The 114,388-nt window shown below is 39.4% G+C and overlaps 1 protein-coding gene across 2 annotated transcripts; it reads left to right on the forward strand.

The window, feature by feature from the left end:
- The first annotated feature begins 23,080 nt into the window (after window positions 1–23,080).
- GADL1 (GAD like acidic amino acid decarboxylase 1) lies at window positions 23,081–105,880 on the forward strand. 2 transcript variants are annotated; one of them, XM_088061339.1, is made up of 16 exons: window positions 23,095–23,150; window positions 23,431–23,459; window positions 34,228–34,397; window positions 35,172–35,298; window positions 36,979–37,069; window positions 37,677–37,783; window positions 39,241–39,356; window positions 46,345–46,424; window positions 46,540–46,594; window positions 49,990–50,106; window positions 56,111–56,175; window positions 56,413–56,494; window positions 63,390–63,589; window positions 67,702–67,753; window positions 70,771–70,860; window positions 103,196–105,880. In XM_088061339.1, exons 3-16 carry the CDS (start codon window positions 34,305–34,307, stop codon window positions 103,367–103,369), a joined length of 1,449 nt encoding a protein of 482 aa, XP_087917465.1. In that variant the 5' UTR covers window positions 23,095–23,150; window positions 23,431–23,459; window positions 34,228–34,304; the 3' UTR covers window positions 103,370–105,880. The 2 variants fall into 2 exon arrangements, with proteins under 2 accessions (XP_014103908.1, XP_087917465.1); XM_014248433.2 differs by lacking the exon at window positions 23,431–23,459 and having other exon boundaries at window positions 23,081–23,150.
- The last annotated feature ends 8,508 nt before the right edge of the window (window positions 105,881–114,388 follow it).

Consider the following 114,388-nt stretch of genomic DNA (forward strand, 5'->3'; position numbering starts at 1 on the left):
CCCTCCTCTCTTTTTCCCCACTTTGTCTCCAAGTCCATTTGTAATATATTTGTGGAGTTGCCCTTCAGCTTCATTAGAGCATTGATTTTTTTTTTTTTTTTTGGTTAATTTATCTAATTCCCAGTCAAATGAAGACATGGTACTTGTAAATCATTTAGTTCCTCATTAATCTCTTCCAGTGCTGGTTCCACTTTTCAGCTGTCTTCCAATTTACTATCTCGAGCGAAAAATATCCACTTTTCCCATCACTTGTCACAAGTAATGTCACGGTTGCTGTGGATCCCTTGGCCTGAATAATCAACATGATTTTTTTTATTAGAAATCAAAATATTTGCTGCTGCTGCTGTAGAAAGCCGAATGTTTAATCCCATGCAATGAAGTTCACTAAATGAAATGCAGTAAACAGGAGATCTAAAACTTGCCCTGTTACTTTGTGCCAAGTCTTATTCATTAGTTTTTCTTTAACAATAGCTGCAGGATTTTAAGGTGTACCTGAGGACAGCAGAAACCACAAGAACTGCATCCTTATGCCTTGATACCTCACTGGCAGAAATCTCATTGAGACAAGAGGAATAAGGACTTCAGCATGCACTTGATAGTAGCAAGTATCAGCTTAGTCAGAACCCACAGATAAAGAATTCTCTGCTCCTGTCCTGGAGTATAAAACACTGGTATCACATCAGGCTTCCAAGCTGCTTATAGGTAGATTGGAAGGACAGGCAGGGTGCACAACACAGCAAACTGGCAAGAAAATAATTTTCTTCTGAAATGGAGCGATGCTTTTAAGGGCAGTAGGTGATACTCCCCCTTCCTGGTCAGCACCAAACGCTCCCTAGCAGAGTAAGAAGGAGAATTACACTGAATTCCCTACTGAAGGGAAGGGCTGTCGTTGCCCATAACTGTTACATCAGTTTTATTGTTGTGGCAGAATAGGCCTCACCTTTAATGCTCCCTGGCCAAATCTATCCTTCAGCTGTATAAGACTTGACTCATGTCCCCTAACACTGCTCTGTACTCTTTGACAGCTTTGCAAAGTGGCTTTCCCTGCATTTCAGATATTTGCTGTGTATTTTGGTGTGAGCATATATATATATATATTGTGACCTTTAAGACATTTATCTCAGCCCCTGTTGCTATCTTATTTTGAAAAGAGGCAGATTTTACCAGTAGGCTCTTGATGTCACTCATCCTGACTTTTTCCATAGTCTTTGTGCAACTGTCACTGAAAACAACTTCAATGCCATGGTTATTTTAGTTGCCATTCTGTGACTCATTTTCCTGTGGCTGTAATGGGATTTAAGGAGCATTTAATGTTCTCTGCCATGTGTGGGGTAACTGATTGGACAATAGAGTGATAAGCATCTTCAACTTACTATAGATAGAGATGTTAGACTGATGGGAAGAATTAAAATATATAGGCATTTTGTATTTGATACATCAAATAAAAAGCACAGACTTTCCAAGAACAGAAGTCCTGCATAGGGAAAATCAGGCCACAGTGTTTCTTCATGTGGCAAAAATATCAGAAGAGGTGGAAGAAATGAGTGTAGCTTTGTTTGTAAAGTATGTACTGGTTAAATTGCTGCCCCTTGCTGATCTGTCTAATCCTTTTAATGAGGCTAGGTAAGCAAAAAGGAGGCAGTAATGATGCTGATGACTCAGAGGTTTCTCTGTGTGGAAGAAAACAAGCAGAAGATGATTGTCTAAACAGAATAGCACAGTGACTCTCCAGGTGTCCTTTGCACCAGTGAAATGGTTGCTGGATGGCAAAGTAACCAAGCTCAGAGGCTCCCAGTGTCCCTGGGTACAAGTGATAGAATACAAATTCCTACATTGTGAGAGTGTGAGATTTGCTGTGTTTCAGCCACCTTTCAGATTGCAGCATGCATTTTTTCTTAAGCCTAGATTTGTGTTGGTCCTTTATGTTTGAAGAATCAGACAGCAGAAAAACAGCTCAGAGGCAATAACCAACACACAGAGACACTGGGGCACTTTGTTCTGCTCTGATGAGTGGAATTTAACTCATCTTTCTCACTGAAACTGCCCTTATCTGAGGACAAGGGATGGTACTTCCTTTACATTCCCTCATTCGTTGTTGGTGTTTTTAAGTTTGGTTGGTTGGTTTGGTTTTTTTTTCTTTTGTTTTGTTTTTGGGTTTTTTGTTTTGTTTTGTTTTGTTTTTTTGTTTTTTTTTTTTTTAATAATGAAAGATTTTAGGGGTATGCTTTGTATTCAAAATTCCCCCATGTAAAGTTCTGGGACATCATCCCTTTGCCAGTGTTGACTGTTTATTGTAATTTTTCATTGCACAATTTGTAATTGCTCCTGTTGACCTGGGACTGCAAACTCCATGGAGAGACCACTAGGTGACAGAGTTGTTACTTTCCTTCACTCAATGAGCTTTTAATTTTTCATGCAAATTGAAGCTAACTCAGCCAGAGAGATTGCAAGGACTTCTGCCCCATAAAACAGGCAAGCACTTGGTACAACAAACAAGGTAAGACAAGTTTTTGAGGGACCAGTTGAATACCGTCAGGCAGAAGATGGCTGTACATGTACCTTTTCACTTGCTGAATTTACCACTAGATTGTGGTACAAAAGGGGGAGCAGTGGTCTGTCTGCTAGCTGTGCTTCCAAAGGCAGGAATAACACTTCTCATTTAGATATGCTGATAGTCCACCAGCTGGATCACCCCTCAGATGGAACAACAACTGGCTGTTGGCAGGGCTTGGCACTCCACTGCCAAGTGATGTTAAATATGTGTGTGCATGGCCAGAAGTATTCCAGAGACTCAGGGAGCGCTCACATTTACACTTGAGTCCCTTGAGGGAGTTCAGGGTTTATATGTGAAGAGGAGATGGAGGCAGCCAACAGTTTTACGTATCCAGGCTTCAGGGTAGGGAGGTAAATACAGAGAGAAGTGAAATGTATATGCCCTAGCCCTTCTGTGCATCTGGTACTTAGTATCTATTTCACTTGAACAACATGGCCTTCTGCCATTGCAGCCTTGTGCCAAGAAAACCACGGTAATATATGTTTGGTGCCAGCTTTACAAGTTACACAAAGAAAACTAGTTAGAGGAAAGTTTAGAAGATCTGAATGATTTCTGCAGGGGATTATTTTTTTCACCTGCAAGGCTTAATTACTAGGATTCCAGATTGTAACTGTGCAGTGCTTGAAAACATGTTGGATTGGATTGGGACAGGTGGTTTTTTTTTAATGAGATGCAAGTTTTGATGATATAGTGAAGTCGTTGAAGGATCCAGCAGCACTTCCTCATTCAGCTCCAGCTCAGGGACAGTGCTTTGGCTATTGGAACCCATTTTGTTGCAGGCCAGAAAGTTCCACATTTGGCTTCTTTTTCTTCACACAGTTCTTAAATTAGTTTTACTTTTGAATTTGTCACTCTAGAAATCTACATGGCTTTTACCGTAATCTTGAATAGTTGTAGCAGGGTCAGTACAATGTATGCTCAAGTGTACAAGGTAGGTGAGGTTGTCAGAGGCAGCACTGAGCATCCCTGTGCTTTGCTTGGGAAGCTGTTACCCTGCTATGCACAAGAAAACAGAACAGACCACAGTGTATTTCACAGTGCAGAAGGCTAACTGAGCACTGCTTCGTGTTTTTCACTTTCTATCCTTACACTATAAAGTAAAAATGTTGGTATACATATTTCTAGCAACTGTGAATTTTTACACATTGATATATATCATAATTCTCTTTTGCTTGTCAAGAAGTGCTACTTTTGAGTATGGGGCTTCAAAGGAGGCCATTTAGAAACATGATTTTCCAATCTAGATTGGCACTTATGTGCCCCCCTAAAGCAAGTCACTGAGATTGCAATTTTGAAATCCTGCTTAAAAAAATGCAGCTCTCTTGACTTGTCTCTGCACTTACTGCTGGAAAACAGTTAAATCAAGGGAATATTTATAGCACCAGTGGGAGAATAAAGTTGGTCCCTTAACTGTGACAGAGCCCATTTCAGTCCTGTCAGCTGTCTCTGTTCTTAGCTGAACATCCGAAAGTGAGTTCCATTCAATGGTTGCTTCATGCTGCTCTCTGCTGTGAGCTGAAGCTTCAGTCAAGGTTAGCGTGAGTCTCTTATTAGACCCTTCTGTCTGTCCTGGCTGCAGCTTCCTGCTTTTGATCCCTGGTCTCTTGAATCTAACATCCACTTATCCTCTTGATTGTGTAATGCTTCATGGAAGTTTTCCAGTCCATCTGTGTGAAGGAGATTTTAAGTCTATGCTAATTTAATGGTAAATTATTGACAAGATGAATGCGGAAAGATCTGTTTGTATGCTTTTGATACTGGAGAAATCTGATCAGATATTTTCCATCCAGGAAACCTCTTGTCCTGGTTTCCCCTCTTTGTATGCTTCATTGAGACTATCTCCTGCTTGGCAAGTGGTCTGAGAAACTGAGAACTAGCTCCCACAATATCCATAGCTGCACATACGTGAGGGATATGGTCAAGTTTAGGCAGCTGAGGCAGACTCATTATATTGGTGTTCGCACTTTCAGCTCTTCAGTGACAACCATAAATTCCTTCCCTGCAGTTTAGGATAGGGAGGCTCAGTGAATGTGTTGTGAGACATGCTCAAAAGAACCCAAAGATCAGTTTTTAAGCCACTTGGATACAATTAGTTAAAACCACGAGTGAATTTCCTTAGCTAAACCTAGCAGCAATCCTTCTTCGACCTTTCAGTTATTGTGGGTTGTTAGGATTATTTTTAGGATGTTATTAGGATGATTGTCACTACGATTAAGGGCCCCAAGCTTTTTTCCTTCTAAAAGGATAACATGTTCTTTTTATTTTAGATTAAGGAAATCACAGACCTGTCAAATCTTGCAATTGCTCAAAGGCATCCTGCCTGCTCCTGCCATGGCACTGCATCTCATTTTTCTCACCTGACTGTCCTTTGCCTTAGCCATCCGCTGGAAACGCCCTGCCCTTTCTCCTGCTTTGTGGGGGCTGATGATGGAGGATGTGCATGACCTGCAGTGTGTGACCTGAAGTGTGCCTGTTGTGGCACCTGATGCCTGGGCTGGGAGAGAGGCAAGGCCACAGTACTTCCTGGAGCACAGATACACCCTCTCATGAGATCCAGTGTTCAGGAGCCTTTTGCCAGGGTCTTTCCCTAATCTCCTTTGTACAGATCCCTGCTAATTATCTCTGTTGTGGAGAATATAGTTTATATTTCCATCCTGCAAATTGATCTTGTAACGACTTCTCTGACATATGAAAGTTCAAAAATATTTTTTTTTCAGGTCCAGAGACAGTAGCACTGAGGCCCTGAGTTCCTCCAGTTAGCTGCCAGAAATAAAATCCAAGTTCTTTGATTCAGGACTACATCTCTTTCCTATTATACCTGAGCACTGATACCCTAAACACTGAATTCTGGAAATTTGATTCTGAGCTTCACGGTCTTGGCCTCTCCATCTGTGTGCACGTACCCAATGTCCTTATATGCTCTGAACTGGTATCACTGTTTAGGGATTGCTGTCTAATATTTCTGGGACTTGGAATTTGCTCTTTTAGATTCTTGGCAGACAGACCTGAAGCTGTCCCTCTGCTTTGTTATTTTGGTCTTTAGCCTTTGTAGGGGTATGTTCTTTCCTGAGACTTGGTTTAGCTCAGCAACCTGTGAGAACTCTGATATTCTCATCTTTTGTCCTTTAGTTTTGCAGGTACTCTGACTTGTGATCTGCAAAGGTCACTGATATTGCAGGAAATGAGATCTTTGAGAAATTTTGGTCTTCATGTTCTTTTTTCCATTTCCCAAGTACTCAGCATCTTCCTTCTTCTCTTGGCCTCAATTTAGTATGTCACGCAACTTCACACTTTGCCCACTTCACAGCATTTTATCTACTTGATGATGTTGAAACAATTCAAAATGTCTTGCAAGTCCTTGATTCAGTTGTAACATTATGAAAATATCCATATGGAGAACATTTCCTGAAGAGAAATCAAAACAAGATAGGGAGATACTGTTTTTGAAACCGCTATATATTCACATCCGTTGCACTTGGGCATACTGCTGGAGCTGAAATTGTCCTTACCGGGTAAACATTGTGGAAAGAATTCACGTGAGATCATTATTGATTCCAAAATACAACAGCTATTTTTATTTCTCTTCCTCCTGAAAAACAACTAGTAATTTGGTGACTAAACTTTGATGATCTGAACTCTTCCAGTGAAAGTTTTACAGATTTTATGAGCAGTGTCAAATGACTTCTATTATTGGAAAAATGTTCTAGTTTTATCACACCTAAATAAATACATACCTATTCTATTTCAGAGAACTTTTTTTTAAAAATAGCCCCTCTTGGCCACATGTTAAAATGATGAAAATTTCTTCAGTCTCACTGAGGAGACTCAGTGAGGTCAGAGTGTGATCAGAGCCCTTTGTCTGGTAGATTAGCACACCTGTAAGTGTACTGCAAAGTCTAAGATGCATCTGAGGTCATCTTCCCTCTCTTTCATTGGATTCAACACCAACAAATGTAGAGGGCTTTCCAGGTGGCAATTAGTTCAGCAATTTGGCCTTAAGATGGGCCTGTGCTGCACAGAAATATTGTGTAGGGGTGGTGTCTCTAAAGCTAGACAAAGCTGCAGTCAGGTAGTGTACCTCAGCTCATTTTCACATGGCTAAATTCTCTTTATGTCTTTGAATGTGATGACTGAGCCCAAATGGCGTAGTAAGGACATGGCAATACTATTCCACCCCAAAATGGAGCCCAGGTAGGATGTGGGAGAGTGGGAGTCTTGAATGGGTGAGAGCCAGGCTGGGAGAGCAAGCTAACACCTAAATGTCATCAATGATCACAGTCCAGAGCTCAGGGCGGTACACAGCCCCTCTTATTTCATAGGATCACAGAATAGTCAAATGGCTTGGGTTGGAAAGGGCCTTAAAGATCATCTTGTTCCAACCCTTGCCATGGGCAGGGACACTGCCCACTATACCAGTTTGCTCAATGCTCCATCCAACCTGGCCTTGAGCTTTTCCAGGGATGGGGCATCCACAGCTTCTCTGGGAAATGTGTCCAGTGCCAGGCCAGCTTCAAAAGTAAAGAATTTCTTCTGTATATATTAGAGTATTTAATTATTATGATTGAACTTTTTGAGTGTTTTATGTTCCACTGCAACACATTGTAATGATGGTCACTGTGATGGTAGTGACATAATGAGGCCAATTAGCAGCAAGGCTGACCAACAAGGAAAAGAACCTTTTTAATGCCTAACAATTCTAAGCAATAGTAAGGAAACTGTGAAAGTGTGAATACTTTGTCCACTTACAAAGTCTGTTATCTTTGAAATAGTTACATATTCTGTGACTATGCTGTGTAACTGGAGTGAGATTGGAAAACCTTTGTTCCTTCAAGGGATAAAAAACCATGACCACATGGTCCTTTTGCCTTGGAAGTGTTGCCCCACTTTGAATTCCAAGTAACTTCTTTTTGGACCAAAGTAGTTTATTCCCATGGAAACTCTGCATTTGCACATCACTGCTCTGAGCCAAGTCCTTTCTGTCTTTTGTCTCGAGGTACTCTGTCCTGTACAATTCTGATAATGTAGTCATAATCCTGTGCTTCAGTACATGCTTTCCCTTTTATCCCTAAAATGCATGGATTTCATCTCAGTTATAAGGTGACCTAACAAATACATCTCCTGTCATCTCATTTATTTGTTTAATGGTCAGTGCAGCCCAGCAACAAATGTCAGACCTTTCACTCTTTGACTTTCAGTTGCAGAGGGAAGAAGCAGAAGTTTGACATGTGGCATGTCAGGGATGCAGAGAGAAGCACAGGTCTGATTAGAATTCTGTAGGTGATTTTCATCCAGTTCATTTTTTTAAAACTTGACAGGACAGTACTGTTTTCATAGGTCTCTGATCTGCAAGTCATAAGCGTCAAAATTATCAGTGTTCTCTTCCTCTGTGTTCTGACTGTTAATTTATTTTTCTGCTTTTAGAAGAATAATGGTCATCCACTTGTTGGGCTAAAATATAAAGTCATCTGGGAATCCCAAGTAATTTTATTTTTTTTTAAACTCCAGTTAAAAGGCTTTTAGACTAAAGAATGAAGTTGATAACGTATTTGAAATCCATAGAGGTTTTTTTTGTTCTACTTTTAAATTTTTTAAAAAAAATATTTTATCATTTGGAGGTTAAGTTTTATTAATCCAGAAAGAAGTATGAGAAAAGAGCTTATTATGACATCATGTAGTGTGTGATTATCTCTGGCCCCTGCAACTTGATCTTGGCAGAGGGATTGACCTGAGTACTGTACAGAGGCACTTGAGGTTATGGGGGATGTTTGTGTATTAGGTAATGAAACTCAACACTTGGACCTCTGTGGTATGACTGGTCTGCACTCACACACGCAGATGATGCAGAGATGCTCACCTGGTGTTCTCCACCATGCCACTATGCCAAAGAGCTCCTGGCTGACTGGTGGCAAAAGGGGCCACTGGAGTGAGGCTTGGACTAAAAAGATTGGTAGTCAGTAGTCTGCACTATGTCACACTAAAGACTTTTGTAACAATTATTCCCAGCTGAGTTGCTCACAGGAATGACTGGTGTTGTCAGACGCTTGGGAATGGTCCTGCATAGAGGTTTGGCAAGACTGGTTTAGTAATAAGTAGCAATAATTCCTTCTGACAATGGGGAAGCTCCTGACAGGCTTGTTTAGAGACTGATGGATTGGTGTATTCAGCCTGTCCCCAGGAGAAAAGAGGACAGGAGGTGTCCCGCTGGGAAACCACACAGCACAGTCCTAGTGGTGAATCTGAGCTGGATGCAGCCTTTTGTCACAGATTCCTCTACTCAGACCATGGCCAAGCAAGGGAATGTGACAAGGGATAACAGTTTATCACCCATGTGTGAAGCTGACAGGACTATGTGTTTGCAGTGAAGGCCAAGTTGGCTGCTAAGTAAACAGCTGCATAGGTTTGAGATCTTATAGTCTCCTTGCTGATTGCGACTCTGCCAGCAGTTACCACTGCAGTGGGAAACCTGGCAAAAAGAAAAGTGTACCCATGCCTCTGCCATTTCCATCCACGGTCTATCATCTTAGTGGAAACACATGTCCTTTGGTATTGCAAACTTTCAGGTCCGTTGGGACATCATGGGGTATTGTTTTAAACTTTTTGGGCGGGGTTGAAACTAACACAGTTCATGCTGAAATTAATTTTAAATTAATTGAAAATCATGTAAAATAATGCTCTTCCATTGTCAAATTAAATCCTCAGATTCATATCTAAATACTCAGAAATGTCAGCAGTTGTAGAGATTTTTTTTTTCTTTATCATGGAATTATGAATTCGTTGCAGACTGAAAAAATGGATTTTGGTACTCTGCCATCATAGATTCGTGCTACTTGAGTCTTTATTGCAGAAGATCAAATTCTTCTATGCAAATGGCAAAAATGAAATCCAAGAAGACTGCCTTCATTAAGGTATAAATGAAACCATTTGCCATACTTACAAAGACATTCCCAACCTGCTTTTGCCATAAAATGTGTCTTTTACAGCTTATCTTGGCACACACATCTTCTGCTCCTAATTATGAATGCCTTGGGGTGACACCAAATAAGCAATAATTCCAGCTGCTCCTGACAAAAGAAGACACTGCTGCACTGCATTATTTCTCTGATGAATGTATCTTCCCAATAAGCTGAAGCAAGCTTTGCATCAGCAACATCTGCAACAACAGGGAGTTAGAAAGTGGGTCAGGTATATTGATGTTTTGGAGAAGGAGAATGGATGAAGGAGGTTGTGTATGAGCATGCATGTGCTTTTGCCTTCATATTTTCCTACAAATACCTTGCTAATTGATTCAGGTCCTCTGGTGGCAGCCGCAGGGGAAGCTTTCGGTATAAAGTGCTTCACTTGGAGCTTTAGTAACCAAGGCTGAAAAAACTGAATCTAATAGAGTTAGTAGTAATTCATTTTCTTGACTCATATGGGGACAGCATTTCTCCTTGTAATTCCTAAATGGGTTGAGAGCAGGATCTAGGTAGCACATTGGTTATGCTGTTTGCCCTCAGCACTGCTCATTACTACTGTCTCTGGAACTGTGTATGTGACAATGACAGCTTGAGGTGAAAAAATGTATAAAATAAATTGGCAAATTTCAGGAGGGAAGGGATTAAAATCTGCAGCCAAAGGGTTACAGTCACCCAAAGAAAAAGGTAGATGGAGACCACGTGTTGTTTTGAGCCTGGTTAACATACCAGGCAGCCAGGCAGGACATATTGTGGAAATATCTGCAGTGCATTCCCTGGGGTAAGAAAGGACATGGTGGAAGCAGCAGCAGCTGCAATCAGACTGAGAAATCTCTTCTTTTGCTGTTTATTTTGAAAGCAATGTTGATGGTTCTGGAGACTGTCTAGCTTTCTTTTTGCTGGCTGGGCAGGGCAGGTTTGGTGCATGCTCCCTTTGAGCTGCACATTAAGTTGCTAATGCATAATCTGTAAAGACCACCGCAAAGGAAGAAGAATCTTGAAGGAATCACCTCAGCCATCAAATATAGTGCTTTGCAGCAGCAGGCAGACCTGTGGTAAATGTTTAATACAGTTAAGTCAGCAGAACTCTCTGTATATCCTGGGAGCCACAGGACTTCCCCCAAACTCGTAATAACAAAAGGCCATAATGCAAAAGGCAGAAACACAAAAGCACACCACATGATAGGAAAAAAGCAGAAGAGACTGAGGCAACACCAGTGTGTTCAGACTCTGAAGTACCAGGAGAATTTGTCCCTTAAGGGAGTCTAGAAGGTTCTACAAAATAAACAATCCATCATATTATTGATAGAGACCAAAACCTTTGAAGCCTTTCCATCCAATCTAGTTTAGAAGGATTTTTTGGCTTCGTTCCTGGGGACCAGCTTAATCCTTGGTGCCTGAGCAAGATGCATCTTGATTTGGACAATTGTTCATGCTCCATGTCCATTCTGGTTTTTGCTGACCTCTATCTTCTGAGACAGCTAATTGGATTCTGTGTTAGTATTGACGACGTTGGATATAGTGACAGTGAGACACACAAGAAACTGGACACAGACTTTCAGGTGCATCTTATGTTGACCATTAACTCACTGTTAAAGAGATTGTGTCAAATCCTGTAGAAACAATACCTTGAAAATAAGGCAATCTTTTTTATTTTTTTTATTTTTTATTTTTTTAATGTTTGCTTGTTTTTCTGTTAGACGTTTCTGCAGGGCAAGGGAAAAGGAGCTCATTAGAGACTAGCACAGGACTCTTTTAGGCTTGTTTTCCTATGTTGTCACTCTATGCATTTGTCTTATTTTTCTCTGTTGCTGTCTATAGTAGCATAGATCAGATGGGAAAATCTGTCCTTTCCTATACATTTTTTATAAATTAAACTCCTTCAGGTGGGACTGCTGTCAAACTAGGTTAACTTTCAGAGTCTCTATCGTACAAAGGTCTGTTAAAATTCCCCTTTGGGGTTTCAAGGCCACTAAGGGCCATATGCTTCTAGCCTTTAAACAAAAGAGAAGAAAGCAGAAGTGTTGGCATTGTAAACAAGAAATCAAGTGAAAGCTTCAGCACATTCTTTACACCAAGAGGTTTTATATTGCAGTCTGGAGCAGGACTCAGAGAAGAGGAGACTGTGAAAGAGACATTAGTAGTTATGCTGTCCTTAGACAGAAAATGGCACTGCAGCCCACAAATAACAAGGCAGTTCCCAAACAGACAAACTCAGCTCTTGAGTTGCAAACCTTTGAAAAGTCTCATGCATAGTTCCCAACAGGTGGGAAATATTTGGTTTATAATGACTCAATATACCAAAAGTTCCCTATCCTTTTAGTGCTGACAAGAATCTGGAAACTTCCTGAATGGAGTTTTGTTATTTATCATTTTGCTGCAACATATTTATTGAATCGATTTTTTTCTTGGACTGGTAAGGGAGAAATACTAATTAACTATCTCCGTTTTTGATAGCTTGTCTAATTATGAAACTAATTAGTGGCTAATTTTTGTTGTTGTGAGAATGAGAATACTGGAAGAAGCCTTAGAGTAACAAAATTATAAGTATGGGCTTTTCCTAATGATTCTGGACTGGGTCAGTCATTTAGGTATTTCTTCCGACAAACTTATATACATTTTGAAAAGGAAAAGAGAGTACTCCTTGGGATATTTCTCTTATTAAACCAGTTCTTAAAATTAGCTTCTGAGAAAAGGAGACCAATAAAGCATGCAAGATACTCAGGGATTGTCAAGCGAAAAGTCCCATTTGCTGTCAACAGAGGATTTTCTTGAAAAGTCTAATGGCACAGTTACTACATCCATTCTAGTACTAAGAATACCAAGGAATATGTTTGATATCTGTAAAGAAACCAAGGCATCCAGAATGGAACAAAAGCCCATATTGTCACTCTGCCCCTGTAAATGAACTGAGTTACAAGAGGCTAGGATTAAAGAGTATATTCATGCATTTGACATTTTTTGTCAAAAATAGTAGCAGTATTGTCTTGTGATGGACAAACACCGTAATAGAAAGCAAATGGCCTTAAGAGTCATCTTGTAAAAGTGTGAGTAATCTTAGATACCTCATTTTGCTTCAGTAATTCAATTTATATTAGGGAGCTATACTGTTTATTGAGAAGTTCTGAACAATAGAGATTAACCTTTGAAGTGAAATCAAATATCTACATGATTAAGAAGAATTATCTGTGTCAATATATGTAGCTCTATTTTAAAAGGCAATGTGCTGGTTTAATCTAGTGATTTAACACTTTTAAATACCAGTGGTAAGAGAATCTGTTTCAGTGGTTTTGCTGGTTTTTCTGTGTCTGAGTTGCTACACTGATACTAGAAGTGTATCTAGACAAACCTTTCAAAATATTCTGCTTATGTGCAGGATGCAACACAGAGGATGTAAAATTACATATTTTGGTTTTAAGCTGCACTTGGAATTAAATGTTTGGGGATGATTATGATTCAGAAGGGAATGCAACTGGGTTTAATGTACTATAGTTGGTTGTGGAGTATATAATTTAATGGTGTCTTTCTCTCTAAATGTGTTATATACTTCTCTGTACTGCTTTATGTACGTAGGTACTGAAAAAATACATTAAAATGATGCATTTTCCCTTTAATTCTTAATAGTATGTGTGTTCATACATCTTGGTTTATATATTTGTCAGATATTCCCTATAGTTCAGTTTATGTGTAAAATATTACCAGGGTCTTTTCTAAAACAAGGTGGAAGTTCATTTTACTTTATTTCCATTTCACTGCTGACAAGCCTTGTGTTTTGTGACTCATTTGGCTCCATTCCTTCTGATGTGCTTGTAGAGTAAGTCTTTGTATTCTTTATTTTGTCAAGTACAGAAGACTGTGCAGTGTTGTCATCTCTACTATTTTTAGTACAACTGGTTGAGTGAGCAGTCCCAGTTGGCACTTCTTTACCTGTGCAATCCAGAGAGACTCCAAGAGAAAAGATGTCTTGGCAAAGAATGCAACTAAAGTTTGAATGGATGATGTCCCAGGAGAAAATCAGTTCTAAATGATTAAATTGGAAAAATATTATTTGGAATAATGATTTCTCTTTCTTGCCTGAGCAGCCCAACACCAGCACATTGCATGAAGGAGTCTACATAACTGAAAGATCCAGGATTTTGAAACAGTACCCTCAAGTTGCAATTGTTGGTGTTCAGCTATGTTTTTTATCTGTTTTTCTCCCAAAATTTTCTCAAAACCACTGTGTGAATTGCTGTTCTCAGGAGACCGATTCACACAATCCTAATGTCTAATAGTCCTCCAAAAGCACTTGATGGTGAAAGGAATAGCAGTGCACAGGCTCCAGTTCAGCCCTTCAGCTGTGTCTTTGCCAAATTGAAAATGTACTTGAAAACAGTGGAAACAACCTTTTTCCAAATTTTTTCTATTTTCATATATTTACACACTTCCATTTCTGCCTAGAAACTCCAGTTTCTTTTTTATTTATATAATGGTCATATTACAAAAGGTCTTTAGAAGTATCCATGTCAGAAGGATAGAATCCAGGAATAAAGTTGGGCTATACTCATTAAGTACCACATCTTGTATCAGCGCCTTCCTCAGATAAACCTGTGCTAGGTTTGCCTTGGCTCCATCAGCAGAAACATCTGCCACTTTTCATGGTGTTTTCTTTGGAGGAAGTGGTCTCCTGAGTCCTTGAGAAGCAGAAAGAGGGATTATAGTGTTTCAGCCACAGGAATTTGGCTTTTCTAGTTAAGGTCTGGGACTTGCACTTCTTTTATGCCCTGTCATAATTTAAATTCACTGGCTCATTCCTGAGCTCAAAGTATGAAATGTGCTTCATGTGCAGGGAAGCAGGAGATGGGAGTTCAGATCCTGGACCTCTCAGGATTATAGTAGTTAACTTTCAGCAACACATTGATGTTGCTTTGACCTTCCTGTCCCCTATACTGGCTGCATGCAAGGCTCTTTTCTTTAATCTAACAAAGGGGACTTTTAAAGTTATGTAAGAGCTTAGAATACTAAGAGGAGTGAGCTGCTTAGCATAATTCTTGGCCTGAGAGGTGCTTTTATTTCTTGTTTATCTCCTCTGATCTCAGAAAAGATGCTTTGTCACCAACTAACCTTTTTCTTTGTTAGAAAAAGGCTGTTGGAGAAATAATAACAAAAAAAAAAATATAAATAAAAAAAAATAGATGAATTGCAGTGTCCAGCTTCCAGTCATCTCTTTCCTGGTCTTAAGCTTGACTTTGCAAGGCCAGCTTGTCGCATATGCTGGCTATTTGCACCAGGGATACAGTTCAGTGTTGTAAAAGCTGTGTGAGATCCAGATGCAGCAGGACAGACTTGAATTGCAGTTGAACGTTGTGTCCACTGGAAAAAAGTGGTGACTTTCCTTTCTGCATGGGGATTTAGATATCAGAACCACTTTTAATTATCACAATTACAGTGATTGGTGTGGCTGTGCATTTTAACAAAGTGTATACTCAGACCAAAAGGAGCCACTGAAATACTTAACTTCTGCCTGTGCTAGTGTGAGAAAGCAGACATTGGCCAAGAGCGCCTTCTGGTTTCACACAGCTAATACTATGCTGAAGCTATGCGTTTCCCTAGTGCTGCTCCATTTCTCCTAGAAGACTGAAAAGCAGTAAGCCACTTAACTGAAACCAGCTCTCTAATCTACACGCTGAATTTACATTATCTAAAACATGCTACCATTAAAAAATCCCTTTGTTCTGGGTGTGGGATGGTGACAGCTGTTTGCTTCTTGTCTGTTCCTAGTCTTTGTATCCCAGCCATGACATCAACTGTTATAATCCCTGCATGCAGCAATTTCATTTTACCTCAGATTTCTTTATCCATAACAGGTGTTCACACAAAGAGAAGAAATTGTGCTCATTGCAGTGAAATTGTTGAAGGTCAAATCAGGTTTGAAGATGGCTCAAAGAAGCATATTTTGTCCTCAAACGCAGTTTCGTGCTGCTTGGTGTACATTGTTTGTACACAGAATTCTACATTTTCCACGGAAGTGAGCGTTGGGAGTAATTTCATTTGCAGAGCCCACAGGCTAGTTTTTTGCTAAATAACATTGCTCAGTGTGGTTCTGAAATCGCCTGCTGCTTTGCATCCTTTTTAAATGTTATGTGGTCCGTGACTCTTGTTGTGCAACAGGAAAGAATTTGTGTAAAATCTGTCTTGAATTCATATAAACTTCATTCTTTCCTGAAGTTTACAGAGATGGGAAGTTGAAGCATTAACCCTCCTAAGCGTGGTTACATGCCTTGGAAGACAGTGGAGATGTCTTTCACTTACAGTCTGGTGTCTTCATCTGCTTCCAAGTGGTTCCACACAATGAGCTGCACCGGGTGGAGTGCTAGACAAAGGACATAAATCTTGATTCTAGAAACAATACTCATGCCTTTTATTTCATGGCTTGCTAATGTGAAAATTACGGCCTTTGCTGCAAAGCTATTTCAGAATGGCATGTATTTAGCATGCTCAAAATTTCCCAGTTTTATTTTATTTTGGAAAACCACAAAGGATTACTTTTTTTTAGGTGTGGAATAAACATATAAGTTACTTTATATGAAAAACTAGATATATTGGGTTTTCTTAAGATTCTTGACACTTCAAAATGTCAAAATGGGGAATTTACCCGTTCTCTGCTTCATCACATCTACTCTTGTGCCCCTCAGAATTTATTGTTTCAGGAGTATCTAGTGAAACCTGACTCAGCAGTATCTATAAAAAGAAATTAGGAAAAGAAACATTTTGGGAGAATCTAATTATGGTGTAGGTGACTGAGGAGAGAAGCCCTGTCTGTTTACTAATTTCATCTTCATCTTTTATAATATTCCTACATGGCTTTTGTCTCCTAACCTCCAAGATAAGCTAAGGACTGATGTTAGATCTGTTCAGCCAGCCCACATCACCATTTGCTACCTTCCTGTGCAAGGCAGCACTCCAGCTGCAGCAGCGTGTGGCTCCAAGTGGGCCACGAGCCAAATACCCAGCCTTGAGCAAGACTCCGCAGCTTGCCTTGAGCATTGTGTTAATTTTGGTACTTCTTTAGAAATATCCAACCTTGCTAATTTAGAGATAACCTGTACATGCCCACACTAGCTGCAGTGACCACAGTAGAGTAATATCTACTGTTTGTCTATTTTTTTTCTATCCCTCTCTGTGATTCCCTTGCCTTAGAATAGGTGAAGATTCTTGAATTAAATATAGAAAGACGAAAGCTATGTGCATGTCTTTATATTTTTGTTTATTAAAATAAATCAAAGACACATAATGAGGGTGAAAACACCTTGCTTTTTTGCCATTTTCCCCCTAAGCTTTTCTGTCTAGAACACAATGAAATAGCCAAATATAGATTATATATGTATGAAAAGATTTTGGTAATATTGTAAACTATAGCAATGAAGCTTGTCTAGACTTCTTCTAGACATTCAATAATATCTTGAGATGTCATTAGGGTCTTGGATTTTAAATATCCTCATTTTCATTGCAATTTTTGAACATGATTCCATTATTGTGCCTGTTCCCTCTTTGTCTGATTCAAATGGCAAACAGAAGCCTTGCTCTAGTTGGCTGCTTGTCCTATTTTTAATTTACAGGAGCGATTGAATCCTTCTGAATTACAGAAGGGGCAAACAACTCCATAAACTTGAGTAATGAGACTTCTTAAGTGTTATTTCACCATGAGGATATTTCCTAGAACACACATATTTTCCAGAAAAAATTTTGATTAAAACATAATGGGTGAAACAGTATGCTGATTCTCTTGAGAATCTTGAGAGGTTCCTCCTCCTATGAGATTTTAAATTCTTTCACCTCCCACCAAAATCAGCATTAGAGAAGGGATATGACATGACCTGGTTTGCCAGCATTGGTTAAAGGACAATATACAAGACATAGCAGTTATTCAAAAATAGCATTACAATTTTGAGATCGGGCACATCAGGCAGTCTACTGTATAATAATGCATGGTATATGGGTGCTTTTATTAAACATGGGAATAATAACAGTTAGATCTGTAATTCTCATTATTGACTTGAACAAACAACAGTCATTGGAAAGGTTATAAACAGACCTATTTGGATTACCCTACTTTTTTTTTTCCCCCAAGAAAATACAGATGCAATTTAACAAATTTAAATACACAGCATGGGTGTCTAAGCTGGGTCTAAGAAGCCACAAAAGACTTGCCAGTAAGTGGAATAAGTGTCCATTTGAGTAACAGCTGGGGATAAAACTAGCAGCATGAGGTTGCCACAGGCCAGAGCTGGATGTCCAGCCCAGGCCTGCAGTGGAAAGCTGAGAAACCCTTCCAGTGCCTCTGACTCTTTTAGGCTGCTGTTTCCTGCTCATCTTGCCCCTGGCACCACCAGCAGGGACAGTACTGAGTCCTGGCATTTGTCATGTCCTTGCCCTGCCTCCTAATGATCCAGGAGATTTTGCTGTTTGTGAACTGCTCTCCATCTTTTCATCCGCCAAGTCACACATATATATATATATTTATATATATTTATATATATATATATGTATATATATATGTGACCTCTGGGCAGGTGTAGATGTGCTGTCCAAAAAAATATGTGGCATATGTGTGTCTCAAGGGGAATGACATTTGTTCACCACTGATTTACACAGTATCATCCCCAGAAAGTGTCCTGTACTGCAGCTTAAATACAGTATTCACAAATTCCTGCTGGCTTTGTTGTCTTTGCTGATGCCTTGAGGGACCACACCTTGGCAGCTGATGTTTTGTTGCTTTGATGTTCTGAACAATGTGTTTAGCCAGCCATCTAATGCCATATTGTTCCTTTGAAGACATCAGATGCTGCAACTTGAGAACCTAACTACTTCTTCACTTCACTTTTGGAATGATCAGTCTTCACCTTTGGTTGGCCTCCACCAGCACAGCAACATTATTCCTCTAGGCTTCACAAAGGTAATGAATGCCCTTCAACTCCTTAATGCTTTTTCTTCCCTGTCTCAGTTACCTGCACCAGACTACTAATCTTTGAGTTCCATAGGTGATGTTGACACCAATGGAGGTGACCATGACACTTCAATTATTAAAGGCCCAGGATCTGGATCTGATTTTCACAAGCTCAGGGATCCTGTAGCAATTTTTTTTCTTCATTTGTAGCTGTCAATTATTTTTTATTCTAAAAATGGAGCCCATAGCTTCTTCCAGGGAAAAGACAGAGGAAGAACTGAAACCCTAATTTATGCACCTTCTAGGTTACATTTGTAGAGTATACACTAATTTTAGAAGCTTCAATCTTTAAGACCATCTAAGGGCCCTGGTATTTTTCTAAATAATTTGTAAAAGTCAGGACCGATCACATGGTATTACAGTTTGCATACCAGTATTAGATATTACAAAATCTTTGAGCCTCTTTTGGATAAAATTAAGTTTTTTGTTTGGAAAGCACCCTTGCTCTGAATTTCAGAGCAGTGGATTTGAAAAAAAAGTTACATCTTATCTCCAAAATAAACTTTCCCTCTTCAACACAATTCTTTCTTCCTTCAGTAAAGAATTAATTGTTATTCTAATCTTCTGTGTTAGCTATTTGTTTACAGCATTGGGGTTCTGCATAGTTTAGAGTAGGTTCCTGGCTTGTTGAAAAGGTTTTGTGCTCAGAGAATAAGCTTCAGGCAGGGGGACAGGTAACAAGATCAGAAAGGCCACTGAGACCTTTCAGCTTTGTAATATCAGCAAGTATATGTTGTAACTTTGCTGTATCGGCTTGGTAAGCAGCAGAGAGAAGATACAAGTTCACATCCTGGCAAATACAACAATTTAAGAAGAATGTTAATTCATTAATATTTTAATCCAGTTCTCAATAGTTTACATGCAACACAATTTAGTTGTGTGGTCCTGACTGCTTTCAGAGACGTAGGCATTACTCGTGTCAAACCTTTTAGTTCTCACTGCATACCACAGCTCATTATGGGGGATCACAGCTTCAGGTGAGGTAACTTGATTCATTTATGCACAAACTGGGCAATAAATTAATAAATATTTAAAACTGATGTATATTTACCACTGTAATATTGCATATTGAATTAGTTGTTTGGTTTGCCTGCCAGCATTTCAAAGTTTGTTTTTAATTATCACGTTACCTAAGTCTGATGGCCAGTGTTTTTAATGGATTCATACTGCTGCCCTTTCCTTCAGCTTCTCCTTAAGCTCTTCTGAGCTCCTTTTTGACACAAATGAATTGAAATCTTGTCAGCTAGTGCACTGCCAAATGAAAATAGGTGACTGATGTTGATTGTCTTTTGGTATTTCATATGCTGCTTGCCAAGAAAGTCTTATGTACTGTGATCATTTAGAATCCTACACACTCAGGGTAGTCATTTTTTTCAGACTGATTGCAGTCAGTTGACAAAGAATATCATCTTGAGCAGATGCTCACCAGTAGCCAGCCCTTCTTATAATTACTTAACATAAGAAGAAAAAATTAAATAAGACACAGAGGACCATTTAGTCATATGGTCTGATCTCTGTATCCTGTGTCATTAAATTTCACACATGTACAAGCAGTGAGAACAGTAGCAATAGCTTGCATTTGGCTAAAACCTGTCTTCCAGAAAGGCATCTTGTCCTGGTTGAGGGATATAAAACCATTAAAAATTTATTGGTTCCTTTATTAGCTGCTCCGGTGATGTGTTGTCACCTTAAAAAGAAAAAAATTGTGCTACATTTGAATTTGTCTGACTTCAGTTTCTACCACAGCTCCTTGTTATGCCATTCTTCACTAGATTAAAGAGCCCTTCAGAATACAGTATTTTTTTTCTGCATCAAGGTACTTATATGCTGTAATCAAGTCAATCTTTTTGATACGATAAACAGATTGTGCTCTTTACATCTCACTTAGCAGCATTTTTCTTCAACTCTCAAATCACATTTTCAGCTCTTAATCTGCCCCCTCTACTATTTTTCAACCTTTTTTTTTTTTTTTTTTCAAAACATGGGCAGGAACACAGTATGCAAGATTGGTGTCATCAGTGATATATCCAGAGAGAAAACTATGTTCCCTATTTTCTACTCCCTTGATGCAGGTTAATCCTTCCTTTTAGCAACACTACAGTCAGTGTTTAAGAGAGTTGGTGACTACAGCCCCTAAATCGCTTCCAGCGAGTGCCATCACCCACTCAGTACACGACACCTACAATCCTTCAAGCTTATTACAGGGGTTTAGCTATAGTAGATGTAGTTTGTTTTACAAGGTCCAGTTCGCCACTCAATTCAGACTACTTCACTTGGTTGCTTAGTACCTTTCCCATTTTTCTCCTCTTGGGGTCATTTTCAGAGAAACATGCCCATACAATGAAGGTTCCTTTACATTTTGTTGCTTTTTGTCATCACTCATTTAGGCAAGGCCTAGCCAAGTCAACAGCTGCTTTAATGATATCATGGGGTACCACATTTTCTTTCAGACTTAAAATCTGAACCATCAGTTCCAAACAAATGTGACTTAACAAGCAATCTAATTGAAGAATGAATTTAGAGAAGTTTGATTAGACCTGGTCTTCCTAAAACAGATTGGAATTATTTCTGTTAATTACTTTGAAATATTTTTAAATTAAATGTTTCTCCCTTTATTATTTAGGGTGCCAGTGTTGGCCTGTATTTTCTTCTCATTGCACTTGCTCATTTTTCGACTACTGGTATAAGATTAACACCCCTTCAGAATTTCACAAATCATGATTGTTATCTTTCTTTATTACTAGCAGGTTGGAGCAGTTCTTCATAATCCCCTTGAGATACTTGAGATCTAATTGTTTCTTTTGTCACACAGAAGTACTTATAGAACATGTTTACATTTTACACATCAGCACAAAACCACTTAGGAACTACATTTATTACATGGGCCAGCTTCATCACTGGGTTTTCTTTTTGTTTCTAACATGCTTTAAAAGTCCTGTTTGTCTTTAGCTATCACAACCGTGGGTATTTTTTCTTGCCTATTAAATTATTGATTTCTGATATTGTAACTTGCAATTTATAGCAACTGTAATTTGTATAATTTCTCTTTGTCTTCCATTCGCTTTCTGACTGCCACCTTTGGGGTTTTACGATAAAGTTACTGCTCTCTCTGATTGTGTAGTGGTTCAGATTAGTGTCCATTAAATAGAGGCTTTGCGAGAGCCCCTCTTTTGATGTTCACACTATGTATGTTTTTCCTTGTCAGCTGTCCCTATTGTTTTTCTCAGGTTGGGGAAATTAGCTCTTTGAAGCAGCAGAAATGCATAGTTTTGATTGGGGCTGTCTCTCATTTGCCCATGATGAATACATCCAGACCACAATTGCTTGTTCCCAAGCAACCACAAACTCTTAATTTAGTGATACCAATCCTTTTTATCTATCAAAATGAGGTTCAAATACTTATCTTTTGCAATGTAGGATATCTATTGGGCTACAAAATTACCTTTTCCAATTGTACAAGTTATTAATGGCTTGGTAGAATCTGCTGTTAAGCTACAAAAGGGCTAACTTGCTTCCCTGCAAATAAGAAAAATTAAGATACCATTGTGAATAGATATTTAATTCACACTCAAATATTTCACCACTTCCAAACATCTCTGTCAAATTTTAGTCAGAATTTAATTTTAAAGGAAGTCATAAAATTTTGGGGGCATTGGTAGTTAAGTTTTGGATACTTCCAGAACTCTCTGTGACAGCAGCACACAAAAACAAAGTTTGTTTAGCTTTTCCTTTTAAAAGGTAGTAATTAGGAGGAAATTTATTTTAAGAGGCTGTAATTAGGAGGAAATCGGGGGATGAGGATTAAGAAAACCTATGTTGTGCTGAACAGGGCAGGTGTCCTGGAATGAACCGGAACAGGGATGTCAGCCACAAGTCATCCAGAGCCCTTGAAACTTGTTCTGTTCAGTCTGGAGATGTAGAATGAGAGTCATTGCAGTCTGCAGCTTACTCGTGGGGGGAAGCAGAGGGGCAGGCACTGATCTCGTCTCTGTGGTGACAGTGACAGGAGCCGAGGGAATGGCCTGAGGTTGTGTCAGGAGTGGTTTAGATTGGATATTAGAAAAAGGTTCTTCACCCAGAGGGTGGTCAGGCACTGGAACAGGCTCCCCAGGGAAGTGGTCACAGCACCTGACGGTTCAAGAAGCGTTTGGACAGTGCTCCTGGACACATGGCGTGATCCTTGGGGATCTCCTGTGCAGGGGTAAGGGTTGGACTTGATCCTTGTGGATGCTTCCAGCTCAGAATTTTCTGTGATTCTGTGAAAGGTGCCCCGGCGGCAGCTGCGAGGCACCGGGTCAGGCTTTTCATACACGAAACAAGGGAGTTATCACAAGCAGCGACATCCACAACCCCTGCATTTGGCAACGAAGGCAGCCCCGGGCTCTGGCTGCCAGCCGTGCCGCCCTACCCCGCGGGAGGGACGGCTGCCCGGCGGTGTCGGGGGTATTGATAGCGGCCCGGGCTATGCCGAGGGTATTTATAGAGGCCCGGGCGATGCCGAGGGTATTTATAGAGGCCCGGGCGATGCCGAGGGTATTTATAGCTGCCCGGCGGTGCCGAGGGTATTGATAGCGGCGCGGAGGCTGCGGCAGCGGCCAGGGCGCAGCGGGAGCGGCCCCCGCTCCTCTCCGGTGCCAGCGCGACGCCGAGATGGAGGGTAAAGGCTGGGGACACAGCCGCCTTGTCCCTCCTCTGTCCCCGCTGCGGCCGGGCTGCGGGCGGGGGGGCTCGGACAAGGCTGGCAGGAGGGAAGCGGCTCGCTCTCTGCCCCGCTCGGGGCTTTCAGCACTTTCCTTGCCTTGCGGGAGCTCCCGCAGCCTCCCCATCTCGGGTATCCCCGGGCTTGGCGAGGAGAGGGGCCTCGGGGAGAGGGGAAAGAGGCAGGGGCGGTTCGCAGGTGTGGGATCTCCCCGTAACCTCCTTCTGTTACAGCGCAGCAGTAGCACAGCCAGGATGGCTTAATAAGGTACAGACTTTGCAACAGTTGTCATAAAAACAGAGCAGTGTTTTTTGTTGAAATAAGTGGTCTTTAAAGAGGGGCGCCTTTCATATAAATGTTTAATTCTTTTCGTCAGGCACCAGAGCAGTGGTGATATATAGCAATATAGCGATTTACGTTGGAACAAAAGGTCTCAGTAAGGGAGAAATTAATCCTGCTTTTTAAATGTGTTATCAACTTCTTCGTCCTCATGGAGAGGAAGGACTTGCATCATTGATGAAAAGTGAAAGTTGACCATATGTTTATGAAAGTTGGGACTGTGGATGAACTATGAGCTGCCAGAGGAGCTTAGAAAGTGCAGAAATAAAATTTGCAAGGTTAAGAAATGAGGAAGTCCTTAGCGTTGTGAATGGAAGCTGATTGCTGAGTCAGAAAATAGTAAAAGTGTTTGCAGATGGCTCTCCCCCTCTCCCACAGGATCAATATCCTTGATAACAATGTCTTCATTTATCTCAAATTGTGACTCTTTTATGAAAACCATCAAAAAAGAGCACTAATAAGTTTCTTTTATATTTTACCCTAAACATGGATGAAACAGTGAAAAATCTTTTATTACCAGCTTGAGAAGTCTCTTCTTACATTTGTGGGTCATCCAAATTATTAGCACTAATTTGGTTAAAAAAAAATCTCTGAACAGAACCATATATTTGAAAGGAAACTGCAGAAACTTAATATTTGAAGAGCAGTGGATCCCTTTTTCTTTATTTGATGTAAATTGAATGAACATTGTAAAGTAACATGGTGGTTCTGGTGTGTAGTAAATACGTTCTGGTGCCTGTAGTAGTTTCAGGCTGCACTGTAAGGACAGCTGTACTATGTGAGTAGCAGGGGCAGTACTGTAGGAGTGACAGCAGCTCCCAAAGTCATTTGCTTCAGATGCAGCTTATTTTTATATCCTCTGCCAAAACAGCAACACAGGTACGCTTACAGCAGTCACTAAGACTGAGATCCTGGTGGTTTAGCTGGGTAGTAGTGTTCTTGTTTAAATATCACCTGTTGTATGCTACCAAAAATCTTAATTTCCTTCCTAATTTCCTTCCAAAACTGTTGGCTTGTGCTGGTAAGCCAGAATGTGTCTAATGGTAATGTGATCTCTACCCTTGTTGCTGCAGTTTTCCAGTCTCTCTACCTTATTCATGAGTAGCATCTGTTATTTCTTTGCACTTTCCCTCTCATGAGGGATTCTTTACTCGCACAGACCTCTCTTTCCTTTGTCTTTGGTGATTTGCTGTGTTATCTGCCAGGTTCTATCTGGCCAATGAGCTTCTCTGAAGTGAGATGCTGAATGATGTTAGGCTACATTGTAGCCTTCTCTATAAGGTCAAGTTATTGTAGAAATTTAGCTCTGTGGCTCTTGAGGTTTTACAACTTTTCTGCCTGCTGAAATATTTATTTTTTTTCATAAGCAAATGTGAGTCCATTGTTAAAACTAGACCTTCTGGGCTGATCAGTGCAGCTTCTCACTGATATTATGGGCTCTTATCTTTTAAAGTCCTATTGGAAAGCATCTGGGAGAGAGACTGAAGGCAGCTGCCTGTTGCAGCACTAGCATTGTGTTTGCTTTGCACAGCTGGAGCAGCTGTCAAAGTGGAGTGGAGACTTGAATGTGCAGAGTTAACACTTGCAGTAGCTGCTGTGGTGAGCTCAGTGGGAGCTCTGAGGGGTGACACTCTGGGTCCTTTTCCTTGTTTTTTGTTTTTGGGTCTTTATTTTTTTTTCCTTTTATAAACCCCCTCAATGTATCTGAAAGTGACCACTTGAATTTCATCTTGCTGGTTGCTAGTTGAGCCTAATTTCTCTCAGACATCACCATTGTCCATAAGAGAAGCCTTAATGACTATGCAGGCATGAGTAAGACTTTTTTTTTTCCTATGCTTCCATTCACACAAAAGACAGCAAAATCCCATTAATGAAAGGGGGCCAAGTTGTAAATTCCTACTCCTAGCTGCAGAAAGGGATCTTCACTTCATATATACCTCAGACATTTGGCATCAGGGTAGTTTTCCAAGGTTGATTTGGCATGGAGAAGGCTCAGAAAATTCCATATTTGGAGAAAAAAAAAATAGGTGAGCAGTTTTCTCGTGGGGCATAATACTGAGTGTGTTAAGCAGAGTTTCAAGGAGGTTCCTAGCTCATCAACAGAATCAGAGCTGGCAATCACAAGAGGAAGGGAGCAGCCAGCATTTGTGCAATTTGCTGCTTTTTAACTTCTGAATTGCTGGTGACTCAGTGTGTATTTGGTATGAATGGGGAGTTACGTGGTTTTATGCCACCCTCAGACTGGGGAGATGAGCTGGCAAACATTTTGTGTAAGGTCTTGCCATCTCAAACAGCTGAAATGTGAAGCGTGGTTAAAACACCCTGGAAGTTAGGGAGACTTTAAGGCCCTGGTAATGTGACACTCAGGTTAGTATTTTGGTCTGAGCACGGGGATAGGATCTCTCCCATGTCTTAAAATCTGATCTGATAAAAGAGGTACTCAGATCTTTTCTAATATCACTTCATCAGAGGAAGGGAGACATCACTTTGCAAGAAACGAAGCTTGCATCAAATAAAGCCATTCTGTGTGAGTGCATTCATAGTGCTTTAAAATTAATAAGAATTTTCTTGGCAGTTAATGAACATTTAGTGAAGAAGCTTAATTTGACATTTGAGAAGTTCAGTAAATAATTTTTCTTTCTTGATTAAGGCATCTTCTAAACTATCACTTATACTACCAAGAATTGTCACTTTTTAATGCATTACAAGATCTTGTTGCATACTGATTCAGCTATTATTGCCTATTAAATTGTTTAGATCTCATGTGCCTTAATTTCCCTGCTCTTGACTATTTTAAGCTGCCTGCTTCTTTAAAGATCATTTATATTTACATAAGCATTTATTACGTATTTAAAACAGAAAAAATGGGCATGCTGAAGTACATGTCTTTGTATTTCTTACTTCCCCTCACTCTGTGGTCCAATTTGAGATAGCTTTTTATGCTCATCCCAGATGTTTGCAGAAACTATCTCTTCAAGCTTTGCAAAAATCAGAAGTTAAAATTTCTTATGGCCTTTCTTGCTTTGTCTCATGTCACAAACTGCAGAGGTAATAGGAGGCACTTTTTGGTAAAGCATTGATATGTCCAGGATGCTCATCAGGACATGGCTAAATGTGGGCCTTGTTCCACCTTTTGTTTTTCCATCTGTGCACACAAGTAATCTTATTTTAGCATTACATGTGCAATGAGGGAATAATAAATTGAAAAGGCAAATTGTTATTGCTTTGTAGGGTGTCAATTGTGTTTTTTTCTGTTGATAATTATTGTCAGGCCTCATCTATGGGTAGTAAAAGGTGTCTTTGATCTGATCTAAATGTATCTGTTATCATTTCTTGTGTATATGTGACCTTTATATTTTTATTGGAAAACTTGTCAGGTGTCAGCAAATAGAATTATCTTTCAAAGTAAAAGCCACTGGACCAGAAGCTTCTCAGTACTATGAATATCATGAGAAAGGTGGTTTTTAGTTCACAGGTCTACACGGTCTTTTGTCAGCAAAGTAGCAATGACTCTACAAAGTAGTTGGTTAAATCCAGATAATTTGGAAAAGCTTGTGTCTCTAAAGCTTAGCTATCTCTGCCCTTTGTCACATCTCATCTTATGTATGCTGAAAAGCCTTATAAATATGATCTTATCCATTGGCAAATGTCAGGGTTTCAGCAAGAAAGATTGTCTTTAAGTGGCTTGGCATCTCTCTGCTGGTTACACGGCAAGACAGCTTGCAGGGTCTCATTGAGCTGCTTAAACCAATTTTTTTGCAAGCAGCCCTTCTCCATTGTTCAGGGATTATTGAGCCCTCTTTGGGGCCAGTATATCACATAAAAAACTCTGGCACCAAGCCTGAAGGGGAAAGAGCAAGTGACAAATGCTGTATGTACCTGGCATTTGGTTGCAGGGCTAATGCTGAGGTCAAATGACTGATTTAAGGTTTGGCATGGTCCAAAAAAATAAGTATCCATTTTTTGCCTTCTATAGAGGAAAATGGAAGACCTGGGTGCAGTCAGGCTACGGGCAGTGTAGTGGCTCTGTTTGAGTGTATTTCAGCTTGCCTTTTCTGAGCCCTAGGGTGCACAGTAGGATCAGATCTGTGCTTCTACCAGGCACCATCCAGACTGATGCTCTAGAAAAGAACTGCTAGTGTCTTCTGCTGGCACCTGCCAGTGCCATACAGCAGCCTGGCCTCTTGCAGCTCAGGAGAGGTTTCCCAAAATTGGTAAACCCATAGCAGGCACCACTTGAAATGGTCTGTCCAGAGCCCCGCTGGGTCCCTCATCTGTGTGACCGATCACTGCTGATGTTACCGGCAGCGTTGTAAGAGCCTGGGCAATGCAACTTGCTCCATTTAGAAAGTGCATTGAGCTGCTTTAAACTACTTTAACATTGAACTGATAGGCTAATAAATTATGAATATCTATTTAGGAACTAGTTCAGAGAACCTAGTGGGCTGGAAAGTTACATCCTGGTTAGCTGTGTACTAGCTTCCCCATGTTGGTAAATAAGGGCGTATCTCAAAGTTGTTGTGGACATGAGTTATTGAATGGCAATTGGAAATCCTTTGTAGGAAGCAGAAAATATGGAAGTGTTTATGGTATGAAAAAGTGAGATGAGAAGACTTGTTTTGACTGTAACTTGAATGTGCAGGTAAAACTTCCTAAACTGAAATTTAGATTTATCATCTATTTCTACATTTTAACTTGCATTGAATCCCATAAAACTCAGTTTTAGTAAATTACTGCCTGCTTAGTTGATTTTTGAAAGACTGGAGTTAAAATTGGTTTTATATTATGATTAAAAATATAGCTCTTGCATGAAATTGCAGCCTGTCAGGAACACTTTTAAAACAAGATGCAGAACTTCCATTTGGAAAAAAATCTATTTGTGTTTTTCGTCAAATCTTTTTTTTTTTTTTTTTTTTTCCACTGAGAACCAGAAAAATGTCAGGGATTCTCTATGTTCTGTGTGGGTCACACCTATATTCATCATTTCTGTTAGGACTTGGCCTCCTAAAATTAAATTTGCTATCCCATGCACAGTGCTTTTGATTGACTTGAATGTTGCAGATTCAGTTACTTTCTTACTGAAAAAAGAATGTTCATTAGATATTCATCATCAACACACAACTTTTAATTAAAATAAAAAGAGTTTGGTTTCTCAGATCCTTCCTACACTGCTAGCAGGTGTTAAGAGTTAGAATATATGAGAAAGGATCTCACTGGGGTCAGGGAGTTGCAATTTCCATTTCATAGTTGGCATTTGCCATTTCTCAGTTTTGCATCAAGGTGAATTCTGATTCTCCACAGCCTTTCTTCCTAATTAGAAATGTTACAGCACGAATCACTCCTGCACGTACTATTTAGGGCATTGCAGAGTTGTTATGAAAAATTAACATCAGTTTCTGAGGACTGGCTGCATAAAAATTTCTGAATCTTATTTTTTAACTTTTACCTGCCTTTTTTTTTTTTTTTTTTTTAAGCAAATCCTGCCTAGGACCGTACAACATGACATGTTGTGAGCATTCAGCTAGGAAGAGTGCCCCCTCAGAACTCAGAAAATCCCTCTGAAAGCAGGACCTCTGTCCTAGCATGGTCCTCTCATTCTCTCTCAGATACTCATTTCTGGGTCTCCTCTCCTCATTTCATTCTACCAACCTTTCCTTTAGGAAAGGGAAATTCAGGTGTGGGAAGGAGAATAGGACCCATTTGTTGTGCTGCTACTGTTTAGTGCTAGCAGTGTGTTCAATGAGTCTATTCAGGGATTTTGGAGCCCAGACACAAGCACTTTTGTTTTCCTTGGGTCCTTCTCTATAAAGGTCACATTTGCCCTTTCACAGTCAGAGGATTCCTGTGTGGGGGTGGCTGTTGCAGACCTTCTGAGGGGGTGCACCCAGCTTGTTCTCTGTCCACATGCCTGGTCCATAAATCTGCAAAACAAGAATATATAATATAGGGGGAATTGCATAAGCCCTACCATACCCATGCCTACTTCTGTTTTTTCATGTGGATAGCTTTTCTAGGACAACGAGTAATTTTATATACTGGATTTTAAGAAAACTGCATTTCCTTTACTTGGAGACAGGCCTGTGAAATCAGTTTATGAAGAAACAATGTATTTTTGCCTTAAGACTGGAGTGGCTTTACTTTATTCGTATGTACAGAAAGCAGTGATTAAAGAAACAGAAGTGGCTTTAAAGATTATTTATACCAAGGGACTCAAATAGCTGTATAGTGTGGGACAAGTATGTGTTTTAATGCTTTGATACACGATATGGCACCACAGTAATTTATTAAACATGGTGGAATGGAGTCTTGACGCTTATTTTCTTTTACTGGACACACTAAAAGAAGACACATGACCAGATCATACAGAATGAGAAATTTAATTTCTTTTTTCTGATTGACGCTGGCGATTACTTCTGCATTTGTTACAAAGCATAAATAGGCCTTTGGTCAAAGCCAGGTTTTTGCATTCCCTTGAATAGTCAGTGGTGCTAATACAGGATTTGGCTCTGGCATTTGAGCACAACCTACTCTTTCACAAGAACCCCTTTCTGTTTCCTCATTTGCCTTGCAAGCAGTAAATCTTTCTGGTCATGCTACTTTCCCAAATATTGTTAGAAGCACAATGCTTCAGTTTCTTTTTGTAGTGCAAGGATTTAGCAGTCAAATATGGAAACACAGATGAAGCTTTTAAAATATATGGTAGTACTTACGTAAAGATATAGAAACATCTGAAAAAATGTTTCTTTTTTTTTCTGTACATTATTCCAGCTCCAATTAATTTATGTTTGCTGCTGGGGAAATAATATTGATCATAAAAATGAAATGCTGGTTGGAAATACTTAGGCTTCTGTAATAGAATATTTCTTTCAGGATGAAATATGAGAATTATGTACTTGATTTTGCTGCTGCTGAAGCCAGTGGCTGAATGCCCAATTGCCTTCAACTGGAGCAGAATTGAGTCTTCTCTTTTGCAGAAGGGTATCTTAAAGAGTCAGTAATTCTTAATCTCTGTGTTAAAGCACTTCCATTTGTTAAGTTTTTAGTTCTCTTTCAAGCCTGGAGCCATTTGCCTGAAACTGTATTTGATGTATTTTCTGGAAGTCTGTTTTCCGAGTCTGCTTCAGAGTGTGTTTCTGTATTCTCAAATAGGAAAGAACATATTTATTACAGTCACATCTCTAGATAGTTTCCCTATCATATTTGAAAACAAAAGATGTGTATGTGACAAGATGCCATTTCTATGGAGTGGGCTTTCCCACTTCAAAGAAGGTGATGTTCCTTTAGTGCAATCAGGTGTGTTTGAGACATATAAAAGGCCCAACATTTTTGTAAAATGATGTGAGCATTTGATGAATGATTTTATTTTTTTTTTTATAAGAGACAACATGCATTGTCAGCATAGTGTGTGTTTCTTAGCTTGGATGCTGAGCTCTGAGAATGTGTTAAAGGCATCTGCTTAAATGTGACATAGAAAGTGAACCTGGAGTCTTTCTGGATGTTCACTTCTAAAGCATAATAAATTGTTCATTGGCCTCTTATAAAAAATGTGATAAAAAGAAAAAAATGTTCTAGAATTTCAGAGGTTTATAATCTACTTAATTTTCCTCTTCAGTGTTTTACTGCAAGTGGAAACACATTAATTTTTTGATAGAGAAGAGTTTGGTCATCTCATAAGAACTGCAGAAGTCAGACAATTACAAGTAGAAGATTAAGTATCATCAGTTGCAGAAAGACCAAGAGGTATGAGAAGAGTGGGTGTATCCAGTAGTGGCTTCCAAAACCTGAAGACTACCTCAGAAAAATATTTGTGCTTGGGGCTTGATTTAGCACCTGATTGTGAAATAATTGTTTCTGCTAATTTCAATGGTTTTATGGTATATTCCAGGGAAGAATTTGCAACAAATTCAGATTGAAATTATAAGTGAAAACCAAAAAATTATTGAGGACGTGGTAAATAATTGCAAGGAGTATTATTACATGAAATAAAATATGGGCAAAGTTACAAACTCTTTGCTGGAGCTTTAATGCTGTTGCAATGAATGCTGTCTTCATCCCTTCCTTCTAATCTCTCTGCTTTGCCTTTCTTTCATAGACTGTGCTCAAGCTCCAAAACAGATGTGGGGACTAGGGGTAGACCATCACCCATTTCCCAGATCATATCTTCCTCCTCAGGATCCACAAAGCATCCTAGGCAGACAGTAAAACTGTGTATAGAGGTGAACAGGCCTTCTTCAAACAGGAAGCTCTTAGAGCTATGACTCAGTTCCCTGAAGACCTGGTAGAAAAAGTAGTGTAAAGTTCTGCTTTTGCAGAATTCCTGTAAAAAGATCATTGTAAGGTCATGGAAGTACTAGATCTTATCTCTAAGCAAAAGTAACAGGAATAGGGCTAAGGGAGTTAGCAATAGAAACCTTTTTCACAACTCTGCTTCTAGCAGACACCTGGGAGTTTGAAGAAGAACAAAAAACCCCAAACCAATCCACCAAACTACAACAAAAATACCCCAAGCAAACGAACAAACAACAAAAGGAGTTTAAGAGTGAGTTCTCTTGCTCTGCCATCTACTCTGCTTGTAACCAAAGGAAGTATCAATATCTGTGCTCTGCAATAGATACTAATCTCCCACATAGTTTTTTTCTTTAGATACTGTCTTCTTTTTTGTAGAAACAAAACACCTTTGGTGTACATAAAGATCATAGACTCTCCAGGTGATGTTCAGTTGAAATTCTTTTTTGTGTTTGTGTTAAACTCTGAATAGTACTTAAGGCAGCTATTTATGCATAAAATAACTGAGTCTCAACACAAAGTTAGTCTCTGTTCTCTCTGCCCAAAGCCCTGATACCTTCCATTTCCCAATAATACCCAGGGTTTTAAATCTTGTAAAGTTGACCTACTAGCTTGTGTTTCCAGAGATAAACATCTAAGACTTTTTCAAAGCTGCAGTTTCTTTACAGTGCCTCTCCTGTGGTGTGCTGGAAAGTATGATGAGAATTGACATTTTTAATGTCTGTGATTTTCCCTCTTTGCCTGTTGAAGATTTAATACTGTTTGCCTGCTTGTTCTCCATCTGTCCAGTAAGAACATTTATGACTTTCCTATAACAATGGGCTGAAGGCTACTCTGTTCAGAAAAAATTATTATGCTGCCCATTTGGATTAAAAATAGAAGTAATTTCACAAATGCAAGGCAGGGGGTCATTTTTGTTGGCAAAGTATTATGAGAAGTGTGAGGTCCCATATCATGTTAGAATTTTATCTTGTTTGACTTATCTCTCCCGATAAGTCAAAGTGAACTGAATAGCTTCTCTGAGTCACCAGAAAATAAAAGCTCATGGGATTAGTAGGGTTTCTTTCAATCTAAGGACCTTGAAGTGATGCACATTTCTAAGCAGTGTTGTTGTTCTTCTATGTCCTCCTGTGCATGAGGAGCTGTAATTATGATAAGCATGATGGATGTGTCAGACTGAAGTGCCTGGCAGTCCTCTGTAAATTCAGCTCCTTATACCTGTGAAAGAGCCACCTGTCTTTTCTACTTTGTAAGTGGAGCAAAAAGTAAAGCAATAAGATAAAGCTGTTTTAGGCATAGAACTTTCTCCATACACCCCAGCCTTGCACCATCCTCACTCTAAATGAAGACAACCCATGGTGGCAGTGTGCTGCCTGGCTTTATAGATCTTAGTTATTCTAAAGCAGGATCAGTGAACAGATACTGCCTGTAACCCAGATAATTTGGCTACCGCAGTTACCGCTTCTCCTTTCAGCACGGTTCTGTTTCAAATATCTATTCCCTTGATATCTCCAAATGTCTCAATTTCATCTTCATCCTCATGCTGATGAAAACCAGAGTCCTGATCTTGCAGTATGAAATCAATACATGAAAGAGATACGTACTTGCTGGTGTTGGCCAGTGTCTTACAAGTGTCTTGGATGAGCTTTCAGGGGTAGTGTAAAGGAGGAAGTAAAAACGTGTTCATGGAACACATCAGGAGAGTATGTCTCGTGGGTAAATGTGAGAGAGGGGAAAGAGATCATCACTGGATCTCTTTCCAAGGAATAAACAAGATCATCTGCCCAGCAGATTATTGTAATTAGTGGCTGAGGACACGTAACAGAATAAGGGCAGAAAGAAGTACAGGAATGTTACATCAAAAGGTTTTATTTTCATGGAGTGTGGGTCAGTGAAGCACTGCAAAGGATGTGGAAGACTCTGAGCAAGAGGATTGGCTGGTGGGAAGGAGCAGCATAAAGATGCAGGAAACAAAGCTGAGAGTTATTTCATGAAAAAGTGGGAGCAGAGAGATGGCTTGTGGAGGGAAACATTTTCAGCTAAGAAAAAGCCCATTATATTTCTCTGTATTTCTATTTATACAGCTGTAACATGTTCTAAGCCAGAACTCTATTTTCCTCTGTGTTTGGAAGGTCCCTTGCATGCTTTTGTATGTTAGAGAAAGCAGTAGATACAATACAAGTAGGCTATTATTGCCTACAGAATAACAGTCTATGTTTGAAGTAATGTGTTGTGGTTTTTTTGGTTTTTTTCTGTAAAGGTTCTTCCACCAAAATCTAGGGTTTTTGTGCAGATAAAAAGTCTATGTGAGTTTTTTCTTAGGGTGACTAAATCTCCAGAAGTGAAAGAATATTTTTTTAGTTTATTATTTATTTATCCTTGTTTTAATGATGAGTCCTTTCTCTTACAGTTGGTGTTTGCAAGCAGGAGATTCTCCAGAAGAAGAATGCTGTTTTGGTGGATGGGGTCATTCTAAATGGTCCAATAATGGACTCAAAAGCAGGAGAGAAGTTCGTGGAAGAGGCCTGTCAGATTATAATGGAAGAAGTTGTCCAGAAAGCGGACGATGTAACAGAAAAGGTAAAGCCATAGAGAGTTGTTGAGACTTCATTGTGAAGATGATGAACAATAAATCAATTTTTTATAAGCTGTATTTTATTGCACTCTAAGTAGCCTGAAAATTGTTTCTAGTCTGTACTTGGCTTCAAAATAAAATACAGCCTTACAAATTAATAAAGAATGCATTATAAAACCTTCCAATAGCATAATTAGCATACATAACTGCCAGAAAATTATGGTGTTTTTTTATCTCAGAATACGAAGGTCATTTTCTTTGAGATCTCAAATGGCTGTAGTGTTTTTCACGTTTGGAGTGGGTTGAGTTATTTGTTTGCTCCCAAGGGGTACTGGGAAGGAAGAAAGTGGGTGTGGTAGCACATTGAAAGGGCAATATTAGAAGGTTGCTGTGGGTTCTGCAGAAAGCTGTATGGGAAGAAGTCCTGCAAATAAACCATGCTTGCCTTTGGGCATGCACTGCTTGCTCCCACCCCTTGGCAGAAGAGCATCTAAAAGTGCTGTGATTACAAATCCTTAGCTAAGAACTCAGCAGGCCTCTTTCTTCTGCCTTTCAGCATTTCCCACTCTAATGTTTATGGTTGAGTGTTGCCTGAGACATGATAGAACCAACATCCCATGAGGCCAGTTCACTGGATATATTTTCCTGTGGCACACTGCCTTGCCATGGGAAGTTTTGCGAAAGCAGTGCTGAATGGGGTGATTACTTTGTACCTCTATAACCTCTTGCTCCTGGCTAAGCCGTTCACTGGTGGTGTCTGCCCTGCTCCCCATCACTAGGTCTGTGAATGGCAAGCCCCTGAAAAGCTTAAGCAGATTCTTGACCTGGAAATGAGGGACACTGGAGAATGTCATCAGAAGATCCTGCAGCTCTGCCGTGATGTTATAAAATACAGCGTCAAAACCAGTAAGAATGGGGTTTTAAGCACAGCTGCTCTGCATGCTTGGAGGAGATAATGTTTACAAAGCTCTGTCACCTTTCAGGGAACTGTGAATGTGAATGTTTGCTTCCCTCCTGCCTATACAAGTGTGCAAACAGTTGTTTGACTGAATTCTGGTCACCACTGGTTTGACTGAAATATGTAAAACTGGAAAACTAATCAAAAAACAATTAAGGTGATGCCATTTGCATTAATAGTAGATTCTGTCACTTTGAAGTCCTGGGAAAGTCACCTAGACAAATGGTATAGCAGTCTAGCAAAATAAGCAGGAGACGGTCCTTTTTTTGTGATTTCCTGCTGTCTGAGTGATGAGATTTGGAGTCACCATCATTGCCTGCATATGTTCTTAGTGATGATTACCCTCCATTTATTATTGTTCTATTTGAGCAATACTCTTGTAGGGTGTTAATTTGCTGATAGGCAGTAATTCCTGTTCCAGACACCATGAGAAGAGAGCCTGCAGTGTTTCAGAGACAGTATGCCACAGCTCTGCAGGATTAGTTCTCTACAGCTAACCTTTCTGCAGCATGTGCAGGGTAATTCAATGTTGGTAAAAAGAGATGAACAACATCTGTTCAGGAAACAGCACTGTGAATCAGTAGCTCAGGATTTCAGATGTTGTAGGGCTTAGGCTGTATTTTGGTAAGTAAGAAAGAACATTTGATATAGTTAGTTGTGCATTTCTGGGCTGTGTTCCCTGCTATAGTCACTGTTGCTGCGGAGTAAAACTGTAAAATAATTTTGAGAAGGAACTTATACCTTTGAAAACCATAAAGAGTAGTGATACTGATCTGCAGAGGTAGAGTAATAACAATATGCAGATATAATTACTGAGTTACTGGAAGATGTTCTGTTTATCTTACTTTTGCAAATTGACTTTAGATTATAATTTGTTACATTATGTCACCTTAGAAAGGATGTTGTAAATAAAAATATGCTGTGCAAATAGTCTTGGAATATAGACATTTATTGAAGCCCTACATATAATATAAATGGAGGCATACTGTTTATCTGGTTTTGCATGTAAAAATGCTGTGCTATGGATTAAAATTTAGATGCTGACCCCACTGTTGAGCTGAGTTGTTTTTATAGGTGGAAATAATGTAGGATTTTGTCAAAATTATTTATATCTCAGTGTTTCAAGGCAGGTAAACAAATTCTCTTAACTTTTCATTCATTTTAAGTATGCAGCAAATTTTTCCAAGCTGTTAGAGTGCCTTTCTCTCTGTGTTGAGACTTTGGTGGGAGAAGAAGCACAGCTGCTTGGAATCAGCTGGTTCCTGCATTCTGCTGCTTAGCAAAATTTGGCTGAGCATCAACTGCGGCCTCTTAAAACCCCTTTTTAAAGCCACTATGTATACTCAATTGTCAATCTCTTTTATTTTTTTATTTATAAGACTTGTGAACGACTCACATTTATTCTATGTACCACTTGCATTTCTCAAGACATGTTTTGAGGTTTGAAAGTGCTTATTAAATTTACTTTCAAAGGAATGTCTATCTTTAGGGAAGGACAGCAAATCCAGAGAATACTGAGAAAATGGAGTCAATTGTGGTTTGCAACAATCAGCATTCAGCTGAGAGGGAGTGTGTTGTATTATCTTTTCTGGTATATCCTGTCACTTGCTTTTCATCTCTATTTTCAGATCATCCAAGATTTTTCAATCAGCTGTATGCTGGAATAGATTATTACTCGTTAGTGGCTCGTTTCATTACAGAAGCACTCAACCCCAGTGTGTAAGTGTGGTCCTTTGTCCTCTTGATGATGAATTAACATGTTTCGTGGAAGAACAGCTTTTTTTGTTTCCTTGCTTCTGATTTCTGTTTTCAGTGCTACAGAAGGGGCAGGAATTGTGCAAGACATTGGAAAAGAAAACAGGCTGATTCTGATAGGCTGAAGATGGGGTTTAAGAGAGATTTTTTCCCCCCAAAGCTATTAAACCTAGACTTTTGCCTTACTTAGTGCATAAAAATGAATTAATCAGACTGAACTTAGTTGTCCATTCCTTTGAGGCATTCTGCAGAGAGTTGAATGCAAATGGTTACCTGTCCACTGTTTACTTGCAAATGTAAAGCTGACATTTAAGCATGTGACCTACATTAAGAGCAAACTCTGGTGTATTACTTGGAGAGTGGAAGTGTCAACGAGATGCTGCCAGAAACGAAGCAATTTCTCTACTGGATCAGATTCATAAGGTTTTTAGTTCAGAGTCCTACTGCTGGTGGTGATCAGCTGCTGATAGATTAGACAAAGGTGCAAGAAGCCTTTATCGAGTTTTAGCAATGCTCTGTGCCATGAATTCTGTAGTTTTAATACCAATTATCATTTATTATTTCGCTTTAGATACACATATGAAGTATCCCCCGTGTTTCTGTTGGTGGAAGAAGCAGTCATCAAGAAAATGATTGAGTTCATAGGCTGGGAAGAAGGGGATGGTATATTTAATCCAGGTAGGAACAGTTCAGACCTCAAGCTGTGTCATTGTAAACTGTCTAATACCATTAATTCTATGAACATTGGAGTCACATAGAATATTTGAAAATGCATGCAAAAGTGTACTGATACACAAAACTATTTAATCTAGGCTAATCTTATGTGTTTCTAGTAATAATTCGGCAATTCTGACCAGTGAATGAATGAAAACACTTCTAAATTAAATATAATTATATGTAATTATTTGAAATTAATTATTTGTAGCTGATGTCCTTCCTAACCTTACTAACAATACCAACAGCCTCAATGGAAAGAGTCAACTTAGCTGACAGACAGGGAGCTGATTTATATGCTAGATGCCAACCCATGGTGTCTGAGGGCATAGACCTGTGAATCCTGCCTATGAACTGTGGGAGCATGAGCTTACATGATCTAAACTCCTTTGAATCTTTATAATTTTATTAAATGTTATGATAAGGCAGGCCAAACAGGTATTTCTTAAGCTGCTTGATAAACCATGTTTTTCAAATGTTCTGTAAGGCAGTACTTCATCCCACTGCACTGAAATAATGAAGCATAATGGTGGTATTTCACAGATTATTCAGATAACAAATAATTGGGCTAGATGTGAAGCTTTTATATCTATTTTGGGGGTGAGAAGAGGAGTTAAATGAGTACATGAGTTTAAACTCCCCCTCCCAAACTGAAACAGTCAGTAATTCTAGCCTACACATGAGTAGTAGAAAAATAAATAAGCTAAAAATCCATATTTTTTAAAATATATTACTGGTATGTATTTTTTTCGTATCAAATTTGATGTGTATTTTTGGTAGAACCCTTACTTTTACAGACAGATCTCTGGCTTAAAACAGTATTCTACTGAGAGAAGATAAATTAATTGTCCTTGTTTTGGTTCTGGTTTTATGTAAAGGTTTTTCTTACTGCTTTGGTTTTGTCCTTCTAGGTGAATAAAACCTGTCCTGAGTGACTAAAGCTTGTCTAGATCTCACCTTGCAGATCTTTCCATTCCCAGTCACTGTGTTTGTTTTTTGGATTTTTTTTTTTTTTTTTTCCAAAGACCTTTTTCTCCCATGGTCCTCTGAGGTCTGGTTTCCCAAGGGATCTCCAAGGCTCTGAGCTTGGTGGAGGCAGCTGTGCTGGCTCTGCTTCAGTGTAGAGGGAAAGGTGCTGTGGCAGGGTGTTCTCTGTCAGGAAGGGCGGTATTATTATTTGGCAGCTCTTATTCCTCAGGAAATATCCCCAAAGAGCATCCAAACAGGCTTTGTTTCCATGCCTGCTGCAGAAGCCAAGGTTCATTTTATGTACGTAGCCTTCAGGGGAGGAAATAAACTGTGATGGATGCATCACTAGGATGCCTGTGGGGTTCATTTTTCCCTTAATAGGTCAAGCACTCAGATGCAGGAAAGGTACTCATACTGTGGCTAATACAATATTTGTATGTCTCTTTTTGCAGGTGGCTCTGTTTCTAATATGTATGCTATGAACTTAGCAAGGTACAAATTTTGCCCTGAGATAAAGGAGAAAGGGCTTTCAGGTCTGCCAAGACTAGTTCTGTTTGCTTCGGAAGAGGTAAAACAAAAACAAAAGTTTTTTGAATTTTATTCCGGTAGCTGCAAAATTATATAATTTACATATCTGATGGGGCACTGGTACAATAATTCTGACATCAGCATATGATGTGGAATATTGGAGCTAAGTGGAGAAGTCTGATGGTAAATTTCCCTGCAGAAGCTCTCTTGCTTTCAGAAAACAAACACAGATGTTCCTGCTTTGAAAACTGCTGATATAAGAACAGGTTGTACATGGGGCAAACCTGAAGCAGAATGCATGTGCTGTGTTGTGGAGGTCTACAGCATATGATTTCCCACAGCATAAAGTCTAGCAGGAACTGTAGGTAGGTTTTAGATGTCAAAGGGTTTTTTCTGCATGTTTAATTTGTACGGAACTGAGTACATGTGGACCTGTGAGATGGCTCTCTGCAGCTCTCATTTTGCCCTATGTCTGAATACAGATGGTTGTGGTACAGAGTCAAAGCCACCATATGCCTCTCAGAAAAAAAAAAAAGCTGGACCTTTAGACATTTTTTCTTTAAATAATTGAAAATACGTGGTCAGTTTTTGAAGTTTTTGAATAATATCAGTCCAAAATGCCTGTGGGAAATTGAGCTACATTCAAACATTTATTCTGAAGGTAGCATTTGGAGGCATTTTTCTCTTCCCTGTCCCTTCAGTTTTAAGAGTTTATCTTTTGAGTAGTGAAGAGTTGTTATTAATTCTGACTCTACTATATAAAGGCCCCCATGGAAGCCTGCACAGAACCTTGTTGTATTAGAAAATGTAGACTTACTAGAATAATTTTAGCTTAGACGTTTATGCTCCGAACAGTTTGCAGTGTAAATAAGAGAGGCTTATTTTGGAGAAGCCTTAGGGATGAAGACATTGTGTGAGTTTTCCAAGATAATGAATGTCTTTTGGAACTGAGCCCACATGCCCTAAATAAAGGTGGTTTGATTGTTTTTTTGCCCTACAAAATATATTTTCTTTTTTTTTTTTCCTGAAAAGTTTGTGTATGAAATGACATGCCAATTCATACTTAATCATGTTATATCTTCAAAATACTTAAGGAGGAAAAAATGAGTTTGAAGCAAGTTCCATAAATGCTTTTGAAGTGATGCCCATTAAACTTTTATCATGAAGTAACATTTTATTTTATTGCATGGTTTAACTATAACATATTTTCTTATTCTGAAATAAGCAAACATTTAATTTCATGTCAAAAGAAATTTTAATTGGCTGCCAGAATAAATTTATTTTTATGTCTTTGCTTCATAATGAAGACCCAAACCATAAAACATAGAGATGACCAGAAAAAATAAATAGGTAAATTATTTGTAAGGCCATGCTTTTGATCTCTAATACTTTGTCTGCTTCACACAACTACGCAGTCTTTAGTACTCAATAATCATTTACTGCTTTTAATATGCTTTTTTATGCTTTTACTAGCTAGATAATGTGGCTATTTTCTAAGATCACTAGTGTTTATTCAGTGTTATGAGGGAGGAAATGGGCATATTCATTTATACTTATTTTAGATCCACATGTCCAAGCTACATGACCTTTTGGAAACTTGTTGAGATATGCCATATTGAGAATATATGTAAACAGTAGTCCACACTTGAGACAAATACAGAAGTACTGGTGACTTACAATCTTAGGGGTTTTGTTATTGTTTTTGTTTTGAGTCTTTGTTAACATTTTGCACCTTTGAATCACAGAACTGAAGAATCATTTAGGTTGGGCAAAACCTTTAAGGTCATCAGGTTCAACCTTTGACTGATTACCACATTGTCAACAAGACCATGACACAAAATGCCATGTCTGGTTGTTTCTTGAGCACCTCCAGGGGTGCTGAATCCACCACCTCCCTTCCAATTGAACTTCCAATGTTCAGTCTTTCCTGTGACAAAATTCTTATTGTCCAGCTTGAACCTCCCCTGGCACAGCTTGAGGCTATGTCCTCTCATCCTGTTAGTGGCTGCCTGGGAGAAGAGCCTGACTCCCACCTGGCTACACCCTCCTTTCAGGCAGCTGCAGAGAGCAATAAGGTCAGTCCCCTCTGAGCCTCCTTTTCTCTGGACTGAACACCCCAGCTTCCTCACTCACTCCTCATAGGTTTCACTGTCCAGATCCTTCACCAGCTCCATTGCCCTTCTCTGGACCCACTCCAGCCCCTCAATGTCTTTCCTGCAGTGAGGGGCCCAGAACTGAACACAGGATTTCAGGTGAGGCCTCACCAGTGCCAAACACAGGGGGACAATCCCTGCCCTGCTCCTGCTGGCCACACCATTGCTGATACAGGCCAGGATGCCATTGGCCTTCTTGGGCACCTGGGCTCTGCTGGCTCATGTTCAGCTGGATGTCAAGCAGCACTCCCAGGTCCTTGTCCACTGGGCTGTCGCACTATATTAGGAGCAGTGAGAAGTACAACACTCTCTTAGCTGTGTTATCCAAGAGAGCTAAGTTTATTGTCTTTGATCTTCATTTATGGACAGGTCCGAGAGGTAAAAATCTCACTGGTCATTGAGCTTACACATCACTATCACTGGTCAAGTGGGACACCACTCCTTGACTGTTTCTTACAAGGAAACAACAAGGATCCTAAACAACACCTGCAAAGATTGCTGTCTTTCTCCAAGAATTGTTTGGATTCTTCCTTATGCTTTCTCAGGCCAGAGTGAGAAGCTTGTGTGACTTAGTTTGACACAGGCTCTGTGTTCCCTTCTTGCTTTTCGCGTTTAGCATCCACACTTCCCAGCAAGTCTTCCCCAGCCTGTAGTGCTGCATGGGGTTGTTGTGACCCAAGTGCAGGAGTGGGCACTGAGTTGTTGAATGTCACAACCTTGGCCTGGCACATCAATCCTGCCTGTTCAGGTTCCTCTGCAAATCCTTCCTACCCTCCAGCAGACCAATCTCCCACTTAGCTTAGTGTCATCTGTGAGCTTCCTGAGGTTACACTCAATCCCCTCATCCAAACATCATTAGTTTTTGTTGGATTTTTTTGGTTGATTTTGTTTTAACTGAAGAGGTACCTGGAGAAGCAAATTGTCACACCCCCCCCCCCCCCAACAAAATAAACAAAAAGTAAACCAAAACTTGGAGAAGTTAACAACCTGGGTTTATCTTCATCAAGAATCAGGCAAGAGCATTGGCATGGAGAAGCCATGAGGCTGTAATGAACTGAGTATTGATAATGAGTCAAAAGGCATGACTATTCAAGGCCCTTGTGCCATTTTAGGGCTTGGCTATGACACTGTGCTGAAACAAAATTATTTTTGCCTTGATTTGCTAAGTTTTTAAGTTTCAGTTTGGCACTTGTCAGGTTGAAAGGGTTGCCTTGCTGCAGAGCAGGGGAATGCACAGACTGTCAATCACTTATGTGATCCGGGGCTATGTATTTTTTGTATGTTCTTGGATAACATAAAGATGTCTATTTAATGCATGGCCTGCCCAAGGTCCTCATGTATTCTGCTTGGCCTTCAGGAATAAAAAGGCTCCTTGTTCCTGCAAGTAAATGCTTAGATATTTAAAATTGGTGATACACACTGAACAGTGGTTTTGCTGCTACATAGTGATTCCTCTTGAGACAGTAGCTGCAGAAGAGTAATTGTTATATCCCACTTTCTGGAGGCATGATTTGTGGCTCTGTAGGAGATAAATACAGTTCTAGTTATAGATATCAGCCCACCTTTTTATTCCCTTTTCCTATCTGAGGTCCCATCTAATCTTTGTTCTGGCACAAGTATGTGTTACCTTGATCTGAAGGGTAGAAATCTGATAAGTTTGAGTTAAGTAAGGTAGAAGAAGATGTGTAAAGAGTTGAAATGTACATGCTGATATGAGCAAATTTTTTAGATGAAATGAAACTAAATTCCTCCCCAGTGCAACTTGATCATGGAAGTAATAAAGTGAGAGAACACATTAACTTATCATGTTGTCCCCTGTTGAAATTACAGCAGACAAAAATGGGTAATAAAACAATCTCATAATAATGTAATTGCTTTATGCAATTATGTTTCTAGGAAACCTTTTAAAATCAAGAAAATACAAATTTATCTTCTGTTTTAATGAGCACAGTTAGAAAATACCTTGTCTTTGCAAACAAGTTTAGGAAAAGAAAACTACATCTAGATACAGGTAAAATACTAAAGCAGCACATCTTAAATGCACCAATGTACCAATTTAATCTTGTGCTCAAAGATGGTAATTTCTTACTACAAATGGCTACAGATTTAATAAATTGTCCAAACAAACTAAACTGTGAAATACATGGCAAGAGTAATCTAAACTCACAGTATCTAAGATAACACTTTTAATCTGGATGTTTTTTTCTCCTTTTTTGGAAAGGGAATTATGTAAAGTTAGTTGGCACTCTTGTGGCTGTAGCTGCTAAATGTTCTTTGGTACATTTTTTTCTTAAAATGATGCAATACAATTTAGCATAATGGCTTCTAGTAATGAAGAGGGAGAAAGAAATCCTTACATGTTTTCAATTAATGTAACTGAAACTTTTTTTATCAAAGGAAGCATATTACAAGTCTGTGTAGTATTATAAGTCTTGTTCTTTTCTGTCTTACTGAGGGACAGAATTTTCCAAGAAGTACAGAAGTACCTCTGGAGGAAAAATAATGTATCTTGCAGCCTGTTTGTTTTTGTATTTCCTCTGTTCTTCTCTTTTCCTCTACTTTTTGATATAATCTCTCAGGTACTCAAGCCTCTTTTGTCTTTCTTCCAGTCTCTCATACCACTGTTTGTAATAAAATATATAATTTACTTTTTGTAAATGATAAGAAATTTGATTGTCTGCTTACTAGTATACTGTATTTGCAGGTCTGCTGCTTTCTCAATTTGTAGCAATCTAATTACTCTTGGTGATTCATACCTTTCACTTGAAATTAATGGCTAGAAATCAGTGATGGAGGCAACTTCTATTTTAAGTGATTCACCAGTCAGTCAAAAACATCTCCAAACTTCTGCTGAACAACACACAGCCACTTACAATCATTATTACCTTTATTGATGTAATTTGGTGTAATGTAAGACTAATTATCCACCTATGTATGTTATTATTCTTGTAACAGTCTAAATGACTGAGCCCTAAAGGCCTTGCAGATGTGTCATGTTACAAATTAATTTTTCTTGAAACTACTCAGTAGCACCAGGTAATGTCTTTGTATGCCTTTGTTTAAAAAGTGGGTGATGGTGGGGGAAACCTCTTTGTCAAGAAGAAAAAGAGCCCTCTGAGATCATCCATCTCATCAAAATAAGCGTGACAAGTTTTAATACCCTTAATATATTCATGCCCACACATTAAAATGTTGTACATTTTTCATAATTATGTTCTGCAGTAACTGCGTTTTTGTGAACTCTCAGGAAGAAAATTGAATTAATTAACCACCTGGCTTCACCTCCTGCGTGGAAAGTAACAATTCTAGACATCTTTGCATTTGCTGGTGTATGTGTTATTTTAACCCTTCAGTAATAATGTGTAAAAGAGACAATTTTATTTTTATGTGAAGGGTAGTGATAATCCAAGTGTTGGATGGTCTTGGTTCTGGGAACTGTCTAGTCCTACGGGATGTGGTGTACTCTCAAAAGTGACTCCACTGCTATAAGTGGGCAGTTTTGACGTCTAAATATCTTCGGGTCAAAAAGGTTACTGTATTTTGAATTCCCAGGCTAATCTTGAAGACAAATTAAGCAAAGATGAGTGTACTCTTGTTCTGGAATAAGACAAAGTAGTATTCTTGTGCTAGAATAACAGTATCCACAGCAGGGCAGGTCCTTATAAAAACAAATGTCAGAAATATAGTTAGATAAACCATTAATATTTGTTGAAAGGAAAAAACTTTGTAAAAAGTATATATCTGTCTGTGGGTTTGAATAGCATTCTCACCTTAGTCATTTTACCACATTCTGATTAAATAAACACCCATTTCTAAAATCCTCTTTTACACTCACTTCACGGGCTTCATAGACTGATGCCCTTTATTCAGTGGAAGGTGTGAAGTGGGCTGCATGTGTCTGTGTACTCATTCAGATACATCTCTGTGATGTGCCCCAGCTAAAACTCTTTGCTAAAATAGTAACTTCAATTTATGAAAAATGGAAACTGGTCCACACTGGAACCTTTTGCAAAATTCACAGTAAAGTCTGAGTCCTGTCTAAGGTCTGCTTGCTTTTACAGTAATTTCTAAGGTTCATTCATGTGAACTATCTTCACACCATCATGATCTCCAGATCTTTTGCAGAGATAGGACGTTGAAAGCCTTGCAAATCCCCGTTTTACCAGATCTAAAGCTTTGGTAGGTCTTGAGACTTGAGCTCCTCGGTCCTGTGAGCATGGGTTGGCCATGGGTCAGTTTAGGAGAGTATCCTGTCTCTGGAGCATCCTGTCTCTGGCAGTGGTCACCAGCTGAGGATTAGAGAAAGCATACAGAATTGTTACAAGCATAAAGTAGAGGCTTCAAATATACATCCTGACTAAGGGTCCAGTTTCCAAGGAGTGGTGCTTTTGGACTTACAGACCTAATTAATTGCTTCCAGGCTGTTGAGCTAAACAGCCTTTATACCCTTTTCCTTGTGCATTTCCTAACTCTTACATTCATTGATACTTTTGACACAGTTCTATTAAAACATTTTGAAACAATTCGTAATTCTTCCCTGATGACACTTCAAAGCTTCTACTTTTCATTCTAATGCAGAGCTAGCTCTAAGAAAAAATGTTTGAAATAGAGGTTCTAATTTTTTTTTCTTAAGCTTGCATTTTAAATATGGAACACAATATTTTTTTGGTCTTATTTCCCCCAGTTTTCTGTGTGTGTTAAGTACAAGGTGGGCTTTGTGATATATACCTTATCAGTTTGCTTTTTTGTGTTAGAATAAGCTGTTGTCATGGCTGTTAGGTGCTGTTGTACTTGTCACTGTTCCCTATGTTAAGGAATTTGTTTCTTTTGTTTAATTGTGTGTGTACTTCTTTTCTGTGCCTCTCTCACTGACAGTGCCATTACTCCATGAAGAAGGCAGCCTCCTTCCTCGGTATTGGCACAGAGAATGTGTACTTTATCAAAACAGATGAAAGGTAAGAAAGCAAAAGCCATGACTCTGATCTCTGAGCCTTTTTAAAATGCAGTAGTGCTGTACATAACTAACCTATTTGAATGTAACTGAAAAAGTTTTAAATCTGTGTCCCTTAGAGGTAAGATGATACCTGAGGAACTGGAGAAACAAGTCCAGCGGGCCAGGAAAGAGGTGAGAGGGGGAGAGAGAGTGTGAAGGAGAGAGGAGTGCATGCAGACCGTGTGCTTGTGTCTGAGTGAAAGAAAGGAAAACTAAGAGTGACCAAAATCTTAAAAACAGGGTAGTTGATATAACAATGTCTTTCTTACAGGTGCAATCTGTTTGCCACAAACTTGTGGAACAAGCCAAGGCTTATGGGTTCCACACTCTTAGAAGGGAGGAAAATTCCACAGGGTGTTTACTGCTAATGAAAGTCCCAAGTACAATGCTGCTCTGAAGTACTTAGCACATTTCTTATAGGATTTCTTTTGCCCTTGATCCTTTTTAAAATGGATGCAGTATGTTTTCCTAAAACGCTTTTTCAGTTAATTACAGCAGCTATTGCTCTATTGCCTCTGCACTGAGCAAGAACTGTAACATGTGGCTTAGTCTCTAAAACTATCTTACAAGCTTCAAATGCTAAATTCTGTCCTTTCTATTATTCTAGCAAGAGTGCAGAGGTGTGCTTCTTTTCCCTTAGGGACTTTGCCAAGTAGAAAGTCAAAGGCAAGAATTTGGAAAGGCACTGATGTGTGTATTTGGACAATATTAACATAATACGTTCCCACAATCTGTAAGAAAGCCCTTACCTATAGTAACATAATTTATTTTAGAGAGCTTGAAGGACTGAATGTGACTTCCAAGAGAATCTTCTTTTGGCTTGGTTAGCTCACCCTACTTCTCACTTCCAGTTTGTGCATCAGAGCAGTAGAATTCAGAGCCAAGCCCTTAGTCCATGATGAGTGAATACAAAACAACGAGTGCAATGTCCATGGCATGAACGATACCTTCCATGGAATCCTGTCTTGGGAAATCTACCTCTGTAGATAGAAAAATCTACCTTTTGATAGAAAAGCCATGGCAGTCCTGTCTGGTCCTGCACTGGCATGGCCATGACAGCTTTCAGTAAGTTCTGATTTGGATACATTTTCTGCCAAACAGCCATCTCTTATTTGAGTTTCATGCTGGATAGCATAGCTACTGATGCATGGGGGCCCTAGTGACCCAGCAAACTTTCTTGCCTCTTTCTATACTTTGCATTTCCTGAGGAAGACAACCTGTACTTTATTCATTTGAGCAAGCTGTGGTGAAAAAAGGGCTGAAATAACACAAAGCAAGAGGAAGCAGGCTTGCAGGAGAATCAACTCTTTTGCAAAAACAGTGTTCTTGTTTGTTCTTTTAACAATATGTGTAATGGTCATTTGAAAGAAATCTTCTGGCATTTAAGATTTTTTTAAAAAGATCAACCCCAGTAAGGTACTCTGCAATTTAAAAACAAATGTTCTATATTAAAATGCTCTGCTTACAGGAAAACATGATTTCACTTGCATTTTAAAGGAAGTTGCAGGTGTATTGGAAAGTTTGGATTTCATCAGAGCTTCAGTGTGTCTGTCCTTGTTGAAGTGCTACCTTACAACTTTTACAGAAGGACACTTCAGTGAATTACAGTAAATATTCTAATGACTCTAGACAACAGAGGATGTATTTGCTAGTGATTGAAGCACAAAATGATCACTGAATATGAATGGCAAGAGTCTTCTCTTTTTAGAGAATTTAGGCAGGAAGATTAGTTTAGCTATATTGTCAGGAGTAATAAAAACTTAATTGCCTTCTTTATGGGAAAAGTGTAATGGTAGTAATTATTGGCATTTGTAGAGATCTGAGATTTGTCCCTGTATTCAGTTGTGCTACAAATTGGTTGCTTAAGAAACTTTGACTCTGATGTAGCTGTGGGAGAAAATTGCTTGGAACACTAAGAGAAAATGGGTGCATTAGATACATCTTTACCTCACTTGCAAGGGTTCTGTACTCAAGCTTCAGGTTGATTTGTAAATTTGATTAACTATGGTAGTAACTTGTACTCAGAAAAAATGAAAAAGAAGTGAATTGAAGATTGGTAAGTCTTTGTGAATATATGGGGTTAATTTAAATTCATTCCAGTTCAACTTTTCACTGCTTTAGCCATTTGTAAAGAAAACCTAAACCACAAATAAATCATAATTATGTACCAGTCTAACAGTCCTCTACACTGTAAAGAAGTATAAAACTGTCAGAGTGTAAACGTGAATCAAGCCTGTCTGTGTCTGTAGGTGCTTAAGGTAGCAACACTTTAAAAAAAAACCCAAAAAACAAAAAGAGATCAGATTTCAGCAAAGTGAAGATAAATGGAAGACTTGTGTGGAGTTTGATTTTTCAGCTGATGTCTGATTTCACTAAAGCTCCATTGAGTTACCTCTGCAGACACACTTACATCATCTGGGAGATCTCATTCCCTGAAAATGAACTTCAGTGATCCCAGCTTGTACAATTTAATAAAACTTTAGTGCCTCTTCAGTAAGAGCATTACCATTCTGTAGGCCAGATGCTGAACCATGCAGAGCAGTTCTTTCAGCGTGCATTTACCAGCAAGTGAGACTGCACAGTCATTGCTCCAGCCGACACCCTCAATTTCATGGAGTTGTTACAGATGCCACCAATTCTTCTCATTGTTGCAGTTTCTGCTCCTATGTAGACCCAACACAGAGATCAAATCAGAGATCAAATCTGCAAGGGTACATGAGCTGGTCTGCTATTAGCTGAAGGGAAGCAAAGATGGACTGCTGTCAGTGGTTGTCTGAGATTGCAAACTGACAAAAGCTTTCCTTATCCCACCTGACTGACCTCAACACCGTCTGAGATTTCCTCTCCTAACATTCAGTTACCATCTACAGCCCTTCTTCTTTCCTAGGCAGGAGTGGGAGCAAGGGAATAGCACAGAGCTGTAGGTCAGGTGTGGGATCAGGCAGAGGTGACTCTGTCATGGCATGTACCGATGTGGCTGAAGGCAAATCATGTTCCCTAGCTGAAGCTTCCTCTTCACCAGGCAGAGGACAGGGGTGTTGTAGAGACAGTGCAGGTGGAAACCCTAAGGGGATGAGCCCTTTCCTTGCATGGGTAGTCTGCTGGCTGAGCTAATAGCTTTGTTTCATCAGTCAGAATGACAGCAAATATGGTAGTGAGATGTGAAAGACAGATAATTGAAAATCAGTGTATAAAGAGAGATGTCAGATATCTGGTATGTTTTGATTTTGACAAAACTAGCATCTGTCAAAACAGTCTGAAGCTTCAGCAGTCTGCCCTGGGATGGTGTTAACTAGAAATGGAAAATGCCTTTTTTTTAATTTTTTTTTTTTATTTTTTAAATGAAAAGAAATGAAAGAGATTCAGCACTATTAAATGCAGTACCTTCTGCTGTGAAACTAAAATGTAGATTGTAACATCTCTGTCCTACATTCCTAGATCTTTTTATACTTTAGCTCTGCAAGTATATGTGGAAGAGATGAGCAGTACAAATGATAATTTCTTTTTTGTTTTGAATCCTATTGCAGGGGTCAGCACCATTTCTTGTCTGTGCTACAGCAGGCACAACTGTGCTGGGAGCATTTGATCCTCTGGATAAAATTGCTGATATCTGTGAAAAGCATGGCCTCTGGCTTCATGTTGATGTGAGTTTGTATACCGTGTGGTTTTGTTTAGCACTGCTTTTTTATAATTGCTATTTGACTGTTGATATTTCTTTTTAGAAGCTGGGCTCTAATACCATTTCTTTCTCCTTGCATAGGGACCAGGAATATGTTCTGATTTGACTATTTTACATATGCTGCAAAACAGAAAATAATTTGGTTCTGACAAGCAGCCAAAGCCATTTTGTTATTGCCAGGTTATATTTCAAAATTATTTTATAATCAATTTCTTCTTGCTACCTCCTAAAATGCTTCTAGAGTAAATATATACAAACATAAGTTTAATTTAAGAATTCTTCCCATGTTCTGTTGGGGAATAGACACATTATAATTGTGGTGAGAGGTTCATACAGGTTAAAATAAAGGTATGCTTCTGTCATAAATTATTCTGTGTCATATTTACAGATTTGAAATTTTTGTATATTCCCTTACATTTTCCTAAACAGTTCAGAATTTTTTTTTTTAAAAAAATTTGTAATTTTAGGTTTGGCTATTAAAATCCATTCATGAATCTTTTTGGAATAATCACTGTGCCTTTTTATGGCTTGAAAGAGTTAGCTGTAAATGTATTTTTCTAAAGATAGGCCACTTCATATTTTCTACAATTATAATTGCAATGCCACAAATCCAGAATGGATAGATTAAAAGTCATGGTGCAATAAGAGAATCTGGAGCAATATTTGTGGAGATTTCCAGACCTGCTCTAAATTTCTGAAATGTTTGTGTAACGTTGAGTATCTAAAGAAAGATCAAATAGGCAGTGATGCATGTTTCAAATAAATGTCTCACAGACATTAATAAATAAAGTCACTGTATGTGTGAGTCAAAAGAGTTTTCTTTCAGTCTTGGAGACAAAAATACAGAATTTAGGCCTAATGTTTAAAATGTCTGCCAAGCCTCCTCATGGTTGTGTGCTGCTGAGGAGGACTCATGAGATTTTCAGCAGAAGTGCAGCACTCTCATTACACAACTCCCTTGTGTGTCTGCATATAGCTGGAGGAAAGAGAAATGTAGTTGGAATCTGTGTTGGACCTTAGGTGAGTCAAGTAGAAGTGGCTGGAGCCATCTCCAGTGGCTGTAGGAGAACAGTGAGTAGTCTCCCTGTAGCTGAACTAGAGTGTGGTAGGATGAGCCTGGGTCCTGTTCTGAACCACAGCCAGTTGTTAGTGTTTTGAAAAGAACTAACTTTATTCTTCCAGTTTTGCCTCATCTTAAACAAAGGTAAAAATTTCCAGGAATACCTTTAAGTTATTTTCTGTTTTGAAATGATGGTCGTTGTCAGATGTCAACTGTTTCTCAGTAGGACAGGTGTCCATTAATAAATTGGGTTTACAGTCTGGAAGATCAATTCTTCTCTTAAGAAGTGATTAATTTTATGAGCCTCTCAGTGGTTCTGAGAAGTTCTATTGGTATTTTCTTCATCTTTCACACTATATGAAAGGTTGGGTGGATGGCTGTTTCTCTGTTTTTTCATTAAAAGTTTCTAGCTGCATTTATAAGAGAACAGGATATGGGGAAAGACTGGCAGCTTTCCACAGAAGTGACATCAGGCACACACGTATATACAAGTGTGCTGTGGTAAAATGAGAAGACTGTGATTCTTAGTGCAACATTTTTACTCTTAACAGCACCACTAGAAATAGATTTACTGAATTACTGAAATTGTATGTGAGCAGGTACAGTGAGACTGGGTCTCTGCCATTCAGAAATACTATAAGAAACACAAAGAAGAGTTAGATTTTTTATTTATTTATTTATTTATTTATTTTTAAGCGCGCATACCTCCTATCACTATAGGATGGAATGTAATATTTTTGAAATCTTTGAGACTCTGCAGTCTGCTGAAAGGCCTGGCTTCCATTATGCAGTCCAAGAAGTGTGTACTGCTGTTTAGGCCTGCTGTAACTTTGAAGGAAAAAAGGTACAGTACAATTAAAACAAAGAGTAAAACCCAGGTAAAGTTCTGTCTAATTTAGGACTTTTCATGTATCATTGGTAGCCTTCAGGACTATCTACTGTAAGTGCTCTCACAAGCTGTTTCTAAGAATATCTTATATGAATGTCAGTGGTGATGTTTCCAGATTTACACTGATTTATCTCATTTCAGAATATTTTCTGATCCCAAAAATTGATGTGTTCCCCTTAGGGAGACTCTTTTCATTAAATATGAAATGATAAAGCTCGTGATTCTTAGGAAGGTCAAAAGCGAGAATGTCAACAGAAATTCGGTAAGCTTCAGGAAGATAAATTTCAATAAAGTCAGAAATAGTAGATAAGCTCTGACATGAAGGCAAGCTGGAGAGGAAAAGCAAGTTAAGGAAAATGTTTTAAGAAGATAATACCAGTAGGTCCAAACTGCCCTAGCAGTCAAGCTGTTCAGTCAATCCTAAGAGCAGAGGCTATATCAAGCTTATTTTGTTCACATTACAGCATTCCAGTTGCTTATTGTGTTTTAAACTGCATCTCTGATGCCTTTCTTAATAACTTGTTTTGTATCATCAATATGCCCTCCAGGATTTGTGTATGTCATGCATTGTCTTCATGTAGCTTTAAATGCTGGGTATGAGTATTCCTTCCCTTGTGGTCCTGGCTTTGACTACTTTTTGTTTTTTCTCCTGTTAGGTCAGTAGAGAAAATCAGGCTTGACCTATTAGCCCATGCTTAGGTAATTAGCTTAATCAGGCAGTGCACACTGTGATTCCCATCATTCAGCTGTAAATGATTTGTTGCATATGAAACAGTGATTTTCTCATACCTTGTTACCAATTACATCGTGTAGGACACAGGTTGATAACAGTCGTGTTTTGACTTACCCTGCGTTACTCTCAGCTGGATTTGTCTTAAACAAAATGTGTTATCCTAGTTTATCAATCTGCCCTCCTTCTCCACGCTTGTGGATGGAGGAGAAGCAGTCAGCTTTACTGTGTCTTTGCAATATCTCATGAAAAAGGCAGAGAAATCTGGTAGTGAGTGAAAACCTGCCTAAAAACCATTCCCACAGAACAGTTACTACTGGTTGGCTGAAAGGGGAAAAAATTTTGAGCAGGATTCCTCAAGGGTCTACCTTAGGGTAGAAATTATCTGGTATTTTCATTAAATAGCTTGGATGAAAAAGAATATGCTGACAAATTTGAAGATGACATAAGACTTCTGAAAAAGGCAGTGGGAGGACAGGATTAGAAATCAAAGGGATTTTGACAATTTGGAGGAAAAAAGTGGAAAAACTAGGCTGCAGTTCAATAAAGATAGAATTTTAAGCTGCAGTAATCAAGTACACACAGGCTGGGGATTGTTGGCCCAGATCTTTTTCTAGTTCACAAATCAGTGATATTTTCAAATAGAGTTAAATACCTTCCAGAATTGAATAAAGGAAGTAAATAAAATGATTCTTTCTTTCTGCTTCACACGCCATCTGCTTTATCTAAATTTTGTCCAAATGAAAAGATGCAGTTCAATAAGGTCCTAAAGGAGAAAGATTAGAAAATGGGAAAGCAATGTAGATAAACAGAATCATATCTAGAAATTATGGCCAATGAAGAAAGATGGAAAACACTGATATTATTTAAACTAGAAAAAACAAACGGTACATAACAGTCTAAAGAAGCTTTAAAAGGCGCTGCTGAAAGGAAAGGACTAATCGGTTGCCCTGACCAATGGAGGTGTGACAAATGGTAACATTGTTTAGGACTGACACATTAAATTAAAATGGTGTTATTCCTGTTACACACAAATTAAGTGGTTAAGTTGTGCAGCCTCCATCATTAGAGAGGCCTTTAAAAACAAAGCCGGTGATTCTCAGTCTCCTTAAATGCCTTCTCATTCATTGTGCTTTGGTTTTTGTTTTGGTTATTTTTGTGATTGTTTGGTTGTTTTTTTTTGTTTTCTTTTTCTTTTTTTTTCTTCTCCTGGATCCTTAAGCACTTGCTCTTTGAATTGGGCAAAGGAACATGGGTAACGAATTCATCTTGTATTACTGTGGCTCAGGCAGAGTAATATGATTTATCTCATCCAGATCTTCAGTAGTAGTTCTTTAAAAAAAGGCAGAAAGTAGGGTAAATAATTCTGTGGAGGCAGAAATTGCTGGTCTCTCTCTGCATTTTATTTTTCACTTCAATGCTAATTACAGGTGTAATTGATTCATTGATAAATAACCTCTAGAAAAGATGTGGTTGAGAGAAATGAGAGGAGTATGGCTAATCTTGCCTTTGAAGGTGACACACTACTGAGATGACCTCTCAAATGCCTTTCAAGTCCTGTTATCCACAAAGAGCGTGAGAATGTCAACTTTTCCAAACACAGAAATTTTGGATGCAAATTTTGTAAAAATTTATCTATTTCAATGGGTTGTTCAGAAATTCTGAAAAACAGGAAATAACTTAGTGACTGTTTTGACTTTATTGAATCATAGAATGAGAGGAGTAAATTTTGTCTCTGAATAGGAAGTTCAGCTTGATTGTCATCCCCTAACACAGCAAATTTGGACTTGCTGGAGGAAAATAGTTGCAATTCATGGTTCTGCAGGATTACCATAACGCTTGAGGCAAAAAAATTTCCTGCCTTAGGTCTCACCTGTGGTTTGTGCAGCAGCCCTTGTCTCAGCGAGGATGTTGTGAGCATGACAATGTAAAATATGATGTGATCTATTAATGTGTGGCATTAATGAGAATGACTTTTTAAGGCAAGTTAATAACTTTCATCTCCCTTGTGAGCCAGTCTCCCAGAGATAGCAGATCTCACTCCTACTGTGTGGCCTGTGAAGCAAATTCTGATGTTAAGTTCATAAATCAGCTGTCACATATTTTTATTTCAAGGAAACTAAAAAAGGACAAAGACCAAACAAGCATATATTTTCTATGCTTAGGTCAGGAATCTTTACATCAGCGATTTTCTTTTTCTTTACAATTTAAAAAAAAAAAAAAAAACAAAAAAACCGAGTCCAAATGTTTTGTGGACTGATGTCTTTTGTGTGTCTCTGAAGAGCTTTTCTTGCTTCACAGGTAGCTGGCTTAAGTGCATTCTGCCTGCATGAATATTGAAACTCATTTTATATATTTGTTTATTTATTTACCAGTAACTTCTCAAATGCACTGTGTGACATGTCTAGTGTTTGCATGATCTCCTCAGCTTTCCACTGGATAAATGTTGTTGTTTGGGAGCTGAAGGTTCAAAGCACCTGACGATCCTTGCAGAATTCATGAAAAAGAATCACACTCCCTAATTCAAGTTGTCCGGAAATTAAACTTACATAATAAAAGACTTGTTGTATGGCTTCCTTCTCTAGTCCCTGGAGAGACACATCTGCCAAAGGTGTCACCCAAAGATGGGTGTCTAGAGTAGATGGAACTAAATAGGGAGTTTCAGTGGAGAGCTCCTCACCACAGAGAAGGTCTAAGTGACTCTTAGAGCACACACTGGGTTCTTAGGTGAGCTGAGGGAGTCTTAAGTCATTTCAAGGTCAGCAGGGTTGCTGGTGACAGAAATGCTGCTGTTTCCCACTGACAGACTTTGTTTTTCATATCTGTGCAAAACCTGAACCTGACCTTTGCAATTGCCAGAGATTATCACTGTCCACTGTTTCCCCTGTGGAATTCTCAGGATGGAATTGGCTAGCAGGAAGAAGATGTGCAAAGTGAGGCCTTCTGCTGTCACTGGTAGTTTAAGGCTGGGGGAAAAGGAGGCAACACTGTTTGGTATCAGGAATGAGTCTGGGTGTGCAAGGACATTTCAGTTCATTGCCCTTGCTTACACAGAAGGGCTGCTCTGGTTTGTGGCTCATGCAGTGGCACAGACCACAACCTCCTCTATTTCAGGCATAGCCCTGGGCTTTATTTCAGGAGATGAAACTCAGGGCAGAATTTAGCCCACTGACTATGTAGTAAACTAAGTTTTAAATGAGATAAGACATCTTTAGAAATTATTAGTTGAATTATTATCAAAATAACTTTGTACAAATAATATTTTGTTGGCTCTATAAATGTTCCAACAGGCTTCTTGGGGTGGCTCAGCTTTGATATCAAGGAAGCATCGCAGACTTCTTCATGGTATCTACAGGTAAGTCAATTTAGTCCATGGGCTCACTTACTAGGGGTTGAGGTGGAAGTTATGTGGCCTGTTGGCTTCCATCAGTGATGCATTTTTAAAAATATTTGGAGACGTTTCTGAACCTGTGGTGGGGGTGGGTGTATGGGAAATCTGATTTGTCTGCTTGGATTTCGTTTGGTCTTTTTTGATTCTTAAGTACCCATGATTGTAGATGCAATTTTCACCTCCCTTTCTCCATTTTTGCAGGGCTGATTCTGTTGCCTGGAATCCACATAAAATGTTGTTGGCAGGAATCCAGTGCTGTGCTCTTCTGGTGAAAGACAACTCTGTAAGTCCTCCTGAGCTTTTTTTTTTTTTTTTTTTATTTTGTGGTATTCTAATAGGCTGTCATTGCTGTAATACGAAAGTGGAGATAATTGGAATACAGCTGAAAGTCAGTTTAACTATACTGAATTACAAAGGTTGAATTATATTATTTTGGATTTCACCACTTAATCAATTAATAAAGGGTGAATAAAAGAGCAGGGTGAGAATGATCCAAGTCACTGCACTCATGAGTGGTCAAATTTTGCAGCTGGTGCCCTTGCTAGTTAACTTCTGGACATGATTTGCATTCAGAATGGGGTATTTTGTCACCTGGGCCTGGCACACTTAAACACAGAGCTCATCAAAGCCCTCGGAGTAGCTGTCAGCCATGGGGACTGCAGCAGTGCTGCATCTGTTTAAAGCAGGCAGAGCTCATCACCACGTCCCCTTGTACGGGAGGGAGAGCCAGAGTGGGAGAGGGATGGCAGTCAGAGCACGTGCAGGTAAAGGTGCAGAGCCTTCTCTCCACACTCTACCAGTTCTTCCTCATCAGCAGGGTGATTTAGACTTCCCAAAAGCAATGATTAATTTAAAGGTCTAGCAAGAAAACAACAGAGCTCTGATCTTAAGATGACTCTGCAAAGTAGCAAAAAATCTCTGCTTGTTCGTTTGTGGCACAAACCTTAAACCTTTTCTTTTACCTTAAAAACAAAAAACAAAACCAAAAAAACCAAAACAGTAAGAGGTTCATTACTTCAAGCTTCATTTAAAAATCAGACCTGCTAGAACTTATTCCGACTGCCCACCATTATGGATGGATTTTTACCTTCTACTCCATGGGTTATAAATGACTGAATATCATGAAGATATCGAGCCCCTAAGGTTTGCATCACTATTTTGTGGCCATGGTTTGTAAATTGCTTTTATAAATCTCTGTCAAAACAAGAGATATTTTCTATTCAGCTGCTGGGGTTACCTATCCATGTAATTTGTTACTAACTTCTGTTAGTAAGAACTGATGAGGACCAAAGAGCATAGTTGCTAATCAGCACTCTCTTGGAGCTGATTGCTCTAGGTCAGGGGTGAAACATGGCAGGACAGCGAGGAGCAGTGTGCCACCTCATTTCCTTAGATTAGAGCCTCTGGGATGGAAGAGGATTAGATTTCAGGGTTACCATCCATCACTTTATCTTTATTCTGAGCTGAAAAACAAATAGAATAAAGCTATTGACTAAGATTAATATGATGTCTTAATTGCAGGCTTGGGAAGATTTCAGTGCTGTATTTTTAACTAATTAGGCTCAGAACATAGATATCGCCCCAGGTAATGATTAGGCTACTTGGATTGAATAGTGGAAATTTCTCAAGGAAGAAAAAGGAAAGAAGTGTAGAGGATTGAAATGTTCTAGCTGCCCTAGCCTTTTGAGTCACTTTATGAACACTGTTCCAACTTGAGGGCTCTGGCAGCCTTTTTGTGGTTCCCTTCTGTGCAGTGCAAGGTCTGGTAGAACAATCCTGTTCCACTTTTAAACCACAGCTAGGCAATATTGAGTTAGAAATACTTTTAAAGCTGAATCTTAGGCCTTTGGGGGGTAAAAATAATACAGAAGTATTATGGATCACAGCATCAGATCCTGTTGTACAGTGAGACATATTCTGGAATGCAGAAGATTTGTCTGCATTGGGAAGAAAGGTTGTTTTACTCTGTGTCTAATTCTTGGAAAATCAGCTCTTACTCATTCTGTGTATGTGCCAGTGAAGTCTTTATATGCAAACAGACACACATGCAGATTTGAGTACTTTCTTATTAACTAGCTGGAATATAAATCCTTAAGAAAAAAAGATCAAATGCATATTTAAGACACTTTGACAGAAAAGCGTTGCTTCACTTTGATCCTCTCCATACCAGAACAGGCAGCAGATTCCAGTTTCCCATTAAAAATGGTATTTTTGCACCAGTTAGAGAAGGGAACAGTACATGTATCAGTTTCTCACTTGGGAGCTTGTTCCACTTCTCCTAAAGCACATAAATACCTGTGGCTAAAAGGAAGCACACGTTTATATGTGAACACAATTCCTTCACACTGTGGTTAGGACGCATCAGTGGGAGCTGGATGCTGAGATGTGAGCTGGGAGAGTCTGGCACATATTGCTCTGCTAGTGAATGTTCAAGGAACCTCAGGTATATTCTGAAGTTCTGAATTCTGCAAGAAATCAAGCAGCAAAATGTTAATCATGAATATTAAGTCCCATTTATGAATTACCCTATCATCTCTCTTTGAAAGACTGATAAAGGAAGTTTTGTTAGCCTGTCTTTCCATGTGCAATAAGACCCATTTGGAAATTATGGAATATTTCAGAATTAAGCTTAGTTGATTATAAGTGAGCAAATTAATCCTCCTCAGTTTTTCTGTTTCTCTTTCATACTTTCTGTATGAAAGATAATTTTTAGAAGATGTCATCACACTTCAATTGTACTGGTAACACTGTAATTTCCCAGTAACAAAAGTAATAGTGGTTTTTTTTGGTTTTTTTTTGTTTTTTTGTTTTTTTCTTTTGCCATTTTGCTTCAATGGGGCTTAGCAGTGTTAATATATTTAAGATACTGCAACTGGCTTGTTAGAATGAAACATTGTACAGATTTTTTTAAAAAAAGCCTAAAAAAAAGATTAACTGCTGTGAAATGCTGATAAAAGAGTATCTTCCAGCTTTACTGAAACAAAATTGGAATATTTCCAAGGAAGGTAGAGATAGAAAAGACACATATGTGTTTGACTTGATTAGAAGAGAGAAGCAATTTCACCAAAGGGAAAGAAAGATTGGTTAATCCCTTTTAAAAGCTCAGATCAATGACTGTAGTTCTTCAGTGCTTACGGCACTCAAGAAGAGCACATCTATTCCTTTTTCACTGCCATGCCCTGAGTAACTTTCATCACTTCTCCAACAAGGTAGTCTTACTCAGAAAACATTGGTATTGCTGAGTCATGAATTGCAGTGACTGTTTAAACACAAAGCTAGATGGATCAATAACCTCAAAACATTGGTGAAGTTAGTTTTGGTCATATATGTTCTTAAAACGCTAGGAATTGCTGTTGGGTTGTACATACTCCCTTAAAAACCACAGTGCTACTCCAATTTGTCCTTGCTGTCATCCATATCTGTGTGAATATTATCTACATGTAAACAGAGAACTACTGTTTATTACCAGTGCCAAAGTTCTGTGACTTGTGAGAGTGAAACCCTAGTTCAGGTAATTAAGAATCAATTCTAGATAATAAGCAGAATTTTTACTTATTAGTTAAGAATTAAGGCTCAATGTAGCTAATGAAATCTCATTTTAGTACAGATTAAGGTGATGATGGTAACCACCCACATGTAATCTCTTCCTCATAATTAGCAATATCATAGAAATATCTACCTCCCTGATTCCCCTCCAGGACGGCTGAAGGAAATGCTCTATTCTCATTGCTTTTGTTTGGGTTTAATACAACTGAGAGCTCCTTCTTACCCCTTGAAACAAATTGCTATAGTATCTTTTTACACTGCACTGCTTTTGACAATTTTCAAGTATGCTATTCAAAAGACTGTCCTTATTGCCTCAGAAAAGGCAAATCAGGGAGAGGCTTGTCTTAGGGAAAAAGATATTTTATTAATGAAATTGAAATTCACTTTTAACTAGCAATGGAAATGGAAGGAGATCAGAAGACTTGCTATAGGTAAGTCTGTTCAATGAGAATAATGTTGAATTATGAAACTGGAGCTCTTGCTTTCAGTATCAATATTTTTTCATCAATTTGCCATTAATTAGAGCACAAAAAAACTATACATAGACTTCATCATAATCAAAAGCTCTTTGAAACTTCATGGTGGATTGAGGCCTCTATGAAAATAGTATTTCAATTTCCTAAACTTTAACAGACTGACTATAAGGCTGAGAAATTGTATTAAAAAGGGTAGAAAGATAAAAGATGAAGAAAGAAAGTTGTCCAATGGGGCAGTTCTATGAAACTTTTGCAATTCTGAGCAGATGTAGCAGTTACTGTGTGGAAAACTTTTGGGATCTTCTTCTTGGGACTGAGAACACTGAGTCAGAAAGCATATTTAAAGCATATTTCTTTCCTTTTTTTTTTTTTTTTTTCCTTCTACTTTTTCATTGTTTGACTAGGAAAATTGAGATGACTTTTTTGTCTTCCATTCATTTTCTTTCCCTTTCTCTTTCTCCCCCACCTTTCTTCTGGGATATTTCTCTCTTCCTCACAAAGGATGATTGTTGTTTCTTTTCCCCTCTACTCTAGAGACATGTAGGAGGATGTAACTATACTTGCCTTTGGAGATTGATAGTATCAGTATCTTTAGCAGGATTTCTTGAGCATGTTGCATTCTTAGTAAGATAAGCAGCTGGAAAAGGAGCACCAAGCCAACATGTATTGTCAGTTTCAGATGCACCGAGACATGAGGACAGTACCTGCCTTTTCAATTTTTTTCTTTTTTTTTTTAATGAACTACATTATCAACAATACAAGCTGCCTCAGGGCCATCAAAATGTTTTTTGCATCTTAACTCTAGAGCATTTTTTTTAAACTATGTAACTCTGCAACTGTCCTGTTATCTTAAGTGAACTTCTCAGTCTTTTGTAATATTGCCAACGGCATTTAGGTTTCTTGTGACTAACAGTGGTTACTTTTTTATAGGATGACCAGCATGAGGGGAATTAATATCCTGTGACATCCTCTATTGTGCAGCTGCATTGCATTCTATTGAGGCAGAAAATAGTACCACACTGATAACCCTCACTGTACCCTCACTGCAGATACACCATTCAACATTTTAAGTCAGCAGAGACAAAGCAATAAGATTAAATTTGTGGATATTACTGCCTATTTGCTTGTTTTGTGGGTTTTTTTTTCTTTTTTTAAAACACCATGTCTAGCAAACCTGTTATTCTGCTGAAAGTAAAGGTATGAAGGTCTAAATGAATAGAGCACCATGTCTTGACAGAATGACTCCTGTTTCTTGTTCTGCAGCTGCTAGACAGAGAAAAAAAACTGTAAAAAACCTCAAAAGTATGGATACCTCAGTGCTTGACTGTTCTGTCATTTCTAATGTCACCTCCTTGCCTTTCTTTATTTGAGAAAATTGGAAAGTAGGTGTTAGAATTTTATATGCTGTGAAACACTGCATCCATCATTGGCTTTCCAGCTGTGGCTACCCTGTGCTGCAGCTGCATGTTATCACTCTGCAAAGGGAGAGCAGATACCAGCCCTTTTCCCTCCAAGCTGTCATAAAAACTGTCTTTTCACAATGCTCCTGTGATGAAAGAGGTCAGACCAAATTTGCTGTATTTTTTGTATTTTTAGCAAACAAATATTACGATGGGATCGTCAAACCCTTATAGAAGTTATGGAGAAACCTTGATGGTGTTCTCCTTTTGCTCTACAAACTGGTGGGTTTTTGTTTGCTTTGCTTTTTTGGAGGGAATTGAAAAGTCTAGGAGAGAGGCAGAGTTATTCTATGTATGCCAGTTCATTTTTTTTTTTTTTATTTTTTTTGCCTTGACCTTTTTACTTCATTTTATTGCCAGTGCTAAACTCATAAGTAGGATATTGGAATGTGGATTAGGAATTGTACCTCTGTTGTGGGAATATGACACTTTGATTAAGAATGATATCAGACACTGTGCCATTTCAAAATCAGACTTGCAGCAGATGCAGAGAAAAGGGTGAAATGAGAAATGATTTTTTTTGTTGGTTCAAATTGAAGAGTGATATTGAATTGGAAAATGAGTTGTGCTCTTCTTAGCACTGACAGATCCATGTTTCCTGTCTCCTGGGCCCCTCATAGGGCCACCCTCATCTCTGCTGTTGTAACCTGCCTTCTGCCAGCCCTTCCCTCTACTTCACAGTTTTACAGAGTGTATTTTGATATTTTATTCTTCAGCCAATGGCCAGTCCTATGTCTCTTCCTCTGCACCTTTAAACCTGTCACAGCCTCTGTGCTTTCTGTTTCCCAGCTGTGTTCTCTTCTGGAACTTGCTACATCACTCATTAATCTTTGTCTGTTTTGTGCTGCTCATCTCTGCCCAGGTTGTCCCTCAGAAGCTGTAGGCTGGAGATTGCTGAATAAAAATAATTTTATTTAGAAATAATGATTAGCATATGTGAAAGTATCTTCTCTTAAGTTTATTTTCGAATGTTACATTTGTCTGAAATGTGAAAGAGAAAAAAATTGGGCTGTACTAATCTGCTTGTGGTTTTTCTGCTCAAACAGTCAGCCTATGCCAAATCCACAGTGACTATTTGGTGGTAATGGCTAAACATATATTTATTTGGGCTAAAGTCTTCCCTACCTGCAACTAATCAAAGCAGGAATGGATTGAGCCATTTGTGAAAATGTAGGAAGTTCCTCAGGGGTTGTTCTTGATAATGGTGCTTACAATGCCAAGACTGTGGGTTCAGCTCCGGTGTGGGCCATTCTCCTGGACTGGACACAATGATCCTTGTGGGTCCTTCTCAGCTTTAAATATTTTGTGATTCTGTGATCTAAAGACTGAAGCAGTGGACATAGGCGTCTCCTTTTTCTCTCTTTTACATCCATATATATTTTACGGCAACTCTTTCTGTGATACCCACTCCCATGATTTCTTGAGATCTGAGTCAAAATTCCTCTCCAGCCTGACACTCTTCCATGACATTATGAAGAAAATAATCATAAAAATATATTTGCTGGTTGTCGGTGTGAATTCACTGACTTTAGGCTCACCCAGGGTTCTTAAACCACACTGTAAGCTTTGGATGGCATCCTGCATATCCAGATCTGTTTTAATAAGCATTTGATACAGACAGGGAAAGAAAGGCTTTGGCTTGTGAGGTTTGGAAACGTTTATACCCAATCAAAGCCTCTGTGGTGTTTCCTCATAGGGCCTCCTGAAGAAGTGTTACTCTGCCGAGGCTGCGTACCTGTTCCAGCAGGACAAGTTCTACGATGTCAGCTACGACACTGGTGACAAGTCCATCCAGTGCAGCAGGCGTCCGGACGCGTTCAAATTCTGGCTGATGTGGAAAGCTTTGGGAACCACAGGCCTGGAGGAGAGAGTAAACAGGGCACTGGCTTTGGCAAGGTACCACCTCACAGTTTTGAGTATGTTTAGTCTGTTTGATGGGCTGAAATGTTAGCACTGCTGATACTCCATATCCTGGAACAGTCCCTGTTGTTACATTCTGCCTCTATCCTTTTGCTTGTGTATAATAGGTGGAACAAACAAAAAAAATAATAATTAGGGTTATTATGTTTGCTACAATATTTAATAGTAATTATGGAAGTCAAAATTAGGCTATCAGTCTGTATCGTGGAACATTTATGTTATTTGGACTAGACATAGGACAGAGTCACCAAAACACTTTCTTTTAGATCAACAGGGTGTTCTGGTGTTGATGTAAAAGAAGTTCCAGAATCCAAGCTGTGTCTGGCAAGAACCAAATTTTCCTGTTCAAGTCATTCCTTGTGAAAGAGGAATGCGGTAATATCAGGATCCAGTAGAGGTGTACAAAAGCAATATTGTTCTGACCTACTGAGTGTTTTTTCTCAAATTTGCTGAAGTTCTTAACACTTACAGAATGTTCTGTTAGGGACTGAGTTAGGGACTGAAACATCTTTTTCTTGTGATCTTCCCCACACTTGTCCTCTCCAATTTCATTAAGTTTTTGGTCTTGCAGAACTGAGTTTTGCAAGTGAATTCAGCAAAGTTCTTGGTAGAAGGTGTTCATAAAGTGATGGTGATGTCTTGATTTTTGGGAAGAGACTTCCATACACAGGTGGTTTTCTCTTCTAAGAAATTATTTTGGAATAACGGCCCATTAAAAAAGGTTCACTTTAAATAAAATGTTTGCTCAGAATTTATACAAGACAAAACATAATGAAAACTACACAAAACTAGCTATACACTGCCTTAAGTCAAATAATTGGTATTGGCATTTTACTTTTTATATGAAATAACAAGTAGAAAAGAATCGAATGTTTACTTCAATCAAAATTAAAGGAATAGTCTGACTCTAATGAAGTTACTTAAAGAGAAAATAAAAATGCCTCTTACCTAAACCCAGAGTAGATTTGAAAGGAATAAAAAGAAGGAACCCAAACCAGAAAAGCTCAAAAAAGCTGTGTCTTTTTCTCTATTTAATTTCTTTAAAGCCACTCAGTTTTTTGGCTGGTTATGTGTTTTTTAATATGTTCTGGTTAAATTGCACCTTGTTTTTGTTGTGAAGCATTGCGCTGTTCTTTGTCTGTTCAGAGTAAGTCATTCTTTCCGCTATCAGTAGGAGAATTCAGCCTTACCAAGGTCACTGGCCAAGGTCATTTGACTGACTGTGTAGTGATTAATCACCTTTCTGGGATCGATATTTCTGCCTAACATTAGGATTCAGCTGGTAATACTTCTAAGGAGTGACTGGCTTGTCTCTTCTGGTTTTTGGTTTGTTTTTCCATTAGGAAGAAATTTAATTTTTAGACATTATCTGGTGAAATAGATTCTTCACAGTGGTGGCATTGTCATCTTGAGTTTGCATGGACATGGGCACTGTTCCAGGTTTACCAACTACTCAGCTGTGCAGCCTTTCTCCTCATTTGTTACATTAGATTTTACTTCAATTGCAAGGTAGTATTTCAACGCTCCTGAACACAGACCCAGATTAATTCTGGAACTAGTCCACTGACTATAGAATTTAAGGACAAGATTGCTTTATTTTTTGTTGCTTGTAGCCAAGTGGAGCTGAAAAGGTTTTAGGGTAGTTGCAGGCATGTACTTCTGATGCAGAAAACTTTGCCTGTTGGCTATTCCAGTAAAATCTTCAGCTGGAGATGAATCATGCTTTCAGGGAATTAACTATCCCAGGAACTTTGTGATGCTATCTATTTGGAAAGGCTTACTTTTTAAATATGTAGAGTAGAGCATCCAGCTGATCCCTTCAGAATTTTTTTGCATATTTTCTTCCCCCCAATTATTTTTGATGTAGGGATGTTATTTTATAAAGTACACTAAAAAGAAAATAGAAGTAAACTGCTTTTAGAATACAACTATAGTTACTATATAAGCACCTCTGCATTTTATGCTTCATCTTCTTTGGAATTTTTCTGCCTGTTTCCTCTTCTGACACCCACTGTTAGCAGACATATGTCTACTTTCACAGCAGATCTTCACCCCTCATTTTCTGCAAGGCTTAATCATAGCAAATGACGCTTCTCTGTGTACTTTGGTCTTCACTAAGACTCAAGCCCTTCTAACATACTACAACTGTGACATGATAATAAAACTTCACTGTCAGCTGTGGAAAGATGCACAAAGTAAATTGCTCCACTGCTATCAAATGATACTGGCAAGATAAATCATGGGCAATGGATTTTCTAATGGCTGCCTTCTTAGGTTATTGGCAGTGTAGTTAAGAACGTGATTAACAGTGTTGTGAACCTGACTGACATCAGGTATCCCACGTCAGATTTTAGACCTAGGTGATATAAAATAAAGGCACTTGAGGTAAGAGGCAAAGGTATTAAGCATTGCAAAATTGCTCTAACAATTCAAGACCTTAAAAAAAAATGAAAAAGGAAAGTGATTATACATAGGTTTTGTTTTCATAGTTTATTGAAAGAAAAAAAAATAAATTGAGGGCCACTGTCGTATGAATAGCCTGTTGATGTTGCTGAATATTGGTTTTATGGCACAGACAAGTATCTTCTAATAAACAGGACAGAAGCAGCAAGCTTTGACATAAGATAATTACCCTACAGATAATCAAGTCTCTCTTTCAACCTGAGCAGTAGTGTGGACACTAACAACCAGATAACAAACAAGGGCACGCGGGAGGATCTGAGCGGTCATGGCAGAAACGACCAGAACCGTGACTTGTTCCAGCGAGGGGAAACACCTCAGCAGTGCCAACACAGCTCCTGAGCTGGGGGCTGTGGGCACAGGCCCTCCACCGCAGCTGTGGCTCTGCTGGGGCATGAGCTGGGAGGTAGCGAGTCGCAGGCGCAGTGCTTGTTAATGATAAACAGCGGCACAACTCCCCAGACACTGTCTGGAAAAATGTGTGCCATCTAGGGTGTTGTTTATTGCTTCTGCAGCACGGCTGCTGAGGGGAGGGCATTGCAGAGACAGCTGTGCTAGAGGTGTCCCTGCCGGGGGCAAGTTTCAGCTGTGTGGGTAGGACCAAGGGAGATTATTTTCCCAATATTTCTCTTTCTCACTGAAAATAATTACTAGTGTGATGACCAGTAATGCAGCTTCAGACAGGAAAATGCCAAATAGTGAATGCAAAAGAAGAACAGTTTCGTGCATAATCAGTAGTTTAACTTTGTCAGGTTTATTAATATTAGACAGCAATATCTTCATGTAGAAAGCTAAAATTTTGTTGGACTGGAGAAGTGTGAATTTGCAGTGAATTTGCAGAAATTTTTCTTTGTAAGTCTTTGAGGGTGAGAGAAGAAAGAGAGAAATCCCATCTATGTCCTCTTTGCTTCAGAATTCCTGTGTGATATGTGCCATGGCAAACTAGCGGTCATGTTCTAAAAAAATCTGTAAATTTAAGCTGTTTGTATCCAAAATCTTGATCCAAACCCATCTTTCCATTGAAGGCTTCTGTGTTCTGTGAGAAGGAAAAGAAATTCCCATTTTAACACACTGTTAGCATAGGAAGTCCAGGGATTGTTGTACATAAGGAGTGGCCCACTGAATGGAAAGTTGCACTGTGGGCAGTACTGAGAAAATAGCTGAGCTGGAAATATGCTCAAATTTTTAAATTCTGGGCTAAGCTAAGAGATCCTGGTGATAGTAGAATGCAAGAGATGTCAGAGTGACTGTGAAATAACACGACAGCCCAGCATTGGCACTTGAGAACAAGGAACAGAGGTATTAATTTGCTCTGGGAAAGTTCACAACCTGATGCAAATAGGATCAATTTGTGCCATGTGGCTCTGCTGAAAATCTGTGCCTGAGGACAGAATTTGGCTTCTCCTCAGTGCTCCTTGGCTGGCTCTAGCCTTCTTTTGTTTCTAGGAACTGATAGCTATTACATTTTCACAGCAGGTAGAAATGAGGTTTAACTCTGTTGCTTTCTTAGTGGAAAAAAAAAAAAAAAGAAAAGAAAAATAAATACATGTTTAAGACCCTTTTTTTGTCCTGTTGTCTCTGTGTATTGTTTTGTTCTGTGTTTTAAATCCCTGATTTTTTAATTACAGATATCTAGTGGAGGAAATTAAAAAAAGAGAAGGATTCCAGCTTATTTTGGAGGTAAGTGAAAAGAGAACTGAACTGTTATTATTGTTAGGAAGTGTCCATTGTTTGATTTTATTCTTTTTAGTCAATTACCAATTTGTATTTAAAGTATCAAATCTAATAAGTTTGTGTATTGGAGATCCACAGATATGATTGAACACACATAACATATGTGCTGTGTTCCCTACTATCATTCTACCTAATTTCCTGGCTTCTGGTCCTGTGTTGCCTCAGGGGGTGTAGATGGAGCACTTTTCTGTGAGAGTAAAGAGGCTGGCTGTAAAAAAATCAGTGCTTGCCAGACCTGCAGATAAGATTATGTGCTGGAGGGAATAATAGTTTGATCCTAAAAATGGACTTGGCATTGTTAAAGTCCATATTTTTTTCCCTAGTTCTATTTCAATTCCCATCTTCCTAAAAACTACCCGAAAGTTGTGTTTCACTTGTTTTACTAAAACTGTCAGCTTATTTCCTGTTTGGTGACCTTGCTTGGGGGAGAGTGAGTGAAGGGAATAGAGCTTAAGTACTGTATTTCCACCTGTCCTCAGCTCTTTGGTTAATAAGGCTGATATCTGAGGATGTTGCGAAGACCTGTCAATTTTATAAAAAACTTTTTGCATTGTAGGAAGTGTACTTGTATGAAAGACAGGCTGCTGTGTGGGATCAGGAGGAGGGGGGTACATGGAGGAGGATGGGAAATGGAGTAAGTGCCACCATGAGCATTCCAGGTTAGGCTAGACAAAAGGCAAAATATGAAAAATATTTTATACTATTCATACAATGTAAACTTTTCCCTTTACCTTTGAAAACTGCTGTTCAGTTGAAGAATTTTAGGCCAGCAGCACAGGATGGGGTTAGTAAAGTGGCAAGTCTGTTAAAAGCTGTACACTTCTTGTTATTGTAAACCTTAGCAGAGAGCCCAGGTCTGCTGTAGATGTGGAAACTCTTGGTAAGAGCAGAGGCTGCTGTGTAGCTCCTGCAGGAATGGGACACCTAAATTTAAAGAAGGGAGTGTTGTAGTACGGACTATGAGAAAGAAGTTGAGCTTCTTGAGTTCTACGAGTTTTTCTATGAGTTGAGAAGTTGAAAGGGTTAAGAAAATTTTCAGGGGATAAGCAATGAGAATTCAAAGAGAAGATGCTATGAGGCAGCAAGGCCCAGCTGTGCAAGGCCTCTCTGAAGGGAAGATGGGCTTCAGACAAGAATCTTAGGAAGATGATCCTCTGATACATGCAGCGAGGAAAAACCTATAATGAGAATTGCTCTACGGCCTGGAAATGCCACTTGTGCTTGAGTCATCTTGAACTCTTCTGTGCTATAATTGCTTACCTGCTTGGATAAGACATGTGGCAAGACAACCAGAAATAGAGTGTGAAGCATGGCTGAGGGTAGTTTTCTAGGATGAATGGTGTTTTCAGAGGGTGATGATGTATTCGATGTGTGAAAGGAAACTGAGATAATCAAGAAAGCAATATAGGCAATGGCAATATGGTAATGTATGCCATCTGTCTGCTCCTGACATCTGATTTTAAATAGTTTTGGAATAAACCCTGTAACACTGAGCTAGTGCTTGTTCTTATGGGGAAGGCACCGCCTTTTCAGGGTCTGTGTTTACATGTGTACTCAAAGCAAGCTCTTTGGGGAAAGAAATGGGACTTTAAGAACTGATCTTTATTCCATTCAGCAGCAGCACGTGGCAGGTTTGCAGCTCAGTTCCTGCTGACAGTGATATTCTTCTTGATGATTAAATTGTATTTAATGCATTCTTTGAAGTGAAGCAGAAAATGATATGAGCAGCTCTCAGTGGCCTTTCATGGAAGAACATGTCTCAGCTGACGAGCTCTCCTCATTCAGGAGACTGCCTGGGATTATAATAGCAGCCACATCCACAGTGGGGCAAGGAGATGGTGTGACTCAGCTACCAAGCTCCTTTTTAGCAGTGTTTTTTTTTTCTTTCCACTAGTAGTGATGAGGATGGCATGTGGGAGAGGAGCAGGGTGTGTGAGTTCACAGTCCAAATTATCATAATACATACTATAACCTAGATGGCATTTGAATGCTGTGCTGCAAATAGTGGAGGTCAAGATTGACTCAGTGATTTATGGGTTGTAGAAGGTGTATCTATTCCTCATATTTTTTTTTTCTCTGTACAGGTAAACAAAAGAAAAAAAAAGTTCCAAATTAGCAGAAAATGTATAGAGACCCTAGAATGGCCTGCTGGGAACATTTTATCAATCATAAATAATACAGAAACCTCATAAGCACAAAATTCCTTATTTTATAATGCATGGTGAACAGCCACTTTTGCTGGGAGCCTTGTAGCTAACTCTGCTGAGTTTAAAGGCAAAATTTCCCTGGGGAGAAGCAGACATGTGGAGTCTCAGTCTTTGCTCAAAAGGCCTGCTTAGATATTAAGCAAGATACATTCAGGATATGGTGCATACCCTGCAAGGGGTCTTGAGATTCTTATAAAATGTGGAAATTGACAAATTCAATTCCAGCACTGTATAGTGTGCTCTATGACATGAGAGGAGATTGGCATTGTTCAGTAGGAAAATGATGAGGTGTGCAAGTGTTAAATGGTCACAAAAATTGAGTTTTTGTGTTTTGTATAAAAGGCATCATTGAAAATTTCTGTTTTAAAACCCCAAAACACTAAAAAGAAAATGTATTCTTTAAAGTTGCTTCAAATATGAATTCTGTAAGTTACCTTTCCATGCCTCTCTTATATTTTTTCTAGTCAAAGTTTTTTACTGAGTAAAACAGAGTTAAAGGTAGATACAGGAAGAAGAAATTATAAAGGAGCCCCTGGCAGAGGGAAGAGGAATGGATGATATGAAAATTATTTCTAGTTTCAAAAAAAGGGAAACATATGTGACTTGGAGAAGGAAGCTTTAAAAGAAAGGGTATAAATTCAACCCCACTCCCCCCCCAAAAAAAAAAAATGCAAGCAGAACTCTTTGAAAAGCTGTAATATGTATCCCTGTACCATCTATTGCATCTTATAAGCAGTTACTTGTTCTCTTGTTTAGCCGGAGTATGCAAACGTCTGCTTTTGGTACATTCCACCGAGCTTAAGAAAAATGGAGGATGGACCTGAATTTTGGCAAAAGCTGCACCAGGTGAGTGCCACATGTTACCTGAGGCTTACTGATTTATCTGTGTGCCAGATGAGAATGTGAAATAGCCCTCAGCCTTGCTCATCATTATAACCAATTGGTAGACTGGGGATTTAATCCTTGAATAGATGTTGGTACAATTTAAGTTTTTTCTTGGTTTAGACAAATATAATTAATTTTTTTTTTACTATAAGAGATGTAAGGATTAACAAGTATTCAGCTGGCTATCCAAGCTGCTAGCAGCTGGCAGAACTGAGAGAAGAGGAACTGTGCTGGCGCATCTATTGTCTAGACAGATTATTCATTACCTGTTTCATATACTTAGCGCTGGCCTTGGAACCTGGCTTGCATTATCTGTGATAATCTATGATAATGCCAGCAAGGAAGTGCTTAAGAATATATTTCTGATTTAAACATAAATGACAACAGGAATACAACGGGAAAAGACTGTGGGAAAAACTTCATAGATGAGTGTTCTGGTAACTCTTTGCCATCCATGAACATCTTGGAAAAAAAGCAGCAGTAAAGTTTTGGATTTACTAGCAGAGAATCATTAATTAAGACTTAATTTAAAAGCCACTAGACATTGTGGTAGTCTGTTTTACTGAATAACTTATTCTGTGAGGAATTGAATTAATTCATTGTTTTCTCATCTCTGGAAGAGCTTTGGTGTTCTGTGTTTATTTTTTCATGGAATTTGCTAGTAGAAATTTAAACTAGAACATAGATGTGTCTATCATCTGCATACTATGTAAACAAGCTTACATACTTTATCTACATGCTTCCTATAACAACTGGTCTCATTTCAGCACCTTTCACAGAAATTGCTTCCAATTTTTGCTGGAGGCTGATGTCTTTAGGAGAAACATCTTCCTTAACCCCATCCATATTGTTTTGGAAAATATACTTTTGTAGTACAGATTCATGCACAGCCACGGTATGGATGCAAAGGCTTGGCATTTACCACGCTTTCACAAAGTCACACTCCTTTCATTTGGGGCTTCCCATCCTCTTCTTAGAGTGGAAGGCTTGTATATGAATATGTGTGTGTGTGTATATATATATATATGTATGTATGTATGTATACAGAGCTGTATAACAGCTCATCTACTCATGGAGGAGTGAGGATTTGGGAAGGAGCAACTGGAAGCCATAGAAGAAACAATGCTGCAGCTGTCACTCTTTGATTTATGTGGCTACAGATGGGACCACAGAGAAAAGGGAGGAAGCACAACAAATGGCTTTGAGCACGTATATTTGAGTGGCTTATGGAGTGAAACTTACTGGTTCTTTGCTCGGCTTCTCTATGGTGCTTCCAGTCAGGGTAGGGAATAGATACCTGCCTTTATTTTATGTACCACTGTAGGCAGATTGATGCTGGAAATACAGATTTCCTAGCCTGTGTTTTTGGAAAAGAACGTGGAGGGAAAGAAGCTTGCATGCAATTTCTTCCAAGAACTGACCCTTGCTGCAGATCTCAACCACTCTTTTCACGGGCAAGGCGACATTTTCTTGGTTCTTATATCTCCTCTGATGAAAACCTAAGAAATCCCAAATCCTAAGATATAAGCTATTTCACTCTTCCCCACAAAAGCCCAGAAAAAAACAATCTGGCGCAAAACAGAACAAAGCTCCCTAGGAAATGGCAAAAATTTCTCTCCTGGAGGAAACAAAAAATTATGATTGTTAGTTGCGTTGTCTTAGACACTGCTGGGAAGTAGTTTGACACTACAGAAGTGAGCCGTTTCACAGTGAAAATGTGTTATTTCACCTCTCTGATTCTCTACAGGGATAGGTCTGGGGATACTCTCCTTTTTCAATGCTGCAGACCGGTTTGGGGCATAACATGTATCAGTGAGAGGATGAGATGACAGCACTGGGTCAGAAAAAATAAGACTGACTTGAATATTTTAGCCAAGATCAATTTGTTTTAACATTGCTGATGCAACCAGCGTGATCATTATATCACGTTAATCAATACAAGTATATTGCTAGACAAGAAGAAATGCATCCTGATCAGCAAGGTGTAAATGATAAGAGCATTAAGGATGGAGAGGTTGGTACATGGTGCTATTGATGGACAGATGGGGCTCTGACAGTTTCTTGATTCCAAGCACTTCCTGAATATTCCCATCTTTTCACTAAAATGGGCATTAAAATGCTTTCATTCACAATTTCTCTTTTCATAGCACTTTTTAACATCACAGTTATTCTGTTTATCCAGAAATCAATCTTCCTTTTTGTTGACCTGCATATCTGACAATAATTGAGGAAACATATGTCTTAAAAATCCCTAGGGCAAGTAATTGATTTTATTCAACTACTTGTTCAGCAATATTGTTCAGAATAATATGCTGTCTTCTAAGGCTAGTTATATGAGTTTCAGTTCTGGTGAAAGTTCATAAGTAAATTGTTCAGATCTAAAGTCCTCAGCTTTGTGAAGAATTTGCATAGTCCTATGCAAAATAACACTGGAGGTTTTCTGCTGTACTGGCTCTTCTCCAGTTTCCATGGCCCACTTTATATGGAAATGTGTCAGGACTGATTGGATGGCAGCGTGATACCTGAATCTGATGTCAGCCTTCTTGTTGTCCTACATAGAATGTGTCTCTAAGAAGCTTACGGGGCTTTTTGGGGGGTAGGCTCTTTGTTTTAAATTCTGGAGCCTTCAACTTCAGGTGTGAAATTTGTTCTCTCTGGGGTCTCCTACATTCAAAACAGAAAGGTGATAGAAGCCTGAAGGGCTTGGAACAGCCACTAACTGTTTGTTTTATTCATCACCTGAACAATTTAGGGAGTGAGAAAACAACACGATGGTGGGGGAAGTAAAGAGCAGCATGAATAGTACAGCCCTCCGTTATGTGTGAAATTGGGAATTCTGGGCACATCCACAGTCTGACACCACTTTGATCTTTTGGGATTACAGCAGGAGTTGGCTGTGTAGTGAAACTAGTTGTATAAACAGTGCAGCAAAGCTTTGGATGCAGTTAGATGGTCCAAGACAGTCCATGCCCTGAACACTGAGCAGTGAGTGCACTGAGGCGGCAGCAGACGGGATAACCCATAAACAATCCGGCCATGCAAGGTGCTTTCCAGTGCCACTCTTCACAAATGAGATGAGATTTCTTCCTCTAGAAACCATGCAAACCAGCCCTCTGTGGTAATTGAGGAGTTGCTGGTAGATCCAAGTAGAAGTATCTGTAAGTGGTGTTATTTTGTCATTGCAGACTGGGGGCTGCTGTCTCTGACCTGGAACTGACATAATTGTCGGGATGAGGGAGCGATGGCTTTGCTAGTGCTGTATGCGCCCCCCAGTGGGAATTTCGCTCTTTTTTCTTTGGTGGCACATCGTAGGATTTATTTTGTTTACTGTTGTGAATCGTCGGTTTGTCACAGAGTCACGGCGAGAAAAACTGAACAAGAAATTACAAGTCAAAAATGGGAGCGAAGGAATAAGTTAAAACACAGAAGCAGCCATCACGTCAATTTTCATATTTTCTTCGTGCCTACAAATATCTGTGCATCTTCTTTCTTGTAACAATCTTCTCTTCAGAAAAGTCAGCTTTCTCAGCTTATACTGAAATGCCTGCAGATGATGTAGAATTAGCTGATTGTTAGTGATAGCATCTTTGCAAAGCCTCCTGGCAGCACAGAGGATGCTAGGGCACAAGCAAGAGTTTGGAGGGGCACATTTGGAACTACCCTATTGCCATTCTACTGCTAACCCAGCCAGCCATGACTTACTCATTCTGGATCAGTTTGCAGTGTGCTGAAACTCAGACTTCAGTCTTGCAGATTAAAAGACAGCACAGGAGTAACTGTCTTTGACAGACCCCTCCTCCTGCGGGAGCCTGGCCTTGCCAAAGGATCCTGGAGCATAACTGTAGGTAGAGTGCTATGTACTGCTCAGTAAAGAAGGCTAGTGATTTATTGCTAATTACCACTTTAGACCTCAACATCTAGGTTCAAAAAGCAGCAGTAGGTTCCTAGTAAGTCTTTTGTGATTTACTAAACTTTGCCTGCTTTTTAGTTCTAAAAACCTATGCTGGAGTATTACATTTCCCGTAGTTCAGTAAAGCTTTTATACACAGTTGTTAGTTTCAGTAACTCAATATTCTAGCATCTCAGTCTCAGACTCTACTTGTGTGGTGAAGTTTTTTGGTTTTTTTTGTTTCCTTTCCTTTTGAAGATTTTTTGGCCAAGTAATACAAAATTTATTGGCTATAATAGAAGGCTCAGGATGCAAAGTCATATTAAAGTAGTAATGTCTTACTAAAGCCTGCATAGCTTGGAATACCATTCTTCCCCTCCTCTCTTCACCTTAGTAAAAGGTAACCTTGTTCCAGCCTTTCTCTCTTATTTAGGAGAAGAATAAATTTGTTATCTGAAGCATATTTGTAAAATAGCCTGTCATTCTGAATGGTGTTTTGATACATTTGCTTAATGAGAGATTTCATATCAAAGTATAAAGTAAGGAGGCTGAAGAGGTGTTGCCTTGGCAACCCCTGAATCTTGTGGCCTTTGTAGTATAAATAAAAAAAACTAATCAAGGACCAGATTCAGCTGTATTTATGTATTCAAAATACCTATTGATTATGGTACAAGATTTGAATGGGAAGGGAAAACAAGACCTCCAGTTGGTTATATTAAAGTTTGTCCTCTGCATTTTGGAAGCAGATGAGAAAAACTACTTACGTTATTACCACAGTATTACATGAAGTGAATTCAGGTTTATGCATAAGAAAGGCCCCAAATATGTCACTTCAAGTGTATTTCTACTTGAGATTTGTGTGCAAAATGTTATTTGATTTTCTGGCATGCCTGTATACCACACTTTGAGATTTTCTTACACTTGAACAAGGAAACAATTAAACTTCAATGGGTGTGTTTGAAGACTAATGACAGAGACAGGTTTCTGTGACCTTTCCTTACATAAGTAACTTTTATGGTAGCAAGTAGCCTACTGCCTCTAGCATCCAGCTCAGTTTGATGTGAGTTTCGGTGGAGGGCCACAACAAATGACAGGAAAACAAATGGTAAGATTTGCACAGAAATATACAGGAGTTAGACTGGCCAAATCATTGGCTTCCATGAGAAGGTAACCAGCTTAGTGATGAAGGAAAGGCTGTGGATGTTGCCTGTCTAGACTTCAGTAGTGCCATCCCTCACTGTCTTTGCCTTCTCTTAAAGCACCCTTCAAATCTGTTGTGGACTTCAAGAAACAAAAATCCACAGGTGGAAGAGATTGCCTTGGCAATATTTCATTCAGACCTTTCAGAGGCAGGTGGATTGTCATTTCAGTGTATCAGATGGGACCTCTGAAGGGGCTCTTTGAAGAAATTTGTTTTTTCAGGGAAATCAAGGTCAACAGAAGCTTCAGATTCACCCCATAAAAGTTAAGGCAGTTACCCAAGGAATCTACTTGAGGAACTGGCTGGTTTTCCACCATCTTTAACATGGATAATAAGAAAGGCATCTCCCAGATCATGACTTAGGCAACCTGCAGTAAGAAGCACCCTTGGGAAAGATTTCATTAGTCAGAAGGGGAACATAAGAGATGCCATGATATTGGCTGCAATATTTATAAATATAAGTAAAATATCCTAACACTAAATCCTCAGCATGCTGTGTGCTGTTTTAGATTTCTATTTCACAGGCTTCTGGAGAGAAGGGCTGCAAAAATCTCCTCCTGACTGAATGGACCTAGCTGCATTCTCAGTGTTGTGTTCAGGAGGGGCAGAAATGCAGCATTCCAGGAGAGGTGAGGTCAGGAGGCCCCGCAGAGGCAGGGCTGCAGCCAAGGACCTTAGGGGAGAGAGGCACAACAAACACTGAAGCCACAAGATGAGTGACATGATAATCATTAGGACTTATGTTGTAGTGTGATCATTCCTTAGAAGAAGGTGATGCTCAGAAGTTTAATAACAAAATAAGCATTAATTTTTTTAAGTAACAACATCTCTTATTTTGCAATTAATACTGCATAATATACAACAGCAGATGAATAAATTTTTTTGTAGTTTGGCTGCATATAAATGACTGTTATTGTTAAGAAGAAAGGTCTAAGCTTTGATAAATGAGAAGAAACAGTACAGTATAATATAATAGCAGAGAAAAATTATAGCAGTGTTTCAGTACCTCATTAATGAGGGATTTGCACACTTTCGCTTTTAATACGTGTCTTTTTCTGCAGTTTTATATAACTCATCAGTACAAAAGTGACTGTAGCTGTTAATTATATGAGGTGTTTAGCATTACTTTGTTTTAAATGTATCCTCTGTAGAACTGGGTTACAAGAATACAGAAATAACATGCTTTAAAAAAAATTTGTTAATTCGAATATTTTGGTTTCTGACTGTGTATCTGCTTATACCTGGAATTTATGTTTTTGTTCTCTTTTATATTTATTCTTGCATTATTACTGAACTAGTAGTGTTAGCCTAAGAGCCTGAATTGGCTGGTAAAGTCTTCATCAGGAGAAGCAGGAATCAATGCACGAATCAATGCACTTGAGAGTGTCCATTTCACCTCAGCACTCGACCCAGGTGTTAGGGGCACTTCAGTGTACATTTTACATTGGTGAGGTTGCACACCTGCCTAACTTTCAGCCACATATAGTGGTGTCTGAGAGTGACATGATCTCCCATTTGCTCTTTTGTGGGATGTCTGGCATATCAGGTGTGTGTGTGGGGCTAGAACAGAGATATATTTGTATGACTGCATTGTAATTACAGCAGATGCAATGAGACAAGGCAAGGGTGTGAACTGCTTCCAGCCCATGCTTTCTACAATAGTCCTAAGTGATACTGTAGTAATTCATGACATGACAGTTGTAGATATTTCTGTTCTAGCTTTCTACTTTGCCCCTTATTCCAGACTGACTTTTCAGGGGTGTGTAGTATCAGTTGGGCTCCAATTAAAGGCAGTCCCATTCATGCAGAAATCTTTACATGTGTTAGGTCAGTGGTACCTGTCTCCGTTGATGCAAATAAGCAACAATCAACATCACTAAATAATACATCTGGCAGAAAAACAACTCTATTTTAAAAGCACTGCTGCACAGCTGCTAAAACTACACCTCAATTTTTGAGAGAAAAACAAAAAGAGAAGAAAGCCCAATGATTTTGATGCAGAATGATTTACTAGATGAGAGTGCAGGGCAACTTTTGTCAGAGACTTAACATTGAGCTGTGCGTGTTCAAGGCACACTGGGGACTGAGGTCTATTGATCCCTGGTGCTCAGCCTACTGAAACGATCAAGGCTGGAGGGAGGGAGTCTGCTGCAGCTCCACATGTTGCATTCAAGCTGAACGAGGATTTCATCTTCCCCAAGCCACCTGCAGAGCAAGATTGCTCAGATCTCCAGAGATGAAGCAGGTTTCACACTAGTCGTTTCTTGCTTGAAATCCTTTTAAGGAAAATGGAGGGTATGATAATTTCTCTGTGTGGTAATTCACATAATGGCATGAAATGAAGCTGGGGGTGATAGACAAAGTGGAAAGAAATATTGTCAGGAAATAAAACCACAAGAGACCTACAAATTCAAAGTAAAGGACAAGACCTTCCAGGGGGATGACTGCAAGGTGTGTTTCCATCATGGTATGTAATGCTCTGTGACGGTGCCTTAGCTGGCTCAGGTACTAGGAGCCATATGCCCAGAGGCTAAATATGGTACTTAATCCAGGTTAAAAAGGAACAGTTGACATGACTGTCCTTTCAGCATCAAAACAAATCACCGAATATATTGTCAAATATATTTTGTGTAGGCATGCTCCTTTCTTACAGGGAAAACATGGGTTCCCTTTGTCCAATTTCTTAAAAGTTTTGCATTCTGCCTCCTTAGACCTGAGGGTCATTCTAGCTTTCAGTTCAGATATAGAAAACAACCTGTTTCCAAATCTTTGCATTGTTAAAAGCTTCACATAGAATGAATCTTTCTCTTTGTATACAGGAAGTTTCTAAAAAGTCCTATTTTGTAACTGATGGGTCGACAGAGATGGTGGGGATTCAGTGGAACTGCATTCTCTGCTTTATTGCACAAACTCAATTGACTAAAGGGCACTTAAGCACTGCATAAGAGCTCCTTGCTATTTCTGTGTGAACAAAGACAGTACTTTTTAATTTGTATGGCTTTCAAATAGATAAACCTGTTACCCAGAGCAGCAGATGCTTTGCAGCCATTGTTAAGCATCTCTTAAACTGTGGAAAGACCAAGAGGGTAACACAACCCCATTTCTTTTCTAGATAGGTGAATATTTGGGGGGACTATGTGACAGTAGTGCAATTCATAGAAATTAGGCAGGCAGTTGGCAACATGCCTCAGCAAATTGTTTTCTTTGTGTTTGGACAGAATTGAAAAAGCTAATCTGAAAACTATGTCAACTATGGCATTTTTTTAAAAGCAAATATTAAACTATTTTCTGAATATAGAAAACAAAAGGCAATTTGCAATGAATGTAAGGGTTTATTATCTCTCTTTGTTTGTTTGCATTAAGAGCACTTCAGTGTCATCTTTGTTTGTACCTTTCATCATTTCCCAATAGCATAACAAAAATAACTACTTCTTACTTGGACTCATGTTGTCCCACAGAACAGTATTTCATTTTTGTTCATTACTGCTATAGAACTGAAAAAAATAATATTTTGTAATGCATCACTGTGTTTCAATGTAAATACATGTGTGTTCCTGTGCATACACATGTGTATGGGTGTGTATTTGCCCCCTGGGATCATATAAAAGAAAGTTATTATTGAAAGGGAGAGGATGGAATAACATATAGTGTTACTCAAGTAACTCCAATGTAAAAAAACACTTGTAAAAGAAATCAGAGAACAGTTGATGTTTGAAGGGAGCATTGCAGGTCTTTGAGATCCCTAGAGTCAGTTGTCCAAGACAATGTCCAGGTGACTTTTGAATATCTCCAAGAATAAGACACTCCATAAGCTCCCTGGGCAGGTGTTTTGTCACCCTGACAATGAAAAAGTGCATTCAGATTCCTGACTACATAGCACTTGTTTGCACAATCAGCATGTATTTTCCTCTGCTTGAATGGGACTAATTACAGTTCCTTTGCTTCCTTTTGGAGTTAGAACATATTGGCTAATATTTTAAATGGCCTTTTGTGCCTCTCTGTGAAGAGAACTGTTTTTAGCAAGAAAGTAGAGTTTGAAGACACTCAACACAGTTTGTTCTGTCTGACCTTATGGATTTTGTTCTCCTAAAACAGCACTGTGCTCCTGAATATCTGTGTACCCCTTCATTCTGCTCTCTTGGTGCTGTATGCACATTAACAACCAATAATAGAAGAAAAAAAAGTTAGAGTTACAGGTTGAACTCCAAACTAGTGCTTTTCTGAAAGTATCATAGATCATGTTTAATAGCCTGTGGATCAAAATGAAACCCAGTATATATCACAGGGGAACTCAATAATTGAAATATTCTGGGAATGTCTAAGTACTGGAGTGCTGAGGTCCCTAGAAGCTTCTTTCTGTGCTCTCACCCAAATAAAAGCCCTAGCATGTATTTTCTTAATAAAAAAAATGTAATCATATTTTAATGTACTAACTTAAATTATTTTATCTGACATTCAGGGAAACAACAGACTCCCTTTTCTGCCCCTTCCACCTCCTAATTTTCTGCAAATGAGGAAAACAGTCCTTGAGAGACATCAGCATTTCAGGGTATCTCCAGTACACATGACTCATGGCTATCTCATCTCTGTCCTGGGTGTCTGCAGAATGGTCCCTCAGGAGCACTGAACATATTCTCTGGGTCTGTGGAGCTGATCTGTCTGCCAGCTCTGAATTTACTCCCTTCATATGAGAAGCCTCAGGGTTTCTCTGAAGGATCCTAACTAGTCTCCTGGTGATGGGAAAGCAATAATTTGCAAGCCTGAAGCTGCACAGGTGGTACTGTGTGGGTATGGGGAGGATGTATAGTTTTGTCTCAGAAAAACAGCAGTAACAGAAGGGTTTTATGGACTTGCTGCTCTGCGGTTTGTGCAAGGGATAAATTATTTTCCTATTTAAATGTGGTAGAAGGAAGGTTGACTTTTGCATCAGCCTGACAGAGAATAAGACTCGGAATGAAACTGTAGGAATCCTGGCAAGATTGAGACCCTTGAACCTTTCTTGACTGAGTATTACAGGGCTGTTGTGGCAGGGCTGCATTGTGTGACTGTGCCAGAACTGGGCTGGATCCGTGCTGGCTGATCTGGAGCCCTCGGGACTGGGGCAGCCCAGGTCAGTCCCCTCCCTTTAATGGTGCTCCTCGAGGACCATCGTGTTTTCACTGCACTGTTTCACCTTGTGCCGGTAAGCTGCTCCTAGAGCTGCCTTCCTGCAGCTGCCCAAGCTGTGGCTCCCTGGCCCTGGGGGGATTTTGGTATGCAGTTCAGAGCAGCTGTTTTACAGTGGGAGTTTGAACTGAATGGGGTCGATGGCTGAGGTGATTTTTAGGTGAGCATTTGCAGTGAGCATTTTAGGATGCGTTAGAGACTGATAAGGGAGCTGCCCACCAGAGCCACTGGCTTGATACATGATGGCTATATATATATTCCTTTATGATGGTTATATATATTCATTAACCTCGTTAATAATTGGTATTTCAATGCTGAAGGGTACGTGTAGGATACCAGTAACACCTACCTCGCCCCTTGCTCCTGTGCATAGGATAAATCTCACTGAGACGGAAAGTAAAGAGTATGGCCAAGAAGAAATCATTCTTAGCTGTTGTTTAATTGTTAATGCATGATTTGCCTTGCTTTTGCACGAGTTAAACTGCAATGTGGAGCGGAAGGCACCTTTTCTGGGCACCTTCTGAAGTGCTGCCTCTCCCTCTGCACGAGTGTGGTAACAGGTCTTCTCTAAGTGCTTTAGATACAAAGGTACTTGAATATCAGAAGGGGATGCATGAACAGTGAGTATTAGTGTGGTCTGTTGCTGGTGGTTTTTTAAATTAACCATTTCTATATTCCTCAATAAAATTCCTTCGAGTTACAAACCTTTCTGGTGGTATTGGTGGGGGTACCAGCCCTGCCAGCCAGTACCTGCTGTGGTTTATGAATGAAACAAGTGTCTTCTAGCATTCTGGTGGGTTTGACACATTTAATAAATAACAGCAATGTATTGACCATAGTGCAATAATAGTGATCATGAGATAAATAGCATAGTGGTTTTTTTGGGTCATTTTGTAGTGAGTTGGACAGAAGGAAAATAAAATCTTTGCGTTTCACCCTTAATTATTGGACTGCTATAATATGAGTTACTATGTGTTTGATGGAAAATAAGGTATTTTTTCTGCTTTACCAGCCAGAAAAGAACAGGTGCTGAACAGAATAAGTCTTTATTTTGCCCCACAGGAAAGGGAAACTTCCACTGTAGTTGTCAGAAACATGGGTGGCAATTTCAACACTGGCTTAGCCTACCTGGGTAAATATTTCACTGTATTTGTTATATCAGACATAAGCGGGGAACTCCCATGTCAGTGGAGTTCCAAGGGATGTGGACAATTGGGCAAATCTCTAAAAAAGAATTTCAATCATAGTTCAAACACAGATCACAAATAGTTAATCAAAGAACTGATTAGAGGTTGTTTCAGGGTACTGCCATTGTCTACTTGGCCATCTCTGTATATTGGGGACTCTTCTCTGGGTAGACCAGTGACTTTTGTATGAGCACATCTTCTACAAAGGCATCTATTCTTGACTGGAGTTCATCAAGGAAGGGTAAAACTAACACTTTTTTGGCACCTCATTCCAATAGCTAATTAGCTAGCCTTCCTATACAATATGGTGGTGAAAAAAATGCTTATCCACACTCAAACAGCCTTCTCTAATGTGTTTTTCCCTTTTGCTCATAAGTTATCATCAAGTCACCTCTCATTCTTCTATTTATAAACTAAATAGATTCATATTTTTAGGCCTTCATTAGACATTGAGTTATTTCCGTGGCTGTCATCATCATCCTTCCCATTTTTCACTATTGTAAAAAACCCCAACAAACATCTGAGCCATGTATTGCTTGCCAGCACTTGTGTTTCCAGTACTGTATGTGGAGACAAAATTGTCTCCCTAATGTCTATATGCACTTTTTTATAAAATCATGGATCATATTACATTTTTTTCTTATATTGTATTTCTTTGGGAGGTTCTGTAAAAAAATAAAAAACAAAACCAAAAAACAAAACAAAACAAACAAAAAAATATAGATATGCGATGAATGCTGAAATTAAAAGTTTTTCTGTGTGTTTAAATTACCAAATTGAGAACAAAATAAATTGTCAAGACATCTTGGGTGGTTTGGGTTGTTTTTCCCATTGGCCTATGGAAACCTAACTGATAACCCAGATAAACTAGTGTTCCTATGATCTGGGAATCTTCGTTTAAGAGCAGTCTTGACTGTTTTAAAGCACTCACATAAATGACCTAATTACAAAACTTTGTTGTCTGCCTCTTGACAGAACCTTTAAAAGCTGATTTTGGCTTGGGTGTAGAGTGAAAACAATTGCAGAGAAGTCAGTTCCTTGCCAGGAAGGATTTTTGGCTTCTGATGTGTGACCTGGAAGCTCAAATGAATTTGGTTTTATTGTTGACTGCTACAGTCTTTTCAGAGTCACAGTTTTTAGGGTAGTCATCAATTTTGAGCTGTCTCTGTTTTTTTATCTGCATGCATAACTTATCTTTTGAGGGAGTTTGAGCAGTTCAGGTCTGTGCAATGGCTTGTCTTCCTCGTTTTTCTCCCTTTGTGAGTCTCTCACTTGCAAATGGTATCAGCTGTCATTTACTGACTTTCAGAAAGCCAACAGTGAGGATCAACATCAAGGTTAATCCTGGTCTCTGTGGAGCCTCACTAGCAGCAATGTTTGATTGATGCTCTGTTTTTCCTGGGTGGGAAGATATTCTAGTTATTTAAATCTTGCTTAGTTCTACTGCATTCCTATTGTGTGGTCCTAATTTTTTTGTGCTGTTCCTGTGTGAATTGTTCCTGCTATTTTTCATTTAAATGGCTTGTGTAAGGCTTTCCTATTAATGCTCTAAGTGCAAATAAATCATCAAGAAAACTTGGAATATCAGCAAAATAATGAAAGTGGGCTGACCCAAAAAATGGTGCTTGGCAAAGATATAAATATAACTGAACACAGAAGACTGCATTTTGAATCTGTTTCTATAAATTTAAGAATTTCTATGTTTTCTTACCCTTTAACTCATTATAAATTAAATCCAGCATGAGCTTTTCTTCTTTAGCTTTAGGTTCACATTGACTTAAGCAACCTTATTTCACTAGCTCTATCTCCTTACCAGTTCTAATACTAGTGCTTGTTATCTGAAATTTCCACAGTATCCTCAAAAATTATCCACAACTTTAGTGACCTGTTTTTAATCTTAGCCACACAGGCCTATAGACCTAAAAATTTATCTTCAGTAGATCTTTAATATCCCGATGGCTGCTGATGGCTTGAAAAGCTCATCAGATTTGTGGTAGGAATCCTTCCCAGCAGAAAAAGAAAGCTTATTAAACGTTTCTGCCTTACCTGCATTTTTAATGATTTAACCATGGATAGGGCTTCAGTCATCCCTAATGTACTTACTAAACTGCTTCTTCTTTCCTTAGTCCTGTCAATCAAGGTTTTCTTTTCCTTCTGATAAATTTTCTTCATGTCACATTTGTATTGATTGCTATCTGATCTGCTTCTCTCTTTCAACTTGTTAAATACTGCTTTGCTATCTTCCCTTTGCCAATAAATTGGGATGGGCTTTTAGATAAAGCTGTCTTCTTTCTTGATTGAAGGATTGCAGCTTTTGACCATCTAATCTCTTCTTAAAGGGCTTTAAGCCTTCATCTATCTTTTCCACCTGAAGTTTTTTGGAAATTAAACCTTTAAAAACAGTCTTTGTGATTGTGACCATCCTTTTCCTTAGGCTTCACTGGGAATAGTCAGGTTGTGATGAGTTCATGGGGGGAAGTGCTGATTTATAGACCAGGGAGTAATTTCTTTGGCCCACAGTATGGTTGGAAATGAAGAAGTATCATACTGGGTCTGCTCCACCCCGCAGGTGAGTTGGGCCAGGGTGTGCAGAACTGCTTGTTGTATGAATTAGAGTCTGTGGATGTGATGGGTCAATGTGTGGTAACGGGATGCGGTGGCTGCTGGGGAAGGAAGGTAAGACAAGGCCGTGCTGGGTATCCATGTGTCTTGGCTGCTTGAATGATGCCTCAGTTTGATTAATACAATATAGATTTCTTCAGCTGTCCCATCCCTGGAAAGATTCAGGGTCGGGCTGGGTGGGGCTTTGAATGTAATTTAATGTAATTGAAGATTTCCCTGCTCGTTGCAGGATTGTTGGACCAGATGACCTTGAAAGGCCAACACAAACCGTTCTGCGTAGCATTTGTGCTAGGCGCTTGGGGATGGTGCTTAGGACCTGGCTGGAGGACCTGCCCTGCTCTGGAACCCAAGAATGGGAATTCTGCTGTGTCCGTAGCGGTGTGGGGGCTCAGGGCTCTGCTGGAGAGCTGCAGGTGCAGTTAGCTGGGGGTCAGGGCTTTTCCAGGAGGACTTGGAGCCGCAGGTAGCAGTGGAGCCAGGTGACCATCGGGGGGCACCAGAACGACAGCAATGTGCTGGAACTGCTAATTAGCGCTCAGGCTGTTAATGTCTTACCTGCAGTCACGGAAAAACACCTCTCTTTCAGGGGGGACAAGAAATTCCTCCTACTTCTTAAATCAACACAGTTTCCTCAGTAATACTGCAAGCTCTTTTTTGAAGGCATGAGCTGTTAAAGAATAAACTAGCAAGCATGAATTATCTCCTACTTTCCCGACAGCACTAGCTTTTTCTTTCTTTTCCTTTTTTCTTTTTTTTTCCTTCTTTTTCTCCCTTTCAATCCTTTGTTTAAAGTTATATATTGATTTACAAGGTTTAGACTAAGAAGTTACCTTGAATAAGACATATTGAATAATTATCATCGAGAGATCAGTGTCTAATAAAATATGAAACTTGTAAAGATTTTACAGTTCTTCCTAGGCATTTCAGTATCCTATATGGAGTCTGAACACAGGAATATTTGGGGAGTGAGCATATAGAGGAGTTACTATACATTTTTAGCAGTAAGGGATTTATTTATTTATTTATTTATTTATGTGGGTGCTTTATTTTTTTCACCCATATTTTTTTTAAAATTTTGTTTTGTTTTTGTTTTTGTATTTTGTTTTTTTGTGGGTTTTTTGTTGTTTTGTTTGTTTGTTTTTTCCCTGAGAGTTCAGCTGATGGTCTGAATTTCAGATGTGAAGGGATACCTATAGACATTATTTCTGGCCTGTTGTTGTATGAGTTTATTACCATGGATAGATACTGTATAACAGTGACTAGAGGCTACTGGTAAGTCGTGGTATTGAAGCATCTTTTGCTCCTCCTTTGTCTGGCCTCATAAGAAAATGTGGGAAAGGAAGCATTTTTTTCCCTTAAAAAGAAGGCTGTTCTGCTGTCTACAGGCAAAGTCTTCTTCCCAGTGTCTCCTGTAACTCCTGCTAATCTTTGATGGAAATTCACACTATTAATATTTAATATTGAAGGTGTAAGCCTGTTCTAGTAAAAACATATTCTCTGTTTTGTTTTGGTCTTCTTAAGTAAGTTCCTGAGGGTGAAGATATTGAGTTTCTGTGGGTGGAGCCACAGAATGATTTCTGAAAAGCAAGTCTGTTATCCAAGAATTGGCCTTGGTTGGCCAGTAATGTTGAAAAGCATAGTCCACATTGTCCTGAGTCATCTGCAGTGGTCAACACCTAAAGCTGCCAAGGGCTTTTATCCCCAGTGGTACTGATAGTCTCTCTCTGTCCAGTTATCCTACTGATTTACCAGCCTTGAAGTCCCCACTGCATGGACAAATGTTGAAGTGCAATCAGAATGTGGGCTTTAGTTATAACAATGCACATGATTAATTTTTTTAAGTGAAGAATTTTGCAAATAGTGTTTCTGACTTGACAAAAAAAATCAGAAAACAAATTAATGTAGTATTTAAACACATGGAAGAAGCTTAGTGAAAGGACTCTTTACTTGAAACCATGTTTCTCCTTCTCACTAAGTAAGTTGGACTGAAAAAGGCACTATTTCACTATGAAGATCTTGCTTTCTTTATCTCCCTAGACCATCACAATCAAGACCACTAGAAAACAGTATTTTCATGAAACATCTCGCTTCCATCAGGCAGCTAGGGGCATCTGGAAATTCCTGCTTTTTCGAGTTCACTAAGCCTATTTGAGGTCTTCTAGAAATGATGAAAAGAATTATTAATCCTGCGGCTGCTTAACTTTAAATCGGTAAATCAGACCTTAAAGATGTGCAGTTCTTTAGTTCATGCACTAGATGGTGATCAAAAGCAGCCCAAGTTGTGTTTTCTGCCCAAAATCACAGCTGGCATTGGAAAATGAAAGCACAAGACTGACAGATTTTCCTGCCAAGCTTTTAAACTTTTCTCGCTGTCCATTAATGATTAATCTATTTACTAGAATCATTTTAGAGATTAAGGGAGGTGCTGCTAGCTTTGTATATCCTGTTCTGTGATTTTTTTTTTTAAATCAGTTGTTGGATAAAAGTGTAGGAATTGCTTTTCTTTGTCCTATTGTAAAACATTCATCAAGTATTCCACAGCTTCAAGCTGGGTTTAGTGTTTCCACAGTGAAAGAATTCAGATATACTAGTTCTTGAAATAATTGCTGTGGACTGTAACTTAAGCCTCTGAATGTACAGATTGATTACCACTGGCTAATAAAAGGTAGTTATGAACAACTGTGTATGTGGGGGGAATTACTCTGAAAATGTGATTGCATTTTTTTATTAAAAGAAAACCAAGGAAAAACCATTTCTGTACTGCCCACCCTGAAAATATAGAACCTTCTCTAGTCCTGCACTTTCAGATTACCACTGGCTTCAAGGGAAAAGATTGCAAGATGTGTTTTGGATTCTGTAGCTGGAAGAAAAATGCATTCCACTGAAGGGAATCAGTCAAAAATATTCTTTTACTGAAAAAGGCAAGGTATAATATTCAGGAATGGAGGCTGATAGGTGGACCTAGACAGATCTGGGACGAGGGGAAATCTAGTACAGTCCTGTGCAGAGTGACTGTAGGTAGAAAATATCAATGGCGCAGTGTTTAGATAGCAAGAGGGAAATGTACAAAACACGGGACTGTAAGATGATGATGTACAACACACTGGACTGTACTATAGCTATTATAGGCCAAATAAATATAGCTCAAATAAACAGCTAAAAGAAGGAGCATGTCTCACGAACAGTAAATGTTAATAGCAGGGAAAAGTTCTCTTTTGTTCTCTGTGTAACTCTGTGAGGAAGCAGAAGCCTGTCTTGTGACTAGTGCTCAGAGGCACTCACATGCACACATCCTTCCTCTGGCAAGGTTAAAAGCTGGTGTAAACAACCCTCATTCTGCTCCAGTGTGGGAGGAGGGGCAATGGGGGTGATGGCTATGGTAAAAGATGCAGTGCTCTGGAGCCACCTCCATGTATGGAAAGATGGATGAGATCTGATGGTGCATGGAGCAATGGCATGGCTTAAATTAGGCTTAAACTGAACATCTGGGTTGTGTTTTCTGTCTTTTTTTTTTTTTTTTTTTTCCCTGAGCAGAACACAAGCACTCAGTGCAGAGGCTTTATCCCAGAAGCTGGATAAAGAGATGCCCCTTGGATTTAACCTCAGTGTAAATATTCGTAAGCCTTTGTGACTTCTGTGAGTCAGGCAGTGAAGGCACAGATCATCAGTGGTTAGGAAGCTGGATAGCAGCAAATACGTATCTGCTCACAGGCAATTGTAGGGTTAAAAGAGCAAAAGGAAATTTGATGCAGCTACAACGTGTTTTACACTGGTGATCCATGTAGCAACGAGGAAATGCATGGAAAAGCAAAATTCCAGACAACTGAGTTGATGATATGATTCATACACTGACTTTTTAACTCAGCACTCATCCCAGTTATAATGAGAATCATCTGAGTGAAGTAAAATAACAAGAGTTTGAAGCTTGTAGGAGGGCAGTAGCCTATAGCCACACTAAATGTGAGAGCCATTTGCTCTGTAGCCTGTTGGAGAGCTGTGCCACGTACAAGATAGAGCTTTTCCTTTGGCTTGTTTTTCGTGTTTGTGTTTTTTGGAGGTGTCTGCTGCAACCCTGGCTTTTATTCTAAATTGGTCCTACACAGCTGCATGTATACATATATGTAACATATACATGCAAATAATCTGTGCTTACAGGAAAAATTATCTTTGCATGTACACATGGCCAGCTTGGCAGCAGTGCACCAAAGGAATTTGTATGTGCTAAATTTATAAAAATTGGCTCCAAACATAGAAGGGAAATAGCGTCAAGAGAGTGGAGGCACACCCTTGGGATGGTGTTAGCACGTATTCTCACAACTGTTCTTGGTTAAAGATGGCTCTTGCTCAAGCAGCATCAAATACGCGAACCTCACATTGCCTCATTCTGTGCAGTTTAAGCTTTTGATCTTAGAGAACTTAACATATGATAAAATAGTGAGGTAAAAACATATGTGGATTTAATCCTAGTCTGAAGTTGCATTTCACGTTCATGAAAGATGAAGCTCCACCCCAGTGTTTTCTAATGATTAATGTGCATTTGTGGGACCAATGGGATGCTCCTGGGATAAAATGCAAATGATTTCTTATACATAGAGAATCATTCAAAGCACAGATCCCTACCATTTCAGTGAAAACCACAGAATCATAGAATGGTTTGTGTCAGGTTATCAGCCACAGAAAAGACTTCAGGGCAGCACCAATTCAGCACAATGTCAGAAGGTGGCTGGCCTTGGGACCCAGCAACATTCCTCCTTTTTCAGCCCAATTGGTGTGAGACCACTGTGGTTCCCTGTCCTCAAGCCCAGTGAGCACGCAATTCCAAGAGGAGCACATGTACGCACACACACACACACACGCACACACACACAAAATACATGATATACACACAGCTGGCTGCAGAGATCAGCACAGAGAGCAGTGTCTTTACTGGCATCCTCATGAACACATCTAAAATCATGTCATACAGACATGGACACTTCAAACAATTATATTCTCTTCAGATGGTAAGGGCTGAAGTCTTGAAATACACTCACATTCCCTCTAGTAGATGGTTTTGGAAATTGAGTCTATCCAGTTGCTGACATGTTGGTTGCAGGTATTCAGACCTCCTGTCCTGCTATCTGCCTTGTCTAACTTGGAGTTTATTAATGTTCACATATCCACACAGAAGAAAGAAATTTGCTTTAATAAAAGTAAAGGATCAAGTGCAGTGATCAAGTGCAGGATTGAGATAGGTAAGGGTGCTAACCATCTGTCTGTATCTGCCCTTTTAAACTTATTTTCCCTATTTTTAATGCACAAAATTGGTTAGATTGGAAAAGACCTCTAAGATTTAGTCCAATCTTACGCTGACCACTGTCTTGTCAACTAGATCATGAAACTAAGTGCCACATCCAGGGATGGTGACCCCACCACCTCCCTGGGTAATCAATGTTAAATAACCCTTTTTGTGAAGTAATTCCTCCTGAAGTCCGACCTGAACCTCTCCCTGTGCAGCTTGAGGCCATTTCCTCTTGTGTTGTTAGTGGCTGCTGGGGAGAAAAGGCTGCCCCTCCTCTGTCTACACCCTCCTTTCAGGTGCTTATGGAGGGTGAGAAGGTGCTCTCTTTTTGGAGAAAAGCCTCCTTTACTCCACACTAAACAACCCCAGCTACCTAGAAGCTCCTCATAGGACTGACTTTCCAAACCTTTCTCTTACTCTACTGCCCTCCTCTGGGCTCTCTCCAGCACCTCAATGTCTTTCTTGTAGTGAGGGGCCCAAAATGGAACACAGGACTTGATGTGTGCCTTCACCACTGCTGAGCATAGGGCGACAATCACTGCCCTGGTCCTGCTGGCCACACTATTTTTCATACAGGCCAGGATGCCATTGGCCTTCTTGGCCATCTGGACACTGCTGACTCATGTTCAGCTGGATGTCAATCAATGCCCCCAGGTCCTTTCCCACCGAGCCATTTTCCAGCCACTCTGCCCCAAGCCTGTAATGCTGCATGGGGTTTTCCTCACCTTCCCCCACCCTCCTGACTTCTCTCTGTCCATACCTTTTGTTCTTCACCTAAGCATCATATAATGCATTTTCCACACTAGGTTCCCCTTGAATCTTCTTGTACTCTGGATATCCTCCCTCTGTATTTTGTCCAGTGCAGCTTTTGGGGCAATCCACCAGTTAGAAACAGCAGAGGAACATGGGTTTTATATAGTTTTGATTCAAGATAAACTGTCTGCATGGAGTTAATCTTACCTTGCTTTAGCCAGCTAAAACTTAGGTAGGGGCCTTCTGCTGAAGCCCATGTAGGAGAAGGTTTTCCAAACGGAGCCCATCTATCTTAAGGCCTGTCTTATTCTAGGATGAGATGAATTACTGTCTAGAAGTGCCTCTTTTTCTCCCTTAACTAAAGGCAAAACCTAGATGGTTAGCCTAGGCTAGATGTCTAACCTTTAGTCTGCCAAAATGATGGGAATAGTTCCACATTTTATCCTCAGTGCTGAAGGGCTTGTCTCTGGGTAACATGTTGTACAATTCAATGTACCTAACACTTCCTCTCAAGCTGTTGCTCCCTTTATGTGAGAGACTCTTACAAAAATAACCAACTAGAGTCTGTAAACAGCGTGGGCCCTGAAGGAAAAATACTGTCAAAGATCAATCTAAGTAAATATACAGAGCTGGAACTTGGGAAATGGTAGTCTGTGTTAGGGATGTGTGTGGTATAAAGAAGATGGAGTGACCAGGATTTGATTTTCAGTGATCCCTCACTAAGCCTTTGCCAAGAGCGAAGCTGACACCAGTCAGCAGCCCTGGGTGTGTGCTGTGAGCTCATGGAGTGCTGCCCACTGCAGGAGCTGGCATCTGCACTGCAAGGGGGGCACTTGGCGTTCAACCCTGCTGCTGCTGTTCAGCTGAGGCGCCTCCAGGAAGGAAACCTCTTTGACCCAAATGGGATGAGTCTGTGTGTATTCTGCAAGAGCGTTTGCAAGGGCAATTTGCATTAAAAATACCCTGTCCTGCTCACTAATGTACCTGAGTGATGTCTAGCTTTGGCATAGAGTTGTGATTAAGATCTCGGTCATTATTTCCTTTCTGTGTGACTCAGTTCCTTTCAGAGATTAAGGAGGAGATAAAAATATTTCTTCTTATCTAAGAAGCACATTGAAATGTGAGGATGGAAAACACTGTAAAACTCCAAAATAGAAGGATTTTTTCACTTACACTTAGGAGTAAATTCTTTTTTTCCTTTTCTCTTTTTCTTTTCCCTAGCAGCAGCTACTTACTGATTTGTGTTTCTCCTTCTTACCTGCCTAGAGCATGACAAGTAGATGGATGTAGCTTTAAGAGCATAAGGTTTTTAAGGAAAATGAAAAAAGTTTAAAAAATGGTGGGGTTAAAACAGAGCTTTTGATTCCTTAGCTGTGATGGTCCTGGTAGAAGAATGTAAGACAGGTCTATAGCAGCATGAAGAAGAACCTAATGAAATGCACAAGACTATAGTCATGATAGAGAAAACCAAATATTTCTATCCCCATATATTTAATTGTGTTGAATATTATGTGATTTAATTATCAAAGCATAGTAATAACGACCCAGGAAATACTAATGACTATTGGCAACAAGGCTCATGAGGATGCACAGTCTAATTAGCTTTAATGGGATGGATTTAATAATACATTGGATTAACATCTGTTAGAATGAAGAATAAAGATTTATTGTTCTCTGAATAAATATTGACCTCTTGCTCTCAGGTCAATAAATCTTAAGCTTGTGTCCACTTAAATTACTATCTACTTATTATGTTAGCACTCTTCTGTTTCCTATCACCAACTTCAGTAGAAGGAGAGGGGAGCAGCACTTCTCTCCTGCTGCATCAAACACTTCTGTCAGGAACTGAAGGTAAATATCGTATTTGTAGACAGAGGAAAAAAGGTCTGGGCCCTAAATTGTCCTTTCCTCATATAAAACGTCCCTTCCTTGCTGTTGCTTGATAAGAAATTTCAGAAACGTTCAGAAAATATCAATTACTATTAATGCCACAGAAAAAGTATATAGCTTGCATCATCTGTGCATAATTAACCAGTTTTTATACTTGTGTGATGTTGTGAGTGGTGTAAAAAATATTTTTGGGGATGAGTGGGAGGAAATCCTGCTCTTTCATGTGTAGCGAGGCACAAAGTTCTTTCTGGGACTTTGGATTTCATTTTGTGCTTCAGATTTTTAAGGACAAATTCCTTTCTAGCTGTAAGAGTTTCAAGAGGAATGAGATGGAATATATTTCTTTTTCATGCCTATGAGGGAGGGATTTCTTGTTACACTCCAAGGGTCAGAAATATCTACAAGTCTAAAAAAATGAATTATATCTGAGAAGCGTTCCTCTAAAAGCAGTAGCAAATCCTTGAGATTGATACAGAGCAGATATTTAGATCTTCCTTTCAAATTTCGTAAAAAATTTAATAATAGAAAATTTAACAGATAATATTTATAAGGAAACATGGGTTAGTCTAACTTTGCCACAGATGAATAGCTGTAAAACTCCTTGTGTCTTCAATGGCAAAGTTCTGTAAGTGAATGTTGATTAATCTAGAGACTCTTTTCCAGACACACTGACCAATCAGAAAATTTATAAATTTTTGTAGGATGATTATTTTTATTTATTGACTTCTGCAGAACTTTTTCAATAGAGGAAGTGAAATCAATCAGAATTTAACGGATGAGTTTTGTAGAGCAGATCATAATTGCTTTCAAAGCTCAAAGCATTGCTCTTGCTCTCTCTCCTTCTCTGTAAGAATATCTATGCTGGTGCAGAACCCTGACAAAAACATTCAAGTACTTTACCCTGCTTTTATTTTCTTTCTGATTTTGTGTGATTTATAGGTAGATGTGGCACTAAGGAAAATTGTGGCATTAACTATAGTCCATAGGGAATATCTGGTGAAAGAATAAGGTCCTCAGAGCAATTTGGTGTATAGGATTAGAATATTTAATCTGTGCCTCTGAATACTGAGCCATATCTATGTCTCTAATGGTTTAGGCCCAAGGTTAGCAGATTTTTTTATTTTGTGTATTCCTTTGAGGTTACAAATCCTTGCAAAATGAATTCTAAATTTTGTGCCCAGTCTGCTGTTTCCCCTTCAACTGACCTTAAATTATCTAGGGATTGACTGCAGTCTAGTTCTACTTACCTCAGGCTGTTGTTATTAATCATCATTACCTATATTTTGGCTCTTTAGTTTGCAAATACTCATAGGTGCAAATCATTATTTTCCTTTCATTTTTCACCCTTTCAGACTGCAATAGAATTGCACCTTTTGACACCCTAGAGATCCTGCTTTGTTCTTTCCATTTTCTGGTTGTCCATGCATTAATCACAGAGGTTTGTAACATATGCTGGATTTAGGTTTGGGATAAAAAAAAAAGATAAAACAGCTCACTGGGAATGAGGAGATGAGCAAGGCTGAGCTGGAATGAACATTCTCTGGGGGGCAAGATGTACATGAGAAAAATGTTGTGTTGACTTTGATAGGGCTTGGTAGCCTTTGTGTCATAGACATACCAGACTTTACAAAAAGGAGTCTCAGGCAGAAAAACAATTTTAATAACTGACAATTATTGGTTTTGTATTTCACTGTGTGGAGGGGCAAATGGGATCATTTACTTTGTTAAATTGGGTGATCAAATTAGACAACTGCCTTGCTTTTGTGTTAGCATTAGCATCCCCTCATGCTCCCCAAGGAATTGCATGCAGCCTCTGAGAAAGTCAGTATGATGACTTTAAGGAGAAAAAACAAGGCATGTAAGTTACCTAGTTTTGTTGAAATACCCATTTTTCTTTAGATCTGTTAAAGAATATGCATTGCTCTGTAGTTCTAACTGTAATGCAAATAGAGAAGGTGCTGATATCTTATACCAGAAACTGACTTGTGCAAGTAGTAAATAAGATCTTAACAGTTGGGAATCATTCCAAGTTTCTGAAGTGACATTCCTTTTTCTACATCAGAAGCATGTTGAGTTTTTGAACTTGTGTCACCATGTAATGTAACAGTCTCCTGTTGTAAAGTGTTCTTCCCAGCCCCAGACATTCACATTGCACTGTGATTTCTTTATTCCCTCAGTGGAGTAGAGTGGAATCTCAGCCCTGTGTGTGCAAAACAAAAAGGATAGTTTTTTTTGTTACTCTTGCTTTCAAGATGACATGCTACCCTTTCATCCTGGATGAAGAAGGGGAGCTTTGGCAGGATTGAAAGACTGGAAATCATAGTCACTAAAATGGGAACTTAATAAAATGGTGCACAGAAGAGCCTTGTGTATGCTTCAAAAGCTTTTAAAATAATTACTTTTATAAACCAGTAGTGCTCAACTCTTTTAAACAGATCAGAACACTGGGATCATAGTGTTTTGTGCTAGCCTCTGGAGTTTTCTTAATGCCTGCACTTTCTACATGGCTTGTTAATAAGATCTTGGTAAAGCAACACAGAAATGACAGAAAAATAATAAGAATTCCATGTGAATTGTCCTGAAAAACCACACGTGCTCAGACAGAAGCAGACATGGGAAAGTGCACATGGAAAACCATGTTGTTCATCAATGTACTTCTTAGCTGTAAGTAAAAACACCCACAAACCTGTTCAAGTGCTGATTCTGTTCTGGGGGCTGATTGTCCTGGCTCCTCCTTTTCCGAGGCCAACACCATTAGTGTGAAAGCCTTTGTCTGAAGGCTATTTTCTCTTGCATGAATGACCAGCCTAAAAAAGTCATTGAAGACAATCAAAATCAGAAGCCAGCCCACCATCCCCTATTATTCAGGTAATTTTCTGGGATTTGTGGGGTTCAAAACATGTCCTCTGGCAAAAAGCAGTGGATGGGAAGATGATGTGCAGAACATGGCAGTGTGGACATACTGCGCAGCCCTGAGTGTGAGTTGAAGGTGCACAGAGGATGTTGTTACTGGGACAAAAATACAGCAGCATCTGTTCTTCTTTGATATGTTAGTTGCCCAAATAATGTGGAAGTGGTTACTGCTATTTTGACAAATGCACTTATTTCTGCTTTTGTTGCGTGGTGTGGCACAAGGGGAGCACTGGCGCAATAGTGTAAGGCAATAACTTATTAGTGGTTTAGGGATGTGGGCCCAGAACAAATTCTAGACAAAAGGAAAACATGTTTGGGTTTTACAGAGAGCCTTGGCTACAGGAACAAAGCTGTGATTGGGTGTGCAAATATTTGGTATTTCGATTGTCCTGGTTGCTGTGACAGCTGACAAATGGTCTGAGTTTGTTTTTAATTATCACCAAGAGGGGGAAAAGCCTGTTTTAAAGCCAGCAACTGATGTTGCAGCAAAAGGCAAGAAAAAGATATTTAACAATGGGGAATATACTTTTTCGGTGTTAAAATATGATGAAAGCACTATTACTTCCAAATATTTATGGTATTTAGCTAGTTTTGTGATTACAGCCAACCAAGGAAAGTGTTTTGTTCATTTGTATTGTATCCAGTGATGGATATTAAAATGTCAGCTACTGTTCTTACTTGATACTGACTGGTATAATTGATCTCAAGCTTATCTTCTGCAGCCACACTGGGAAATGCAGCAGGCATGTGGTTGTGAGACTTACTTAACACAGAAATTAAAAAGTACATATATATGATACCTAGTGGATGCTCTGCCCACTTGTATCAGGGTGTAGTGGGTTGACCAATTGCAATAGATAGAATCATGGAATCATTTAGGTTGGAAAAGACCTTTTAGGTCTTTGAGTCCAGCTCTTAACCCAGCACTACCAAGTCCATCCTAAACCATCTATGCAGCTCTTAAATATACTCAGCGATTCAACCATTTCCCTGGGCAGACTCCTCCAGGGCCTGACAACCCTTTCAGTGAAGAAATTTTCCAGTATATCCCATCTAAGCCTTCTCTGGTAAAAATTGAGGCCATTTCCTCTTGTCCTATTGCTTGTTAATTGAGAGAAGAGACCAACCCTCACCAATGTATGAACACATAAAGGCTTCACTGTTCTGAAGGGTTATATAGGAAAAAAGAAGCATGTTACCCAAAAGAGATGTAGTAATTCATCCAACAGTCTCTGGCAGGGTTTGGGACCAGTCCTATTTGTGGAGTCTGTATCCAGTACTTCAAACCACTGTTCTATCATTTAAGCACAAGATAAGGAACTGTACTGTGAAAACCCCTGCAATTATTTGAACATTATTTAAAGATTTAAGATTGTGTCCAAATACTTAATAAATTGGGGTTTTATTGACTTTTTTTTTTTTTGTGGCAGTTGCTGTACAATAGCTGTTTTATTATGAATATGCATGAATTCAAACTGGTAATTTCTAGCAGGACAAACAGCTTGTCAGACTTTGAACAGCCAGTAGTTGCCTTTTAAGTAAAAATCATGAACTTCCAAATAAAGATTTGCCCTTTCTGGGGGGGACAAAATAGATGGTCAGATGAGGGGGATTGTTCTGTATAAACTCGTCTTCCACTGCAGGGAACCATTTAGACAAGGACACAAAATGTGTTTCCCATATCCGTAAAATCGTGAGAATATGATCTTTCCATTTTTTCAAAAGGGAAGCTTTTTTGTGTTTTAGCTGTGAACCTTCAGCCAGTTTTTCATGTGGTACTCTGTACCTTGGAAAATTTAATCAAGGCTGTATTTGAGGAAGAGAAATAGTCTGAGCTGCTAACATGCTCCTGTTCTTCCAATGCTGTCTAGCCTGCTTTCATGGATCCCTAGAAAGGTTGTTGATTTACTGCAAATGTGGCTTTCTGTTGTAAAAGCTGAAGGTTGTTTTCAAACCTGAAGCAGAGGCTTAAGCAGGAAAATTAGATAATTGCATTCTGTTTCCATTGAATGGAATTCCATTCCATGGCAATTTGGAAATTAATATCAGGAGAAGCAGAACTCCTGTGACTGGGAGTTACGGGTGCCAGAAACTGGAATAACTCTTCAGGTTTATGTTGCAGAGATGCTCAACCACCTGAGAACTGCTCAAAAGATTTGGAAAAATGTTTCTGATAGCTCTTGCCAATATTAACACTAGCTTTTGTAGACATTCTCTCTTTGTAGTACTTGCTGGGTCAGCACATTTAGACTCATCCACACTACTCAAAGCTGTTCACATGGGATGTCCAGACTGGTTTTGCCAACAGAATGGGCGGTCCCATGAGTTTTCTCATACTTTCTGTCTTTTCTGAGGGACAAAAATTATACTGATGTTTTATTTAAGCAATGTCAGCACTTTTGATCCCACATACTTATGGCTGTACAAATAATGATTTATTTTTTTTTTTTGCTTGGCCATTGAATAGAGCAACTGGAAGAAATTCTTGGTTTTAGTTGACCAGAAAGTTGTTTTCAGGCAAGTTAAAACGAAGCAATTTGCATAGTTGCAGTTTTCTCAGTCCTTTTCTATGGGCTTTAATAAAAATGGGTTCAATTTCCAATTGAATTTCAGTTTTAATTGAAAACGGTATTTTGAAACAAATACTCAAAATATGTTTATTTCCAAAATTGAGAAAAAGTTTAGTCTTCTCTGGATTCTTTATTTTTTTGGCTGATGATATCTTAGGCTATTTTTCGAATTCACATTTTTTTTTCCCCCCTGAAGCAATGTATTTTTCATAAACTCATTGCTTAGCAGAATTTTTTTACCCAGCATTGTTAGCAATTTTGCAACTCACTCCTTTTGCCTTACTGTTTAAATAAAAAAAAAAATAAATAACATAATGTTGCTTTTAAAGCTTATAGCCTCTAGCCTACAGTTTGGAAAAACTCTTGTGATATGTAACATCAGGCATGACTAGAGAAATCCAGCTGGAGTCTGTGAGAATGAGGGCAGTACAGGTGGCATCCAGGTAACAGAGGCACGGTGTCAGGGGCAGGGAATATAATTTGTGATGGGACAGTTTGAAAATACTCAATTAGGTCTAAAATGAGATCACTTACAGAATAAAGGAGGGTACTAGAGAAAGACATAGTCAAGGCTGACATGGCCTTCCATTATCAGCAAAACAGTCTGCAGCTGTTGAACCTGAGCTTTCTTGCACTTTCAGCATATCTGCTAATTGCAATTGTCAGGGACAATATTAGTGCAGAAAAGTAAGGGGTTAATTAAAACCAGTAGGTGCTGATTTCTTTGTTTCAGCAAAAAAGAACAAGATAGCATATTTGTGGGGGAAATTCTGCTTCTCTTCAGGGCAAGTTATTTGGCTATCCATACCCAGCAGCACCAGTGAAGTTGGGGCTGGGGGTCTCAGTGCATTTACCTTGTATGAACAGGGGAGCCAGATGTCTCTGGTCTGTTCCTTTGCAGCAAAAGGAATCTGCTATTTTGGACTAAATGCATGACTTGAACTACACACTAGTGATAGTGGGGTATGTATTTTAGAAGTCAATGAGATTATGTGCTTTGAACAAATTAAGCACTTTTTTATTTTACTGCAGTTTTTCTTTTTTGTTTTGTTATTAGAATAAAATTTACAAACCAGTTCTTCTTACAAATATCCACAATGTTCACCAAAAGGCAGCTAAGAGTGAAAGAATTCTAAAGCATAATACTGTGCCATGATTAATGGAGTGAGAACATTACCTATTTAACAGAGCTGCTCTGAAGGTTTCCCTTTGCACAACAAATCCATGTGCTAGAAGGCTGTTCCTGGCCTAAGAACAAGGCTTGCAGAGCTTGACCAAGGTGAGAACGGTTTTGTAGGCTTTGCTATTTGGAAGAAGAAATTTTCTGAAATATGGGTTTCATCAAGTCTTCTGAATAGATTTTTGCTATCCAAATTTGGGAACTAACTCTTGGAGACACTGGGAATGGGATTCTCCTGCTGAGAATATGTTCAATCCTTTTGTTGAGTCAGTCTGTAATAGTGGTTGCTGAAGTGTGTTATGCTATTATAACCTGAGCCTGATGGAGATTGTTAAAGTGTTGGAGAAATTTGGATTAAATGGCACTGATGAGTCAATTAGTGGGACACAGTAGTTTAAAGGTAGATGTTGTCCCTGTGGTGTGACTGTACAGGATCACTTTTCTCAAGGATACTTGAGATATGGAGAAGGAGATATGCTGCTCCTCTGATCCCCCTGGTGCATGAGATACTTCAGCTGTAGAGTCTAAGCTGATTCCAGCTACTTATCCTACTGCTCTGTGTGTATATGTGCTGGGAAGAAACTTTGGCATCTTCCATGTAAATATGTGTGAGGATCAGCTGTGGTCTGGACTGGATAGAAACTGCTTAAAGTTTAGGGCTAAAACTTTTATTCTTGGTAGTGTGGCTGAGTGCTGGCTGAGAGTGGGAAAAGAGATTACCCTGTCACTCCAGTAGGTAGAGAAGGAGCTAAACTACTCTGCAATCTTTGGTCTATTTTAAAAAGCTCTGCTATCAGGAGTAAGGGAAGTATGAGCTGTAACAGCCGCTGTATAGCCCTGCACAGGCGGACTGTGATGTACCCATCAATCCTTAGGAAAAGCTCCCAGGGCTTTGGTTGCATAGTACAATGTGGGAAACTCGGTGTAGAATGGCCTTGTACACAGGGCACCTCCTCCCCACATTCCTAGGTGGAAGAAGAACCTGTTTGATAGCTTTTATGCTGCTGCAGTGAGTGCTTGGAACAATAGTCTCCAGGGTGGCTTGGCAGGGGAGGCTAGCAGTGGGAAGAAAGGGGTGAAGGGAGTAAAGGAGAGAAGAGACTTTCAGGTTTAAGAGGATGCATTACACTTAAAATTCTGAGACTGCTCCACGGATGGGCCTCATAAAGAATTAGATTTACAATTTGAACTAAGTTCCATAGGAAAATAATTGGACTGGTAAAGCAATCTCACTCTTACTAAATTGCTTTCCAAGGAGCCTATCCTGAATGGGGCTGAGCAGTTCTCTCTGATATTTGGGCATCCTCATTTCTCATTGACTTCAGTGAGAATTAAACTCATTGAACTCCTCACTAGGCAATTAGTTTCTTACAGGTCTAATTTTTCTGCTGCAAAGTGGTAGCTGCCTTTCCCTTCTGTTAGCAGTCATACCCCATGCTACTCAAGTCCAAGCCTCAGCATGCAGGTATCATTTAATGGTTCTTTTGTGAGACATGTGCTTAAGGATTTGAACATAGGTTCTGTTCCTTACCATTTTCTGTAGATAGGGTCCTTGACAGTTTTGTTACACTGATTGCACCACTTTAGCAAAAAGAACATGCAAAATATGTGATGGAAAGTCTTTCCAAAACTAATCATGTGAAAAACTTATAAATCAGTTTTTGGTTTTGTTTTATTTATGTAGGAAGAGTTTCTTTTGCCTTCAAAAAGGGATGAATACACTCCAAATTAAGAGGACAGCTTCATTAGCATGGAGGATGAATGAGATAATAAATGAGGTTACAAAAGCAAAGTTTTTCTACCTTTCCTTTCCACAAGAGAAGAGCTACTGAAATGCAGTATATTTACAGTCCTCAAATTACTGAAGCTGTAAATGTTTTTGCTTTCATGGCCTCTGTTTGTGCTACTGCACATTTTGGGATGATGGATTATGGAGCGCCAGGTGTTGGGATGAAGAGAATCAATAGTGTGATACAAAAGATGAAATAGCTGTGATGGAACATCAATAAAGGCTAAAAGCTGCCATAGGGATTTGAATCTTAAAGAAGAGCCTGAGAAAGTGTATTAAGAAGAATTCACTTCTCCCCTTGCGCTTGTAGTGTCTTTATTCCATGAGCAGAAGTCACCTGGGGGCTCTCTCAAGGACTGGGGTAGAGGAATTTTTTCTTTTCTGTATGTACATGGTGCCCAGCACAACACCTCTGGGGCACAATGTCATGGTGTCGAGGTAATGTCAGGACACAGCTGGTGTGGGTGCAGTTTGGAATGTTTGGTTTGAAGCAGAGAGGGTTTTATTTTATTTTTTAATAAAGAAATAGATTTAAATTGGTTATTAATTTGCATGCTACGCCCACAAGCAAACTAGATGAATGCATTTAGAAGTAGCTAGCTGCAACTCACATCTGTGCTGTTGGGATGTTGTTCTGAGGAAATGGCAGCTGCTCCTCTGCTGCTGTGACCCATTCTCAGGGGACACGGCCACTAAAGAAACACAGTAAAGCTAAGCTGTTAGTGTTGAGAGCCTTATCTGTTTCTATCTAAGCAAAAATGACCAGTGAAATATGCCATGTAAAAATAAAGCTATTAGGTGAGTTTGGCATCATCATTTTTCTTTTGCAAATCAGGCATAAAGTTTTAGAGCTGAAATAAATTAATGCAGAAACCAAGGTTAGGTCACGCACCCATTTTCTTATTTCAAAGTCAAACCATTGCAAAGAGAAGGAGATGAACACACTCTTTTGAAATACCTTGGTGTTATTACTAATATATTAAAATGCAAGTCCTTTTAAAAAATACTCCTGTCAAAATACTGAATACTTTGGAAGGTTCTGCCTTCCAAGGAAGAGTCCAGCAATGCATTTAAGCTTATGACCTATTTCAAGCATGACAATGCAGAACTACTCACATGCTTTAAGCTATGCACAAGTTTAATTGGCCAAAGTTAACCTCCCTAATGGGATGAGATCAAATGCTCTGCTGTAAGGACCTGACTCTGCCAGTCTCACTCACTCACGCTGAGTTTTTTCTGCAGTAAGACAGCTATGAGATTTCTTCCCATGCAACACAAGACTGGTGTAGCCGAAAGCTACTCATGTCTTAAATCTATGAGATGAAATCTTAAGTGCCAGGATCAGGCCTTTAATATTGCATCACACTATTTTGGCAACTTGAGTTTCACAGGGGTTCAGTGCAGCATGTCCTCTAGGGACAGCTGCTGTGCAGATGTGGTGGAGAAGGGTCAACAAGGGCAAGAAGTCACGCTTAGCCTAGTTAGCAGAAGGAGACAAACCCTGCCTTTAACCAGCTGCAGCTCATGTTCTTCCTGAGTTCAAACCTTTGATCTAAAGCAGGAAGACTAGGGACCTTAACCCAGCCTTTCCCATGTCACTGATGAATGCTTCAAGCCCAGGGTTTAGATCTTGCTCCAATTCTTTCAGGAACTACAGAACACAAGGGTCTCAGTGCTTTAAACCTGCAGGTCTGACCTTGGCTTTCCTTGGGGCAGGCAGTGGGGAAGACAGGCAAGGAGTGCAAAACTCAGTTCAGAAAAACTTTTTAAGTTCACAAAATCCACTTCCTTGCCCAAACATGCTGTATTTCTGAGTGTGACCTCAAACATTTTTTTTTTTTGTCTCTACTTTCAGGTTGCTCCAGTAATTAAGGAGAGGATGATGAAGAAGGGCAGCATGATGCTTGGGTACCAGCCCCACTGGGGCAAAGTCAACTTCTTCCGCCAGGTGGTTATCAGCCCGCAAGTTAGCCGAGAGGACATGGACTTCCTGCTGGATGAAATCGAGCTTCTTGCTAAGGACTTGTAGCTGTAGCTCCACAGCATCAGGTGCTGCTCATGTGTGATATTTATGGAGGGAGAGTGGCAGCAGCATTCTGGTGCTGTTTTGTGAAAGGTAGTAAAAAGCTTGACATATAGTTTGGAAAGTATCATTTTACAGATTGGTGTTGAGAGCTTTGCAGGTAGAACACCCCTTTACAGGAAAGTATTTGCTGACAGGGGCTGGGGGGCAGGCTGGTGCTTCCAGCACCATTGCTGCCATTCTAGGAAGTGTTTCTTCAAGAAAGAAGTGCTTCTGAAAATGGTGTCTATGTCCCAGGAAAGGCAGCTATTTACTGTGTGCCTGTGCACAGTGTAGCTCAAACTGGTCACTTATGCATGCAGGCAAAATTCCTCTGAAGTTGCTGTTACAAGTGAATTTGTCAGTGAGCCTTAAGATGCTAGCTAATTCTCTTACCTACTCTGTCAATATTTTAGTTTGGTAATTAACATGATAAGACTGGAAACTGTGGACTTGTGTGAAACGAGTTCCTCAAGGCCACCTAACTAGGTGGATTGCCCAGGTTTTCTGCTGTGAGCAGAGGCAGACAGTACAATGGGGCTCAGTGCAGTTATCACACCAGGAGGTTTGCAGGAACCTCCTGCACAAAACCCCAAGTAACCAATATTGACCCTGCTGGGAGCAGGTTGAAGAGATGACCTTTTAAGGTCCCTTCCAACCCACAGGATTTTGTGATTCCGATGAAACACAGTCGTTTGGTCCAGTCAGTGTTTGCCCACTCAACATATCACCACTTTAGGAGAGCTAGAAATATTCAAATAGCATTTAGAACTTCCAACTTCTTTGTTAACAGGAGTTACCTATCATTTCTGAATAGCTGTTCACCTTCATCTATCTTTAAAGCGTAAAGATTTATTTAAAAGATTTTTAGATGCACTTTAAAATTTTAACAGAGAAAAAAAAAGATATATTTACCCAGAAGATACATATTTTTTATGCATGGTGACTTTATATTAATAATATAACAAAATAATTTATCTGTCATTGTTTGTATTTTCCTACAGAATTGAGACAAATTGAACTTATGTTATCAATATATAATAATTTTCCTCTGAAATTACAGTAGTGGTGATAAGAGAAGGTCTTCCTGTGATTTTAGGATATGAAAAGTTTGAACATTTTTGGTCAATCTTAAGTTTCAAAATGAAGTTCTGCACTTTGTGTTAAGAATTAAACTTTATTTTTCATCTGTTTTTTATTTCATAAAAACTAACCATTTTATAAAGCTAGAAATGTATTTCCTTTGATGAAGTTGTTGCAGCAAGCTAATGGAAATAGCCATGTCTTTCACCTTGTAATCAGCATCTACTCAATGTTAATGTTTTGCTGCTTGTTCCTAATTCTGTATTTGAGGTAGCACTAACCAGTATGAACCTTTCTGCTGTAATGTTTTCTGTCCTCCTGAAAGCTGTTTTTAAACACAAGGCTTCCCTGCTTCCATTTCCTACATTGTATTAGGATCCAGTATTGCAGGAAATTCCTTTTTCCAGTCTCCAGGATGATGGTGTGCAAGGCTTAAGAAGGTCATGATAACCAAGGAGGTCACAGTGTCAGAGCAGTAGTTAAGGGTCACCTGCAGCCCTTGACAGGTGCCTTTAACCTTTATCCTGGAAGTGGATATACTTGTGCTATCATAGTGATCCACTGGACTTTAAGCAAAACCCATGTTGATAATAAAATGAATATTACAAAGTGGCCCCTGGGCTTTGCACTTCAGTACCCACAAATCAGTCCATCATTTATTGATGGTATGTGCTTCTGGCTATACCAGTTATCCTGATCTTGGAAAGCCTAAATTCAGGGCCCATAAAGCTTTTTTTGCCTCCCTGTCGCTTGGGATGGAGCTCAGATTGCACAAGGAATGCTGCATGAAGGGGATGACTTTGCTCTTTTATCTTGAGTTAGACAGGACCATTACCCCTTCTCCTTCTCTTTATTCTTTTTACCCTGAAGGGAAAGACAGAATACCGTGTCAGGATGTTTTGTTTATGGTCCAGATTGCTGGTGAGTATGTGGTTTTTTGATTCATGGAGAAAGTTATGAGACCTTTAATCAGCTAAGAATTTGGTCCGTGGTGTTTTGTGACACGAGCACTGTCAAAAAAGTGTTACTGTCTTGTTTCTCTTCATGTTCTTAGTGTGTTTCTCTGTTTCCAGACACTGCAACACTTATGGCACATGTCAGGAGGAAGTAACACAGTTCCTTTCTGTAGCAGTAGTGGCTATAGTATTTTTTGAATGAGAGAAAACTGGAACTCTTTTCATAGTTGCGGAAAATAAGTCTCTGATCAACATGTGCACTGATTTCTTTGAAGCTATAGGCTAACTTACCAGTGTGATGTGAGCACCTTATCCAGTCTCCATATATTTTCCATTGTTTCTGACCACGGGTGCACAATATGATGGTTTCATTTCAGGACTAATGCAATTTTCTCACAGTTGCTTATGTAGGAGTAGTATGTACAAAATGTCTATTTTGTAGCTGGTGATTTTAATAAAAAGTGAAGTAAATGACACCCTTATAAATACAGGCTTTGTCATTTGTCAATCTAAAACTGCATATAGAAATGTAGAAGCACCTCTAAGCACTCCAGATAAATAGCACTTCAGCTTTAAAATGTGAAACCTAGTTTAACCCTGCTTCAGGATGTGGTTCATCTATGTGCTGTGCCCACATCATCTTTAATAAACATTTTGGGTGAAAACATGTCACAATTTATCCTACTCTTGCTTTGAAATGCAGAAGCTAAATTGCCTGTGCAAAAAGACATTTAATTTTTATTATTTTTTTGCTATTCTAGCCAGTTGGGATTGGCCCATGTCCTCCCTCTCCTAGTTACTGGCATGGTCCATCACTCAGGATGCTAAACAGAGTTCTGGAAGTAGTGAGGTACATGCATAAATCAGTGTAGAGGCTGATCCATTTGTTGCCTGTAATTTTTAGTGTCTACCTCTAATAATTTTTTCAATAGTAAAGGAAAGAAATATTTAGACAGAAGGGACACGGAGGCAGATTTTGCTCCTAGTTGTGTGGCTGCGTCTTGTGAGAACTTAGGGCATGTTGTGATGGGTCCATGTGCAAAATCACCCACATAAATCATTGTGCCCAGAGCCAGCAGTCCCTGTCTCAGGACTTCTATTATGATTTTCTGTGATAAATGAGCACTAATCATCAGAGTCTGGCTACATATGATTTTAGTGCTCCTAACTCCCACTGATTTAATTGTAAACCCTTGCCGGATTGGACCCCGAGTCTTATCACTGGAATCTCTCATTTCAACACCAGTTTGGCACTCTGAACACCTCAATTTATCTGCTCTATGTTCATGCCTAGAGATTCAGATTTATCTTTATTTTTGTGAGACTGAATTGAAATGTACTTTCATTTGTATCCTTCAGTGATGCATTAAGATGCTTTTCAAATATCATTTGACCTGTCCTTAAAGGACAAGAAACGACCTTTAAGAAAAGCCTAAGAACTGGTAGAGTTGCATTCCCAGAATGCCAAGTGAGAGTATGTAAAACCTGTTATGTGCCTGAGGCTTCCTCATACACACAGATCACAGCACTGATTCATGCTCAAATAACTTTTATTTTTAAAACTCCAGATATCATGATAAGGCTTACAGAACTGATATGAAATGTTGAAGGCAGAGGAGAATAATTCAGAATTACTAAATGTTGAGTTAGGTCACGCATGAGCTCTGTGACAAGCCAAAAGTGATCTAAAAGTGACACTTGAGTCCCATGTTTTCAACAGTGCCAAATCTGCCCAGCCTCTCTTGCCTGTTGGCTACTTCCATGGTTTTTCAGTGGCTGAGTGATGTGTGGAAAAGCAATTGTTGGAAATCAGATATTGCAGGTACAGCCCACTCATTCCTGTCCTCCTTTCTGTGGTGCAACTGGTAAATGCTGGTAATTATTTGAGCTTATGAGCACGGTATCCACTAACAGTAGCTGCTAAATATTGCTACTGTTAAATCCTGAAATAATGCAATTGCACACGTTAATTTTGTCTTAATTACTCACTCTAATTGCAGGTTAGATGCAATCAAAGCCACACTGCCTGGCAAATGCACTGTGTACACCACAAGAAACCCTGGTGGAAGGGTTTTCTTTCTTTAAATTGAATCTACCACAATTGCATGTTTTTTCTTCAGATGTACAATTAGATATTATTACTCTAATTCTGTAACTGCACAATAATCAGCCAAAAAATTACTATGATAAATAAAACAAAACAGAACAAGGAAATTTTCTCTGCAAGAGGAACAAAAAAGAGCATGTCAAAGGTTTTAAGGCAAGGCCACAGAAGGAAACAATGGCTGGCTGAATGATTCACCTCTGCTAAGTGAATTGCTCTGTGCCCGTGCTGCAGGGAAGCTGTTCCAGCCATGGAGTCATCAAAGAACTTGTGCATGCCCTGGCACTGCAGAAATCTGCCCCAGCATGCCATGGCTCAGCCACTATCCTAGAGAAGCCCTTCCAGAAGCCTGGACACTTTGTGGTACATTGATGATTTTTGTACGTATCAAGGTAAATTTGTTTTAAAGCTGTCTCAGTAAGAAAAGTGACACTGAAGGAGTAATCTTTAAAAAATCCAAGAGAGAGGACCACTTTCAGCCTTGGTAGCTCATGTACAGCTAAAGAACAATAGATCACATTTCTGAAGTTCATTAAAGAAAGCTTGTTAAGTCTTTATTTTATCAAGGATGAAGGCAAATAATAGAAAGTGAAAGATACGAACTCTTAATAATTCTGTCAAACACAGATGTTCTGTTTTGATTAAGTAATTTCTTTCTCATAACTTGTACAAAGATATTTAAAAATGGAAAGTATGATGAAAACACTTGCCATGAAATAGCACAGACCCACGGAAAGTAACATTTTTCTTTAGGACTGTGCACAACACCATTCTTCCAAGAAACTCTCTCAGCTCATCATTCTGGGAAGTGACTCCTTAAATCTGTCAGGCACTGACACTGGCAGCTTTATTCATCCTTTCTTTTCATTCCAGCTGATATGAATTTTTATTTTTTGTTTCTGTACCCTCTCTCATGCCTCTAGAATTTCTTTTTCAGAGGGATATTTTCAGTATTTGGAGCTATAGGAAAAATGTCAGAGTAGCATAAGGGCTGATTGAAAGTTGAAGCAAACATAGTGCTCAGGTTATCTTGGTGGGATGTTTTGCCTTCATTTTTCCAGTAATGGATTTGTCCAGATGCTCAGAGGATGAGCAGCCACTGCTTCTGCCAGAACTATGGAACACCAAAATCAAGTCTTCACATGGAAGATGAGTTTGGCCTTGAGAAACTGAATAAGACAAAGAGTGCCAGAGACAAATGTTACTTGTCCTCTTTTACAGATGAATGATACACAAGGAACTAAAAACTTCTATTTTTTGTGAAAACTTGTACCATAGCTTTTAAAAAAATGTGGAAGGAGTCAGTAATAGGAGACAGCAGTGAGTGAAAAATGGGGCGTACCCTGATACAGGCTTAGCAGAGGGAGTAGTCTACTAGATTAGCCAGAGAGCTTTATGGGAATAAAAACTTGATTTTATAGACTGGACTCTTCAAGTATTTGCTTTCTTATCATTTGGGACAATCCACATAAGATGGGAAGCAGGACTGAAAATATAAAGTGAATAGAACTACAAGTGAAAGATGAAAATTAGCAATAGGAAGAGTATGATACTTTGGTATTGGTTCTGAGCTAATATAACTTCATACTGTCATACTAACCTTTCCAGAAAGATCAGACATATGTTCATGAAATTTTCTTGGAAATTTTAGAGTTTGATGTGCATGGAGAACTAGGTGATTTCTAAGTTTGTGTGGCAGAGGAGACCATAAAAAAAAAAGTGCAAAATCTTTGGGGACTTGCAAAAAGCAGCAATATTTTTTTTTTTTTAAGGTAGGACAAACTAAACCCTTTCAAAACAGAAAATTATGAAGATAAGTATAATGACAGCATAAAAAGCAGTATATGAGTTAAGCCTAAATGACATGTAAATAAAGTCACCCAGCCAAGAAATTCAGTAGTCATCAAAGCAGACCTAGCCTCTCATCTGTAGCACAGCAGCAAGGAAACTCTATCTGGGCAGCAGGCTCAGTGGCTGGTCCAGCTCTGTTGTACCTCAAGCTGTGAGCAGTGAAGAGTGAAAATATTAATTGGTGCTACAGAGCCAAAGCATAGCGCTGCAGAGTCATGCTCCATCTACAGATGTGCTCCATCTACTTGTGTATACTCTGGTAAGCCACTTGTACCACACTCAGGAGATGTCTTCCAAAGACATCCTGGACCTCTCACATGTGGCAGAGGAGGGAACTGGAAGTGAAAGATCTTGCAATTTTTTTGGCAAAAATGATTTGTCAGAAAATGTTGCTTTGATTTTGGCAGTCTCCTTTGAAAACATTGGATTTTGATGGACTTCAGGGAAAAATATGCAGACTTCTGATTATTTGTTTTTATCCTGCCTAAATAATGACCAGAATGTGTTTCCATGCTGTGTAACCCAGTATGACACTGGTGTATTTGAGGCATCCAAGATGAGCAATGGAGAGCTCATGGCAGCATGAAAAATTCACTTCCCTGATTCTAAGCCACTCAGCCAAGCAGTAATTCCTTACCCTTGTTTTTTACCAAGGTAAAGAATGGAGTTCAGGAGTGTACAAACCTCTTTTAAGTTGTATGGCTTCAGAATGCTCAGTGTGGGAAATGGAAAAAAAGAAACTTCCACAGAGGCTGAAGGGTTTGATTTACAGCCTTGGGAAGAGCTTGGGCTAATGTAATGATAGAAGTACACAAACATTAAACAGAGAAATCATAAACTGATGTTCCTACTCTTACAAATCAAGATATGCCTTAAGTAAGTAAGAAGCTATATTAGGTAAGATGGTGAAGGGCTTTAAGGTGTAATAGTGTGAGTCTATAGAGTAGGCTAGGGATCTAGAGGTTAAAATAAGAGCTGTATGTGTGCACGTGACCTAATAATCTATGGGGTGAAAAGCAGACGCAATGTGACAGAAATTAGCAAAGGTGATAGGTTATTAAGCAGAAACAAACTCCATGTCAGCTGTCCATTGGACCAAAATGCTATCTATTGCTGTGTAACACAGAGACTCATGACTACCTTTGAGCTCTGGCCAATTTGTTGCTCCTCTCCAAATCTCACGCCTTTGAGACTGATGCCTTATCTGTCTTATTTGAGCAATAAATCATCTTAATAGCAAGTGGTAATCCCATCCCTTGTTATTTACAGCCCGACAGCTCAGTTTCCAGGCTTGATTTTATCACAGAATCATAGAATAAGCTGAGTTGGAAGGATCATCGGGATCACCAAGTCCAACTCCTGCGCAGGACACCCCAAGTGTCACATCATGTGCCGGAGAACACTGTCCAAACACTTTTTGAACTCTGTCAGGCTTGGTGCTGTGACCACTTCCCTGGAGAGCCTGTTCCAGTGCCAAAACATCCTCTGGGTGAAGAACCTTTTCCTGATATCCAGCCTAAACCTCTTCTGACCCAGCTTCATGCCATTTCCTTGGGTCCTGTCACTGGTCATGAGAGTGAAGAGATCTGTATCTGCCCCTCCTTTTCCCCTCCTGAGGATGCTGAAGACCACAATGAGATCTCCTCCCCTCAGTCTCCTCCAGGCTGAACAGACCAAGTGACCTCAGCCACTCCTCACCAGGCTTCCCCTTAGGGCCCTTCACCATCCTTGTTGCCCTCCTTTTGACAATCTCTAATATTTAAATGTCTTCTTTACATTGTTGTGCCAAAACTGCAGCCATGACTCCAAATGAGACTGTACCAGGGCAGAATAGAGCTTTATTCTGAAGCAATCCAAATGTCAGGGTTTTTTCTTTATATTTTCCTTTCCATGAGAAATCAGTGTTCTATAGGGAGTTGCAAAAGAGGATGTCCTGCCCCCATGCTCCAGCACATTTTGCAATTTCCCACAGAACAAAATTTCCAGCTTCTTGGCCACTCTGAACTCAGACATTTGGAGGCATTGATTGAACACAGCCCTGCAACTTCCGTGGCAGGAAAAGATCTCAAGATCTCATTGAGAAAATATGACCTCCATCCTGAAAGGGGATCAGTTATGTCAGACAACTGATGTCCAACCTTTTCCTAGTCTATAATATAATGACCAAAACTTTGGAAAATCTGCAGCCTTCCCATGAGGTTTTTCAGGTGTTTCAGATTCTCTCTTATGTCCTTGATCGCCATGATGATTAGGGCCAACAAATATTTTCCCCCCTTGTGTTTTCCATGTCTTCAAAGATTATACTCTTATATCCCCCTTAATTGTCTTCTTGTCTAGTCCTGCATTGCAGTCATTTCTCCAGTGTTTCCTCAGAGGCCATGTTTAAAATCTTCTGGTTATTCTGTCCAAATAGACAGAGCAGTCCTTTGGAACCTTACTAGGTTTTTGAAGAGTGGAAGGATCACTCTGTACATCTTTCAGCTACCACTGCTCTTTATTCATCATGGTATGATGTTCAACTTCTTTTGTAACAACAAGACATGGTTGACTCTTTCCAGGTTTGTGATCCCTCCTGGGCATTAGAGCCTCTTTGGCCAACTGCTCTAAGTGGCTTTTCCTCATTAGATAACTGTACATTTAATTAGTTCTTAGTGTTTCCTCTAAAGAGAATCAAGTTTTTTCAAAATATTTATTTAATCTGCAGAGAAAAATTTGAATTGTTGGTCTGTCTGTCCTGCAGCACACTTGCAGCCTCTCACAGCATGATGCAATTTGCAGATATAATAAGCAGGTACTTTTGTCCATCACCTAGGCTATTACTTAAAATACTGGATAGGAGCTAGAGTCAGTGTGGAACCATATTCAAATGCTACCTAAATCCATGTTGGCTCCTATTCTTCTCCCATTGTTTTCCAGTTGCCTTCAAGTAGTTTGATTCTTCCCACCCCTTTTAATTATCTGAGATACAAAGGATGAAATGGGTTCCCCAGCTCCTCTTGCACCCTTTCAAATGACAAGTGCCAGCTCTGCCCCCTGGACTACATGGGAGCAAGATGTGCAGCTGCAGAAATCCTCTTGGGGGCATGGTGCAGCTTGGAGAGTTTGGTCCTGAAGTGGCTGAACCTCAGGTTGGATGTGGGTGGAGCTGGGGCTGGCAGGTGCAGGAAGGCCTATTGCAGCCATGTGCCTGGCTGCTGACTCCATGGGAAAGCAAGGACGTGGCAAGGGGAAGATGAGGGAGCACCAGGGTCTTGCCTTGGTACAGAGTCACGACGTGGCTGTGACGTGCAGCTGTATTTGGAGCCAGACATGTACTCTCATTTTATGCAGGAAAGTCAGAGTAGTCAAAGAGAAGCATGGATAGGTATGAGATTGTGAGGATGAATTTCACCCAGATCAGTCAGGCTGAAACAATACAATACCTTAAGAATTCTTCACCCTCTTGTTATCCTGTGCTATTTGGATAATTAATCTTTTATTGTCTGATTGTAGCTAGAGAGAAGATTAATATAGCCAAACAAGTACAAAACAGCCTGACCTTTCCAGATGCTTTTCTCTTTGTCAGTTCTTCCTGGTGGGTTTTATTTTCTGTGTGCTTTTTGATTTTTTAAAAATGTTTTTCTTCATAAAGCATACCTTCAGCATTTAGTTCACTAGGTTTCTTTAGACCTGGAGAACAAAGATGTTGCTCTGGATCCAGAGTGTTGAATCTGATGAGACAATCATGTAGGAGATATGGCATTCAAAAAAAGATACTTCCCCTTCCCAATTAAGAGCTCTTTCCCCATAATTACTGTCTTAATGAAAGCACAACATGCAGCTCACAATACCTGTGATTTCATTTTAATTACTACTGGAAGAAGATTAAAGCAGTCATTTGAACAGGCAATTCTGCACGCCATGGATGGGACCCATGCTGGAGCAGTTTGTGAAGAACTGCAGCCCATGGGAGCGACTCAGGCTGGAGAAGTTCATGCTGGAGCAGGGGAAGGACTCCTCTCCATGAGCAGTGGCAGGAACAACCTGTGGTGAACTGACTGTAACCCCCATTCCCTGTCTCCCTGTGCCGCTGCAGGCAAGGAGGTAATCCTGTGAAGGAGGGAAGGAGTAGACAGAAGGTGTCTCAGGATTTGGTTTATTTCTCATTATGCTGCTCTGATTTTTATTAGTAATAAATTAAGTTAATGTCCCCAGTTCAAGTCTCTTTTGCCTGTGATGATAATTGATGAATGGTCTCTCCTGGTCCTTAACTCATAAACCTTTCACTGTGTTTTCTCTCCCCTGTCCAGCTGACAAGGGGAGTGATGGAGCAGCTCTGATGGGTGCCTGGCATACAGCCAGCATCAACCCACCACAGGACAGTTTAATATGGAAAGCAAAAGCCACACACACAAGCAAAGCAAAACAAGGAGTTAATTCACTGCTTCCCATGGGCAGCTGTTCAGCCACCCCCAGGAGAGCAGGGCCCTGTCGCGTGTAATGGTGGCTTAAAAAGACAAACACCAACACTCCAAACATTTCCCCTTCCTCCTTCTTCCCCCACTGTACAAACTGAGTGTGATTTCATAAGGTCTGGAATTTCCCTTTGGTCAGTGTGGTCACCTGTCCCAGCTGTGTCTCCTCTCAACCCCTCATGCAATCCCAAATCCCTTGCCAGTGTGGCAGTATGGAAAGCAGAAAAGGCCTTGGTTCTGCGCAAGCCCTGCTCAGCAATAAAAAACACATCTCTGTATTATCAACTCTGTGTTCAGCACAAATCCAAAACACAGCCCCATACAAGCCACTGTAAAGAAAATTACCTCAGCCAAACCCAGCACATATCCTCAAGTTAATAATTTTATGATTGACAAGATACGTGGCTCAAGCAAGAAGTGTGCTGCTATGATGGTAAAGAGAAGGCATTCACTCCATGGCATTCACACATTCCTATTGTTAATGTGTTGGCTGTGCATACAGAAAAGGAGATGAAAAAGATGAACATCAGCATTTGAC

Source organism: Pseudopodoces humilis, chromosome 1 (genome assembly GCF_049639895.1).
Source record: "Pseudopodoces humilis isolate 2021_Gansu_Grassland_sample_001 chromosome 1, ASM4963989v1, whole genome shotgun sequence".
Classification (NCBI taxonomy): Eukaryota; Metazoa; Chordata; class Aves; order Passeriformes; family Paridae; genus Pseudopodoces; species Pseudopodoces humilis.

Coding starts and splice junctions, on each gene's coding strand:
- GADL1 (XM_014248433.2), top strand. Junction 46,425..46,539: donor TTTATCAAAACAGATGAAAG/GTAAGAAAGCAA, acceptor TGTGTCCCTTAG/AGGTAAGATGATACCTGAGG. Junction 63,590..67,701: donor AGGGCACTGGCTTTGGCAAG/GTACCACCTCAC, acceptor TTTTAATTACAG/ATATCTAGTGGAGGAAATTA.